This window comes from Prionailurus viverrinus, chromosome A1 (assembly GCF_022837055.1).
Source record: "Prionailurus viverrinus isolate Anna chromosome A1, UM_Priviv_1.0, whole genome shotgun sequence".
NCBI classification, from domain to species: Eukaryota; Metazoa; Chordata; class Mammalia; order Carnivora; family Felidae; genus Prionailurus; species Prionailurus viverrinus.
The window spans coordinates 198503512-198633250 of NC_062561.1; the positions used below are offsets into that span (position 1 = coordinate 198503512).

General features: G+C 49.3%; 1 protein-coding gene across 5 annotated transcripts; it reads right to left on the reverse strand.

The window, feature by feature from the left end:
• Positions 1 to 8011: 8011 nt before the first annotated feature.
• Positions 8012 to 118679, reverse strand: ABLIM3 (actin binding LIM protein family member 3). Of its 5 annotated transcripts, XM_047858206.1 has the most exons (24): positions 118539 to 118679; positions 118083 to 118182; positions 79945 to 80082; positions 69468 to 69651; positions 67271 to 67383; positions 59407 to 59533; positions 55528 to 55621; positions 47515 to 47602; positions 35181 to 35239; positions 32629 to 32700; positions 28388 to 28543; positions 26807 to 26836; positions 26202 to 26331; positions 25409 to 25507; positions 24030 to 24077; positions 21889 to 22023; positions 20319 to 20383; positions 19044 to 19191; positions 17744 to 17773; positions 17117 to 17175; positions 16443 to 16503; positions 15710 to 15717; positions 15087 to 15167; positions 8012 to 10696 (listed from the first exon to the last, which is right to left on the reverse strand). In XM_047858206.1, the coding sequence occupies exons 2-24, from the start codon at positions 118093 to 118095 to the stop codon at positions 10583 to 10585; spliced, it is 2052 nt and encodes a 683-aa protein (XP_047714162.1). In that variant the 5' UTR covers positions 118096 to 118182; positions 118539 to 118679; the 3' UTR covers positions 8012 to 10582. The 5 variants fall into 5 exon arrangements, with proteins under 5 accessions (XP_047714162.1, XP_047714126.1, XP_047714136.1 ...); XM_047858170.1 differs by lacking the exons at positions 25409 to 25507; positions 26807 to 26836; positions 28388 to 28543 and adding an exon at positions 34967 to 35062 and having other exon boundaries at positions 8014 to 10696; XM_047858180.1 differs by lacking the exons at positions 24030 to 24077; positions 25409 to 25507; positions 26807 to 26836; positions 28388 to 28543 and adding an exon at positions 34967 to 35062 and having other exon boundaries at positions 8014 to 10696.
• Between the last annotated feature and the right edge of the window lie 11060 nt (positions 118680 to 129739).

Below are 129739 nucleotides of genomic sequence, written 5' to 3' on the forward strand. Positions count from 1 at the left end.
TGTGCTGTCTCGAGCGTTATGTGTGGCGAGCTCTGGCTCTGTAAAAAGATACCAAATTTGATCCCTGTGAACAATACCAGGAAGAAAGCTTTCAACTCCCTCGTGCTCTCCCGGTCTTGTGAAAACAAATGATACTCCCCAGTCTCATTCTGAGCTTATCAGGTGGAGCTGGGAAGCCCTGGGAAAGAAAAATTTGTAGGCTGAAGATTCTTTGTCCCAGTGGAAGAAACCTACTGTAGCCTTCTCCCCTGTCACCTTGCTTCTAGGCCTGCTTGCACCATGGCCACCAGAGTAAACATTCCTTGATCGCCCTCCTATCCCCCTTAAAAATATGCGATGGCTCCCCTCTGCCCTCAAGTGCAGAGTCCGAGTTCCTTGTGATGGTATTTGGGGTGCCTTCTGCACTGAGCCCCTTTGCTCAGCACAGATAAGCAGCTCAGGAGATCCCGGCAAGAGCAAGAAAATCCACACATCGGGCGCTCAGACCTGAGATCTTGAACGGACTCTGTGGCCGCGGGAATCTCAGTTCTTCGGTTGGTTCATCAATGCATAGTCTCCTAGTTACTTCTCTCCTGGCCTCTTCCCGCAACCCCCCCCCCCCCCAAGATTGCAAGCACTGTGAGGGTGGGTGCTGTGTCTTACTGCTGGATCCCTACTGCCTAGTGCGGTGCCCCACGTCCGGTAAGTGGTGGTGAGTACTGTGGAGTGAGTCAGTGAAGAATTGCTCGAGGGTGCACGAGACTTCTTTCAGTGCATGTGTCCTGGGGAGGGGAGGGGGTCCCATTTATCCTCTGGGACTGCTTGTTCGCTCCTGTGTTTGCAGAGGGAAATGAGACTGCAGTGGGGTATTCTGCAAGCCGTCCGTCTCTGCTTCCCAGCCTCACTGCGTGCGGCCGTGGGCGTGCGGCCCAGTCTACTGAGCTTCTCCTGGGCTCAGGGCCCCTCTCCCGAGCCTCTTTGTGCAGAGTGAGCCCCAGAGCCCCTTGCTCGAGTGTCTGCCCAGGGCTGGTGGCTGGATGAAAACTTCTCTTGTTCTACTCAGCACAATGTCGCCATTATGGCCCCTACCCAGGGAAATGACACATGTCTGCTGGTCCACCCTGGGCCCCGGAAAGCAGATGGAGAGCCGGGTGGCAGCTGCTGGGAGAAAGAGAAAGAGTTTCACGGATGACACGGTCAGGTTTCTGTTCCAGGGCCCGGGGCTCCTACCTGTGGCCAGGCCACAGGGCTCAGCTTCAGGGCTCAACAGAGCCCAGTTCCCCGGTTGTGTCTGGGGGAAAAGGAGCTTTTGTTTTCGTGCCCAGATGCCGCATGAAGCCTGTCCCCTCTCTGTGGGTCCTTTCTCAAGAAGAGAGCACTCTTGGCTCCTTAAATGAGGCTCACAGACTGAAGCTCCTGAAGGGCCAGGCAGGGGAGCGGTGTGTGTGAGCGGCCCCGGGAGTGCTGGGGTCCGTGGCAAAGGAGAGCACTGTTGTCCCGTCAGAAAGGCCAGTAGCCAGCAACCTGGGCCAGCGTGGCCAGCGGAAACATGGGCCTGGATTGGCCACCGCTCCAGACTTTTCAGGAAAACCCAGAAATCCAGATTTTAGTATAGAGCCTTTTGATTTGGGGCGCCTGGGCGACTCGGTCGGTTGAGCGTCAGACTTCGGCTCGGGTCCCGATCTCACGGTTCGTGGGTTGGAGCCCTGCGTCGGGCTCTGTGCGGGCAGCTTGGAGCCTGCAGACTGTTTCAGATTCTGCGTCTCCTTCTCTCTCTGCCCCTCCCCCCCTCGAACCCCGTCTCTCTCCTCTCCCAAAAATAAATGAATCTTAAAAAATATGAAAGTCTCTTGGTTTAAAAATGTTGGTGATGAATTCCAGGTGTTTTTAAACACTGCAAGATGGTCTTAATTTGGCCGACAGATACCTTTGTGGAACCTTCAGGGAAACGATGGCCTCATGAAGCCTTCTGGAGAGTCTGTCCTTCTGGGTGCCTCCACGCTGAGGGTCCGAGGCGATGCCCAGCCCCTAACACTGCCCCATAGGCTGACTCTCCTCTGAAAGGCTGCCTGTGCCCTGTCTTCACCTCTAGGCTGCAGGCTGACCCCAGGCTGTTCCAGTCCGAAGGGAATTTCTGAAGCCTGGATCCAGAAAAACTTTAGAGCAGAGAGGAACCTGAGAGATTGGCCAGTATGGTCTCTTTCGTAGCCAAAAGAGGGGAAATGACCTTATTTGAAATCACACAAGACCTAAGAGGCAGGGCCAGGAGTGGAGTCCACGACTCCAGACTTGGCATCACCGGATCCACACTCCTGCCCGCATAACTGTCATTCTCTTGCACCTGTGGCACACGCTGGGGAAGAGCGAGATCAAAGGCATGATCTTCAGCCTCTCTGAACCCCCATGGCTCATCTAAAAATCCAACGACAGCTCCCTCACGCGGGGCTTGTGAGGCTTACATGGGACCGTGTATGGAGAGTGCTTGGTGCCTTGCCTGGCACAGGGGAAGGTTCCCCCGATTCCGCCAGCACGCTGTTTAGCGAGGTATTTGTGGCACAGCGGTCAAATTCATGGCCAAATTCGTGGGCTTCAGGGTGACACATCCCTGAGTTTAGGTTCAGGCTCTGCTACGTACAGCTGCGAAATCGTCAATGGATGACTTATCGAGGGCTCAATTTCCTCATCTGTCAAATGAGGTGCTTAACTCAGTGCCTGACCCGTTGTCAGGAGTGCGAGTTATTATTGTAATCAATACGGGTTTCCTCCCAAGAGGCTGTCGGATGCTTGTGGAAGTATTAAGGGACACCGAAATTGCAGCCACACAGCCGGGCTGCCCCCTGCAGGAAGTTTTTTCTAAATCAAACCACTGCAAATGTGGATCAGTCCTGGCAGGTTCTTCGCTGCAAGAACGCCTCATACTCTTAACGTAGGAGCCTTCCAGAACTTCAGCTCCTGTTACCCAAGGGTCTGCTAAGGAGTGGCGTTTTGTATGTGCGGTTAAAAAAATTAAATAGCGCTGCTATTTTGTCAGAAGGGCAAATCGCTGAGGACAATTTCTCCTGATCCAGGTGGGCAAGACCCTGTGAGATAGGCGATCCCACTTCTTCTGTATGACAATAAATTCTTTATGCACAAGAAGGTGTTGGAGACTTGGCTTGAGATGCTGCCGTTAATATTCATTTTCTCGAGGAGCCGGTGTATTGGTCACGTCTGCTTTGGTGGCCAAGTGACAGAATCGCAACTCAAACCAGCCTAACCCAGAAAAGGAATTTATCCACTCAGAGCGGGGCTAGGGGACTGAAGGGGTGAGGCTGGCTTTTAGGCCAGCTCAGATCCAGGAACGCAAACAGCGCATTCACCACTTTGTCTTCATCTCCACACTTGGCCTTCCTCTGCTTAACCTTCATCTATAGGTGGTCTCTCCCAGTCTGTGGCAGAGAAGGTCATGGCGCTGCAGGCCTTTATAGATGGAGATTCCGGCTGAGAACGTCAGGGCCCTTTGCCTGCATTTCCAGCACTGGACCAGAGGGGGCACTGGTAGTCTGGGTGAACCACCTGATCTAGGAATGCGGGAGATGCCCAGCGGTCAAATGCACACCTCCCCTGCAGCCAGCTACTGTACCTGAAGTACGGCATTCTGACCTTACCACCCTGTGAAATAAATGTCATCATTCCTATTTTACAAGCCAGTTCCACATGGTATATTAGTGTGCTAAAGCTGTCTTCACAAAATACCACAGACTGGGGGACTCAAACGATGGAAATTTACTTTCTCACGATTCTGGACACTGAAGTCCAAGCTCAAGGTGCCATCAGAGTTGGTTTCCTCAGAGGCCACCCTCCTGTTGCCTCTTCACATGGCCTTTCCTCTGGCCCCTGCATCCCTGGGGTCTCTGTGTGTGTCTCAATCTCCTCTTCATATAAGGACACCAGTCTACTTGGAGTAGGACCCACCTTAATGGCCTCATTTAAAGGCCCTCCTTTCCAAAACAGACACATTCTGAGCTACTGGGGATAAGGGCTTCAACATCTGAATTTGGGGGGACACGATTCGGCCCAGAACCCATGCTTGGTAAATGGCGAGGCTGAGATTTGCACTGAGGGAGGCTGAGTCTAGTCCTCATGCTGTAATGTCCCTGCTGCAGCTCATGACGGCACCTGTGAGCCCAAAGGCTACACAACCTGGGACCGCAGCGGGAGGGACCGTATCCAACGAAAACCGTCCAAGGTCTGGGAACGTCCCATTGGCACACACCTGGGAACCAGCCAGCAGTACACGAGGGTCTTGGCTCTCTGAGGTGGGCAGGGGCTGGTCAGGCCCTGCTCGATTGTCAAAGAAGCCTGTGTTTGCTTCTCTCTGCAGAGTCTTCTGGTTGCTTTCCCCTTGGTTCCTCAGAGACCACTCATCACGAAGAAACTGAGGGAACACACGTCTCCTTCTCCCCTCCCTCTTCTGTCAAACAGAGCAGTGCTTCCTAAAGTGTGGAATGCAGACTCCTGGTGGCAAGGTGGGACGGATTTATTTATTTATTTATAATTATTTAAAATTTTTTTTAATTAAAAAAATTGAATATAATTTATTGTCAAGTTGGCTAATACAGTGTGCTCTTCGCTTTGGGATAGGGTCCCATGGTTCATCACTTACATACAACACCCAGTGTTCATCTCGACAAGAACCCTCTTCAATGCCCATCACCCATTTTCCCTCCTCGCCCCCCTCATCAGACCTCAGTTTGTTCTCTGTATTTAAGAGTCTTTTATGTTTTGGGGCACCTGGGTGGCTTAGTCAGTTGAGCATCCGACTTCGGCTCAGGTCATGATCTCACGGTTCGTGAGTTCGAGCCCCGCATGGGGCTGTGTGTTGACAGCTCAGGGCCCGGAGCCTGCTTCGGATTCTGTGTCTCCCTCTCTCTGCTCCTCTCCTGCTCACACTCTGTCTTTCTCTCAAAAATAAATAAAGATTTTTACAAAATTTAAAAAAAGACTCTTTTATATTTTGCCTCCCTTTCTATTTTTTCCCCGTCCCTTCCCCCATGGTCTTCTGTTAAGTTTCTCAAATTCCACATATGGGTGAAAATATACATCTTTCTCTGGCTGACTCCTATCACTTAGGATCACACCCTCCAGTTCCATCCACGTTACTGCAAATGGCAGGATTTCATTCATTCTCATTGCCAAGGAGTATTCCATTGTATACATAAGCCACATCTTCTTTATCCATTCATCAGTTGATGGACATTTAGGCTCTTTCCATAATTTGGCTATTGTTGAAAGCGCTGCTGTAAACATTGGGGTGCAGGTGCCCCTATGCATCAGCACTCCTGTATCCCTTGGGTGAATTCCCAGCAGTGCTATTGCTGGGTCATAGGGCAGATCTATTTTTAATTTTTTGAGGAACCTCCACACTGTTTTCCAGAGCGGCCGCACCAGTTTACATTCCCACCAGCAGTGCAAGAGGGTAATGTGGCCCGGGTTTAGATATTACACACACCAACATATTTGAAGAGTTATGAAAGTATTTGAATCTGTATGAAAAGCCAATAACTGGTCCTTAGGCAACCATACTTTCACCGAGAGTGCTTAAAATAGAAATGTCAGGGATGAGTCCTTCAAAGAAACATATCATGTAAATAGCAGTAAGTAAATGAAGAACCTGATGGAACTCAAGAAGGTTGTGTTTGAGTGACTGAAATTTGGGAAACACTTTTGGTCATGGGCATGGATGTCACCTTACTTTGTGACCTGATTCATCTGCACACATGGCCCTAATTTGCCCTGAGGACTAACTCTGAGTGTGTGTGTGTGCGTGTGTGCATGTGTGTGTGTGTGTGTGTGTGTGTGTGTGTGGCTGCAGGCCTTTGGTTTCTCTTGCCTGTGCTCCTGTGCCAATCACCTTGGACCAGCCCAGGTCAGGAGGCAAGGGGGCTCCTGGGTGGTAATGAGAGGCTGGCCCTCGTCTTCACAGCTTCTGGATTTTATTTATTTAGTCTCACTCCAGGGCTTTCGAGTGGCTTGATAGCAGCTCATGGCTGTGTATATCAGCAGGTGTTTATCATTGTGTGGTCAAGACTTTTAGCAACTTGAAGTCTGATGCAAAATGAAGCATTTAAAACCTCATTCCACACGGGGTATTACCGGAGCGGGCACAGTTACGGGATGTGAATTACTACGAATTTTAGCAGACCTTTTCCCTCCTTGAATTTCAAGCCCTTCTCCTCCACGTTTGGCTCTGTTCAGCGGCCGGCTGCAGCCGTTGACACCTTCCGCAGCCCGGCCCATGTTTCTGTTCCAGGTGCCTGTGAAGGTGAGCTGGCTGCTTGTCCTGATCTGCTTAGATGCTAGGTGGGCCGGTTCCCGTGGCAGCAAAATGCGGCCATTGTATTGACTTTAACTCTCACGTTTTGCGATTTCTGTGCCCCCCCCCTCCCGCCTTCCTTAAGTTCTGCTTTATTAATGTAAGGTTGCCCCCCAGTGTTCAAAAAGGTCATGTGCATGGGGAAAAGGTTTCCTTCTAGAACTTCAGAAAGTCTGGCACAAATGTGTTGCATTTGTCCATAAAACCCTCACCATGTGTGTGAATCACCTGGCAGTCTTATTAAAATACAGATGTGTATTGAGTAGGTCGAGGGTGCAGCCTGCCATTCTGCACTTCTCACATGCTCCCAAGGTGACTCCGGTGCTGGGGTTGGGGACCACACTCCAAGTAACAAGGCTTAGAGTGATTTTCCCTGCATCTCGTCAGTTAATAACCACAGTGCAAGCCACAATCTCCACAAAGCCTGAATGGATGAGAGGCATCCTTTCTGTCTCCCTGTGTGTTCTCGCCCCTGCCTGCCTTCCCACCTCTTCTAAATTCATTCTCCCCTTCATTCATACCTCTCTGTCTTCACTGGAACATTTACTTCCTCAAATACACCAAACTCTCACCGACCACAGTGCCTTTGCTCATGCTATCCTCGGTGCTTGGGAACACTCCCACCTCTCTTTTTCCCTTGGCTCCTTCGTTTTCATCCTTCAGCGAGTCCGTGAAGTGAGTTCCTCTCTGCCTCTCTCTCCAGTATTCTACTTGTTGTGCAGTAGCTATCTCTGTGTGCCGTCTGTCTCTGTTACTTATGTACAGTCTGTCCCCTCCTCTAGACCAGAGCTATATGACACTCCACACTGCCTTACGCACTGGTGAGTCTTAAGTGCTCTTGCCTCCCAGCAGACGCTCAGTAAGCATTTGCTGGGCGTGTGTGTAGGCGGGGAGCAAAGGGGCATTCTTCAGCGTCCTTTTGCACATTTGAGCCACCTGTCTGAAGGGGCTGTGGTGGGCACGATACTTAGAAGAATCATAGAATGAGAGGTCAGGAAAGGAGATACTTTGAAGCCACGTCTCATCTTGAGAGATGTCAAACATGAAAGAAGTGTTTCCCTTAGGACAGGAATAGGAAATATAGTGGAAATAGCAGTGAGTCTAACATTTCTTAAACAGAGTTATGTCAAATTAGCTCATGACACGCTGGATTAAACAAAGGTACTGCAGGGCTCTGAGGGACTTTTGGCAATGTGCCTTCTGAGTCCCTAAGGCGAGGGACAGTGGCTGTGGCAGGGACACCGTGATTCACTCGCCTAGAGGCCCTTCCTTGTCTCCCCCATCTCTCTTCTTTCTCGGCACAGCGCCTGCCACCCACTATTGAGTCTCAAAAGGCCCAATACATGACTTCCCAGCCTTCTGTGCAGCAAGGTCATGGACCTGTTCCTTAGTCCTGCCAAAGGGACCTGAGAAGTCTCCTGAGGACTCCTGGGATAGCTTTCTGATCAAAAGAGACACATAAAGAGAAATTTCTTTCCTGTTTTTTGATGTGATCGTATGAAGACACGATGCCTGGAGCCACAGCAGCCTTTTGTAAACATGAGGGGTCACATCTGGGGACAAAAGCCACTGTACCGAGGATGGTGGAAAGGACAGGTGAAAAGAACCTGGGCCCCCGACGGCATCGTCAGACTGCTAAACTGATTTCCTGCCATGCAGGGCAATATGCACTCTCATTAAGTCACTCTTCAGAAGGCGCTCCTTACTTGTGGCAGAAAACATCCTGACTGCTAAGCGCGGCTAAGCTGGTCTAAGCCCCAAAAGGCTGGACTTGGCTCCTGGCTCCATCACGGTAATCATGTGTCCTCTTGAAAGCTGCTTCCTCATCTGTGAGATGGAAATAATTATTATTTCCTCCCTCCTGGGTTGTTACAGAGGCTGACTGACATGACATGAGGCATATACGAGGCATCGAGACTGGCACACTGTTGGTACTTACTAATGAACTATTGTCATTATCGTTATTTTTTGGATCACGGACCTGTAGTTGTTGGAACATCTTGTACCATCTTGCAGGACCCCACGTTCTGCAGGAAACAATCTGGGTGATGCTTACGTTGTCAAATTTTAATGTACAGAAGGAGAAACTGAGGCCAAGGGACAGCTGCTCTCTAGACTCTTTTATTTTGGAACATGTGCACGATCGGTCTCTTCCCATATCACACATTTCCACTCACACTGGAAACAACAGGACACAGGTCTGGGTTGAAATTATGTGCTTTTATGGGAAACAGAAAAACCCAACAACGATAACAAAAGCCCTTCAGTCTCGCCAAGTTCTCAACCAGTGATAATGAGGCAGTTTCAATGATTGTGTCTGGCTGGGGACATTTCTAAAGGGTCGGGACAGTTGAAATACACTGGCCAAAAAGAGAATTGCAGAGAGGGTTGATGTTTTAAGTGAGAGTACGTTAGACCTCTTTTTGGCCCCTCATCCCATCACCCTTTCAAGTCATAGTCTCTTCTCAGTTTACAAAGATCCTTCCTGAACTTTGCTCAAATGCGATCTCTTCCAGAAAGCGTTCCTTGGTCTCCACCAACTGCATCTACCTTTTCAGGAATGCTACAAACATGCTCTCGTGCCATCTCCCATCACTTCCCGCCTTACAACAGTCACGTTTGAGTTCATGCCTGACGACACCCATTGTTAGTAGGCATGCCCCCCACCCCAGCCCAGATCCCGTGTTTCTCATCTTGGTGTTCCCATCTCCTTCCCTTATTCCGTGCTCTGTATACAGCAGGTGCTCAGCATCAGCAGGTGCTCAGTGAGGGTTTGCTGGACTGAAGTCAGTTCTATATTTGCCACGTCACATCACCAGCCTCTTGACAGTGATAATGGTTATTCTCACTTCTTCGTCTTTCCTCCATGACCTCAGAGTGATCTAAATCAAGGCATCTCCAAGAAGGAACAGACCCACCAAACATCACCAACTTGGGGTCAAAGGTTTGGGGAAGGGAGGAGAGGAGAGAAGCTAAAGTTAAGCTTTTACTCTTGTTCAGGAAGGAAAGGGGGCAGGGAAGGCAGCCACTGGGGAAGTCCAGGGTGATCGTGAGCAGTGTTGGCCAATGCTTCATTCTGGAATTCTATAAGCAGCGATTCTTCCAAAGGTTTCCCCAATGAGACATGGCCAACCTTGTAGTGGGAGCCGATGACTGGTGGGGGCTGGTTTGGTTGCCCTTTTAGCCTAGGGACCAGCAGGGGTAGACCAGGAAGCTCTCTCTGGGACATGGCCTGTCCGATGTTTAGAGGGGTATTAGAGGTTGTCTGTCTAGTTGTACTGTTGGAGCTATGATGGGAACATTAGCCCTGTGGTGTGTTGAGTTGTCAGGCACATTGATTGTAGTAAGGCCAAAGAATACAGGCTGCAGTACTGGGCCTCTCTTCCAAAGGGGGGAAGGGTCAGGAGGCGCTGGGAACAGTGGGGGTGAGAGGAGGGTCCCAAGAGGTCCTGCAGCTCCAATTCTAACAGGTGCCCTGCTCTGGCTCCTGCTTCCAGCTCCCGCGTCTTCCCTCGTCTCCGCGTCAGGGCCAGGCAAAGGGGCCGGTTGCAAGTGGCGGAGGGAAGGGAAGTGCCTTTTCTTCCCCTACCGTGAGACTTGGACAAGGGAGAGGTTAGGATCAAGGACAGAAGGAGGAGGACTGAGGAGCTGCAGAGAGGCCAAGGCCCTATCCACTTCTGTGTGCTGCTGTATCGAGTAGATCCGAGGCCCACACTGCTAAGCGCATCACCCCCAGAGAGCACCGAACTCTTAATTGGAGAGGTGGAGAAAATTCTGCACGGGCTCTCAAAGGCGCTCAGGGACTTAGGGAGATCGCTGTGGCTCCTCCCATGGGAGGGCCCCTCTGGGGCCAATAAGGTGTGAAAACTCCATGGTCAGCATCCACCCTGGAGACTGGGGCAAGAGCCGAGAAGCAGAGAGAAGAGAGACTTCTTCAGGCACCTCCTTAGGAAGAGAGTTGGACCTTGGGGGACTCAGGTTAGGGACAGATGTTTCAGTATAAAAAGGATCCCCAGCAAAAGGATGGGAGTCCCCTCAAATCCCTTCCCAAACCCCAGAGCACTTAGAAAAGAGAGAGTAAGGAGCATAAAAATATCTCGATGACGTGGGCTTGCCTGACAGTACAGAAAAGCAAGTCTCATGGCAGGCAGTGTGTCCCATTACACAAGAGAGGATTATACCGAGCTTCAGTATAGAGATTTTACATATATCTTTATATAAATGCATATATATTTATAGAGCCTCTGCCTAGAACAGCCGGGCTTGCTTCTTCAGTTCATTCCTCTTCCAGAGGGCCAGCCGGTCAAACTCAGAGATGGTCATGCCGAAGACCTGGTAGAACTCCTCCTGGGACAGGTGGCGCTGAAATAAGGTGGGAGGGGACAGAGAGGGAACGCTTGAGGATGTGAGGTGGAGGCCGGGGGCAGGTGCAGGCAGAAGCGGACCCTGTGCGTATCCTCTGGGCGTGCTGTGCTTGGCGCAGTGTGTGACCCACAGGGGTGTGGGCTGCGTAGATGTCAAATGGCAGACCGTGTGCATGAATGCTTCCTCAGAGGGGCTTCTGTAGCTGGTCTGGAGAGGCCCCCCCTGCCCAAGACTCAGTGGGGATTCTATACTTCACCTAAGCGCCTCCTCTCCATGCTTCGTGGCTGACCCCACCCGCCCGCATCCTGCTGCCTGCATTCTGTGCCCCAGGGGGTGTATGGATGAACGCTATTCCTCCTTCCTTTGGGAGTAAAAGAGGGGCATATCCAAGACTTTAGGGTGCACTTCCTCTTATTAATATTTTTACAGACGATCCGGAAGGCTGTCCCTCAGGCCGGTCAATGAAAAAAACCTGCTGTTCCCATTTCCCCACCCACCGAATTGTCCTTTCGTATCTGTCTTATATGAAAAGAAATAGGTCACATAATGAAACATGGTTCTGCATTCCTTAGCCGGTTGCCCCCCTCCTTTCTGCCTCCCCGACCTCTTGCCCTTCCAAGCAGCCTGGAAAGCCGATACATTGTCAAAAGCTTTCAGAGTTAGAAATATATGGCACCTGAAATGTGGCAACGTGTTAACAATTCCTGCATTTAGGTGAAAGGTAGAAGGATGTTCATTTTACTCTTCTTGCAACTTTTCTGGAGGCCTGAACTTTTTCAAAATAAAATTTAACATTATGTTTGAAGAGAGAAATATCTGGCACATATCCTGCCTGAAAACTTACTGGAATCACTGAGATGCCCTGTCGGTCGCCATGATGTTAGCTAACTGAAGACTGAAGGAGAGATTCACCGAGAATTCTGCATACAGCCACGCAGTAATTAGCCAATTCCCCGCCTATGTGAACTAATATTTTGGCCACATTTCCAGATCTTGAGGCAAAGGTCATTTTGATATTTTTGATCGATAATATCGGTTGCTGGTGACTCTGAGCTGATGTTTCAATATGTAACAATATTTAACCACCCCAGCAACCCCTTGCATTGCATTTCTGTTATGCTCAATACGCATCACTGTATGATCGCCCCCATTTTTCTCACTGAATCCTTCCAACAACTCTGAAAAACAGAAATTATTTCTATCCAGTTGAAAGATGAGAAAACCAAAAGTCAAACAGTTAAAATGACTAACTCGGCCGAAAGGGAGGGAGGGCAGGTGGGAGGGAGGCCGGGGTAAGCAGCAGAGCGGAGACCGAAGGCTAGGCTTTCCGATTCCAAACACAGTGCACGATGTTGCCGCCTTGGGCAACCCCATCACAAATTCATAAGTAATCCTTTCTATTATGGAAAAATTTCAAAAATACTCAAAAGGGAGGAAATCACAAAATGCGTACATCTATGCCCATCAGCCAGATTCAACAGTTATCAAGGGTTTGTTATGTTTGCTTCATCTTTTTTTTTTTCTGAAGTATTTAAAGCACATCTTAGACACTGTATCAGTTCATTCCTATGTGCTGCAACACGTATCTCCCCTAGAGATCTCAAAACATCTCAAAGCCTACCGGACATCTTCTTTCCTAAAAACAGTTCACAGTACTTCCTCACAATCACCTAATACCTGTCCATAAGAAAATGCCCCTAATGGTCTCAATAATGTCTTCTTGTTGTAGTTTGTCTCTTTGAACAAAGGGGCCAACGGCATCCACAAATCACATGTGGTTCTTAGGTCCCTTCAGTCTCTGTGGGGCCAGACAGTGCTTTCTTTTGTCCATGCTGTTGACTTGTCCATAGTTGTCCCACCCACACTCAAGTCAGTGCTGAGAAATGATGTGGATGTGAGGGATTTCTCTTCTCAGTTCCTTCTACAGTAAACACTTAAGGGAACTGTAATTTGACCTCCATCTGTTTTGTTGTTGTTGTTGTTCTTGTGGAGGGTGATGGCTATGGTTGATTCCCTAGTTCATCTTCTCTGCTGTGCCCCCAAATCTTTTTTATGAGTCTCCATGTAAAGGAATGTCAGACTCAACTTGAGAACATGCTGGGGGAGACTGAGGCTCTCCCGCTCCCCCTCTGTGAAGGACCAGCTGCTGCCCCCTTTCTTTTTTCTCTTCATGTGTCTGTCACATGGTGGGGGGGTCTGGTCCTCATTTCATTTGATTTCATTTCCACCTCATCCTCTTCCCTGTGCTCATGTGACCCAGCCACACTCACCACCTGCTTTCCTCACCTGTGATAGGGCCTTGGCAGTGGCTGTTCCCTCTGCCAAGGATGCTCTTCCTCCTCATATAAGTGTGGCTAACTAAATGGTTCACCTATTTCAGGTCTTTGTTCAGATGTCACATTTGCAGCGAGATCACTCTGACCACCCTATTTAACACTGCAACTTACCTCTCCCTCTAAACCCCAATTCTACGCTGTCCTTTCACCTCTTCCCTCAGCCCGGTTAGTTTCCCATGTTCCAGATCATTTATTTATTATTTGTGTCATTTAGTGTCTGTCTCCTCATGCGAGAACGCCAGCTCCAAGGGGGGAGGGGTCCCTGTTTTGTTCACTGGTATACTGCAAACCCTGAGAACAGGACCTGGCCTATATAATAGACTTTCAGTAAGTATTTTTTGGGGGAATGACAATCTGCACTCTGAGCTCCTCGAGGAGCTCTTCAGTCCGGAGGGGACTCGGGCAGTGTTTGTAGCCCTGTGGTCTCAGCTCGGGCTCCATGTTAGACATCCCTGGAAGCCTCTCTGATGCCTGAGCTCCTTCCCCAGATTGCGATCGAATTGGTCTAGGCTGGGGCGTGGTATAGTTGTTTTTAAGAAGCTCCCTGGATGATTCTTAGGGCAGGGTGAGCTTCCTTGATCAGAGCTTCTGGGTATCCTGGAGGATGTACGAGGGCAATTGGTCCTCTAGGATGAACCAGGTTCCAGAACCTCATTTCTATCCCTGAATGCTGGCTCCACTGAGCTGCTGTGGGAGCTGTCCCCTTCAGCACCAGCAGCCACTCACTGCTACAGTAAAGGAGGCCCTCGTAAAAGTGGGGATAATCACATCGCTAGGCTGCTAGCCCAGCACGCTGGAGTTGGAAGGACTCACAAAACTTCCTGGCCTACTCACATTCCCCTCCCTCTGTCCCAAACCTTTATTCTGGGCGAAACCTCGGCAGTCAGTTGAAGGGCGGTTGATATGCTCATCCCAAGGGCTGTTGAACCTCCTTTCTTAGAAGCATTCAATTCCACAAACATTTTCCAGTACTTCCCCTGGTCCGAGCCCCATGGTAGAGGACTGACTGCCTCTGTCAGGCAGAGGAAACAGATAGTTCGTTGCTCTGATACAAGAGAGGGGAAGAGCTGCTTGATCTGCACTCTGGACACAGGGCTGGGGGGGGGGGGGGCTGGGGGAGGGGTGAGGGACACATCCTGGGAAGGTCTGGGGGGCTCTGGACATGGGCATCATCACTATGGGGGGCCCTGAGGAGTCAGGAGGCTGGCAAGATGGGAAGGGCATTCTAGGAGAGCGAGAGGCAGGGAGACGCACAGTGGAAAAGGGCAGTGTGCTCCTGGATCGGGGCCCAGGGACTGGAACGCCAAGCCAAGTGGAGGAGACTGCTGGAAAGTCCGATGCCACATTCAGGCTGGCCTCTGTGCTTTGTTTATGCTGTTCCTCTGTTCATGATGCTCCCTCCCCCCCTCCACCCATCCAACCTGCGCCTTCAAAGTCCGTCCGCCCAGGTCACTGCCAGACTCTGTGCCAAGGGCTCTGTGTATAGTGTCTCACTTACTTCCGCTGGCACCTTGCGGGGAGCACCATGATTGCCCCACTCCACAGAGGAGGAAACTAAGGTTTGGAGAGGCTGTCACTTGGCCAAGCTGTCTTGCTGAGGGATGATGGCAGGGCAAGGGCTGCACCCGGAGTCTGACGTGAGACCACCTTATGCTTTTGCCTTCTACACAGCGCTGACTCCCCCATGCTCCCCACCCAGAGCACCGGTTTTCTGTACCATCCTGCAGAAAACCAGTGCTGTGTTTCTTCTTAGCAACCAGGCAGCAGGCCCCTGAGAGCAGGGACCAAATCTAGCTCTTGTCTTAAGTCGACAGAAGCATCAGCGGGAGACGTGCTGAAGTTCTGCACCACAGATGCTCATCGGATTGGGAAGGCAGCACAGAGCGTTTCGACCTGGGCTCAAGGAACCAGGCTGGCATCCCTGCGTTTTCAACAAGCTGTGCGACCTTAAAGCTTTTCATTTTCTGCCTGCCCTCTCGAGCTGGGTTAGATCAGGCAACTTCTGGAATCCCTTCAAACCCAAAGGCGCCTGCTCCGTTTTCTATACTTACCTCTAAACGCGTCCGGTCCACATCCTTGGGCAGTCGATTTCTTCCTCTTGTGGTCACCAGCAGAAGTTCATAAGGGTAGATCTAAGGAGAAAAGACAGGGTGGGGGGGGGTGGGTTTCCAGGTCAGGTGAAGGTTTTAGGCTTATCCCTTCAGCCGCATGTTGTGTCTGGGCTCCCTCCTCTCCCCAGAAAGGGCCAGTGGTTAAAGTCTGGAGGAAGGGCTGGGTCTGTTCTTGGAGTTGCCTGACGGCCTCAAGGCACCTTCTCCCCAAAGGCAAAACCTGAATCCCCTAATACTGCTAAGAATAAGCTTGGTGGTGTTTGACATAAATTGGCACAAGGCCTCCTAATTGTAAACGTCTCAGGTCTCGTGATTGGCAAGCCTCCAGAAAGTCTCCGAGGCCCACAAGGAACTGTCTGATTTCAGTGGGCAAAAGACATAGGGTAGGATTCGGGGAAAGCTGGCCAGGGAGGGACCGGATATGCCGGTCTCAAGAGGACCCTTGAGGTTATTTATTCGATGTTCCCTTCCCTGCATAGATAGTGCGGTCATCCTCCTGCTGGCCCCCAATGGAGCGGCTCCCAGGGTCCCAGAGACCCCCAGGGTCAACGCATCTCCTTTACCTTGTACTCTGTAGAGAGAAAAGAGACACACACAAAATGGAAACACATTGGTTTTTGCTTTGCACCACTACACTGGCCTCTGTCTGAGAGACCCTGTCCTTGTTGAATTCAGCCCAAATCAAGGCTGGCATAAACGTAAAGGATTGGCTAGAGATGGGGGTTGGGCTGATCCAGAGATAGGGTTTTCGACGAGAAGTGACTTTTGAGATAATTAGAACAGAAAAAGGAGGAGATTGTGAAACACATGGGCAAGATCACCTATCTTCCAGAGGAATCCTCCCGGGTTTTGGTGCAGCCTCGTCCACCTGCCTGAGCCCGCTTGTAGGAATTGCTGGGGGCTGGCGGGAGAGCATCGCTGGCAGAGAGCATGAGGCTCATGGAATGTTCGCTGGGAACAATGTGCATTTGGCTCCGAGAGTTTCCCTCCCCCCCCCCGGGGCTGGCAGGCAAGTCTAGCCGAGCAGTACTGGGACGACAGCATTCTGCAATGGCTCTGGGAACCCAGATGGGACAGATGGCCTGGAGATCACCCAAGGCCAGGGACTTGAGAGGAGGAGGGAAGAGGAGGGGAAGAGGGAGGGAGTGGGAAGGGAAAGGGAGTGTGGGAACTCGGGGTTTGGACAGAGCCCAGAGTAGGGCCAGAATCTGTAGTGATCCTTTGCAGAAGGTGAAGACACAGTTACGAGCAGTGCGTCCAAAGCTGCTGTGGGTCCCAGGACGGGGTGGCACTCACCTCGCATGCCCCAGTTGACGGCATTCATGCTGTCATAGTGGAAGAGGTCTGCGCTGGGTGTCTGCAGGGGAGATAGAGCGAGGGCTGGCCTGAGCGAGCTCACTGCTGCCTCCCTGGGGCCATTACCCACCTCCAGAAAATGGCCTGGGGCTGATGGGACATGGCCTCAGAGAAGCCCCAGTCTTAAGTCACGGGGACCCACCTCACTGGCACATCCCTGGTGCCTAGGCGCAGCACGTAGTTAGGCACCCTATAAATATTCATTTCTTGGTGAACTACATTCCCTGCCTTCTCTCACTGCTCAAATACCGCTCTTCCTATGAAATCTGTCCTGGCAATTCTATTTAAAATTGCAAATTGCCGCCCTCCCTCCCCAAGCTCCCAATCCCCCTCATCCTGCTCACTGTTTTCCTCCCCACCCTCCCCCGCCATAGCACTCACTACCTTCTACAGCCTATATAGTTTGACTTGCATACTATTTACTACTTGCTTTCTGTTTCTCTCTACAAGAATGTAAGCTCCAACGAGCAGGGGTCACTGATGTATTCCAAGCACCCAGAGGAGTACCCGACGTATGTAAAAAGCTTTCCATAAATATCTGTTCCGTGACCCAATGTCTAGGCTCCGGAATTGTTAACATCTTGGGGGCAATGTCTCAGCACGGCCTCTCTTACCCTGTGTAGCCCATTTCTTCGGTAGGCAGGCAGGGAGGCAGATTTGGAGATGAGGGGGTCTGAAAAGAAACAGCCGAACAATTACCAGGAGTCCCAAGCCAGGGGTCCCTCTCCTTGAGGCTATCTGGCCTCTGCTAATGGCCAATACTGTGGGAAGCGGGAAGGAAAGGGGCCACCGGCTCCTCCCCCTGCTCTGCAGACTGGCAGCTGACTCAGGGATGCCTCCCCCGGCAGAATTCCAGGGTCACCTGAAGCACACGTGCACAGTCTTCTGGCCTCACCCTGCACACACCTCCCACGTGTACGAACCTCCCGTGACGAACCCCTGCGTCCTGGCCACCGGCGGCTCTGGACGCAGGCTCTGGATTTGGAGTTGGGCTCAGAGCCCAGACAGGCAGGCTCTCGTGTGGGTAGAAGAGACGCATGCTCTTCCTTTCTCTCTGGGGGCTACTGGGCACGGCAACTTTGGTTCCAGAACCAAAAACTGAGGCCTACATCTGACAAACACGGTGGGGTGGGCTATTTGAGTTCGGGATCGTGTTGGGACATCACAGCTCCGGGGGACCCGCCTCCAGCTCTGGCTCTCACAAGACACGACAGGCTGAAGGGAGGGCAGGCAGAACATACCGCTGTCAGCCAGGTAGTGTGACCGAGGGGCTGCAAGAAAGAAAAGCCAGAAAGCCGTGTTCGTGGGGGCAGACGGACACGGTGGAAGGTTCATGGGGACAAACAGACATGGCTCCCATTCCTGGGCTACCCTGGCTGGTGGGGAGGAGGGGCCTCCTTCACCACCTCTCTTCCCACTGGTCAGTTTTCAGTCGCTACCCCTGCCCCGCATGCCCCCTCCCCCGCCCAGCACCCGGTGCAAAGCGGGTGCTCTGTGACATTTGCTGCCCAGAGGCCACTGGACGGAACTGCGTTTTGAGCGACTCTGGCGCACTGCACAGAACCCAGAGCCAGAGGCTGAAAACACTGCCCCTTGGTAGTCAAACAGGGAAACAGGCACATCGATTTATCCTGGCTCTGCCACTGGCCGATACCTAACTGCTACAAGTTACTTAATCATGCTTTGGTTTTCTCATCGTAAAACAGGGAGGGGTAGCGTCTCCCGTATGGGGTTACTGTGAACAATAAATGATATACGATGATTCCATAAGGTATTAGCCCGGTGCCTGTCACCATACAAAGCACCAAGTAAAACTGACTTTATCACCTTCACCACCACCGCCATCTCAATCTCGCCTAAAGTCGAGGTGCAGCAGGGAAAAGAGGGAACAGCTTATGGCCTTGGAGTCACTCTGACTTGGGTCCGACCCCACTTGGCTCTGTCACTTACAGGCTTGTGAGTGGCCTTGGGCAAGCAGTAAGCTCAGGTCTCTCATCTATAAAGTGGGTGATAATAATCCCTCGACATTGCCAGTCTTTGTGAGGACCAAGAGTGATAATGTATTTACGAGTGGCGGGCATAGGGGATTATCCATTAAATATTGAGTGGAGATAGGATTTCCCAGCAAGACTGACTCCCACAGGGGTAAGGGAGGGAGGGAAGCATGTGTGTGTCCAGGAACAGGGAGGAATTTACAATGAGAGGATCTCTGGGCAAAGTGCCTGCTCCAAGGTTCTTCTTGTTTTCTTCCTGTGATGGGAGGCTTACTACCTCAAGAGGCAGTCACTTATATCGTTGAGCCATTCGGGCTATTAGGAGACATTTCTCTTTGCGCTGAGTCTGACCGAAAGTCACAGCTTCAGACGCCCCAGAGAAACAAATGCCCGCTCAGGGCAGAGCATGGTCTTACTTAGTGCCCCAGACAGCACCTCACCAAGTGTGCATTCTAGACCCAGGCAAGGTCATAAGGAGTTTAAGATTCATTCAGGGAGTTGGAAGGAAGTGCCCCCACCCCCCACAGACTTCCAGGGCGGTGCTTACAGCCATTGAGGGACATGTCATAGCCAGCTGTGTGCAGGGCCTCCCGGCTGCTGGTGGAGCTCCGGGGTGGGGTCCAGGGATCCGCGTAGGAGCTGGACCGGGCCTTCATCTCCTCCTTCAGAATCAGCCGGCCAATTCCACTCTGGAGCTGGGTGTGGGGGAGGGGCGAGATGGAGTCAGAAGGAGGCAAAGAACACTGAGCCGGAGCAGGCTTGGGGAGAAGGGTGGGTGACTGGATTCTGGTGAACCTCTGTCATTTTTGCCTTCCCCAAACCCCGCACCCCCTCCTCGCAACCCCGCAGGTTCATTTGGGACTTCGTCCCTCTCCCACAAGCAGTGCCGTGGTCTGGGGATGGGGAGGGGTCTCCGGTGGAGGGCACTGGAAGTGGGCCTGGCCAACGGCACGTGGACAGATGGCTCTAGCTGGGCCAGCGAGGGCCTTCCTTGGGACTCTTGTCACTGGCACCCGTGTCTTTTTAAAAAAATTGTTATAGAGGTGACATTCACATAACACACAATTAAACATCTTTATCTAGTTCCGAACATTGTTTATCACCCCCCAAAAAGACCCTGTCCCTGCTTCCCTCTCCTCCTGGGCCCTGGTATTCACGAGTCTGCGTTCTGTCTCTGTGCATCGACCTGTTCTGGACATCTCCTAGAAACGGGATCATCCAACGGGTGGGCTTTTGTGACTGGCTTCTTTCACTAAACATACGGTTTTCGAGGTTCATCCACATGGTGGCCTGTATCATTACGTCATTCCTTGTTGGGTCTGAGTAACATCCCATTGGACGGGTACACCGCGTCTTGCTTATCCATTTGGGCAATGATGGACATGTGGGTGGCGTCCACCTTTTGGCTATCGTGCAAAGTGCGGCTAGGAGGATCCATACACGTGCGCTTGTTCGAGTCCCAGGTTCCCATTCTTCTGAGTAAATTACCCAGGAACGGAATTGCCAGCCTTTCCCTGGTGGCTGCACCCCTTTCCATTCCCACTGGTGGCACGTGAGTATAACCTGCCTGAGCACCGGGGCAGCGCAGACGTGAGCCAGCACAAGAGAAGGGAGAGACAACCTTCCTATGGCAATTAGTTGAGCGGCTGGATCTAGTCATACCGGAAACTCCCCCTACCGTTTGACTTTTTTGGTTATGCAAGGCTGTATGTCTCTTTTCTTTACCATAAGTGGGTTTGAATTCGGTTTCGGTCCCTGTCAAATGAAAAAATCCTCAGTAACATACCGCCTAGGCATCTCACCCAGGGGGTAGCCTGCTCACCTTGTGCATGCTGCGGTCAAAGTCGTCTTCCTCTCCTCCAGATGAGAACCTTCTGGCTCGGGGCACTGACAAAAGACAGCTAGGATCAGCTCCCACGTGTGTTCCCCACTCAGCCTGCCCCCGGCAGAGGGCCCAGAGGGACACAGAGCCTCGACAGGTGAGGGGTTTCCTTTCAGTCCGCCACTTTGCAGCCGAGTGACCCCGATGGAGTGTGGGTCTCCTGTATGGGAAGGCCCAGCAGCCCTTCCCATTCTTGGCCATGAAGGGCAGGTGAAGCCAACTGCCCAAACACAGCCAATGAGCCTCAACATTGGGATTTTTCTTGCTGCTGGCGGGAGAGAGAAGCCCTCTTTCTGCCAAGGATAGGCCTGGGAGAGCCTAGACCTGCTGGAGTTCATCCTGCCATATGATAAGGGCAGACCCGGCCTGAGAACGGAGCCACCCCGGGAATAGGACCAGCCCCGATGACGGCCATTCACCTCTGGATCCAGCTGTGCCTCAAAAACTTTCACTCTCATGACCCAGAAAATCTTTGCTTTGGCTTAAGCCATTTGGAGTTTTTTTTTTTCCCCTCTTTTTGGGTTTATTCTTTTGTGGTTGCAATGGTCTAAGATCCCTCTGCCCGCCCCCCATGCCTGCCCAAAACATGTAGCTCTCGAAGATCGCTGTCTGCTTTAGGATGTAGTTGCTTGTGTCTTATCTCCTTTCCCAAATGGAGAATTTTTTGAGGGCAAGGCAGGGCCCATCTCCGAGCTCCCATGAAGCTTTGCTCAGAATGGACATTCAGTCAGTAAAGGTATGCACTGAATCAAAATGGAGCTTGATGACAATGTGCCCCCATGCTTCATGGGTGGGGACCCATCTCCCCAGCTGGAGATGTCTGACCGGGTGGGATGGCGCCATCAGGACCCCCTGCCAGGGTAAACTCCCTTTTCTATCTTCCGAACCATTTTCCAACCCACAGCCAAAGTGGTCTCTTAAACACACACATCTGATCCTGTCACTCTCAATGGTTTCTTACTGTTTAGGATAAAGACCCACATCCTTACCTCAATGCACAAGGCCCCATGGGATGTGGTCCCTCAGCCCGCACCTGCTTCCCTCCCTCTCTGGCTCCAGGTTAAGCTGACAGCCTTTCCTTTCCTCCAGTGGAACTTGCCCTCCCACCTGGGGTCTTTGCAGATGTCCTTCTATACCCTGCTGGCTTATGTCCTCCCCACTCTTCCTGTGGCAGCTGAGTATCTGCTTTGAGAAGGTTCCATCACGTTCTAGACTGGACTGCACGGCGCCTCCCACTCGCTCCTCTACCTCCGTGTATCACCTCCCGTACATCACTTCCCTCTCCAGCGGGGACCTATGTCTCCTCCATAAAGGCAAGAACCTGGTCTATTTTGCTCCCCGTTGACTCATTAGGGCCCAGGCCTGACCTTCAATACATACATACATTCATACACTTGCCGAATGAATAAATGAACAATTGTGTGAAGGAGTGGGCAACCGTCCTAGCCCCTCTGTGTCCCTGGCACAGGTCACAGGGCTCTGGTCCAGGCTCCTCTGTGGGGCGCGTTACCTTTGGGGGACCCATGGTAGGTCCAGTACTCAGACTCTGCAGCATAGTAGGGGTCTGGTGAGTAGGCTGGACTATACTTGGAGGCCTGGCTGATGTCTTCACTTGTTTTGCTTTTGGTTGCTGTTGACAAATCGCCTGCAAAGGACCCAAGGAGAGAGCTTCAGGGAGGCAGAGTGTCCTGGAACAGTGTACTATATGCTCTTTTCCTGCCTCGGCCAGGCTCCAGCCTGGGGGAGGGAGGTCACTCTGACGCCAGGGTCTAGGACATGGAGCATCAGAGCTGGAAGAGCCCGCAGGCCAAGCCCCCTCATGTTACAGTTGGAAATCTGAACACCAAAGAGGGCAAGGGGCTTACTGAAGACCACACAACAAGTAGACCAGAACGGGACCAGACGCCTGCCCAGGGCTCCTGCTACCACATTTCACAGACTCCCAGGGCTGCTCCCAAGAGAACACTAAGGCTGTGGCTCCTCCAAGTAAGATTAAGCAGGTCCCAGGTGATCCCATGTCCCTACCTTCCTCAGCCTCTAGAAACCTGCCTTGTTTTGTATTTGAGCCATACGTAGGGTGGGAATCACCAACCAGGGCCACGTGCTGCATATCAGATTTCCCCTCCCACTAAAATGCCACATCTTGCTTGGGGAGACTCTATGGCCCAGAGAAAGAGCACTGCACAGGGTTCAACGATGCTGGGTTCTGGCCCCAGCTCTGCCACTTAACTAAGCTGTAACACTGGGCACCTCTTGCCCCTCTCTGCCTCAGTTTCCTCATCTGTAAGTATCAGAATTGGTCTTGCTGGGTCAGGTGCCATCCGGCTTCAAGCTTCCACAACATGGACGATCAAACCTACTGCAGCCACAAAACCATCCAGGGCAGTGATTTTAGCACAGCCCAAAGCCTGGCAAGAGACCGACTAGGGCGGAGAGAGAACTGGAGACACAAGTGAGCCCCCATGATCATCTCAGGAAGAATCGATAGGGACTATCCCACGCCCTGTGCAGTCAGAGCAGCAGAGCGTCCTGGGATCAGCCCCTTGCCAGCTCCAGCCTGCGCACCCTCCCCCAGCAGCACTTGCTTCCAAAGCTTGCAGATTCTCTTGAACTTGGGTCCTGGGCAGTCCCTCCCATCTCAACTGATGTCATTGAGCCTTTTCACGTGCCTTCTTATCCCTACAATCTACCTCCACCCCAAACGCCTCCTGCGTCTGCTCTGGTGCTGAGCCCAGCTGGAACATCTTACAGTCCCGAGGCGTTTGAGACCCCGGGGGCCTGTTCTGGACAAACTGGCTTTGTCAGGGTTGGTACGTTTCTGTGGCCACTCCGGATGCACGGCTTGTCATCCACAGCCACACATAGATATGCATGTGCTCACAGAGTCACCTGGACCCCAGCCCAGCCCCCTCCGAAACTGAGGAAATTGTCAGGTCTCAGCCTAGAGCCATGATTTATATTTGTATCGCCCCTCCACCAGCTCAGTGAGCTCAGATCCCAGTCCTGGGCTACCTCCACCTGTTTCCATCTTCCTCCAATTCTGTACCCCGCCCCCTCTGTTACCCCGGTAGCCTGTGGGCATGTGAGGGTGATACAGGGTACCAGTTGCCCCTGTGCATCCTCAATGCAAAGGGCGTGCTTCATCGGCTGAGGCTCAGTAAACGCGTTTGCAAGAAGGAACAGGTCTCAGCGATGCCTGACTTCTCCTACGGGAGTGCAGGTAGGAATCCTGAATGGAGCTCGTTATGGTGTGGGTTCCTAGGTCACACTCTCGGTATTTCTAATAAGGAAGTCCAGAGCAAAGGAGGGACCAGGGCATCTGCTCGAGTATCCATGCCTTGGAGTGCATGCTCCCAGCGCATTTGAGAAGGGTTGCTCTGGCCATGGAATTTAGGACACCAGACAGCAGGGTGGTGGGGTTGGAAAGTAGGTGGTAAAACATTTAGGGGACACGAGAGCTTCCTTGCTCTTTTGAAATGACACCAAACTCCCCCCCAGTATCACCTCAAGTGATTGGGGGATAGCCAACAAGAAGGACAGAACTGCAGCCCTGCGTGCGTCCCTCCACGTGGCCCCAGCAGACCATCTGCACTGATGGTGAATGGCCCCGCCCCTTGCCTGACCACGCCCTCTCCGTCCGACGGACCGTACCATGCCGTTTGTAGATCGGGGGTTTCCGGTAGATGTTACTTTCTCCAGCTGCCAGGCCGACCCAGAAGGGACCAATGGGGAGAGGAGAGACAGAGAAAGAGAGAAAGACGGAGAGCGGAGGAAAGGAGACAGCAGTTGGTCAGCTGATCTGAGAACGAAAGACAGTCAGCGTCTTTCCCAAGGGTGCACCACCTTTCCCCGGTGGACGTCCTCTTTCAAAACTCAGTTTCCAACCTCAACCCGGGAGGTTCTAAGAAAGGTGAGGGAGGGGAGAGGAATGGATGGATTCTAATGGTGCGGAAGAAGGGACGCGGGCTCGAGTGGTGGGCATGCAGGCAGGAGGCGGCGCGTGCTCAGCAGGACCCCATGCAGGAAGGTGCCCCCTGCCTCCACCCTGCGGCCACGCCTCATTCCACGCACAAGTGCCCAGAATGCTTCAGCACGATCGCCCTCCCACTCGCTCAAAAACAGACAGGATGGGACCTTTCCCGGGCAGTGGAGAAAGGTACAGATGAAACAGCAGGATGAGCTCCTGGGGAAAAGCGAGTGGGGAGTAAACACCTGAGCTCAGAGTTGGGAGACAGGGTTGAGGCCCGGCTCTGCTGAACTCTGGGCAAGACGCTAAGTCAGACCTACAAGGTCACCGAACCCCTGCCTTCCGCTTTATCTCCTATCACTCCCCTCGCCGCTCACCACTTCCAGGCACGCTGGCCTGCTGCCAGTTCAGTGTTTCAGGGCCTTTGCACTTGCCGTGCCCTCTGCGCGGGACTTTTTCCCTGAGATCTTCAATGGCTGGCTCCTTCTCATCTTTCCCCACCCCAGTCACTCTACCGCGGTGCCCTGTTTATTACGTTTACTGCACATATCATCTACCTGAAATTACCCTTTTACTTGTTTACTCTTTTACTAAATTTCTTTCCACATATAAACACCATGAAGGCAGGACCTGGGCTGGTTTGAGCACATTTGCAACCTCAGGGCCCAGAACAGTGCCTGGCTGTATAGAGAGAACAGAGGCTCAGGAAAGCTAAGTAACTGGCCCCAGCTCGCAGGCTTCTAAGTGGTGGAATCAGGATTCAATCCCAAGAGTTTTGATGCCAAAGCCCAGGACTTCCAGCATGGTTACTGCCGGGTCCCGGCACAGCCCTCAGACACTCGAGGCACTTCTCCGGCTGCTTCGTGGTGGTCTTGATCAAGGCTGGCTCTGTCAAGTGGGTGGCCCAAAGCCCATGGGCGAGTCGGGACTGCAGGGTGGGTTAGTGTGGGTAGCTGGTTAGGGAGGGTCCCCAGGAACCGGCTTCTCTTCGCTGCCGGTGCAGGGAGCCCGGCGTCCCCATGGAGCATGCACCCGTGCTGGGAATTCCGGGCTGGCAGCCTACCTGGGATGTGAAAGTGCTTGGGAGCCTGGTAAGAGGTCGGAGTGGAGGACCTCACATCTAACTGGCTATGGTATGGAGAGCTCCGGCCACTCTCGGGCCCTGGAGCACGCAGGCAGTGGTCCCCAGAAAGAACAGAGGCACAGAGAAAACAGGCATTAACGCGGTGGCAGTTAAGGCAGCAGTGACGTGATGACAGCAGGGATGGCAGGGAGGGGCTGTGCTCTCATGCACCGTGTCTGCAGAAACAGGCTGGACCCTGTTTTCTTGCCTCACCCCGAAGTCAGATTTTGTGGTTGTAAGAATCAACTCCACTGAGCATCAGCAAGGTGACTTTGCACCTCTTAGCTCCCCACCACCCCTCTTGATTACTTCTTTCCTTCGTCCAAGCACCTGCTTCACCCCTAACCTCAAGGTGGACGTGGATGGCCTGACCGGAGGGGGTAAGGCTGGGCCTGTTTCTGGTCCTCTGGCTCTACCCTCTGGATGGGGCAGGCCAAGGCCAATGGCAAAGGAGTCTTCTTCCAGCCAAGGCTGCTGGGATGCCTGCCACTTCTCTCCTGGCAGCTTACCACCCGCCTTCCTGTTGCTTCTCAGCCCCTTCTCTCCCCCTGCTAGAGGCATCTCAGTATGGCCCAGCTGGTCACCTGGGTGTGGTCACAGACCCCCAGAGGGCTGTGCTGTGACGGAGATCTGGGGCAGGGGCCCTGTGCCGTCTCTGCAGCTGGCGACAGAGCCGGCCACTGCGTTGTCCCCCGGCTCTTCTTGTCCCTTTGGGGGCTTCCCCCTTCCTTACCAGAGCGGTAGTAGTGGTGAGGCGAGCGGGAAAAGGTGGGAGACATGCCCTGCCGGCTGTAGGTGGGGGAGTCGATGTATCCTGGGCTGGAGGCCCTTCTCTGTCGGAGATCCAGGCTCTCGTAGATGTCCTGGGGGAGGAAGTGGGCCGTGAGCAAGGCCGGCGATGCGGCAGGCCTGTGGCTCAAGGGTCTAGCAGGCAGGTGGGGGAGGGACATGGAATCTAGGATTCTAGGGGATCCAAAATTCATGGTGCTGCCCTTCTGAATACAGAGGCCCCCTCCCTGGGTTACACACATGACCTGAGACAAGTTTTTGGGGCCTTCACCCATCACTCTGTCCCTTGAACAGAACCCGTAGGTCACGTGCCTGGAATCCTGGCCAAGGATCAGAGGAGCATCAGGGAGGCCCTCTCTGGGTAGAAGGGGTGCACCCTCTACTGTTTATGCCGCAGCCACTTCCTCCAGATCGTGCTCCTAAGTCTCCTGTCTGTGCCGTGGTTGGGGAGCCCCCCAGGGGGCTGGGGAGGGGTGAAACCAGTGGTCGGCTTGGTCAGCATAAAGGGACACAATGATATAAAAGGTCTTCCTGAACCAGCTCGGTTACCTGGGAGTAGGGAGATAGTGTTCCCAGCGACTTAGAAGCGAAGAGTTTGAAGGCCATGGTGGAAGGAGCAAAGGAAAAGAGGGGAGGGAGAGAGGAAGAGGGTTAAGTAGCACAGCAGAGGCCGGCCTGCAGCTGCTCCTGGGCCCCCTCCCCAGACAGCAGGTGCACTTAGCATACGGGGATACCAGCAGTGCCCACAGAGAGCAGGAGACCCAGAGACGGTGCGGTCCTTCTACCAACGGGAAACCAAGGCCCAGAGAGGGCATGGGGTGGTTCCGGGCCTCTCGGGTACGACGTGGCAGGGTCTTCGCTTGGACCCAGGCTTCTCCACCACAAGCTCAGAGCCATTTCCTGACCCCTCCTTGTCCTTCTACCAGTTCACGACCCTCTGTGGTTCATGACAACAGGGTGCAGGGCGGGGCACCCAAATGTAAGGCCGACTGAAGGCCAGGCCGCGGCCATCAACGTGGGAGCTGGGTTGGAGGGTGGTGTAGCAGACTGGAGATGAGACATCCCATCCTGCAGAGGGCGCTGGCCGCTCAGCCCGTGGGACACCTGCTCAATGTGAACACAGCTCCTTAAGTTTCCAGGACAAGTCAGAAATGCAGGTTGTTATGTGAAATCTCTCCGTGTGTCAATATTGGCAACTGATTTGCATTTTCAAAAGATACTTTGTGAGTGAAACAAAACAGGTCTGGAGTTGGCTTTGGCTCGTGGGGCCCAGGGAGCCATTTCTGGCTTCAGGAGCATCAGCTTCTACCTGACACTTGGTCCCCGGTTCCCGGTTCGTATTAGAGGCCCAGAGAGTCTCGGCATTGGGCTGTCCAACCAAAGAACCCTAATCCCTTTAGAGAGGAAGGGGTGGGGACAAGAACCTGGGTCCCTGCTCCCCAGGCCAGGCCTTCTTCTGCTTTAAACAATCTCAGTTCAGGGGCCATGGATGGGGCTAGAAGCTGCCTGAGATAGAGATTGCCAGGACCTTCGGGGTAACAGCCACGCAGCCCTCTCCAGAGAACACTTTCTCTTGTCCAGCCACCACTGAATTATTTCGAAAGCCATCTGATGCTGAGTTTTTAAAAAGCGGCTCTTGCTCTGAGCATAGGGACTTAAGACCAGGTGCAAAAACCAGAGAACCAACCTACCAGGGATTATAAACCTAAGGCCACTGAGCCTGTCAGGGGGTGACAGCCATGGGCTGTGTATAAGATTACTCCACTAGAAGAAAAACAATAGCTCAAGTGATACGTGGTCACAGGTTCTCGGCTTCCATGTTGGGGTTCTCAGGGGGTGGCGGAGACTGGGGAGAACTGGGGAGCCCATGTCCTGCCTATAGAAGGCGCTGCTCCCCCCCTCTCCAGATGGTGGAAATCCTGGTGTACTGTCACCTGCTCTGATTTTTCAAGAAAAGCCAGATTTCTGGGTGAAATTTTGATTTTTACATGTTGACTATAAATTCCAGTTTATAACAGTCCAGGGGCCAGCACTGTGGAAGGCGAAGTGTCTGTCTGTGATGGAGTGGCTGGGGACCCTGTGGGCCTCCTCTCCTTCGACAGCCCCCGAGAGAGGGGCGAGACGCCATACCTCTCCATAGCCACATCTCTCCAGCATCTCGTCGGACGTGTATCTGGAATGAGGCTCGTAGGAAATGAGGTCGGGGCGTTGTACCTCGTAGATGGACTTGACCTTGGGGAGAGCTGCCAGGTCTTTGTAATTAAGGATCTCATTATCCACTTTAGCCTGAGGAAGAGGAAAGGTATAGGAAAGAGGCAGAGAGATAAGAGGGAAAAGGGAGAGGACACAAAAACCAGGCACAGGGGCAACAAGCTTCTCCAGGTTCCGCTGGAGACAAGGTCTTAGGAAGATGAGGAGAGTGTTAGAATCAGGCAGGTCATAGAGGCCATCCATTCCAACAGGGCTAACACTGATCGAGCGCATTTTAGGTGGGAGGCCCTGTGCTTTGCAGGAATTGTCTCCTCTAAGTGTCCGGATGCCTCTGTGAAGTCAGTGTCAATGTTACTACTATTTTTCAGAGAAGGAAACTGAGGCTCCAAACGTTCTGCACTTTGCACCGTTTAGCCAGCAGGTTTGAATCCAGTCTGAACCACACAGCCTGGGTGGGGACTGCCTTTTGACCCCCCACCCCCACCCCCCGCCACAGGAAGGATATCCTCATTCACGGCTCCTTGAAGATGATGGAGATGATAAAGACAATTAACCACGGAGAGTGAAACACTAGCTAACACTGGGTGAGCACTCATCACGGGCCAGACTCTGTCGTAAGTCCCCTGTAGGAATGAACTCCCTTAACTCCTACAACTCACAACACTACTAGTAGGCACTCCTATCATCTCGATTTTTTGAATGAGGAAACAGGCACAGAGACATCAATGAACTTGCCCAAGGTCATACAACCAATAAGTAGCAAAATCAGAATTCAAACCCAGCCAGTCTAGCCTGGGAACTGGCCTTCTCCAGTAGCCTCTGCTAGCTTGGCAGGTGGAGAGGTGGAGAACTCTGCCGTTGGCTGAGTTCAGCCTTCTAGAACTGCATTGATCAAGAAGAGACAGCTTCCCCTTGCATGGGGCAGACCACCTCTCGTGGCTTCTGAAGCCATGTCCTCTCCACATCTTCATCCTCCACCTGTTCCCCCTGTGACCCGCTTCTGCTGTGGTCATCAAGGATCTGTCGCCCCATAACTACTGTGGCTTGCAAGGTCCTGACATGAGATAAACTGCGAGGCCACTAGACAGAGACTCCAAAGAAACGTAATTATCCTCATGACATTCTTCTAGTGCCTTGGGGCCAAGGTGAGTCTCAAGCCAAAACTACGGCGGAGAGGGCAACTTTCATAAAGACCTTATGAGCACTGCTGTTTGAAACACTTTCCAGGGTCCTTCCACCATTCTGTCCTGGTCCCAGCCCACCAGTGTTTGAGCACTTTGTGTTCATTCTCTATTGCCTCTAGATATACTGTCCACTCCTCCTTGCCCTGATTTGGGCTCTGAGACCCCATGGGCTACATCAAGACTCCCTGGATTTCAGTTGGGTCACCTGCAGACAAGGGGGTGATGGCAAGAGAGGCTGTGTACCTGTGTACCTGTCCCCTTGGCACCGCCCTTGCCCTGCTGGCTATGGTGGGCATCGATCCTATCCAGGGCTGCCTTTCACGGCGCCAGCTTTCGCCAGGCCATCTCTTCAGGCTTAGGGTAGTGACAGCTCCTGCTGCTGTAGACCCTGCATGCCACACTCTGTCTTGTGGGTCCTCTAACCCTGCCTACACCTCTGTGAATGGTCCCTTCGCAGAACCTTCTCAGCTAAACCCTTAGAGATGCACCATGTCATCTCTGCCACAGCCTGCCCAGCTCAGGCACCATATCTGTACCAATCTGGGGGTGGGTGGGTCAAGGGAACCTTGTGCGAAGGGTCCACCTGCTGAAGTAACTGCCGCCTTTTGTTGTGGGATGTTAGGTCTTGACCTTGAGAGCTCCTGGCATCTTGCAGACTTGTCTCAACCCATCAATATTCTTCTCAGTGCTTTAGTCCAAACCTCAGAAATACTAAATTTATATTTCTTCCTGTAGGCTCCTTGTTTATAGGGTTATAAATGAGCCTTAGGTTTGGAGGCGCAGTGATTGAACAGAGGCATCCCAACATAATTAGCCAGGAAGGAAGGCAGAGAACATGTGGGGCTGGTCGAAGACAAACCTCCTGAAGATGATTCTAGCAGTCAAGTGGGGGATGAGCAAAGCTGGAAAGAGCCTGCCCCCTCCAGGTCCAGTGATAACTCTATTTGAATACCAAACCTCAGTATTTATGAAAATTAAGCCAACACTCTTCTCTTTCTGCCTGTTATCGCATGTTCCCAAAGCGGTGGGATGGTTCCTTCCCTGAATTTGGAAGCCATGTTTGGAATGGTCTGATCGAAAACATGGCCCCCATGACGTGCAGTCATTCCCCAGAACAGCTGAAGGTGAGCATTCTAAAAAGTGAGAAAGGAGAGTACAGAAAGGGAGACACATGTCTACACTGGCACGCGCGGGGAACTGATCTCCACGGGCAAGCTCCCCTCCCCCCCCCCACCCCGGTGGACAGCTCAATGGCAGGTGTCCCCAGCTGCTCTTGTTCACTTGTATGGAGCTGTTTCTCAGAGGGGCGACACGGCGCTCTTTCTCCAGGACTCCAGGGTGCACATCACCAGGCCTAGTTTGTTTCACAAAGGTTAGCCAGGCTCCTCAGAAGCAGGGAAGACCAGCCAGGGATGAAAGGCACTAGAGCACTGCTATATGTATGTATTCCCCAAGTTCGTATATCCTGGCAACGCTCTGCAGGAGACGTGCTCACTTCTGTCAATAGTCTTCTCATGGTGTAGGCCCTGAAACTAAGCTCACGAATTCTGCGTGCGTCTGGCCCGGTTCATAGCACCGGGGGGACGACAGTCTCTCTTGTTCTGGACAGGACTCTTCAGTGAGTACAGCCTGTGATCGAAGCGCTGGTCTGCGGGAGCCGCAAGGCAGTATTGACCATACTGAAGTTGCTGTCCATGGTAACTTTTAGGTCTGATTTTCATTGAACAGAGGAAGAAAGGAAAGGAAACAGTCCCACTAAGGGGAGTTATCCAGGGATCAAGGAGGAAGCTGGATGTGGATCTGAGGTAAAATCGTGATGAAGCAATGGTGGTCAGGGCCCACTCAGGGATGGCTAGTTTGGGGACTGTATCTAGAACTTCTTACCAGGAGCGGTTTTCCTGCTGTAGACCGCTCCCCCACCCCACCTCCTCTTCTGGCCTTTGTGGCCCCTCAGACTTGGGGAAGGCTGGAACAGTCTGCAGTCAGACGGTTCCTCTTCTTTGCTCATCTCTGTCCTCTCTGGCTCTGCCTCCCCCACCTGCTTTAACTCACTTCTGTTTCTCTCTCAGGTCTGAGCTTAAGTGTTTCTTTCTCAGGATTCTTCCTCCAGTTGGTCCTAGACTGTCCGTCCCTCTGTCCATCTGTACCATCATCAGAGCACCCGGAACTTTTTCTTCCTAGTAGCACTTATCAGAACTGTGAGTGATTACGCATGTAGTCAATGTCATGAGGACAGGCATCAAGTCAGGGCACTTCACCACCATTTTCCAGCACAGACCCAGCCCAGAGGAGACACTTAGCACACGTTTGTTGAATGAATGAATGAATGAATAAATTACATATCCAAGGGACTTCTGAGCTCATCTGGCTCAACTCTTGTCCCTTCTGCCATGTCCCTGCAAGTGATGAGTTTCTCTGTTTGAATGCTTCGGGGATGGGAGCTCAGGCACACACCTGCGGTCCTCTCCACCTTTGAACTTCTTAGGTCACCAGTAAGCTTTTCTTTACATTTGCAAATCCACATTCATACGGCTTCTTCTTCCTCTCTGCCTCCTTGTCACCCAACCCTATCTCCACACGGACCTCCCCCGCAGTCCCTACTCTGAATGCCACTCTGATCCCAGATTTTGGTCTCACTATTGTCTCAGTTAAACAATGAGGAAGGACGCACACTGCAGGGGTCTCAGAGCTCATCAAGGGCTCTTCTGTCTTTGCACTTTCTTGGGATCCTGCTGCACTTGATTATCCCCATAACACTGTTTGATGTGGCTGTGTGCTCCGTGAGGGCAGCGTCTATGTCCTCCCTGTGCCCTACTGAGTCCTCAGGACCTGGCACAGAGTCTAGCACATGGCAGGCACGCACAAGACACTGGCTGGATGAAAACCTCACAGCTATCTTTGGGGGTCCTTAGGAACTCTTTAGATCCCAGACCTGGGGCTAAGGAAGGCCTCTGGTGGCTGAAAAGTGATACATACGCAGATGACTCGGTTGGGTGACCCGATGCTGGAGCCAGGGGGTGAGATGGAAGTTTCGGAAGTCCGCCTATGCTGTGGGAGAGAGGAGACAGAAGAGTGAGAAGGTGCACCTTGCTCTGGAGGGGAAGAGGGGCGGGGAGGAAGAAGGTGGCTGTGCAGGGGACAGCGACAACACTGTGAAATGCACTTGCTGGCCTTCTGTACTTTGTCTTTATTTCTGCCTTTTAAATCCATGTCTGAGTGTGAATGGAATTGGAAATGCACACGACTTTGGGCTGTTGGACAGAATTTGGATTTTTGTTCATTTGTTTGTTTTACATATTTGAGGTAAGCATTTATTCATAAAATTTTTCACTGGGGGTTATCCTGCCAATAACGTATTTACTTTAAACAAATAAAATTGGTTAGTACTTATTCCTTAGCAGTTTGTTGATATAAAACATACCAGCAGGTTAAACTTCATGCAATTGCATAACGTATTGATTCTTTACAGGGTATCCATTGCGAATTAACATCAGCCTAAGTGATAAACTTAAAAAATCTTTCTCTGAACGGTGGCAATGATGTGTTAATGGCTCCCTCAGCCGAATGGCACTATGTCAACCTCAGTGCAGCCCTGAGAGTGGCAGCATGTAGTTGAAAAGCAAACAGAACGGGGACCAAGGATCACTGGTGAACTATGTGATTTTAGAGATCCCGGATTCCCCATCTGTAAAATGAAGGGGCTGGTCTTTGGGATTGCTAAATTTCTTGCCAGATTTCTCACGGCACAGCTTAGAATTAAAGCATTCTACTTGGGGCTCTGGAGCAGTGTTGCCCAAACTGTGGGTCATGAACTAGTGATCCAAGTTCATGGGAAGATGAATTTAGGGGGAGCATTTGATGATACCGAGTTGCAGAATGGGCGTGTAAAATGTAAAATTGTATTTCATTCCTCTTGGTTAGATCAAGGAGGAAATCTTAATTTAGTGCTAATATATTTTAGCAACTTTCTTGACAGTTCCTTTTTTTTTTTTTTAAACAATGCCATCTAGCTGGAATTTCTCAGATTTATTTATAAGAAACATTTCATTTGCATTGAATGTATTTTATGGTTGCCTTCTACTGTTAAAGCAAGTAATGCTGGTTTTCTTATTTAAAATAAGTTCTGGGGGCGCCTGGGTGGCGCAGTCGGTTAAGCGTCCGACTTCAGCCAGGTCACGATCTCGCGCTCTGTGAGTTCGAGCCCCGCGTCAGGCTCTGGGCTGATGGCTCAGAGCCTGGAGCCTGTTTCTGATTCTGTGTCTCCCTCTCTCTCTGCCCCTCCCCCGTTCATGCTCTGTCTCACTCTATCCCAAAAATAAATAAACGTTGAAAAAAAAAAAAAATAAGTTCTGTTGGGGCGCCTGGGTGGCGCAGTCGGTTAAGCGTCCGATTTCAGCCAGGTCACGATCTCGCGGTCCGTGAGTTCGAGCCCCGCGTCAGGCTCTGGGCTGATGGCTCAGAGCCTGGAGCTTGTTTCCGATTCTGTGTCTCCCTTTCTCTCTGCCCCTCCCCCGTTCATGCTCTGTCTCTCTCTGTCCCCAAAATAAAAATAAATGTTGAAAAAAAAAAGTTCTGTTAAGTAAAGAACAGTGGGTTGACGTAAAGAAAAAATATTGATACAGGTGATTCACAGCCGTGGCAAAAGCATCAGGGTTGTAAAAGGGTAATTGGATTTGAGAAATGCCACCCAAAAGGTGGAACTTGGGGAAGAAAGGGCAATTAGGTCTTTTTACATCTTAAATGGGAGAGGACCTGGAAGAAACAGGGGGAAAAAGAACCTCATGGCTCAAACAAAATTATATGTCCACAGACCAGTTCTTTCACAAAGAGGCATTTTGGCTATTATCCAGTGCCCGTCCTCAACACACACCCAGGTTTCTCCTCCACGGTATCGAGGACTCAGGAGCTGGGCTCCTCCCTGCAGTCCTTGGAACAGCAACCCAGATTCACAGGACTTCTTGGTACTAGTCAGAGCGGTAATTGAAAGGGACGCAGGACCGCAGCTGGCCTAGCGTGTGCCTGGGGACACGGGCTGTGCTTCTGCTGGCAACATTACTGTGGGCAAATCACCATCCTCTTTCGACTTTGAATTTCTCACCAGCCAAGAGAGGATAAAATTCCCTGTCCCATCTGATCCATGGGGTTAAAGAAATAAAATCAGAGAGTGGCTGATGCTTTGCAAACTGCCAATTCGTGTGTCAATAATCACTAATAAATGACCCCAGGCTCGGGAAAACCCCCCGTGTGTGTGCTTCAGAGAGGCCGCATCTTTCGCTAAGGCGAAAGCCTTGCGCCAGGAATGCTAAAAACTCACATCAATGCAGTGTTTCACGGTTCTCAAAGTGCTCTCGCATGCAATGTCTTTATCCCCGCAAAAGTCCCATGAGGCAGGTGTTACCATTAAGGAAACCTAAGGATACAGGTACACAGTTGGGAGCGTGCGTACTAAGGAACAACTCCCTACTAAAACACAGAGCCCCCACCCGGTGGCAAAAAGTCTGGTCCGGCATCGCTACCGGCTTGCTTACCTTTAACTTCTTCTCTGCCCGGGCTGCCTGTTTGCAGATGGGGTGCCAAACCTCAGAACCTAAGGGCACAGCAAAATAACAAAGGCTCGGACCTTTCATACCCACTAGCTTTCTTGCCATCCTCACCTCAGTGTAGTCCCTCAGCAGCACAAGTGCCCTACACAGTGGCCAGGAGCACCCCAAGATGTCCCAGGCTCTTTGCTGCAACATCAGTTTAACCCCCCCCCCCCTTTCTACCTGTCCACATCCTACCCATTCCTCAAGGTCCAGGTTCCACACGGCATCTTCCTGCAAACTTTCTTACCTGGCAGCTGGGAGAGACTTCTCTCTTCTCTGTGATCCATCTTTCTTTGTATCTTTCTTAACACGACCTCACATCACAGTAGCTTGTGGATTCATTGCCCTAACCAAATTAGAAGCTCCTCCGGGCAGGGGCTGAGCTTTATTCATTGCTGGATCTCCCTCGGCATCCAGAATGAGATTTTGCTCTCAGCAGAGGCCCCGTACGTGTTTTGCAGGGTGAACAGATGAGCGGATGATTGGCAGTGAGTGACAAGTAGCAGGTGGTCAATAAATATTTGTTGAATGAATGAATGACAGTGGAGGTGAAATAAAGTGACAGGCCATGGTGAACGCCAACCTCCTTTCTCTTCAGAGACTTATGACAGTCTACTAGATCTGTCAACCGAAGGGGAGGTGGGGTCATGGTGTATATTCTGCTTGAGCGCACTGTCTTCACCTGCTAATTCCTAAGCGGCTCCAGACTCTTCAAATATAGTATATCGCAAATGCCCGCATTTTATTGTGGGCACCAAAGTCTAGAGGCCATCTTGGGAAGGCATGAACAACAGGTGGCTGGTCACATGTTGGGAAGAAGCCCCAAATATTACACATTCCCCAAAGAAGAGACAGGTGTCCTGGATTAGAAGGAAAAATAGGAACATATTATCCCTCTGGTGCCATTCCTCTTATTACCAGCCCTAAAAGGAAAGGAGCCAGCAAATGGCTGGATTCCTGAGCACCCAGATGGCATTTGTTTGTCTGACTTTGTTTTTAGGATATACTTTCCATTACGGTTTGTTGCCTGGAACCCCCAGGCCTGGGATGCGGACCAAGCGACAGGGGGTGGCGTAAAGTTGAAAAATTAGCCCCAAAAACGTGATACAGAGAGGATAGGCCTGAACGTAAGGAGCCTGGAGTCTGGTTTCTGGAACCTGGATTCTTGCCTCCTCTTGGCCCCAGGCACACCCTCTCCCTGGGTTCCGGTTTCTGCGTCTAAATAACAACGAGGTGGAGTTTGGATGGTCTCCGAGGTTATTTTCATCTCCAAAAGTTTAATTCTAGGCCCGGTTTGTCATTTATGAGATAGGGACCTTTCAGTTTTGTTTGCTGAGTTTCTTGTGAGTTCCTAATAATTCAACACGAGTTTAATTCCTGCTCACGTAAAGTGCAATGGCTCTCGGAGCCCAGTAGAGGGACTCTGGGTCTGCGGGCTGGAGCCTGCCAGTCGCAGGGTGTGTCTGCGACCAAGTGATGGGTGGGGATCCTTGCTTTGGGGAGTTAGTGGAGAGAGCATTTCCGGGTCTGAGAAGCTGCTGAATCCACCAGGAGTTGTTTACCCCCGTGGCTCTGGCAGGAAGCACATGTTACAGGTCACGGTAGGAAATGGATGAGGGGGATACAGATGTCTAAGAAGGTCGTGAGATGAAGCGAAAGAGGCATCTGAGGGGAAAGAGGCAGGCAGAAGTTCTCATGGGGGGAAATGATGTGTAAAGAGTGGAGGTCAGACTAGATGGCCAGGTCCCGCCACGGACACAGTCTGTTCTGAAATAAAGCTGGGCTGCCAATGGCTTCAGCCCTCCGCAGGTTTATAAGAAAGCAGGTTTATAGAAGTGGCGGGGGTGGGGGGCTGGAGGGGGGGAGAATCAAAGGCGAGAAAGAAAATATAATTAGAAAGGAAAAGAAATCAGAAGTTTGGGAGCTGGCAGGATAGCCTCTAAATTAAACAGGGAAGGAACTTGCTGGCTGTGAGTGATAGACGGAGGTGAGTTAAAGTAAGAACAGGTGATCTGTTCACGAAGACCCTTACGAGATGACGGCCGGCTGAGCTTCTGCCACCGGCCACGAGCTCAACCGTGACACTGACAGAAAGACAGCATCCGGAAGGCCATTATTCTCTTCTACGGGCTTCTCCTCAGAGTTTAAAACAGTTTCTGGCTCATGTGTGTTTAATAAAGACATAAATGAATGGCTGGTTGGATTCCCACCTCTGTATTTTTATTTATTTATTTTTTATAATTAATTATTTTAAAAATGTTTATTCATTTTTTTTAAATTTTTTTTTCAACGTTTATTTATTTTTGGGACAGAGAGAGACAGAGCATGAATGGGGGAGGGGCAGAGAGAGAGGGAGACACAGAATCAGAAACAGGCTCCAGGCTCTGAGCCATCAGCCCAGAGCCCGACGTGGGGCTCGAACTCACGGACCGCGAGATCGTGACCTGGCTGAAGTCGGACGCTTAACCGACTACACCACCCAGGCGCCCCTGGCTCATGTGTGTTTAATAAAGACATAAATGAATGGCTGGTTGGATTCCCACCTCTGTATTTTTATTTATTTTTTTTTTATAATTAATTATTTTAAAAATGTTTATTCATTTTAAAAAAAATTTTTTTTCAACGTTTATTTATTTTTGGGACAGAGAGAGGCAGAGCATGAACAGGGGAGGGGCAGAGAGAGAGGGAGACACAGAATCGGAAACAGGCTCCAGGCTCTGAGCCATCAGCCCAGAGCCCGACGCGGGGCTTGAACTCACGGACCGCGAGATCGTGACCTGACTGAAGTCGGACGCTTAACCGACTGCGCCACCCAGGCGCCCCAAGTTTATTCATTTTTTGAGAGAGAGAGAAAGAGAGACAGAGAGAACGAGCACGAGTGGGGGAGGGGCACAGAGAGAGGGAGACACAGACTCTGAAGCCGCTCCAGGCTCCGAGGTGTCAGCACAGAGCCCGATGAGGGGCTCAAACTCATGAACCGTGAGATCATGACCTGAGCTGAAGTTGGAAGCTTAACCAACTGAGGCACCTAGGCACCCCCCCCCCACCTCTGTATTTTAAAATGAGACACAGGATGAAAGGTACCCAGAGGATGATGGTAACCAGGGCGGAGAGGGGACCCAAAATTAAGCCATAAAGTAGGGTTTTCACTGTGGAGAAGAGAATACTTAGCAGAATGGTGAAAAAGGGTTTTGATATCTTAATGACTCTCTGTGGGAAGAGCAATGAACTTGTTCTGCGTGTCTTGTAATAAGGACCGGGGCAGAAGTTTCAGGGAATGAAAATTCAATGTCTGAGGACTGAACGGGCCCCTTTGCGAGTGAGCTCCCTGTCCCTGGAAGCATGTAAGTACACACTGGGTAGAAACATGCTCAGCAGGGATATTGTAGAGGAGACATACAATGAAGTAGTTACACTGATGCACGTAACTCCCTACCCTTGGAGATTCTGTGCTTTATCTTCACAGATTTCTCTGTATAGAAAGAATGAATTATTTGCCCCTATCCAATGATCCCGCTCCTTCTGTAAGTTTTATAAGGAGCGGGACTCATATCTGTCTTATCTGCAGATACAGCTGCAGGGACTGTAGATTCTCAATAAATACTCATTGAGTGAATGAATAAAACAAAAGACACATGATATTGTGTTGTAGGCCAGTTGAATCCCTTAAGCTGGGCTCAGAGATTTGGACAAGTGGCACAATCTAGACTCTGATTCAACAGCTACAATTCCAGAGTGAGTGTCTATCAGAGAGTCACTAGACTGGGGTTTGTTTAAGTGGGGTTTGGGGACCAGCTGTCCAGAATCCCGGCAAGATGCCCCCCCCAAAGTCCCTGAAGTCAACTCCTGGAGGCGGGGCCTGAGAATGTGTGATGTTAACAAGTTCCCCGGATAACTTATGACTCCAAATTGAAAAACCACAGGGCTGGATACCAGTTAATACTCCAAATTTGTTCCTTTGGAATGTGATGGGATAAAGAAAACCAATTTTATAAGACGTAAGAACGCTTTAACTTCTTGAAAGAAGTCAACACTTTTTGCTTGTTAGACTCCTGGTTTCATGAGTCATACCCTTGTCCTCTGAGACCATCACTGACAGTTCCAGGTCCTGCAGTTAAAACCTCCTGTGAACGTTATGGAAGTGAAGGGTTAGCTATTCTGTGTAAGCTGATTCAGAGGCTGAGATCTGAATCTCCAAAGCTGTCCCTCAGCTGGGTGGTAAGCCTCATCTTCTTTTTTTTGTTTTTTTGGATCATTGGAAATTTTAATGCCAGATCAGTCCTGGTGCCACAGTCTTGCAGACCGCCCGGCCAGCGTTACAAACACAGCAGTGACCGAAACCGGCCCACCCAAAGGTTCTATCTGGCCAGCATGGTGTTTTTACATGAATGCTTTTAGACCCTGCAGGTGGCCAGTGACCCCTCCCTGCTGTCTGCCTCTCAGCCCTTCTTGTTCATTTAAGTAGGCATTTAGGTTTTTAAACCCGGCTCCCGGCCAGGGTGTTCTCTTACAGCAGGCTTCTTCTCCGGATTTCTCTCGACCACAGCAGGGTGAGGCTTCTCTGCTTTGTGGCAGCACTAGCCTTGGTGACCTAGGCTTGCTAGGATTTTGGATTGGCCCTTTGGCTCCTTGAAAATCCCTGCCTGGGCAAACAAATGTGCTGTGTCCACACACTGGAATATCATTCAGCCATAAAAAGGAATGGAGCACTGATACATGTTATAACATGGATGAATCTAGAGAACATTATGCTAATGCTAAGTGAAAGAAACCAGACACAAAAGCCCACATTTTGCAGGATTCCGTCTCTATGAAATTTCCCCAATAGGTAAATCTATACAGGCAAATGGCAGATTAGTAGTTGCTAGGGTCTAGGGGAAGGCAGTGGGAAGTGTCTAATGGGACACTCCAGCATATTCATGGAAGCAAACATCGTCTTCAGACAATCCTGCGCACTGGTAAATTTTCGCCGCATATCAGGCAATCCATGCATTACTGAGTATACTATTCCTAAGGGGTCTGAATGCCACTTACACCTCGCTTCCTAGCTGCATCGTCCAGAGCAAGTCAGTTAGCTCTCTGTGCCTCAGTCTCCCCACTGATAAAATGGGGGATGGGAACAGTACCTGCCTCGGAACTTGTGAGTGAGCATCAGTGAGTTACCATTCACAGAGCCCGCAGAACAAGGTCCGCGTAGAGTGGGTACCGTGACAGTGTTAGTGGTTGGGATTATTATTATCTTCCCTGCCCTACCTAAACAAAAATCTGTTTGCCAGGACGGCGGCGGAGCCCAGGTGCGCGGGAGTTCACAGGCAATAGTAACGGCTGATAGCAACAGCCAGGACGGTAATTAAAATGCGTGAGTGCTTTCTGTGTATCGTGCATTCTTGTTATTCTTATTGTCATCATTATAACTAATATTTAGAGAATGCCTAAGCCAGGCCTTATGCCATATACTTTATAATTGTAGTACTTAGGTAGAAACTAACCGTGATGACTAGCATTTATTGCCCACGTAGGCTAAGCCCTATGCTAAGCGCTATTAATAGCAATGGTAACATTGACAACAGCCAGCATTTTTTAGTGCATGGCATCATGGGGAATGGCCACTCCACCTTCCTGGATGTTTATATCAGCTCAGACTGGCGGAGCCGGGGGTCCCAGGCTCGGTGTTACAAGCCTTCATCATGCATTCGCTCATTTAACACAATAGCCTGGCGAAGTGGGCCTAAGGCTACCCCCTGTTTTCAGATGGGGAAATTGAGGTTTAGGGAGCTTAGATGTCTTGCCCGCCTGTCCAACACTGTCTCCTCGCCCTGGCCTGGGTGTGCGTATATGACCAAGTTGGGGTCCTCCGAGTCTCTCTGGGCTTTCTGTGCTTAAACTGGCGGGGAACGCTGCCTCTCTGTGCCCTCGGAGCCCTCCTTCCCCAACACAGAGGCAGCCAGGGCAGGGCGGGAGAGCGGGAGGCCACACAGAGAAAGAAGCATAGAGCATAACCACCTGCTGAGCCCTGTGCGCCCTTCAACCCAGCCCTGCTGTTTCTAGGTGCTTCTCAGTTCTGTGAGATGATCAATGCCCTTTTACCTAAAGTTGTTTCTGCCGCCTAAAAAGTCCAGACTAATAAAACATCTCATTGAGCTAAAACCCGAGTATCTGACAAGTTCTTGACTTGCCTAGCAGGCAATTTTGTTTCCCAGAAAATAGAGGAAGCAGCCAGGGAAATTGCTACTCTGGACCTAATTCTGACCAACGTGGACAAATTGGCTGGTGAAGTAGATGTGACATGTAACTGGTGAGAAAATGGTCGCATCGTCTTGAGTTTGAGGTGACCCGAGAGAAGAAGCAAGTTGGAAACAGACTTTAAATCACCAACTTTAAACTACTATGCTATAATATTTTCTATAGGATTCAAGATGTTTGGTAACCCTAAAAGTCTAAAAAAAATATTGCAGTTCATCCAAAATGAAAATGTATTCTATTTAAAGTGAAATATGCTTAGTAGTTTCAGACTTTAGGAGATATCAATTTAGTACAGTAACGGGATATGTTTGAAGAGTCTAAAATTATGTAGCAGGATTGGGGAAACATGAGATTTAAAGTTTTTAAGCATTACTCCTACAAACTAAGCTGTCAGTGGAGAGATCCAATTTAAAATAACAATGCTAAACTACCAGATTATAGCAACCAATAATAGGACGTTAGTGCCTTTTAAAGTGTGGTTTGATGAGACGCGTCGATTATGACTGAGGGCTGGTGTTCTGCAATCCGAAGGGCAGAAGGCACCTGTCTTGAACATCTGCTTCCTCCATGCACCTCTTTTCAGGTGCTTGTCAGAGGAAAGAGAAACCTCCGCTATATATCAATGGCATCCCCGGCCGTGCCAGAAATACATACCTCCTGGTGCCAGGACCTTATATCGCCCGAACTAAAAAAAACAAAAACAAAACCCAAAAAGCAAAACAAAACAAAAACAACGTGATCTGAAATAGAAAAGAAGGTTTTGGTGTAATTATCAAAGCAAGCTTTCAGGGCTCCGGTCTGGATTTGCATTAACACAGAACCAAGGCTCCTTACTTGATTTTGGGCCGTGGACACCTCTGAAAATTTGATAAAAGCTACAGACCCTCTCCTTAGAGAAACATACCTACGTGTGAACTTTGGTAAGCAACTTCGGGGCATTCATTGGATTCAGAAGGCCAACTACAAACCGCAGGTTAAGAATTCTGAAACTAAATGGAAGAAACTGCCCTAAACAAAGCCTAGGAAGATAGGCCAGCCTAACCTTGGCCCAGGGACATAAACTTTCTAAACTTTGTTGTTCTCTAAAACGGGGAGGTTAATGGCGCTTTTAGCTCATAGGGCTGTTGTGGGGGAAAAAATGGGATTCTGCATTTAAAGCTCTCAGAACCGTGCCTGGCGCATAGTAAGTGCTTCATGAATTATCAGCTGATGGAGTAGGACCTACAATTTGTTACGATACTTTCCTTAGCAGAGTAAGGTTTGTCAGGCTTTCATAACAGATTTCCTGCCTGTTGGTTTTAGTTAAATACATGAATGATGACAGAGACCTGCTTAGAACTGTGCAGCTGAGCTCCTGGGCTCCCGGTGATCCTCCCCCGCCAGGTCCTTGGAATCGGGGTGTATTTCGTGTAAGAAAGAAGGACAGGAGCAAAGTCTGTCTTTCCTTTTTCCTGGGCACAGGCATTTTTAGAATAAGACCAAAATCTATCTCATGAATCACATTTGGGGCTTAGAAAACTCCCACCGATCCAGCAGCTGTAACCTTGTGATTTCAGTATGTTTTGCCCGAACCTGCGGCATTTTGGCGCTTATTTTGCTGCACAGATTCAATGACCTAATTTCCTGGTGAAGCTCAAATGACGGGTTTGGACAACAAACAGATTAGAAATCTGGCATCTTTACAGAAACAGTTAAAAGGCTGAATGAACAACAGAACTTAAAACAAACAAAAGAAAACTTGCTTGTCTCCCGGGGTCCAGGAAGTTCTCATCCAGACAGACGTCAGCCTTCTCCCAATTAGAGCTCATCAGAAAGCCATCACGCAGTGATTAAAACACAAACAAACTGACCAAAAGAAGCTCCCGAGGCTGGCTGCCAGTGCCTTGCCGTGTCCCGCTACAGAACTGACCAGACTGGGATTTTAGGGGGCGCCTGGGTGGCTCGGTCGGTTAAGCGACTGACTCTTGATTTCGGCTCAGGTCATGATCTCACGGTCCATGAGTTCAAGCCCCGCATCGGACTCTGTGCTGACAGTGTGGAGCTTACTTGGGATTCTCTGTCTCCTCTCTCTGCCCCTCCTGTGCTCATGCTCTCTCTCTCTCTTTCTCTCTCTCTCTCTCAAAATAAATAAATAAACATTAAAAAAGAAAAAGCCGGGTTTTTAAACTTTGCAGCCTTCCTAATGCTCTCTCTCATGTATGTTGCTTCATGGGGCACCTAGCACCTTCACATTCATTCTCTCCCATATTCATGAGGACCTTGTGGAGCACACCTGCTCTCTGTGGGTGAGGTGTGTGGGCCTGCCTCAGTTTCTCCACCGTGTAATGCTTCCGCCCACCGCAGGCCTTTGCACCTGCTGTTCCCAATGCCTCCACCATCTTTCCTCCCCTCTTCACCCTCCCACCTCCTACTCATTTCCAAACTCTTGGCTTGAAATCTCCCTTCTTCAGCAGAGCCTCCCCTGACCTCCCAGACAAGATCAGGAGGCCAAAACATTCCCAAACCTTCCCTTCTCTGCACTTAATCACAGCTTGTCATTGTGTTTACACTTCTATTTAAGTCGGTCTCCCGTCCTGACAGTACACTTCACCCACGAAGCAAGCTCTCGTGCCTCATTCACGTCCAAGCACCCAGCACGTCACAGAGAGCCTGGCACATAGAAGGGCCCCAGTTTGAATGCATGAATGAGAGACAGAGTAATTTTCCCCGTCTTATAGGTGAAGGAAGAGACCCAGAGAAGGAAGGTACTTCTCAAGGTCACAGCCCATCAGCAGAAGTACTGGTGCCTGAACCCAGGAGTCCAGGCTCTCAGCGGGCTCTCCCTACTTCTGTGCTGCCGACGTGGAGAGTTTTCTACCCCCACCCAGGGAGGGTGTCCAAGGCAATCTCAGTGGGAGCAGAACCCCCTGGTGGCTGCCTCCCCCACGACACCCACAGCCGGAGTCAGCATGACTCCAGCACGGGATGGCCTGGTCCCCCTCATTGTAGAATCACTCAGCATCCCTTGAGGCAGGTCCTTGAGCGCCCTGCAATTACTCCCACTCTCCCAGGAGCCAGGAGGGTAGGAATGGAGATAATTAAGGAGGAGGGTGACAGGCCCTTCCTTCATCACCAAAAATATCTCCCACCTCCCGCAGGCATCTCTGTCGTAGGTTTGATTGTGCATCCTCTCGAATGATTACAAAGCTGTTCACCTCATCACTTAACTCTTTCAGCATTCTGTGAAGTTCTGGCCAGAAGCAGGGCTTAGAAGATTCTGGTACATAAGGATGTGAGCTCTGTGAGGGCAGTCAACTTGTTGGACCTCGCTGCTATATCTCCAGTAGTTAAGGCAGCACTGGGCACACAGGTGAAGGCTCAATAGGTATTTGTTGGATGAATGAATGAACTAAAAGCTTTCCATGTGTCAGGAATTTGCTATGCCGTGTGGGGACCGTTACTAGCCTATTTTACAGGCTAGGTGACTGAGGTTCAGGGTTAAGAGGCTGGCCCAGGGTCAAGAACTCAGGAAGCAGTGGAGCCAGGGTTCAAGGCACCCAATAGGGCAAGGTTAGGATTGAGAATTCAGGCAGGGAGATAAAGATGTTGATTGTTCTAGTGATGTGAACGAGAGAACGGTTTCAACACTAGGATATGTGTTCGCCAGGAAAGGGGGAGAGGAATACCAGGCAAAAAATTTCCAGACTAAGTGCAAAGTCCGGATTGCCATGGACGCAGGGCTCATGAAGACATCATGCAGTTTGCTGAGACTCAGGGGGAATGTCCTAGCACAGAACCCAGGGTCCTGCTGCAGCACGCACTCGGGGACCCAGGCACCTACGGATCAGCACTGATGGAAGGAGGAGGTCCAGTCCTCGCAGGGACCTAAGTAACAGGCAGAGCCTGGGTCCCGGGAGGTGAGGTTGAAAGAGCCCTGGGGTGAGAGTCATAAGACCAGTCTGGCCCTACGTTCTCTACCTGTCTCTGGGCCTCACATTTCCCATCTATACCGTGAGGTTGTTACGTTACAGTCTAGGGTGGCCTGTGGGATCCTTCCATCTCCAGTACTTGTATGACTGTACATGCAAGCAAGTATTCGTAAATTCACAGCATCTTAGGAATGGTCACCTAGTTCAATCCAACATAGGAATTCCTGCTCCGGCAGTCCCAGTAGATGGTACGAGATCCTGTGGACTCTCTCTAGGCCAGTGGTTCTCAACGGAGAACTATTCTGCCCCCCAGGGAACATCTGGCAATGTCTGGCATCTTTTTGGTTGTCCCAATGGGAAGGAGTACGTTACTGGCACCTAGTGGATAGAGGCCAGGGATGCTACTAAACACCGTGCGATGCATAGGACAGTCCCCACCCCAAAGACTTCTCTGGCCCCAAATGTCAGTAGTGCTAAGGTTGCGAAGTCCTACTCTGGGCAAAGGCACTCACTGCAAGTGGAGGGAACTTGTGGCCGTGGGCATTCGTGGTAGAACAAGCCTGATAGGAAGACACGCTCTCTGTAACTGTGTCCCCGGCCTTAGTTCTGCCTTGTGGGGAAATCTGGAGGAAGAGCCCTCCTGGGGCTATTCAAACATCTGGGGATGACTAATCGGCCAGCTATCCAACTAATCAGCCAACAGTGACCACCTGTACAGTGAGTACTTGTGGGATCAATGTCAGGATCAAAAGGTCTCAGGGAGAAGGCCAAGGACTCTGCTGCAAGCTGGAGAAGCCTGGGAAGAAGCCGGTGGGCGGGGTGGGGGCACCTGAGGGGGTTACAGAGTCGGCAGTGACTAACCCGGGCCAGGAATGGCAGGATTTCCAAATGGGGGCATGGAAGACTAGAATGTTCCAGGAGGCAGGCAGCAGGGCATGTGTTCACTGTCCACCCCTGCCCACCTCCCAGCCTCGTTTCTCCCCTCCGTCTCCTCCTGGTCTCCCACGCCTGTCATTTCTTTACCCGCCTCTATCCCCTCAGGGGGCATATCCCAGCCCTCCCCTGTTTGTCCAGTTAACGCCCACCCATCCTTTGGATCCCCGCTCCTGGCCCTTCCTCAGGGGGCCTTCCCTGACGTGCACCCCACCCATTGAGTGCTTTCAGCGTCCCAAGCCTCCCCCCTTCATAAAGCTTATCACTATTGACAGTTATTTGTGGGATTACTGACTGCACCCCCCCACCCCCCCCGTCGGGCCGTAGGGCAGTGGGGCTCGGGCTGGAGCTGGAGCTCACTGACGACCCCAGGGCAGAGCTCACCCATGGTAGGGTCTCAAAAAATAGTTGTGGAATGGACGGAGAAGCAACTGGAAACTGGCTTTGGCAGCTGAGATGTGGGGCTTGTCCAGGGCCAGAGAGAGAAAGGCAGCTTGAGACCTCAGTGAGAGGGTCCTAACGCAAGGCTGAAGTGTCGGTACCTGAGATGGTGGGCGGGGAGGGGCCCTGAAGACCTCTGGACAGGGCTCAGGGCTCTGCCAAGGACACGACGATGCCCCGGGAGGCTGGACTGGGCAGACGATGGGGGACAGAGCAGAGCCTGAGGACTAATAAGAAGGCTTGCAAGGATCCTGGGGCCTGACGGCTGGGCCCTCTGAAGTGGCGGAGGGAAACCAGTCCCTCTTTGCTTCCATTCCTTTCGGTGGATCCTGAGCGTCCCTGGGAGGACCCAGCCTGCCGTGGCGCTCGGAGATGTGGGGGGAGGGGGGGAGGCGGGGGCAGAGGCTGTGGTGCTGCCTGCCACACAGGACCTCTCTGAGGTCCTCTGTCCCCTTGGCCTGCTTCAGCTCAACCTCCCACCCTCAGGCAGAGCCAGGAGAGTCTGCTCAGAGCGCTGCCAGGGAAGCAGGCCAGCTAAGCAGCGGGCGGAGGCGCACAGGGACGGAAGGCAGATTACATGTCACTTCATATTAGCCACACCGGCAACTTTGCCAAACCACCCGGAGAGGGGCGAGTTAATTGCAATTTTGAGAAGAAGCCAAAGCAAAGATAACACTGAAATGAAGGAGACCGTGTCTCCTTTATAGACATGGGTGGACCGGACTGCCTTCCACGAGGCCGCATCTGCCTACCTGTGAGGTACATCTCCTCTCCTTCGGTGAACATCTGGTGGCAACGTACGCATCTGGCACAGGTTGGGTGGTAGTGCTTCCCTCCCGCCTGTGGAAGGAAAAGAAGAAATAAAGAGGTCAGAGCTGGGGCTGCCGTCCAGGGGGCAGGTTGGGTCTGAACATCTCCTGGGCGCATCAAGGGTGTTGGTACTTTCGTGAACCACTGAAAAGCCCACCCAGGAAGCTTGGTGATTCCACACCACGGGTCCCTGAAGGCAGGTCAGGGGGCTTCTCTGGATACCTGCACTTCTATTCTGGCAGTGGAAGGGCCCCTTAACAGCCTTGACAGCCACTGGTCCATCATTTCCAGATGAGGAAATAATCTTGCTTTGAAGATATCCCAACAGTTCCCCAGGAATGGGGCCCTTGTCACTAGTGGCACCCAAGTGACTTTGAATGTACCTGGACCTGCGATTTAATAACGTTGGATGGGGGGGGGGGGGGAAGGCCTCCTTTCCAATCCTCTGTCAATTTTTCTTTTTCTTTTTTAAGTTTTATTCATTCAGTTAATCTCTACACTCAATGTGGATCTCGAACTCACAGCCCTGAGATCAAGAATTGTACACCGCTCTAACTAAGCCAGCTGGGCACCCCGAATTCTTCCGGTTTCTTCAAGGACAGAGACCAGTTTGGTGCTACTGTGTCTTTAACATCTATCCAAAACTTACTAACCTTTTTTTTTTTTTTTTTTTTTGAGACAGGGAGAGACAGAGCATGAACGGGGGAGGTTCAGAGAGAGAGGGAGACACAGAATCTGAAACAGGCTCCAGGCTCTGAGCTGTCAGCACACAGCCCGACGCGGGGCTCGAACCCATGGACCGTGAGCTCATGACCTGAGCCGAAGTCGGACACTTAACCGACTGAGCCCCCTGGGTGCCCCACTAACCTACCTTTTTAAGAACGAGAACAGATTTGAGGCTTGGAGCCTCCAACAAACAGTAGAATTTAGCAAGAGCTGTGGGTTATGTTGTTGTTGTATGTGTGTGTGTGTGTGTGTGTGGTTTTTTTTTTTTTTTTTGGTTACTGGCAGTATAGCAAGTGATCCTGGTTTTTCCTGTTACATGTTTTTTGTCTTTTTTTTTTAAAATTATTTGTAAGTGAGCCAGCTTTTGGTGGATCCCCAGTGCCCCTGGGAGGACCCAGCCTGCTGTGGCACTCGGAGTTGGGGGGGGGGCGGGGAGGTGGGGTAGAGGCTGTGATGCTGTCTGCCACACAGGCATATACAAGGTCCATAGACGTGGCAAAACTTGGCTTTTGGGGCTCCATGGACAAACAATGGGCCCCACAAAGGCAGGACCTGTTGGGGACCTTCCGACCCCGATGCTCCGGGCCTGTGATTGCTGCACCTGAGTGCCTCCGTCCCAACCCCAGCCCAGCCCAGTCTGGTTTCGGTAAGCCGCCTTGACGATTCCCACTTTCCTTCCTTACAACTATTTCAAGTAAAAATGTAAATGATTTGCAACTGCAAATTCTTCTGTGGGGCAAGACACAGCCTCAGAGAAGGCGACACCTCTAGGTTTCGCCAGAAGCAGTAGAAGCTGGAATCGTGAGGGCTTGTCACCCGTGCGGCACTCACTCCCGCGCTGACGGCTGTGACTCTACAATCCCAGCCAAGAGGGTGTGATACATAAGGGTCCTTCAGGGGCATCTCCAGACTCTCTATATGGAGGAGGTTGGCTCAGCACTGGGGTTGGAAGCGGGGGGGGGCTTGTTTTGAAGGTACACTTGACCTTGAACAACACTGCTTTGAACTGTGGTTTGAACTCACCACGTACAGGTGGGTCGTTTTTCTGACAAATGCGATACGGCACCATAAATGTATTTTCTTTTCCTTATGATTTTCTTAATAACATTTTCTTCTCCTTAGCTTATTTGATTGTAAGAATACTGTATATAGATAGGGCGCCTGGGTGGCTCAGTCGGTTAAGTGTCCGACTTCGGCTCAGGTCATGATCTCACGGTCCGTGGGTTCGAGCCACGCATCAGGCTCTGTGCTGCCAGCACAGAGCCCGCTACAGATCCTCTGGCCCTCTCTCTCTTTGCCTCTCCCCCATTCATGTTTCTCTCTCTCTCTCAAACATAAATAAATAAACTTAAAAAAAAGAATACCATATATAATACACATATCTCACAAAATACGCGTTAATCTATGTTTATGTTATTGGTAAGGCTTCCAGTCAACAGTAGGCTGTTAGTAGGTAAGTTCTAGGGGAGCCAAAACGATACACGGATTTTCAACACTGTGGGGGTCGGTGCCCCTAACCCTCGTGTTGTTCAAGAGTTAAGAGTCAACTGCAAAATACGCATGCGAGGGCAGGATTAGTTTGGGGGGATAAGCCTGAGTGAAATTGATGGGTACTGGGGGATTATTAAAGGCCCCCCCCAAGCCATCATTTGGGTGGATGGTAATGGGTTCCTTACAATTCAAAAATTATAATTGAATAATTCTAAAAAATATATAATTGAGTAATTCTCAAGGCTTATGTCTGAATCTTTTTGGGGGGTGGTGGGGTGGGGCATGGGCTTGCCTATTCTGGAGATACTTGATTTATTCTAAAAACTTAGCAAGAATGAAGAATGGGGCAGATTTTTCAAAATGAAGACTTTCAAAAAAAAGTCTCCAATGTTCCTGTTTCAGTCTCGTTTGTGGGGCTTCCCACCGGTGATAAAACACCCTTCTCATCATCGAAGCAAACTGTGTTCAGACTTTGGAAGGAGCCTGCTATTTTCCCAAGCTGAGATGTGGGACTGATTTTCTCCTACCATGACAAGGATAATCTGTTTAATTAGTAGCTTCTTCCTACTTTGTGTCTCTTTATCATTTCAATTATAGACCTGTTTTCCAGGGAGGCAACAGCGCCTTGGTGCAACTGAAGCCTGGCGTCTTCCTAAATGTCACGCCCCGTCACCCTGCCCCGGCTGGGAGAGGGTGCACAACATCTCAGCAACAGCTTGGAAGCGAGTTGGGGAGGGAGGCTGCCAGAGCAGCCAGCACCAGCATAAGGGAAACCAAGTCAGCGAGGGAATACGGGACATTCTGTCTGTTAACACACCGGAATCGAGAAAATAGTGGACAAAAATGGGGCAAATTGGACAGGACCGAGAACCACAAGGTTAGGAAAGGCAGTACCAGGATACTACGTTTGTCGTTCTCCTTGGAGAGGACAGAGACTAGGAAGGAAAGGGGCTGCGGAGTGGCCTAGGGAGGGCATGGGAAAGGGGGGGATGGGATTTAATTCAGTGCCTATCGTGTACCAGCAAATGCACTGGGCCCTGTGGTGGGCAACTGTTATTTTTGCCTGGCCATTGTCCTTCCCCCTTCTTCCAGAAACAGCTTGGGGGTCATGCGAATAGGCCTTTCCCGAGTGGGACTTCTCATTCCCCACATCAGTCCATGTGGTTAAGTAGGGCAGACCCCACCAACAAGTGTATTCCAACTCTGTGGTCCTAGTGATTGGTTTGGAGATGGGCCTGAGATTGTCCAGTGAGAGCCGGTCCCGGGCTGAGCTATGAAAAAGAGAATCTCTCCTCCCCCTGGGCATGCTGTCTGATAGGATATAAGCCTGGGGCCAATGGTGTCCAACTTCCCCATCACGAAGGAGAGCCTTCCTGAGAATAAGGCCCACACAGGGTACCGTGGAGCCAAGATGGTAGGATACTCCAAATGCATTTGTTTGAGCCCTGGATCCAGCTGTGCCTGAAGCAAGACCTACTCCTGGGCTTTTTATTATGGGAACTGATAAATTTCCTTTTTGGTCTGAGCTATTTGACTATGGTTTCTGCGCTTGCAACCAAAAAAGTCCTCACTAACTGTAAAGACACTTCTGTACGTGTCCTTTACTCTCACACGACTACCACACTCGTAAGACTTCTGACATTAGATGTGTGTGTGTGTGGTGGGGGCGGGGGGGGGGGTTTCATTGCAAGCAATTCTCTGAGACGCCAGCTGGATGTCCTATAGCTTAACCGGTTCTGACACTATTTACCTAGAAAGAGTATCAGACCCCACAGGTTAAGCGCTCAGTCCTACATGGCTGCCCCTCCCCCACTTCAGATGCCAATCTCAAGTCCCAGGTTGTCACTTGTGCTTCTGACCGACTGGCTATAAATTGGGGTTCCCATGACCCCCCAACTTGGGCCCAATAATTCACTAGCATAGCTTACAGAACTCAGGGGAACACTTATGTTTACTGGTTTATTATACAAGGGGATGACAAAGGGTAGAGATGAACATCCAGGTGGAAGGGGTTCGTAGGACAAGGGGTGCGGGAGGAGGCGTGGAGCTTCCATGGCCCCTCCCAGTGCACCAGTCTCCCAGAACCTCCACGTGTTCAGCAACCCGGAGGCTCTCCAAACCCCACCCTTTGGGGGTTTTTATGGAGGCTCCATCACAGAGGCACGATCCATCATCATCTCAGTTTCCAGACCCTTTCTCTCCCCCTTCTGGGGGATGCGAGGTGGCCCTGAAAGTTCCAAGCTTCTATTCATGGCTAGATCTTTCTGGTGTCCAGCCCCCACCCTGAAGCTCTCCAGGAGTCCACCGGCAGTCACCTCATTAGAACAAAAGCCACTCCTATCACCCAGATTTAGGAAGAGATTTAGGAACTCTGCGTCAGGAACCAGGGTCAAGGGCAAATACTAATATTTATACTATTAATTTATATAAAATCAATACAAAAGATGCTCCTGGTGTTCTTAACACTTACGGAGGTTGCAAGTTTTAGGAGCCCTGTGCTGGGAACCAGGGACAGAGAGAAGTTCATATATTTTCTATTATTTCACGCTAACATATCCATCAAGAGTTAAATAACAGTAGTATTCGCCGTGATAGATAAAGACTCTAAGTCTCAGAGAAAGTGACTCGGTGTCAGGTTTCGTGGCCGGAAGCGGTAACATTGGAATCCAAGTCTGTTTCACTCCAACCATGTATCTCATGACATCACATGACCTCAAAGACCACTGAGTGGCAGAGAGCTGTGGCCACGTGTGTGGGATATAGGAGTCTGGAGTCCTAGATTTTAGCTCTGGCTCTACCAGAAACACTGCGTATGACCTTGGGATTGCACCACGCGTCTTGGGGCTCCCTTTTCTCATCTGTAAAATGAGGAGGGCTAACTAGTTGATACCTAAAAGTCTCTTCCAGCTTTAAGAAAAAAAATCAATACGTCCACGATGCTAATGGAGCCTCATACAAATGGAATCAATCGAAACCCGGTTACACCAGCAGCCTAAGAGGAGGCTCCCGGGATGCTCAACTGCTCAACGCAGCAGCACAAGGGAGAAGACAGCCGCCGCAGACAGTGTCAGAGTGGCTTGGAAATGCTGGGATGAGTTCCCGTCTGCAGCCCTGTGTGTGATCCAAGTGTCTTCCTTCTCGAATGAAAAAGTCTGCTTTTATGACCGCCCATCCCACTGACCCTTTAACCCCACTACAATGCAGACGCTTCTCTCCTATAATCCAGCTGACCTCAGACTGTTCTGAAGGTCACCTTTCCCCACACTCCACAGCTTCTTCTCAGCGCGCATAGTCCTCAACTGCTCCGCAGAATCTGACCAACACTGGCCGACCTCGCCATCCTTTCTGAAGCTCCGTATTCTTGTGGCCCAGGTCCCTTTCTCCCCCCACGTCCCTGACTGCTCTTCCTCTTTCTCTGACACCTCACTCCCCTTGTGCACCTGTAAGCGGCCACTCCCCCAGGCTGCCTTCAGCCCCTTCCTCCTTCTCCCTCCTTTCTTCCCTCCCTCCCTCTCTCCCCCTCCCTCTCTTCCTCTCTCTTGCTCTCCCTCCCTCCTTCTCTCCATCCCAATGACTCCCCTGGCGCTGACTATTATTCAAGTCCTAGCCTTTTTGAGATTATTCCCTCCACCCTGCGAAGCCTGATGGAGCTTTGTTCCTGAGTTCTGCTCCACATTTCTGACCGCTTTCTTGAAACCTTCTCGGAATTTCAATCACAACCTGTCCCAAATGGAACTCGCTGTGTTTCTGCCTTGACCAGCTGCTTTCCCTGCCACCCCCCATTCCTCAGATGACGACAGCAGCAGACGTCCTCTCATCCAGGCTTGACACTTTGGTACAACTTTTGGCCTCTTTTCCCTCAACCCTCCTGTCTACAAGTTGCCCTGCAGCAAAGAGATGGGAATTTCACTTCCATCATGCTGGAGGTAGGTGGTGCTCCTTCTGTTTGCCGCTGTAGGTCTTGAATCCTTCCCATGACGTCATGGCCTCCCCGCTGGTCTCCCACTTCTATTTCTTTCCTCCCAATGGAGCCCGTGTCCGTTATGCCCTCTCTAAGGAGCAGCTCTAAGTGGGTCACTCATGCTCAGTCTTTGCATAAGCCCTATTGCCCAGTGAATCCCACACAAACGCCTCACCCTGGTATTGGGCCCTCAGAAATCCAGGCCAACACCCCAGCTGTGCTCCTGTGTCTTGCTTTGTCTTCCACATCGCACTCCTACTGCTCCCTGGAAAGGTTTAATAGTTGGTCAGCTCTGTGCCTTTAGCTTATTCTGACTCCCTACAATCTTTTAGAAATATAATCTTATCATGTTGCTTCTTGGTTTAAAACCTGGGGCGCCTGGGTGGCTAAGACACATAAACGTCCGACTTCAGCTCAGGTCATGATCTCGCAGTTTGTGAGTTCGAGCCCCATGTCGGGCTGTGTGCTGACAGCTCAGAGCCTGGAGCCTGCTTCGGATTCTGGGTCTCCCTCTCTCTTTGCTTCTCCCCTGTCACTCTGGAGCTCAGGGCTCAGAGTCACAGGGCTCCCCTTCACACTCTGTCTCTCTCTCTCTCTCTCTCTCTTAAAAATAAATAAAAACATTAAAAAAAATGAAAAACTCTCCACTACCTTGCCATTGCACTTACTCTAAAATCCAAACTCCTAAATGGCTACAAAGCCCTATATGATATGTCCTGTGTGATAGACTCCATCCTCCCCAGCCCCAATTTATATAATTCAGCCGCACTGGCCTTTTCCTCTGTTCTTTGAATGGGGCAAGCTCTATTCTCCCCTAGCTGGTCACAAGACAGCCTCCTTCTTATCCTTGGGGCTCAGCTTCAATGCATCTCTGTGGATCCTGCTTTCCTGGTTGCTACACTCTTTCCTGCACAGACTGGACGCGGCTGCAGAATCCTTCTCAACACAAGCGCTGACTTCAGGTAACACTGACCAAGTGACCGGCGTTCTCAGAATTCGCGATTCTGCCTGGAAGAGCAGTCTGCCATCCCCCAGCCACTGTCAGAAGGGAAAACTGAGGCCTAGAGAGGCAAAGAGACTCACCCCAAATCTGAGCATGAGGGAGCAGTTGAGTCAATATCAGAACCCACTTGTTTCTAGTCTTACGCCATTGTTTTTCCTTCGCACCAAACTCTTTCCTGTTTTGAATTCCTCGAGGTGGGTGGTCCCAAACCATAGGAAGACAGTTTTCTGGGCTCACAGGGTGTGGGAAGGAAGGCCAGGAAGGCCAGCAGATAGGAGCTCGGGCAGGGGCGCAGGTTGCCTGTTACTGGCAGAGCTGAGGCTGTGCATCAGAGGCAGGGGAGAGCTGTTGCCATGGTGATGGACCAGCCAAAGCAGGGCTTAGGGAGCAAGCCAGTAGACAAGCTGGTTCTTAAATCGGCACATTACCAAATGCTTAAAAAATTAAAACTGGCTTCCATCCTTTAGCAGGTTGGGAAGAAACCCGTAATTGTCTCTCCCCAGTAATCTATCTGGGTCTGAGTCCAGAGAAGCCACTGATATTCCCAGCACGGCGTTTTTTGAACCAGGAATAATTTTGTCTGGCTTCTCACTTTGGGAGGGCCCAGAGAGGCAAAGTTATTTGCTCAAGTCATGCAGCAAGCTCAGCCGGGGTAGAGGCAGTGGGGGGCGGGGGGGGGGGGAGGCTAGGGAAGAAGGGAGCCTCAGTGATGACTTTTTGGAGTCACGGGCCATCCTACACAAACACCTTCACAGTTCCTTGAACCCCACTCACCTCCAAGACCCTGCCGCTGATGTATCGGTCACAGGTCTCACATTTAATGCCAAACTGGGAGTGGTAGTCAGATTCGCAGTACGGAACACCATCCCTGCAAGAGGAAATCCACACAGGGAGAGGAAGTTGGGGGTGTGGGGATCCGAGGGGGAGCCACATGGAGGTTCCAGGACCTGCAGCCAATGGTGACTGGGCCAAGATTAGAAACACTTGGGGAGCTTGTCAAAAATGCAGACTCCCCAGCCACCCCCCCCAGATCTCTGGAATCAGAGAACCCCTGGAAGGGGGCCTGGGAATCTGCATCTCGGCAGACTTCCCGAGCGCACCTGGGAACCACTGGTCTGGGCTGCTGGCCATGGATGCCCCTCTTCTGTCCTCCTTCCGCCCCTCCTCCCCGCAAGCTCTACAGACCCACTTTCTTCCCTTTATCCCTAAGGGCTGTGAGAAAAAAGTATTGTCAAAATGCATTAAGTTTTATTGTACTTAGAATAGGTGATAGTTGCACTTGGCACATTATAAAGGCATAAAGGGGAATGCCTTCACCCTCCTCCCAGCCCTTTCCAGGAGGGAATCGATGTGGTCAATTTTTGTGGATAGCCTTAAGGGCTCCTCTTCTAATAAGAAATTTTACCTGCAGTGAAAGAGTCATCTGACTGTCCTCCCGGGTCAGTAGATAACAGGAAACTACCTTAAGCACTTCCTATGTGTTTCGTTTTCACCCGGTGCTTAAAACTTATCAGGCAGTAATAGGATTTTTGTTAATGATTCTTATACTACCTCCTACTACTAATAGCCACTGACATTTATTTCGTGGGGTGTGCCGGGCCCTCCAAAGGTGTTTCACATAGATTATTTCGTTTAATCCTTCCGGCCGCCCTATGAAGTCAGAACTATCAGTCTCCCTATTGTGTTGATGAGGCAACTCAGTAACTCAACGCAGATGCTCTAAAGCTTGATCCAAAGCTGGGCGGTCTGGTTTCTCGCCCAGGTCGTCATGAGGACTGAAAGACGGCTCCAGCGTGTAGGGCTCAGCTGTGCCGGCCTGTAGGGAGGACTTCGTGTGTGGAGAGGGGACTTCAACAGGACACTGCATCTAAGGACCAGATCTGATGACACAGCTGTGTAGTGCTAATGAATCCAGGACCAGAGAGGGCCATTTCCCCCACCTCTGGGCATAAGAGAACCGGCTCACACAGAGAGGCCTGAAGGACAGGCATGTCACTGTTTTGTCTCCAAGTTGTTGCCATGCTGGGACAGCTGTGACCCCACCCTGGGCGGCAGGGAGGCTGTGTTCCCCTGAAGGAGAGGTAGCAATGAGGACTCAGGCCCAGAAAAGCCCAGAGGTCAGACTGCTGTTCGTGGGCCCAGGAGACAAGCCTCCTCCCACCCCTGCCAACCTTTCCGCACGCCGTGGGTGTGGGAGGTGACCCTGCAGGGGGGATAAAGTCATGTGTCAGCAAGAGGGGTAAAATGAGCCAGCAAACTTTGGGTATAAATGCCAACCCTGCCTCATTTGGACCCACGGGTTGGGAGGCCTTAGGGAATTTGAAATATGCATGATTCTAAAGAGAGGCAGAGGGTAAAATTAATATTTACTAGACACTTATTACGTACGAAGCACTGATACCTGAGCCTTTGCGTGACCCAGTGAGGTAGGTCTTCTTATCTGTTTTGATAAGTGAGGAAACTGGGACTTGGAGAAGTGAAGTCTCTTGCCAAGGTCATGCAGGCTGGGCTTCTAACCAGGGCATCGATGCCACAGCCAGTGCCTCTAAGCACCTGCCACTCTGCCAGCAGACAAATGAAGAGCCGAGGGCAGGCTTCAGAGGCCCAAGGTGCAACGGGCAATCAGGGCTGGGCCTCCTTGAGAGGAGCTCTGGGCAAACCCTGCGCCTCTAAAGAATTCTCACTCGGGCGCACAGACCCAAGGCCTCCTGGCTGGTGACTCACTTAAGGGCACTTCTTACTTGGCAAGCACAGAGCGAGATGCCAAACTCCTACTAACATGGCATTCAAAGCTCTGGGTGACGTGACCTCAGCTCACCTCTGCAGCCTCGGACCTTGCTTCACATGTGCACTCGTCTGAGCTCCGGCCAACAAGATGGACGTGTCAGGCACCACCCTGCCCTTGCCCAGGCCGGGCATTCTGCCTCCCAGCTTTCCTTCTTTGCATTTTCCATTCTTACCCCTGTTTCCAAGGTCTGGCTCAAATAGCACTATCCTCCATGAAGCTCTCATGGACTCCAGATTTCACTCCCTGCTACTTTGAAGTGATCCCTTCTTTCTCTGAATATTCACAGCCCTGTTCTTGGGCCTCCGGCAGACAGGGCTCTCTGGTAGCATCTGTGCCCCCTTTTGCCCAGAACCTCGCCTGGGGTTTCCTTTGGGTGCCACCCCTTGCCCCTCACAGTCACTGTGGGTCACGGAGGGCGGGTCTCTGGCTCTAGGGTTCACATCCTCCTGGCCAGCGATTGCTCAGGAATGGGTATGTGACCTAAGGGTGGCCCAAATCAGGGGCAACCATGGGACTTTCGCTGGAATCTTTGGGAAGGAGGCCTCTTTCTCTCTGCCGGCCTGGCTAAGCTGGGAGAATGAAAGCCTGGAGTGGCTGGTGATTACCTTTGCTACCCTTTGGGGAGCGCCTGTTTGAGAATAAATCCAACACGGAAGAAGCTGGAGCTGGGAGAGGGGTGGGGGAGAGAGACGTGGGGGAGAGGGGCACTTCTAAAGAGCCAATGACATCTTTAAGTCCCTGGATTCAGCCACGCCGAAGTCAGTATGCCTCTGGCTTTCCCATTTCTGGGAAAATAAACTCTCATTTTTGCTTTAAATGAGTTCGAATTGGGTTTTCTGTCACTTATGATCTGAAGGGTCTTCAACAACAAAACTCTTGAGCTCCCTATCACATAACTGCTGATGTCATAATTCTTTATGTATGTAGTTTGTCTCCCTTATTGGATTATCACTCTCTTGACAGCAAAAACTACAACTTTACGTGCTACAACTTTACGTGCTCACTATGTCCTAGCAGTGGGTCACAATGGCACCTCAGAAGGGTCTGGGTCACAGAGCATCAAAGCTGTCAGGGCCTGCGGCCACGATTTCTTGTAGGTACTTGAGTATGTAAACGCTGTCGCTAGGGTCTAGTGGCCAGGGGACTGGTGCTACACCACGCAGGCACTGGGGGTCGGGCCCTCTTTCCTGATAGCTTCGTGTGTCCGTTGTATCTCATCTCATGGATTAAATTCATTCAACAACTGTATCATTGGCTGGGGGTCGGGCACTGTGCTCAAAAGGCAGCCGTGGCTGAAACAAAGTCCCTGCCTTGGTGAGGACAGACATTCAATTTAATCATGGAGCAAGTTACTTACTTCCCCAAGCCTCAGTTTTCACAGCTTTGAAAATGGGGCTGGAACGCCTCATGGGGGTAGTTGTGGGATTTAATGTGATAACCTGTACACAGCCATTAGTGTATTCTTGGGACACGATAAAAGCTCCATACGTGGTAGCTGATATTAGTATCATTATTAAAGAGTTGACATGGATAAATGGATAACTGCAGACCGTGTTAGCCTGTGTGAAGGACACAAACAGGGCACGGAGGGCATGAGACCACCTCTGAAGAGACAGCGTGGGACACAAGACCAGCGGGAGGGGAGGCGCAAGCATGTCAGGAAGGGAGGAGAGCATCGCGGGTGGAGGAAACACCACGGAAGGGCCCAAGGGTCGGGGAGATGCTGTTTGTGGCTGTGGCCGTGTGGTGGCTGGATGCAAGCAGAGGGAGGCACTACTGGAGACCCGGGCAAAGGCCGCAGGGGGCAGGCTGGAAGGATGGGGGGGGGGCGCGGAAGCTGGGGCGGGGAGGGGGGAGACACCCACTTGCTGATGTACTCCCCTGTGAGGATGACGCTGCAGGTCTGGCATTTGAAGCAGCTGACGTGCCACTGCTTGTCCAGCGCCAGGAGCGACTGGCCGTGCTTGATCTCCTCCTTGCACCCGGCACAGTCTGCAAAGACAAGAGGACGCCACTGAGCAAAACATCCCGGCCCTCCTCTCCAGCCAGGTGAAGGAGAACCCCCCCCCCCCGCAAAGCCGGTTTTCTCTCCGAAGTGGACACCCTGGTCCTGGCACCTGTCCAGGGGTCTCCCAGGTAAAAGCAAAGGCCGCCGGGGCCCTGGCCTCTAGACAAGAGGTCTCGGCGCGAGGGAGAAAGACATCCTAGGATTCCTTCCGAAAGTTCTCTGTCATCCTGCCCACTGTGCATCCAAAACCAGACGGAGCCTGCCCTGCTTCCCGCCTGCCCTCAAGCAGGTAACTACGCAGGCTGCTCTCCGTGACCTGGGGGACCTGCGACATCAGCATCACCTGGGAGCTTACAGGTGTGCACCGTCTCAGACCCACCCAGACCTACTGAATTTGACCTAGATCTCCAAGCACAGTAACGTCTGAGACGCAGCGCTCCAGGGATAAGCTTAGTGGCTAATTTTCTCCACCCTGAGGCTGTGTGCTCAAGGGCAAGGACCCCATCTCTGTTTTGTGGTTAAATCTATTCTCTTGCCTAGTGCTGTGCTGGGCACATAGTAGGCACTCAAATCATATTTGCTGAACACGCACGAAGGAGTGGACCTCACACGGTACCCAAGAAAAGGACAGAATTTACCATGACTGGCCCCGCTCCAACATACTTATATGCCAAACATTTTCCACTCCAAGGATTAAAGACTGTGATAGGACTGTCCCAAACCGGAGCGGTGCCCTCACTCTCTATCCTGATTCCCCTGGAATGGGCATCAGGACCACAGAATGTGGGGGCCAGGCATCTGCCTGTTGCTCCATCGGTGTCTGGGGAGGGGCAGGAAATGGAGCCAGCGTCCAAGGTACTTGGGAGATGCTGGGAAATCAGCCTACCCAACCGGATGTCCCATTCTGGAGGAGGAAAGGGTCATGGGACAAAGTTTACCAGAGGACAAGCCTCCCTACTGGCGCCACAAGACAGATGCATACTTTGGAGCCGTGGGGAGGAGAGAAGCTGCACATCAAGTTGGGAGAGGCTGGCTGGAAACCCTCAAGTCCAGCTGGGAGCGGGTCCTGGGAGAGAAGATGATGTGTCTGCCTGTCTAGGAAGGGGGTGCGCCCGGCTAACTGTGGGGAGGGACTGGGCCCTGATGACATGCCTGTAGGAGGCAGCCCCCACAGTTCTGAGCTCTTGGCTACCTAGAGCCTTTCCGACATCCTTAGCACGGACTAGGGGCAGGAGGGTTTCTGATTGCAAACTGCTTCTGGGGACTGGGAGAATGGTTTTGAGATCTCTTTTCCTGCCTTTACGCCTGGAATAAGTCTACCCACTTGTATCCCAATAATTATAGATGTTGGAATGTAATCATCTAGAGATGACTTCATAGAAGTGACTTGCCCGTGCTCAGCACAGAAGAACCTGGGGGCTCAGGGGTCAAATACCGAACTCGCGTCTCTGTGGGCCTCCGTGATAGGGTTACATAATTCCACAGGGGCTCAGAATTCACAGAGCAGTTGGTCACAGTCCCACCTAACGCAGGAATCTACAGCATTCTTGACAGGTGGGTACCGTCCTCTGCTTAGTTGCTTCCGGCGGTGGGAAGCTCACCCCCTCTGCGGAAGCCCACTTTGCCTTTGGACAGGCAAAACTGTCAGGCCTGCTTTCTTTATTTTTCCGATTTTGATTTTTAAAAATACGTATCACATAAAGGTTTATTCGTGTTTTCTTTTGTTACTTCCCTTTTTATTTCGTATCTGATTATTTTTTTTATTGACGTATCATTGGCACACGATGTTACATTAGCCTCAGGTATACAACACAGCGATTCACCAACTCCCTACCTGGTGCTATGAGACCACAAGTGTAGCCGCTATCCGTCACCGTACAATGCTGTTACAACGCCATTCACTACATTCCCTATGCCGTGCCTTTTATCCCCAGGACTCACTCATTCCATAAGTGGAAGCCAGTAACCCCTACTCCCGGTCACCCATGTTTGCCCATCCCCCCTTCCCCGCCCCTCCGTCAACCATCAGCTTGTTCTCTGTATTTATGGGTCTGTTTCTGCTCTTTTGCTTGTTTATTCATTTGTTTTGGTTTTTAGACCCAGTATTTGTCTTCATCCAGTATTTGTCTTTCTCTGACTTATTTCACGTAGCATAATGCCCTCTAGGTCCATCCATGTTGTTGCAAACGGCCAACATTCCATTCCTTTTTTTGTGGCTAATACTCCATGGTATATATATATGCCACATCTTCTTTATCCATTCATCGGTCGATGGGCACTTGGGTTGCTTCCATATCTTGGCCATAGTAAATAATGCTGCAATACACATCGGGGTGCGTGTATCTTTTTAAATTAGTAATTTTGTTTCCTTTGGGAAAATACCTAGCAGGGGAATTACTGGATCCTAGGGAAGTTCCATATTTAATTAAAAAAAATTTTTTTTTAAGTTTATTTATTTTGAGAGAGAGAGAGAGAGAGAGAGAGCAAGCAGGGGAGGGACAGAGGGAGGGAGTCAGCAAATCCCAAGCAGACTCCACACTGTCAGCGCAGAGGTCAATGTGGTGCTCGAACTCACGAACCGTGAGATCCTGACCTGAGCTGAGACTAAGAGTCAGACACTTAACCAACTGAGCCACCCAGGTGCTCCAATTTTTAATTTTTTGAGGAACCTCTGTTCTGTTTTCCACAGGGATTGCATCAGTCCACATTCTCACCTACAGTGCACAGGGGTCCCTTTTTCTCCACACTCTCGTCGACACTTGTCATTTCTTGTCACGACTGCCTTCTTTTTATGGAGACTGAGAATGGACTCCTTGTGAAGCCCCTTATTTTATGCAGTAAGAATAACCTACCTCTTTTGACACCTGACATTTCCTTTAAATAAATATATATATATATACATTTATTTATATATATATATAAATATATGTACATTTATTTATATATATACATTTATTTATATATATATTTATTTTTTATGTAACATATAAATAAATAAATATTTATTTATTTATTTAAATATATTTATTTAAAGTTTATTTATTTTGAGAGAGAGAGGGAAGGAGAGCAAGCAGGGAAGGGGCAGAGAGAGGAGAAGAGAGAAAATCCCTAGCAGGCTCCACACGGTCATTGCAGAGCCCGATGCCGGGTTCAAACTCATGAACTGTGAGATCATGACCTGAGCCAAAACCAAGAGCTAGACGCTTAACCAACTGAGCCACCCAGGCGCCCCACCTTTAAATATTTCAAGACAATTACAGTTTCCCTCCTCTCCTTCACTCCTCTCGCTTCACTTTTCCTTGCTGGATGTGGTCATCCACTGATCAGATTCCCCTGTGGACTCCATGGAGCGAGGTCTATTGTGGCCAATCACACAATTCCCGACCTCTCTGATACATCTTGTCTGAATAGCTGCATCCTCTCGGGGCCACATTCTGGCAATGAGTCCTATCTCCTTAAGTTGCAATGGCACACCTGGGATAGAATTAGCACCCTGAGTTCAAATTCAGGACTCGGTACGGTGCAGTGGTTAGAGGCTGGGCCGGGAGGACAGAGTGAATGGTGAGACGCTGGCCGAGGGCAGGATCCCAGCTCCCTCACTTACCAGTTGTGCGACCGCTAAGCCCCTGCTTCTTTACCTGAATCTCTTCCTTACAACACTAGTGTGGGGATGCACCATAATCAGGCCTGGGAGGACGCAACACGTGTGCTCAATAAATGGTCACTGGCATTCTTGTTTCACGTTCTCGTGTTTCTAGCCCACGTTCCGGGCACTATCCAGTCTCTGATCTGAGGCCAGAAGAACATTCCTCTTGCAGGGAAGGCCTGTTGACTCCGCCTGGGGATTCTGAGATGCCTTCTCCATGTGGATTTTCTTTCCGTGTGATCCTGCTGGTCCTTTATTGTACTGGCCTCAGGTTGATCGGGAGCTTTTTCTCTCTCTTCTTCCTCCTTTCACCCTTGACCGCTGGTGGAGCCTCAGGCATCCACCCAGGAGCCCATGAGTCTCGTATAACAAGCAGGGTCAGGAAAACTACACCCTGCCCTGAGTTGGTTGCTGCACAGCCAGCTGTCCACTCCTCATCTGTTCCCCTCTTTTCCAAAATTACAGCCTTCAGCTGGCAGAAAGGATGATGCCACCACCTGTTCCCCCAAATCCTTTAGTTTGTGGAGGTGTCTAAAGACTCCAGACAGCCATTTTTAGTTTTTCTTGACTGTGTCATACATTCCATTTAGATCAGCAAAAATGAGTGGGTTTTGTGAGTCCCTTCCTTGTCATAGACAACTAATCCAGGAAGACGGGACCCTTCCCAACTAGCAAGTCATGTCTTTGGTATAGGGTGTGAAGGGAATAGGCCCCAGGGCCAGACCGCCTGGGCACATTCCAGTTTCATTAGTTACTATTTGTGTGACTTTGGGCAAGTCATTTATGCTCTTTACGTTCTGTGGGTCTCAGTGTTCTCATCTGTAAAAAATTATTCTTCTCTCCTTGGAGAGCTAAAATGATTAAATGAGATATTATGTATAGAAAACTTAGTGCATTGCCTGACAATAATAACAGCCAATCAATGTTATCCGTGGTTTAGCAGTGGTGACAGTGGTGGTGGTGGTATTGGTAGTGATAGTGGTGGTGGTGATGGCGGCAGTGGTGATAGCGGTGGTGGTATTGGTGGTATTGGTGTTGGTGGTGATGGTGTTGGTGGTGGTGTTGGTGGTGATGGTGGTATTGGTGGTGGTGGTGGCAATGGTGTTGGTGTTGGTGTTGGTGGTGGTGGTGGTGGTGGTGATGGTGGTATTGGTGATGGTGGTGTTGGTGTTGGTGGTGGTGGTGATGGTGTTGGTGGTGGTGATGGTGGTATTGGTGATGGTGATGGTGGTATTGGTGATGGTGGTGTTGGTGTTGGTGGTGGTGGTGATGGTGTTGGTGGTGGTGGTGGTGGTGGTGGTGGTGATGGTGGTGTTGGTGTTGGTGTTGGTGGCAATGGTGTTGTTGTTGGTGGTGATGGTGGTGGTGGCGATGGTGGTGATCTGGTGGTGGTGGTGGTGGTGGTGGTGCTGGTGTTGTTGTTGTTGTTGGTGGTGGTGGTGGTGTTGGTAGTGATGATGGTGATGGCAGTGGTGGTGATGGTGGTGTTGGTGGTGAAGGTGGTGGTGGTGGTGGTGGTGGTGGTGGTGGTGATGGTGTTGTTGGTGGTGATGGTGGTGGTGGCGATGGTGGTGATCTGGTGGTGGTGGTGGTGGTGGTGGTGCTGGTGTTGTTGTTGTTGTTGGTGGTGGTGGTGGTATTTGTGGTGTTGGTAGTGATGATGGTGATGGCAGTGGTGGTGATGGTGGTGTTGGTGGTGAAGGTGGTGGTGGTGGTGGTGGTGGTGGTGGTGATGGTGTTGACAGCGATGGTGGTGACAGCTGTGATGGTGATAGTGAAGTTGCAATGACTGCCAATTCCTCTCAGTGAAGATGACGAGGAAAAATTTCCTCTTGTAAAAAGTAATATACTTCTTTTATCTTGATAGTTCCTGACTATTCTTGATCTCTTTTGAGTAGACATTACTCTTGCTTTTGCAGAATGTCTTTATTCACCTTCCAGGGATAAATGTCACACTCCTGCAGATCGAAAATACACCATGTATTTCCTCATTCTTTTTCCTTTTCTATGATAGGCTCTTCATCTTAGCCCTCTCTTGAATCTGGTTTTGGTTTCCTCTATCCTTCGGGAACTCAGCAGATCTTCCAACATCCCCTCTGGTTATGTGCGGCATGGAGAGTGACCACCTTTGGGGAGAAAACACTTCTGTGGAACATATGCCCTGTAGATCCACACACGGATGTCTTTACTTCGTGAGCAACCAGACCAGCCGGGATCCTGCGTGCTCCCCCTGGAGATGCTCGTGTGCTCACCTGCTTCCCATTATTCACTCTTCTTTGCCCCCCTCTGCCTTTGGACTTGGAGAATTATGGTGGAGACATTTAGCAGCCTCTCCTCAAGGACACGCTCACATACAGGATTCCCACACGCAGCCAAGGAAGTCTCCCACCTCTTCGAGGTCCCTGATGCACGCAGAAATGCATAATGCAGCACAAGCCACGAGAAACAACACACCCAGGGATCATATTCTCTCTTCGGCGTGCTTTCCAGATTAAATCTCCAAGTCGGCAGCATCCCTCACTTTATATTTAGAGAGCATTTTACACACTATGATGTATGTTAGTCTGCCTCCTGGATACTAATATATCTGCTTTCCATAAAGCTGGGGAAACAGAGCCCCAGCAAGGCTGTGTATCTGTTGTGCTTCACACAGAGGGTTGGCAGGCTGCTGGCTCCAGCCTGCCTCTCTCTACAGCCTGACACGTGGTCTGCTGGTCTCTGGGCGCCTCTGCAGCATCCGTCACAGGGCCGTGGTCCTGCACCCCAGCACTCCCAGCCTTGCTGTCATTCTTCACGATGCTTTCAAGGAATTATAAAAGACAGCAGCATGTGTGCTCAGCCACCTTGAGACGGAAACCTGCTCAGACCAGCGAACTGTTCATGAACGTCACCGGGGACGCTGAAGGAAGTGCTCTCTGCATAGTCTGTGAGCAGATCCGATTAGGTCTAGGGGAAGGAAGGGCGAGGGAGGGAGCCTTCCCATCGTCTTTCTCCCCAGCACACGGCACCGGGCAATCTCTCATGGAACCCCTAGGGGCTGAGGCCTGCCGACTCGGTGGTTTCGTGCTCACCCCCACGGGGGGACGCAGCCCCGCCATGCTGACTCTGTCGTTGCCCGCACCCACACGGTGATGCCGCACAGGAGGCTAATGGGTTTTCATTGATTCTGCTGGGGAGGCCAGGGGGAGCGTCATGTAACGTAAGAACACCAGAGCCTAGCGTGGCTTACCGTAGACCCTGGGGCCAGGCCCGTGTGTGTGTGGGCACCTGCCATCAGCAGCCTGACAAGGGCGTGTGGGAACCGTGATTCAGACATCTTACCTCTAGACATACTTGGGTGGGATGGATGCTCCACACATTTGAATGAGTGTTCCAAGGTACACTCTTGAACCTCAGTTTCCCCCCAGATCTATGGTTTGGCGATGAGACACAACATTTGCTCTGGTGTGGCCGATGCTCCTCATCTCGAACGGTGGTTCTCAGTCTTAGGAGCAGCAAGCACCTCGCCCAGGAAGCTTATTAAAGCTGCAGATTTCTGGGTTCCCTTCTTAGAAGCCCGAAGCGGGCCTAAAAATCTGCATGTTTACTAGTCACGCAGTGAAGCTGACGCAGTGGTCCCCTGGACACTCCCTAAGAGACACTAGTACAGCCCTGGTGGTTGGCTCCCGTATTTCTCCCCTTAAAGACGTGTCTGTGTATACTTTTTACTAGAGTTTGTGAAAATTGAGAACCACTGGTAGCTTCATCAGCCCTGTTAAGGTACCCCCGGGGAATGTGGGTCCAGAGGAGGGATGAGATCAGGAGCCCAGCTCATCCCAGAAGAGCCCCACCCAAGTGGCCAAACATGATACAGGCTGTCATGGTTTAGCATCAGCAGCCTGCCTTCCCTGCATTTCTGCTTAAGGAAGCCTGTGAGTCTGGGCAGGGTGCCAACTGGGTCATGCTTCAGGAGTCCTCCAGGGTGGAAACCTCCCCCACTTCCCTCCGGGACCGCAGGAGCCGGTGACAGAGCCGGGACAGGGAGCCCTAGGATTCACGGCCGGCGGACAGGGAGGTGCCCCGGGGGAGGACTCACGGCTCGGTCCGCGGATCTTGATGGGCCTACTGCTGGTCATGGACTGGGAGCATGTCTGACACACGCATTCCTTCCCGCTGAAGGTCACCTTGTCTCCAATGGGGAAAGGCTTCCTGCAAGGGACATGAAAGAGAAATTCAACACCTCTCCTCTGGAGGGATTCCACGTCTATTGGTGAGCTGACAGCGCATGGGCTCACAGCTCGGTACCGCACACAGCCCGCCTTACGTTATACCAGGTAAATTCAAGGGCTGTTCGCAGCACCAGGCTGACTGAACCGCTCAGTTGGGGCCAGGACCGGAACTGGAGGCCCACTGGGGCCATTTACATGACTTTAACACTGGGCAAATCATGACACTTAGTTGAGCTTACACTTCTCATCTGTAAACGAACTGGCTAACAATTCCTTCTCGAGTTGTCCCTTCGTCCTGGAAGGACTTTTTCCACCCCAACCTCACCTATCCCCCTACGTCAAGAAGAAGCCATCCAACTCCTCGATTCACCCAGATCTCTTCCTTTCACTACCCGGGAGGTTGAGAAGCGCCCGGATGCCCTCTTCCTCTCCTCCGCGTTTGTGCCGTTTGGGTTCCAGGGTTCAAAGGTCTCCAACTTGTACACGTCCTGCCTCCCTAACCAAATATAAACTGCACAGAGTCCCTGGCAGCATTAACCCCGTTGTTCAGCTGCGCTTGAGCACAGAGTCTGGGACACAGGCTCTGGGCACAGCCCCGGACACAGGCTTCCAGTGGCTCCACCGCCCTTGCGTGAGCAACGTGGGACAAGGGAAGGAGCGCTGGGGTGACGTGGGGGAGCTGTGTTCTCATCTTGGCCCAGGCACTGACTTGTGGCAAAGGACGAGGCACTATATCCATATGGGGCCCGACAGAAACTTCACTTTATACCGTATGGACCCTACTGTGCTAACCTCCAATGGGGCTGGGAGTCTGGGCCCCAGAGCCCAGGTTTTAAGACACGGACGACTGAATGAATGAATTCCGCTGGGTGATTTTATTTGCTTATACGCTGTGTCATTAGTCTCAGCTGGGAACTCTAGCTGGTAACCAACAGGTAGTTATTTCATGGGGAGAATAATTAATCTATAAATTCCCTTCCTGATTAAAAAATGCATATATTTCTTCCAAACCCTGTTTCTACTTATGACTTAATCAGAGCAGTCCATTAAATTTTAATGTATTTGTGGGCAAGGCTGAGGTTTCCTTTAGGTTTCTCATCTCTTTAATGTGGTGCTTGGCATACAATGGACCCTTAATGTACATCTGCTAAGTTAACAAGTGACTGGGGATTCAGGGCATGGGGCGGGGGTGGGGGGGAGTGGGGGGTGGGGGGGGTGGAGGGGAGGTTTCCATCATCTACCAGGTAGCCTGAGAGGCTAGGTGCTTATTATACGATGATGACAAGGATAGCAAAAGGAGACCCAATTATGTCCTGAGCTGTGGTCTCTGCAAGCACCAACTCATTTATATCTTCAGGAAACCCCACTGAGGTTGGGGTGGTTTTGAGGCCCATTTTACTGATGAAGAAGCTGAGGCTCACAGAGGTCGGATCACTTTCCAGGGTCACAGAGGAAGGCTACAAACGGGTATCTCTGAACCACATGTGGCTGAAGGTGTGGGAGCTGGCCCAGGTGCCTGGTTCCCAAAATGGGTTGTGAGGGGCCAGGGTAGTCAGCGGCTCCTTTGAGGACTTCTGATGGGAAGTGGGAGGCTGAGTGTGGAGGCCTGGATCCTTACTCTTGTCTTGACCGCCGGACAAACTAGTGTTTTGTATTAGATCATATTTGACAGATTGGATTCAGCTGCTAAAAGGTTTGCAAACTAGGGGCACCTGGGTGGCTCAGTCGGTTGAGCGTCTGACCTCGGCTCAGGTCATAATCTCACAGTCCGTGAGTTCGAGCCCCGTGTCGGGCTCTGTGCTGACAGCTCGGAGCCTGGAGCCTGCTTTGGATTCTGTGTCTCCCTCTCTCTCTGCCCCTCCCCTGCTCATGCTCTGTCTCTCTCTGTCTCAAAAATAAGTAAGCATTAAAAAAAAAAAAAAGGGTTTGCAAACCACTGGCCTGTCAGATCGTTCCACCCGTGAGATCTTAGAAATCCGAGTGTTCGCCATACAGCCCTGGGAGCCCCAGAACTGCCAGGGCGCTCGGGCAGAGGGTCCCGCCCTCTGCCGGCCACCTGCTCACCTGCACAAGCTGCACACGAAGCACTTGGGGTGGTAGGTGCGGCCCAGGGCAGAGATGACCTCCCCGGTGATGAAGTCCCGGCAGCTGTCGCAGCGGGTGCCGTAGAGTTGCTGGTAGTCCTGAGTGCAGATGTACTCTTGGTTCTTGAAGAAGAAGCCCGACTGGGCCAGGCCGCAGCCACACACTGGGGGCAACAAACAGAGAGACAAGGGCAGGCTGAGTCCAGGAAGGTCTGCAAGCGTGAGGTTCTCACTGGGGACAAGGCTGGTGTCTGACGTGGTCATGTGGCCAGAAAATGGTGGCAGATTGGACCTCACAGGGCTAGTGTTTCTGAAAGTATATCCCGGAGACCACTTGCGTCAGAATCGGGACCCCGGCCGGCTCCTTTAGGTGCAGACGCCTGGGCCTGAATCGGGCTTGCTGGGGCTAAGGTCCAGGAGTTTGAGTGTTAGCATACTCCCCGGCTGCTTCTGATGCGCCCTGACTGAGACCACTGATGGACAGCCCTCTCAATACATGGATGAAAGTTTAGGGCTGCCGTGGCTCACGCAATGCCATACTGGTGGTATTATGAATTTGAGAAGAATCATTCAGTTAAAGTTCCTCTGGGCGCTTTCTACGGGCTGGAGTCTGTGCTAGGTGAAGACAACTTAGAATGGCAATGGGACGGATGATTTGAAGTTTATAACCTGCTCTCACCACACACATAACGAGTTGATCTGTTCCCCGGGCAGGAATGATAAAACACGATCCCCGAACTGTACTAATGAGCTACTAATGTATGCCAAAAGACGACCTTATGGAACACACGTCACGGGCGATAGGCCATGGGCTGGTGCAGGCAGCAAGTGCTGTTAGTGGGGAGGAAAAGGGAGCAATGTCATTGGGGAGGGATCATGGTAGGCTTCTTGGAGGAGGCGGCAGCTGGGCTGAACTCTGAAGGCAGGATGGGCCACAGCACACGAGTAGAAGTTGCAAGTGATATTCGTGTGGTGGTGGGGTGGGGGTTGGGGTAGTGTTTTTAGGGAACAGAGAATAGTAATAAAGGAAAATATTGACGGTTAGAGGAGGGCCTGAGTCTAGCTTAAGAAGTTTAGCCTTTGTGAGATATTGAGAAGCCACGGATAGTTTTTTAAAAACATTAAAAAAATTATTTTGAAACTCTCCACCATATACAAAAGACGAGAGAAGGTTATAATGATGTCCCATCACCTATTTGCAAAAGTGACCAATTGCACTGATAGCTTTTGAATAGACAGGCAATATGATTTCATAAGGTCTTGTGGGATTTCCTCTCGGACAATATGAAGATGTGTAGGACCGATAATAGATAGAGCAGGTGGATTTAATTATAGGTGCTCGAACGACTCAACCCATGTGGGACTCCCTTCCCTCGAGGGACTTAGAAACGTGGGAAATGAGATTTGCCTCTGAGGGTTGAGTTATGAAATCAACATCTAATGAGAAGAGCAGAAAGAGGCAAAGCCTCTTCCAGGAGATCGAATGGCTCTCAGGGCCACCAGAACTGCTGAGTGTATTGATCCAGCTATAAAGCAAGGGTGGCCAGCCAGGAAGGGGCTGGCCAGCAATCAAAGGAAGGCCATTAGGGAGTCCATTTGCACCCTACGACCACCCCCCTTGCTCTGAGTGTTCAGAGTGATCGTCTGAGAGTTTGGCTTTCTATGCAGTTGGCCTTTGGGAGAGACGCAGCTGGTCAGGGGAATGAGAACTAGTACAACGGAGAATCGCAGCTCTTGTTTCTATTAATAAACAGGCACTCTGATTTTATACGTAGGTTTCCTGTGGACTTGGTTACCACGAATGAGCTTTCTCAAGCACGGTCAGCGGTGTGGAAACCAAGGAGACGGAATTCTGAGCCTGTAATCGTGAGGACCTGGCCTGGTCTGGGTGATACTACCCCAGCAAACACGACCTCCTCGTTAACAGGGGAAGTTGCATTGCAAGAGAAGCCAAGTTAAAGATAGGAGGGACTTCCGGGCGCGTGGCAGAACTATTTCGCAAGTGTTCGTTCACCTTGCAGGCTTCCAGGACCAGGATGAGTGAGGAGGAGGACAGCCCCAGATGTCCCAGCATTAGGGCGACAGTGCAGCACAGTGGGAGATGTAGTTGGTCTGGGAGCTGAACCATCTGGGCTCTGGTTTTGTCACCGCCACTAACTCTGTGGGTGACCATGAACTTGGTCTCTGTTCACATGGATGCAAAATGAAGAAGCCGGATTAAAAAGGGACCCGAGCTTTTCTTCTGACACTGACTGACAGGCTGTGAGTCTAGAAGGAGAACTTCCTCAAGGGCTTACCAGGTGCCAAAACATTTTAAACTCAGTGCGAGGTAGAGCCTCTGGAGACCACGCCTGCAGAGAGGCTGGAGGGAGTGGTGGGGGTTGGTGGGGGGAGGGTTCACCTGCCACCGGCGCTTGGTGAAAATTCATCACATCAAACAATGCCTTGAGAGCAGGCAAGGCCAGAGTACAGGCCGTTCTGGGGTGTGCAGGTGGCGGATCAATTGACTTCATGGCTGTGTAATTAGTTAGTTCATGGCCTAGGACCTCATGGGAATCAGTTCCTGTTTTTTCCTTCTTTTCTCTCCTTTGTTTCCCCAGCCAGCTCCACCCTCACAGCCACCACTCCCAGTGGACAAAACCAGGAGGCCATCAGAAAACTTGGAACAATCAGTTCCTCTATTTCCCCCAAGGAGCTGAAGGAGGAAGTTTTTGGTAGAAAGGACGTAAAGGTTGATAAGGATCTCAGGGGGGTTCCTGGAAATCCAGTGGGGTACGCGGGGACGGAAGACAAGTTGGACAGCACCAACAGATGCATCTGAGGTTGAACAGAGCCCAACATTCAAATAACAGGAAAGGCCTTGGAGAGGGTCTGCAGTATGGAACTGATGTGGAATGAACACACCTGGGGCAGTCGTTATTCTGTGAATCAAAAAAATAAAAAAGTCTACTATTTAAAAAAAAAAAAGGAGATCATTTGGTTTGACAGTGGGACAGGATATGAAAACTTGGCACTGCTTTGAGAAAATCCGGAACGAACGTCCACTATAAATATAATGCCTAGAAAGAGGCCTGGCATACAGTCACAGCACGTTTGTACTGCTCTGTGGGTCACTGGACCTTCGTCCGTATTTCTGTTCTACCGCTCAGGGGCTGTGTGGCTTTGAAAAAGTTACCCCACCTCTCTGGGCTCCGTTGCTTCATTTGTGAAATGAAGGGGCCATGCGGTAACTGAGAACACACCCCAGATCCGAGAGCCCAGGATTCTGTCATATGATTCCACTGATTTCAACTTTTCAAATGAGACTGAGTTTTATGGAATTTCAAAACCAAAGTGTTATTAGCAGGGCCACCGAGGGCGATCTATTTAACATTTAAATATTTAAATTGTGAAATATATTATATATACAGAAGACAGTCAATATCCACGTACAGTTTATTTTTTTAATTATTATTATTTTGCTAGTGTTTATTTATTTTTGACAGAGAGACAGAGCATGAGAAGGGGAGGGGCAGAGAGAGAGGGAGACACAGAATGCGAAGCAGGCTCCAGGCTCGGAGCTGTCAGCACAGAGCCCGACGCGGGACTCCAACTCACGGACCGCGAGATCATGACCTGAGCCCAAGTCGGACGCTCAACCGACTGAGCCGCCCAGGTGCCCCAACGTATGGTGTAATGAAGAAGAATAAAATACACTCCCAGGTAGCCGCTACCACGTTATGAAATAGAACACTACCAGTGCGTTGGAAGACCGTTTGCACCTCCTAGAAGCATCCCCTTCCCATGTGGTCCCTAATTTGTGCGTTTGTCCTCCCCTTGCTTTTCTTTCCACTTTTACCACCTCTGATGTATCCACAAATAACGCATTATTTAGTTCTGCCTTTTTGGAACTTTATATTGATGGAACCATACGGCATTTATTCTTCTGTGCTTGCGTCATACTTGGAGGATTATGTTTTTGAGATTCATCCACATCCATGCACGTAACTGCAGTTTTCATTCTCACGGCTGTGCTGTATCCCATTGTCCACATCATAATTGATCTACTTTACTGTTGAAGGACATTTGAGCTCCTTGCAGTTTTGTTTTGTTTTGAAATGTTGCTTTGAAAATTCCTGTATTTGCAAGGTGATGCCTTACTGTTTTCCAAAGAGTTTATCCCATTTACATTCCCACCAGCAGTTTCCACTGATGGATATCGTCACTGAAAGCTGATAATGGGCAGTCAACATGGTAGCTACAAAATGACATCTTATTGTGATTTTAAATTTCCTCTCCCTGATTATTAACCAGACTGGGAATCTTATGCTTTTTTTAAAAAAATTTTATGTATTTATTTTGAGAGAGAGAGAATGAGTGACAGGGGGAGGGGCAGAGAGGGAGGGGAGAGAGAAAATCCGGAGCAGGCTCCTCCCTGTCAGCGCAGAGTCTGATGTAGGGCTTGAACTCACAAACCGTGAGGTTATGACCTGAGCTGAAATCAAGAGTCAGACGCTTGACTGACTGAGTCACCCAGGTGCCCCAAGAATCTTATTACATGTTTCTGGGCCATCTGTGTTTTCAAGGTTCATCCACGTAGGAGTATGTATCAGTATTTCATTCCTTCGTATTGCTGAATGATATTGCACTACATTTTATTTACCCATTCATTGGTTGCTGGATATTTGAATTGTTTCCAATTTTTGACTTTGTGAATAATACTGCTATGAACTTTCATGCACAAGTCTTTGTGTGGGCATATATTTCTCTTTAGCATATATCTTCTGAATTTGACCTTGTTAAGTCATATGGTAACTCTACATTAAACCCCTAGAGAAACCGCAAGACTTTTCCACAGCAGCTATACATTTTGCAGTCCCGCCAGCAATGGATGAGGGTTCTGATTTCTCCGCATTCTTGCCAACGCTTGTATTATCTGTCTTTTTGAATATGGCCATCCTAGTGGGTGTGATGTGTGTCTCCTTGTGCTTTGATGTGCATTTCTCAGATGACTAATGACATTGAGCATTTTCCCATGAGTTTATTGGACGTTTATAGAATTTCTTTGGAGAAACCTGTATTCAGATCCTTCGCCCATCTTGAACTTAGATTATTTGTCTTTTTCTTAGTAAGTTGTAAGAATCCCTTATATAGTTTAGATACAAGTCCTTTACCAGATGTAAGGTTCACAAATTTCCTCTCCCATTTAGCGGGCTGACTTTTTACATGGTTGATGGTATATTTTGAAGCACAAAAGTGTTTAATTTTGATGACCTCTAACTCATCCGTTTTGATGACATCGAACTCATCATCACGATGAGTGACATCGAACTCATCATTAGGCCAAGAAGTCTTTGCCTAACTCAGGTTGCAAAGACTTACTCTTATATTTTCTCCTAAGGGTTTTATAGTCTTAGCTCTTACCTATAGCTTTTTGACTTATTTTGGGCTAATTTTTGTGTATGGTGTGAGGAGGGGGGGGGGTCTATCTTCATTTTTTTTTTTTTTTTTGCCTATGTGTATCTAGTTTTCCTACCATCATTTGTTGCAGACTGTTCTTTCCCTATAGAATTGTCCTGATAGCCTTGTTGAAAATCAGGTGACCTTAAATCTAATGGCTTATTTCTGCTCTCTCAGTTCTATTGATCTATATGTCTATCCATGTGCTAATACCACATTGTCTTGTTTTTTGTTGCTTTGTAGTAAGTTTTACAAGTGGGAAGTTTGAGTCGTCCAGCTTTGTTCTTTTTTAGGCTTGCTTTGGCTATTCTACATCCCCCACGGTTCCATATTAATTTTACAATCAGCTTGTCAATTTCTTTAAAGAAGCCAGCCGGGATTTCTATGGGGACTGCATTTGTTATGAATTGAATAGTGTCCTCCCCCAAATTTATCTTTTGAAGCCCTAACTCCCAGTGGGTAGGGGGTATTGAGGAGATAATTAGGTTTAGGTGAGATCATGAGGGTGGGACCCTCATTATGAGATTAGTGTTGTTATTAGAAGAGACACCAGCAAGCTTTCCTTCTCTTTTTCCGACATGTGAGGACACAGTAAGAAGATGGCTGTCTGCAGTCCAAGAAGGGAGCTCTGACCACAACCCAACATGTTGGCACCTTGATATTGGACTTCCAGCCTCTGGAACAGTGAGACAACAAACTTGTGTTGGTTAAGCCACTCAATCTATGGTATTTTGTTGGGGATAAATACTAAGTAAGCTAAGATAGCATCAAATCTATAGATCAATCTGAAGAACACTGCCATCTTAACAATATTAAGACCTCAGACCCATGAACACGAGATTTCATTTATTTAGATCTTTTAAAATATTTTGTAACTGTCAGAGTATAAATTTTGTACTTTTGTTAAATCTATTCCTACATATTTTATTTTTGATACGATGGTCACTGGCATTGCTTTCTCAATTTCATTTTCAGACTGTCCATTGCAAGTGTGTAGACAAAGAATTGATTTTGGTATACTGATCTTTCACCCTGCAACCTTGCTGAACTTATTTATTTCCAATAGTTTTTTAGTGCATATATTAAGATCATGCCACGTGCATAGAGAAGTAATCTTACCTTTTCTTTTTCAATCTGGATGTCTTTCATTTCACTTTCTTGTATAACTGACCCAATATGAACCTACAGTACAATGCTGAATGGGAGTAGTGAGAGCAAACATCCTGTTCCTACTTTTGATTTTACAGGCAGGCAAGCAGTCTTTCACCATTAAGTATGACGTTGGTTATGGGTTTGCCTTTGTTCTTGAAAGATACTTTGGCTGAATACCTACTTCTACACTTATAGTTATTTCTTTCAGTACAGACAGGTATTATTTCACTGTTCTCTGGTTTCCTTGTTGCTAACACGCCAGCTGTCAGTCTGCTTACCATTCATGTGCAGATGATCTATTTCTTCTCTTGGATGTTTTTAAGATCGTCTTCTGCCTTTGGTAATCTGTAGCTCATTCTGATGATGTAAGTATTTTCTATTTTTCTAGCGGGATTTCTTCAGTTTCTGGATCCAAGGATTTGTATCTTTGAACAGTTCTGGAAACTTCAGAGCTGTCATGTCTCCAAATACTGTCTTCCCACTCATGTGTTCTGTTACATACCTCTAAAGCTCTGATTGGATGTATGTCAAACCTCTTCACTATTTTCTCCGTGTATGAACTTCTCTTTTATTTTTACTACCTTCTTATATTTCTGGGCTATATGGATATACCTTTTTCTTGGCTAAATCTTACAGCTTATTAAATTCTCTCCAGCAACACCTAATCTGCTATATAATCCATACATTGACTTTCTAATTTCAAATATTACATATTTTTATTTTGAAGTTTTGTGTCTTTTTTAAAATCTGTTGTGCTATTGGTTACAATGTGTTGTTTCTTGCTCATTTTTTATGGCCCTTCTCCCCTACTTAAATGTATTTGAATCTAGTCAATATAATGTCAGAAAATACCAATTTATGAAGTCTGTAAGGTCCTGATTCTTCTTTACATTGCTTTTGCTGGTAGTTATGCCATTATGATTGGAATGAGTTACTTATTTTGCTAATAATGTTATCTGAGGGAGTTTTTTGAGGTCTGGAGTAAAGCTGAGTTCCTCCAAAGAGGACTATCATTTGCTTCTGCCATTTACCAAATGTAGGATCACTTTCTTTTAAATTCTGGGAGTGCCTGGGTGGCCCAGTCGGTTCAGCCTTTGACTTCAGCTCAGGTCATGATCTTGCTGTTCCCGAGTTCAAGCCCCGCATCAGGCTCTGTGCTGACAGCTCGGAGCCTGGAGCCAGTTTCAGATTCTGTGTCTTCCTCTCTCTCTCTCTCTCTCTCAAAAACAAACATTAAAAAAATTAAAAAAGAATTTAACTGACGTTACACTTTTTAAAAATTTATGCCAAGTATATAGCATGAATATAGAACATGAATTCATGTTAAAGGTGGATTATGGACAGACATTTTGATAAAAGCTTTATTCTCTACCCAGTGCCAAAGTTGGTACAGACAAGTTTTGTTGCTGTCTCCTTCCCCACTTTATTTCTCATCCATCCATACAATGAGAGTAAGATTTTCATAGGGGAAAATCTCAGCTTTACTCAGAGGTCTCCTGTTAGATTTCTACTCAGACCAGGCTCTAACCTCTACCTGTCCATGATCCGTATAGCCATCAAGGCAAGAGCTCAAGGTCTCCGAGGTTTAGGGGATTAAATATGGCTTTGGAAGTCACACCAGGACTTCTGCTTTTATTTTTGTTTTTCACCTCTGCAGGTTCTTTCCTTTCATGTCAGCACAGTAGGGCACGGTAAAAGAGTTGTAAGAAAAATTCATAGAGATTTTAACTTTTTCAAATGAGGCTATTTAGGGTAACTAGTCTCTACAACTGGTTACTGCTGGAAACAAAAATCCTCTCATTTGTTTCACTTCTAAGCAAGCTGACATTGAAAACAGTCAGAAAAGTAAATCTATTTTTTTCTTTAAAATCTCCATGAAAGGAGATTCCATCACCGCCCTGTGGTGGATTGTCAAAATGGCCAAATTCTTCCTTTCTCTGCCTTCATGCTCTTGACATCTGCAAATCCTCCCACAAAAGGCAAAGCTTATCTCCCTACAATCTTGAATCTGGGTTGGCCATTTGACTCGTTTGGGCCAATGGGACATTAGCAAGCAGGACGCGTGCCGAGAGGCTCAAACGGGTCTCGCTTATTGAAGCTTGCTCTCCTGTCCTTGGAGCTCTGAGACCACCATGCAGAGCAGTCCAGGCCAGGCTGCTGGAGGACGAGAAGCCATCTGCAGGCACCCAGCTCAACAGCCTGGCAACCACTGCCAGCTGACCCGCCGATATCATGAGGCGAGCGGAGATACGGAGGGCCAGCGCAGACTGGAAGAACGGCCCCGCCAACCCAGCGAATCACGAGCTAAATAAAAAATTATTTTACACTGGTAAATTTTGGGGTAAGCAAAAGGTAACTAATATACTTGCTTAAGAATACAATTGCACCGTGCTAGCTCAAACCTCCCGAGAACAATTTTATTGTCTGCACCCTCTGTCCTGCCTCGGTTTCTAGGGGATGTAACAACGGTCACTCACCAAGACACTTTGGCAGGTCAGCTTGCACTAAAGGGACTTGCCAATTCACACTATAGAATTTAAACCATGTCAATTAAAATATACTCCATGTATGCTTCCGTACAAAAAATTAGGGCATGTGAGTATGTTTATTCGCTGAGTTTATTTGCTCAGTGTGGCGTGTAGTTAGATCCTGAGGAAGAGATCCAGAGTTTTTCTCGACGGCAGGGGAAGTCAATCTCAGACACATGAGACTGAGGTTGGAAACAGTTACTAAAACGAAAAGATCCGAGGTTTCGTTTGGCCTCAAATTCAGTCTATGTCAATGGTGTGAAGTGGGTCCTCAGGAGGTCAATTCGACATCAGTCATATTCACAGAAATGTTGCCCTTGCCGTAGCTGGCGGACCTTGAGAGCCGTGGTCCGTCCTGGGCGCTATGTTTTCAGAATGATACTGACAAACCGGAATGGACCAAGGAGGAAGACTCCACGATGATGATACAAGTTGGAATTTAAGGGTCCATAGGATCAATTTAAGGATCTATAATCAGGCACAGGGAGCCCTAGCTGCTACAAGCATGTGAATAGCAGTCACGGTTGTAAGGCAAACACGAAGCGCTCATCGGACTTCATAAGGGCAGATCTAGAACCAACAGGTGCCACGTTAACTCTTTGGGGCCGAACATTTTATAACCCACAGGGCCGTCCAACCTCAGATTGGCTGCACTGTGGAACAGGAAGCCTGGATGAGGGGTTCAAGAAGTGGAGGCTGGGGAGGCATCTGTCAGGGACGATGGGGAAGGGAGTGTTGCCCTGCTTGGGCCAGATGCGTCTCTGGGCTCTGTCAGCAGAGTTTCTCTTCCTTCCTCCTGCTGGTTATCCTGCTTCTTTAGGAACTGATGGCTCCTAAGGGTTCAGAGGTAACCCAACATCCATCTGCCCCCAAACTACAGACCTTAGTGAAGTCATAATGGACCTTCTCCTCTGTTAAACTTAACCTTTGAGGATTGCCACATTGTTACAGAACAGGTGCTCGACTCAGCGCCATGCTGACTTTCAGCCAGGACTGCTTACTCTTTCATTCACTCTCAGATTGATTTATAGACACAAGACAGGATTCTTTCCAGATCTGTAAGTTAAGCTTGCGGGATTGCCTTTTTCCTTCCGGGTCAGCGCTACCACTCTGAGGTCACCAGCTTCCCTCTCTCCCCAACGTCCCGACTCTTCTGTCTCCTCTTCACTCCATGCTGCCTATGGGAGAGTTCTCATAACAGGCGCAAGGAAAGTTTCTTTGGGCCCGTATAGGTATCTCAGCAGCCTGTGTTCGCTCTGCCCGCCCCTGTGGCATGTCCTGGGGGGTGACCCCAGGGCCTGCAATCTGACAAGGGGGTTGGGAGTCTGGGTCTCCTACCTTGACAGGTGAAGCATCTGATGTGGAAGTGGTTATTGTGGACACGAACCACTTCCCCTTTGCAGGTGTCTCCACATCGGTAGCACTGGATGACATTGGAGCTGCCTCGGGGATTGTAAGGATTCTGCTGATAAGGAACTGTAGAAAGAAACAAAGAGATCACCATCCAGAAGGCCCTTGCTCTTTAAAAACTCTGCTAGAAGACACTGTCCTAATCCTAACTGGGAGAAAAAGCAGAAAGGGAAGTAATTAGCTGAGTACCTTCAATACATCATCAGGGCTGCACCTGCCAAGCTCGGGCATCATGAGAAGGTGAGTGGCATTGAGACGTGAGTCCACAAATCTCCTGAAGCAGGCAGAGACTTAAGAGTGAGCATAACCTTGCCTCGCAATAATAGTGGCCAAATTCGCGGGAAAAAAAAAAAGTAAAAAAGGAAGTAGAGGACTTCAAGAAATACCATTTCCTTGGTGATTTCTGGATCAAAACCAGGCCCCGAACTTCTCAAAGAGAATTTGGGTCCTGCAATTGACACGGGTCTCAAAGAAATGGGTGACTGACCCTGCCTCCAATCGGCCTTTGAGTTAAGCAAGTGACACCCTCTCACTGTGCCTCTTGTTTTGACATCTATAAAATGAGGGTAGTCAGTGGTAGCACAGACTTTGTGTAACAAAGAGGCATAAAGGGGAGGCACTGTAGTTTGGAAGGAGGTTGATGAGGGGACGCCTCTTAAGGCTGCCTTTGAGTGGCAGTTTCCATAACATTGAGAAAACATCAGAAGTATCTAATGAAGAAAAAGGATCTGGCAGAGAGGACGAAGGGGCTGAAGTCCCTGGAGGCTGGGCATTTAACAATACTGCAGAGCTCTGCTAACCTCTGGGTCTATTGTTCTCTTGCTCAGACGTTCTCATGGCCACTTTCCTAGATCTCCCGTCCCTGAGATATACTTTGCTTAACCATTCTAAAATCTGGTCATCTGATTAGAATAATTGTGTTTGTTTGTTTATTCTAAGCACCTGCTTCATTCAGGCTTGGAAGGGATATTGACAGCTCTCTGGTCCACTCATTACCATTACATATACGCTGTTGACATAGCTTTGCCAATGAGGAGTCAAATCTCTCTTGTAGAAAGCCCCTAGGGGGACTGGGAGAGAATTCCTCAATTCTCAAACTTGAAGCAACACTCTAAAATCTTTTGCTCATATCCTATTAGGAGGAGGCTCACTCTTGTCCTGGCTATGAAGATGACCACCTGATTGGAGGGGAATTGATGTCTATCATTGAGACATTTATTTATTGCCTACAATTTGAACAAGCGTATTATAAGTCACGCAAACCTTGCACTGAAAAGGGACTTAGAGATCACTTGATTCAGGGATTCCTGACCTAGGGCCGTAGTTGTTAATGGCTGTTGGCTGAAATTTGAATCTTTTATTCTAGGCACATGAAGGGTGGCCCGTGCTCTCTTGCTTGCCAATGAAATGTGAATGGGAAGTGTGTGTGTCACTTTCAATTGGAAGCCCTATGAGCCAGTTGGTGCCTTTTCCATAGCCCAGCAACCAGTGAAACCCCAGATGGTGTGCAGGATGCATCAGCTTGGGTTCCTGACCGGGGAGTCATGGAGCAGAGCTCCAAGGCTAACCCAGGATGAACATCTATTGTGAGCAAGGAGGAATTTTGTTGTCATTGCCTTGTTACTGCAGCATATCCTGACGGAGGCACCTGGGGTCTAGTATTTCTAATTAAATATAAAATTTGGTGTTAGGTACATTATCCCACAGCTTTCTCCAGATTCTCAAAGATGATCTTTGCAACTGATCTCATCTGCTTCCTCCTTTTGAAGATAAGAAACAGGAAAGTGGGACTTTCAATTATCGTTCACTTACAGGTACCCTGAACTCCCGGTGCACCTTAGGGCAAAAAGCTGGTTGCTGAGCCCTGAAAGTGTTGCCTCGGACAGGTTTGCCATCTAAGGCAGGAGAATATCCTTTTCCCAATCTTTTTCTCGAGTTCATGCTCCTTATCCAACTTGTTTCCCGTCTTAAACTTAAGACAAAAGTTAAGTGAGTTAATTAGTTAACTAAATCATTAATTAACTCATTAAACCGGTCAATACATGTAAAGCATTTCAAAAAGCACATGAAGTGCTCCACAAATGTTCACCGGTGCCATGATCATCACATCCTCCCCACAGCTCAGAGCAATCCTTTCCCACCCCCAGAATGTCCATATGCATTCATCCTATTTCCTTTTCTTCTTTCTCTGATTCTTGTTCACCATCCCTGGAAAATATCCCACTCTCCCTTCTCCCACCAATCTGTGGGGGAAAAAAGCCACGTAGATTCTATTTACTTGAGCACTGAAGTGATCCACCATTGTCGAGGGAAACAAATCTATGAGTCTGAAAATCAAGTAAGTACCAACAGGATAATCATCACCAATAGGGATGAGAGGTCTCAAAAGTATCCCAAAGTCCCTCCAGATGCTCTGTACTGATTTTCATCTACCTCTTCTAATTAAAAAAAAAAAAAATTTAACGTTTATTTATTTTTGAGACAGAGAGAGACAGAGCATGAATGGGGGAGGGTCAGAGAGAGGGAGACACAGAATCCGAAACAGGCTCCAGGCTCTGAGCTGCCAGCACAGAGCCCGAGGCGGGGCTGAAACTCACGGACAGGGAGATCATGACCTGAGCCGACCGCTTAACCGACTGACCCACCCAGGCGCCCTACCTCTTCTAATTTAACCTGCCTTCCTGCTCAAGAACCAACTTCCAAGATCAATTAGATTTTCCCCGATTTGATTTTCTAGGGAAATTTATTTGTGATCATGGTCCTCAGTCAAAACTCAGTCTTTGAACCACTCAGATAAAAAGGCGTAAAATCAGAGTGATGGGACGGATTGAGAAAATGGGTTTTCTGGGGGGGGGGGGGGGGTCAGAGTTACTGATGGGCTCCCCCCGCCCTAACCCTGCTGCTTCCCTCAGGATGAGGGTGCCGCTTTGGTGAGGCTGACAGGCTGGAAACCTACAAATGTCTGATGTTTGTAAATAATCCCATAAATAGAAATGCAGGCATCGTGGGTGTGAGTTCTTCCAGATTGCTGATGTAAATAAACTGTGATTATAAAAGGGCAGCGGTGTAGCAAGATTTGATCTTCGAGATGTGTGAAGATCTTTCTTTATCTAGATAGTGCCAACAGAACTCTAGGGGTCAAGGAGGCTATGCTGACATATGCCATATCTGCTCCTGCCCGGAAAGCATCCTCGGGTGATTACATCCACAACGTAATCTAACCTGATTCTGTGCACGTAGGTGTGTATGGAGGGGTCATTTCTTCCCACCAATCTACACCCCTCCAAAAAAAAAAACACATTAAAATTTTATTGTTGATTTTCTGCTGGGTATCATTTCCACTAATTTTCATCTCAGAAAGTACTACAAAATCAGTCATGTGACTTATAACATTTGTCTTATGGGTAAATGTCCCTTGAATTCCAAATTGACTTTTACCTGAATTTTTGAACTGCCTATCCCTGGGAGCAACATTTTACAGCAACCATGAGCCTCAAAGGACATTAACTCTGCTCGCTGGTGGAATAATCCACGAAGTTACCGGTTTAGACATATGGATCATGTGATTTGTTTCTCAAATGCGCGCAGGGAATCTCTGGCTTCTGTTTAATGTTATTTGGCCAATAAAGGGCACCTAGGAGAGGCATTCTCCCTTCCTAGTCTGTAAGCAGTGTTGTCCAGTAGATTTCTGAGTATGGAACTGTTCTGCATTTACATCGTCCAATGTAATAACTACTAGCCATATGTGGCTGTTGGGCACTTGAAATGTGGCTACCATGACGGAGGCATTGAATTTTTAATTTTATTTCTTTTTAATTAATACAAATTTACATTTAAATAGCCACATGTGGCTAGCGGCACCATTATTGGACATTACAGCTTTATAGATCCACAAACGGACACCAGGCAATGAGGATGGGGGTGGGGGAGGGGGGTCGGGAAGAAATTAAATCTAGTTGAATCTTATTTATATAAAAATAACACGTACCAATTAGTTCAGGAATACCGCCTCAGACTTAAATTATTCCTTTTCACCCTTGAAGAGTTTTAAAGTTGTACCTAAAAGCAGTTTGCAACAGGACCCAATGACACACACACATTCACCCATCCTGAATTTGATCTGGAAACAAAATCTTCTGAGCAATGAAATAAATACTATTTTTTTTTTAAGTCACAATGTTTTAGGCACTGCGAGACTGAACAATCTTAATTTTTCCAAGAACAAGGGCAAAAAAAGTCAACTGGCAAAAGGCCGTCAGAGTGATTTTTTAAGACAGAAAATCAGCTGGTCAATGCCTTCGAGATGAAAATTGAAGGTTCTGAAAAATGAAGTCGTCTTTCACACGCATAGCAAATCTTTAAGCGCGATGGGAAAATACAACTTAATTCCGCGATGAAGTTTGCACGTGAAGCTCTCCCCAAATGTGACAAAGGTAATTTAAAAGTGTTGGGGCACAACAGCACCTCGGGAGGGGAGGGGTGGCCGGCCTCCTGGCAAGTGTAAAGGAGACAGTGAGTTGAACTGAGCAGGAAACAAGCTGAGCATCCAATTAGTTCATCAGGCTTTCCCTCCCTCCCTCTGGCCATCCTTTTTTTTTTTTTTTTAAATCTTAGGTGCTTCTCTCTCATAGATAGGGTGTGGGTGGCCTGGGTTCCAATTCCCTCCCTGTTCTTACCTGGTTCTACCATCTTGGACAAATCCTCCCTCTGCAATCAATGAGGGGCTTGGACAAAATGATCTGCAAGATTCCCTCCAATTAAAAGCTGGGTCTGGCTCTGTGTGTCCTTTTCTGTGCTTCCTTCTCCCTCCCCCCGCTCCACCCCCCTTCTCTCCCTGAACTGGTCTCCACTTTTAAACTAGACCGCGTTGTCCGTCATTAGATGAGTCTCTTTCAAAAGCAGATGATGGCGTGACTGCCCTCTCCCAAACACCAAGACCGAAGTTATGTTCTCCTTACTGATGCGGTACCTGCACAATTTGCCTTCCTCCCCTGAGGGTTGACTGACCTTGTAGACAACAACGTTCCTACATTCTAATTGAGTCGTCTTTAAAATAGTCTTTAAAAGGCAGGAGCACCTATGCTATCCTGGGGCATAATGAAAAGAGCGACGAAACTGACTTGGAGACAGTACAACTGTGAATCACTGGCTGGAAGTGTAATAAAAACAGTGGAGCTTCTGGGTGAATGGTGTAACATGGAGCAGGGAATCAACCGGTTCAGAAATGAGCTTGCAACTGCCCCGGGCCCAGGAAAATAACCGATGGCAGGAGCTGTCACACGTCTGCTCCCCACGGCCTCATTAGGGCCCAGAGTACCCGGGGTGTGTTCACAGGTATTTCCTAAATACCGAGGAGGAGCTCCGACTGTGGATCCAGGCATTTCACGGGTAGAAAGCAGTTGCCTGAAAGCTTAGGGTGGGGTCTGTATAGAAGAGTATCTGGCACTTTACAACAGGATCCTTGAATTTGATTTTTGGGGTTGAATCAGGGCCTGCAGCCCTGATCCCGTTTCATGGGGTAAGGCCACAGAGACGTAGGATCCTTGCATTGAGGCACAGAGGTTAAGGGTGTGGACGCTGGAGTCAGGAAGGCTGAGTTTCTATTCTAGCCCTGCTGCCTGCCGGCTGTGTGACCTTGAACAAGTTAAGGGCGTGACACCTGTCTCAGTTTGCTCATCTCTAGAGTGGGAATAATTCAGGTCATCGGTGAGTATTATATCACTTAAATTATATAGAAGTGCTTAGTACACAGCTTGCATGTAACTCGGGCGTGGTAAATACAAGCAATGATTAATATTAAAAGATCTCTGGGGGGCACCTGGGTGGCTCAGTGGTTTGAGCGTCTGACTTCGGCCCAGGTGATGATCTCAGGGTTCGCGAGTTCAAGCCCCGGGTCAGGCTCTGTGCTGACAGCTCGGAGTCTGGAGCCTGCTTCGGATTCTGTGTCTCCTTCTCTCTCTGCCCCTTCCCAGCTTATGCTCTCTTTCTCTCTCTGTCAAAAATAAATAAACTTAAAAAAATTTAAAAGACCTCTGAAGCCACGCGCTCCCATCTCCAACTCAGTATAGGAACTTTTTCTGAATGGCTCCTGTCACTTGCTACCGAGTTGGGTTCAGACACTGTCAAATCCATTTTTGGACCAGTCCAACTTGGGCAAAGGTCTTCTGGATTTTTCCCTCCCTCCTGTCAGGAAGAGTGGCGCCCTGGCTGCCGCCTGTTCCCCACCTTAGAGGCTCCTCCTCTTTCTCACCCCATCTCCGAGCTGTCTGTGTACGGGTTTCCGTGGGCTGTAGAGGTGGGTGGTTGACACGCTTTTGATGTACCCTGAAGAGGAATGTGTGACTTGGGTGTTTCCTGTGGTGGGAACAGAGGCTATGATCTGCGCTTTCCTGGGGCGGTGTATTTTGGGCACATCTGCTGTTCCCTGGGGGACGCGTTGGCACGTCGGTTGTGTGTGCATACTGAGAATCGGTGAGTGATTTGTTTTCTGGAAACTGTAGGGAGACCGCGAGGGCTGCTTTCCCGTAGCACAAAAGGGCCACGCGTGTGCCCCCTCATGGCGTCATTACACCTGTGTTCATCGTGTGACTCCCTGGGGCCGGTCAGAGCGGAAGAGGACTGGGAGGTGACCTCATACACTAGACTGTGAGCTGCATGAGGGCAGGGACCACGGGTGTCTTGTTGGCCACTGTACTATCGTGTGCCACGTACGTGAGTGCTCAAAAGTATTTGGTGGATAAATTAAAGAGCGAATAAAATGAGTCCCTTGGTTTCATTTAACAAATGAGAAGGCTGAGGCCCGGAGGGAGGGGAGAGAACTTAGGCTTGCTTGCGTCAGTGTCTGAGGGTGTGTGTTCTAGAATAACAGGATAAGAGAGGCAACCCGGAGAGTGGCCCCAGGGTCACCGAAAGGTGGGGGAGGGAGTTCACAGACACAGAAGAATACATTTCCATAAATCTGGAGTCGTGCTGAGGCTTAGCATTAGCCCAGGTGGGCCGATGGGGGTTGGGGGTGGGGTGGGGTCAGTGGTCTAAGATGCAGAAGCATAAGGGGACAGCTCGGAAAGAAGCTGAACAAAACAGCATGGCTGAATGCCCAAGGAAAGGCCTGGAAGGATAAGGGATAGCAGTGAGAGAGCGGTTACTCTGTCAGAAACTGTGCTCAGCCATTTGCATATGCCATCTCTCTGAGTTTTCGAGTTCAGGAGGGGGACCTTATTAATATCCCTCTTTTACAGATGCGGAAACTGAGGCCCAAAGAACTGAGGTCACTCGCCCAAGGCCACACCGTTAGTATGGCAGCAGGACCTGAACCTAGGCAGCTCTCACCACGATGCTTTACTGCCTGCCATGCACCAGTGCCAACACGGCTCCCTCTGGGGAGGGAGTGGGCTTGGGGGAGGCTACAAAGGGCATCTAATTACTCCCCAGACAGTAATCATCCATCCCTTGTCTAGCCGATTTCCAATGTGCACATACATTTCACACAGATTTAAGAATAACGTTTGGAGGGTACAGCCCAGGAAACTGGGCACAGTCATGCAGCATCTATGGCCAAGGATGAAGACGCCATGATGGTTGCCCCCTCCCCCCTCCTCCCCCCTCCTCCCCCCCCCCCCCAACGAGCGGATGGCAGCCTTGAGCCACTTCCCCGGCAGGAGAGGGGCAGCCCGACAGGTGTGGGTGTTGGGTCCCTCAGAGAGGCAGGCTCTGCAGGTGCTGGCAGCTGTCACAGAGCAGAGGCAGGGGTGCTCTGGGAAACCCCCAGTCCCTGCACAGATGGCCCGGCCTGGCCCCACTTTCCCGTGTCAGCAGGTCGGTAACACGGTCTGTCACCCCAAGACGACATTGTAAAAGCCTTGCTGCAACAGAAACTCTTCCTCAGCCTCTCTCTGCCAGGCTCGTCAGTGTGTTCTGTGGTCATGGCGGGGAGCTGGCAATATGGCTGCGCCACCTTCTTCAGAAGTATGTTGTCAGGACATGTGTCAGAACGGCACGCTCTTGGCCAGACAGGCTGCTCTTGCCTGACAGCCAGCTGCCACGCTCCAGCTCCAGCAGCAAGAGTCTGTCTAGACTCAAATGGCTCTTTACCTCAGCGAGGTCCCAGGCGAGGACCCTGGACCTCAAGTCCGCGACTGGAGTGATGTATCATTCACTTGTTGGTCAAGTCACTTGATAAAATGAGAATTGTGGATTTTTATTGAGTTGCTAAATTCGGAAAGCTGGTCCCGAAACAATATCATAGAATTAACTTTCTACTCATTTCTATGTTAATCTTATGATAAGAAAGAAGGAAAGAAAGAAAGAAAGAAAGAAAGAAAGAAAGAAAGAAAGAAAAAAGAAAGGAGGGAGGGAGGAAAGAAAGAAAGAAAGGAGGGAAGAAAGAAAGAAAGAAAGAAAGAAGGAAAGAAAGAAGGGAGGAAAGAAAGAAAGAAAGGAGGGAGGAAAGAAAGAAAGAAAGGAGGGAAGAAAGAAAGAAAGAAAGAAAGAAAGAAAGAAAGAAGGAAAGAAAGAAGGGAGGAAAGAAAGAAAGAAAGGAGGGAGGAAAGAAAGAAAGAAAGAAAGAAAGAAAGAAAGAAAGAAGAAAGGAGGAAAGAAAGAAAGAAAGAAAGAAAGAAAGAAAAGAAAGGAGGGAGGAAAGAAAGAAAGGAGGAAAGAAAGAAAGGAAGAAAGAAAGAAAGAAAGAAAAGAAAGGAGGGAGGAAAGAAAGAAAGGAGGAAAGAAACAAAGAAAGAAAGAAAACCCATATACTTCTGACTGAATTCAATAAAACACTTCAAGATTAAAAAACAACAACAATAAAAGCCCTCAATTCTTTCTTTTAAGTCAGCTTGGTTCCTATTTCAGCATAAGCAGAAACTCAACATAAGCAGATGGCCAGCATGTACCCCCATCCTGCTCTTCACTGGGGTTGCGTTGGGGGGCTCAGCCCAGAGGGGTCAGCACGGGGCCTCTTTCTAAGGACTCAAATAGATCTGTGTTCTCATTTCTTTCCCGCAGATTCTCCTCCCCACCTCTGGGCCAGGGAATCATTTTGTTAGCTGGGGGTAAAGGAGTCCTTTTTGCTCTCTCTAATTTACACTTTCTCTAGAATGTTTAGCTTTGTAGTGGATCCTTCCTGTTCTAAGGGCACAAACTTTTGAAATTCAAAAGCCAGGAAGTGACCTCTTTTGTCTCTGCCTCCTGCTGCCCATCCTGGCCCTGAGGCCTCCTTCACTGAATAGAGGGAAGGAGCAGGAGGGCTGGGTGAAGGAAGTACCAGTTTATATTTCAAGACTATCATCTTGCTGCACTTGGGCACGGGGTTCTAAAAATACGATCTATAGAGCTGGGTATGAATGGCTGAGAAATAGTTGAGGCTGCAGGAGGGGGAAATCCCTAGGGTGTTTGGCATTTTTCCCCCGCTTGGAGGTGGCTCCTGTCAATCAACACCACGTCTCTTGTCATTGCTGACTCTGTCCCTCATATCTTTACCAAGCCCCCAATCAGGGACACTGAAGGGCTGTGAAAAGAGCTAAACGCTAACATGAACTGGGCAATTACTAGGTGCCAGGCCCTGTGCTAAGTTCTTCAGACCCACCATCTCACTGAATTCTCAAGCCCCACAAGACAGATACCCTAGGATCCCTCTTCTATCCAAGGGCAATCTGAGGCACAGAGAGGTTAATTAATTGGCCTGAATTCACACCACATGCAGACATTGGAGCTAGGATTCAAGCAGGCATTGGAGGTCTAGAAGAGGCTTGATTTTGCCTCCTAGTGTATCCTGAGGGAAGGAAGGGGACCTGGCCAGCCAGGCAATCCCAACAAGCATAATGGCTGTCTTGCCCTGGGGCCTCGAGGCACCCTTTCCAGCATCTCTACAGCTTATCTGAGAACACTATTTGGGTTGCTTCCGAGGCCCTGGAAACCATGTCGGAAATAGAGGGACTCCAGGAAGCTACCAATTGTCTTTGTGCTATGAGTGACTCAGTCCCTTGGCCTCTGAGCCAGAGGTTTTAATACTTATACAATGTTTGCTTCCTGAGACTGGCAGGCCATCAGGCTCTGACAGACTGTTGGGAAATGCAAGGAACATCAGCTGTCACCCGGGCTCCCCTTGACTTATGGGTTTTCAGCATCAGAAGGGAAGGCATATAGAAAATATCTCATCTAGAGCTTTCTTTTTTTTTTTTTTTTTAAAGCTTCAAACCCTTCCTTGAAATGATGAAATGGCCTCTAGGTTGTCCGGATTCATTGCAAACCATGCCTGGAATGCAAACACACGGTGACCTGGGAGTTATTCAGGGAAATCCCCTAGACCAGGGGATGCTTGCGTTGGATGGGGCTCCCAGACACGCTTTATTAGCGCGGCGCGGTGTTTGTTTTTAAATCCTTCCACATCACCACGGTTCCCACCTCTTCCTTTTGCCTCACCCCTAGCCAGCTTCTCTCCCACACTGCCAGGCACTTGAAGGCACTGGCGTTGTGATCACCGCCCAGGGCCCACACAGCTGCTGTGACTGAAGTGATGTAGGGTCTGACGCGCCACCTACTTGTGACCCCCTCTCTCTCCAAGCTAGCCCTCAGGACGGACACCTTCCTTAGGCTCCTTCTCCACATTTTACAGATGCAGCATGCAGCCCTGAGGCTCCGTGAGGGGAGGACCTCGCTCAGGGTCTCTGCCACCCTGGCCACATCAGATGTTCTCCAGCAGGGAGATGTTCTTCCTTCTGATCAGGGACCATTTGCCCAAGAACAGGCCAAAGTCAGGTACAAGTGACACCAAAGCCATCCCAAGCAGCTTCGGTGCTCAGGGGGCAGAGGTCCCCCAAAGCCCCCTCTTTGGTGTCCAGACTGCTTGCCTCACTGCTCCAAGTTTGACAGGGCTCTCCTGGATGACCTTGGCCATCATCCATTCACCTGCAGGTGCGCTTACTACACAATAGCACCCCCCATCCCCCCAATCTGGGCTGTCAGGCCTTCCTTTCCCCAGGCTGGGAGGATGGCTCACCATGGTTCTACTGTGTCTCATCTGCTCCCTCCGTCCCTCTTTCTTTCTTTACCTCTCAGTCCCTCTCTCCTTCTGCCTTTCTTCCCCCTCCCCACCTTCCCCCTGTCTTCCTTCCTCCTCTGTCTTACCAAGATTTCTGTTAATAGCTGGTTCTTCCCTGGGAGACGGAACCAGTTATTTTTTGTGAGGCCTCAGGCAGGACACGCCCCATTCCTGGGTTACTGTTTTCCCATCTATAAAGGAAAAGGTTTGCATTCTTGGATCTCTCAGTTTCCTTTCGGAGCCAATATGCTATGCATATTAAACACAAGTGCAACACAAAATGCCTTCAGGGGCCAGGCAGGTAATGTCAGTGCAAAATCAATCCAAGGGGATCAAACTGACAAGATTCGCTCACCTAATGGAGAAGAAGCTGCTAGGCCCCAGGGGATTATTGTCCTGCAAAAACATGTTAAGGTCCCAAAAAGGTGTATCTGTGGCGGGATATATTCTGCCTGTGGGCCACCAGTTTGGGATCCCTGCATCCAGGCAGATAGATGACCACAAAGTCACTTCCAATTACCATCTGAGAAGTCACATGCTCACCATATGCCTGTAGGATCTGGAAGAGTAGAATATTCCTAAAATGAGGTCTTGCAGAGCCCCAGGCTGGATGAGGGAGCACCATATAAGCATGTCAATCTCAAGGTCCTGGCTACATTACTTCCTCAGGGACGGGCATGGGTTTTCAATTTTTCTGACCATGAACCACTAGAAGAAATTACTTTTGCAAAATGACCCAATACACAAATACGTGAAACCAAATTTTCGCAAACGAGACTTATTTTTAGTACACGTGATACGTACTGATCTTTTCTTTTTCTATTCCATTCCATTTGAATACTTCATGCTATTTCATTAAAAAAATGTTGCTTGCCACCCAGTAATATGTATAAGTTCAGAGATGAAAAGAATGATGAAGATCATTCTAGGTTTGCACTGTCCCACAGGCTAATCATTCTTCAAATGTGGCCAAATTAACATCAGTTAAGTAAAATTAAAAATCCGGTTTCCCAGTCACACTAGCCGTATTTTAAGTACTCATGTGGCCACATATGGCAAGTGGCAATTGTATTGGACAGCAGAAATAGAACATCGTCATTAGTGCAGAAAGTTCTATTAGGTGTCTTTACAACAAGCCTCATGGTTTTGCCAAGAAAAGAGACCAAGGCCCATGGCCCTTCAGAGAGAGAGATTTGAAATTGTGGACGTATGGGTTGGGGACAAATGGAGGTAGCCTCAAAGATGTCTGCCAGGGTCACACGAGGAATCAGGGTGAAGAGTGGGCCCTTGCAGGTTTATCTTCACTATGGGACCCGCAACTCAAAGGCCACATCTGCAGTCCACAGGTGAGGTGGTTGGATTAGACTCTTAACCTTCACAGAAAAACAGAAGCAAATTTTCATGGCTCTAGGTGGTATTTATGGGGTAGTTTCTGTGAGCTGGAGCAAAAACGGGCTATGGGACCTGTCAGATCTGGGTTCAAATCCAGCCTTTTCCTCTCGCAAGCTGTATGAGATCGAGCAAAGTGCTATGCCACTGAGCCTCAGTTTCCTGATCTGTAAACTGGGAATGGTATATTTGCCTTTTAGAATTTTTGAATGGAGCAGAGGTGGCGTAAATGGCTCCTTTCTTCCTGGAAGTGCTTTGTGCCATATCATCTGGTATATTGCAAGTGCTAAGCCAAAGCTTGCTGTAATGGTAATGATAGCAGCAATTATAATAGCAAAGCTAAATATTGTGGAGATGTAAAGATAAAGTAAATACATCTCCTACTCTATAGGAAATTCCACGATGGAGTAGGGAAGTTTTTTTTTATTGCATCTTTTTAAAGATATGTTTTTAACGTTTTATTTATTTTTGATAGAGAGAGAGAGAGCACAAGCAGGAGCAGGCGAGGCTCAGAGAGAGAGAGAGGGGAACAGAAGATCCGAAGCAGACTCTGTGCTGACAGCAGCAAACCCGGTATGGGGCTGGAACTCATAAACTGCGAGATCATGACCTGAGCTGAAGTCTGAGGCTCAACCATCTGAGCCACCCAGATGCCCCTAAATTTATTAAAATTAAGTTTATTTATTTTGAGAGAATGAGTAGGGGAGGGGCAGAGAGAGAGAGAGAGAGAGAGAGAGAGAGCGAATCCTAAGCAGACTCTGAGTGGCAGCATGGAGCCTGACGCCAGGCTCGAACTCATGAGATCATGACCCAGCTGAAACCAAGAGTGGGTGGCTTAACTGACTGAGCCACCCAGGCACCCCTTTTATTACTGCGTCTTTAATGCCAAACCCAGTCCCTGGGGACTAGTAGGCACTCAATTCATACTTGCCAAATAACAAATAATGAAAATATGTCCCTAAATGCTACAGCCTAGAATTTCTTAAAAGAATCAGAGAGGTCTAAAAATGGGGTGCTGACAATCTTACCAATTATTTCTGATTGAAAAGGGGAGGGGAAAGAAAGACAACAACTGAGGACGGGGCATTTTGTACTTTAAAGTAGGTTGTTGACACATGGTCATCTGGGATGAAGAAGCCAAGACACGGGAAGTAACCAAGAAAGAGAATAAAACGACTAAAAGAGACTTAGGGGGAAAGATGAATACATTTCCTTCGGAGAGAAAAGGTTTTATAAAAACAAAGATCCTCTCCCTGCCCCCCCTTCCCCAAATCAATGGGCAAAAGTTGCTTTTTTTACCTTCAGGAAACAAAGCATTGTTCAGAGTTTAAAGTTGAATCTGTTTATCCAGGGGGATGCGGGGGCAATGTTTACTTTCTGTGCATATCAGCAAGTAGTTCTCAATTACGGTTTGGCCCGTGCAGAGTGCCCTGCAAACAGCTTTTCCCGGCCGCAAATGTAGCGGACATCTGTTGTTTTGCTTGCTCAGCATCTGCTCGGTTTCTTCTGGCAACACAACCTCGTTTTCCCGTGGGGAACCCGCTCCGTGGGGTTTGGGTGGGCTGACCCTCTTCCGACGCAGGGTCGGGAAGGAGCCCGGGCCGGCCAGTCCAGAGAACCCCAATTCTCTCCCACGTGACTGGCAGGCACGTGACCACGTCATCTCCGGGGATTTCTACAGGAGCTCTCCCAGAAGCCATCTGGGTTGCTCAGCTAGGGGAAGGCGGTCCGGGGCTCCCGATGCCATCTCGCCCCCCACGTTGGGACAGCCTAGTAGATAGGGATGGAAGGAGAGGATGAACAGATCCCTGAATCGATCACCTGAGTCTGTGGATCCAGATGGGCCCGAAGCCAGCGGCACATCTGAGCTTCCCAATTATACGCACCAATATAGCACAGTCTTTTTGTAAAACAATTATGAGTGAGCTTGAGTTGTGGTTTCGTCACATGCAGCCGACTACTTTATGTCTTAATTAATCACAGTTTTCCCTCTAAATCATAATCTGCCATCGATTTAAGTTAAACACATTCCAGGACCATTTCATGCCAGACCTCATGTATGTGACGTGATCCCGGCATCTCGCTGAGGGCACAAGGACGGATGAGGTGGACACGGTCCCCTGTCCTCGTGTGACTCACACTCCAGCAGGGAAAATAGTGGGCAAAGTGCTCCAAGAGAGGAAGAGGAGTCCGTAGCAGGCACCACTGTTGTGGTCTCAACAGCCATTCGTCTCTTCATCTGCTAACAGAACAGAACCTCCCTCTCCTGCAAGAAACCCGTTTTTGTTTATCCTTCCCTGAGCAGCCACGTCTTTCTGTCTTTCCTAGACCTGGGGAGGGAGTCCTTATTGGTGAAACTGGCTCTCATAACCTCATTCCTTTGCCAGCTGATTGACCCAGGCAGAGGCATGTGATGGACTCCTGGCCGAAGAGACAGGAGGGGAGGTCAGGTGGAAGCCCAAGGTTTTCCTTGCCCTTCTCAGCCTCTGGACGTTTTTGTCCGCCTTGGACGCTGGAACTGCAGCCCTGCCTCCTGCAACGGATCCTGAGGGGAGCCACCTACACTGTAAAGAATCTGGGTGCTTGAGGAGGCTGCTGAGCCTTTAAATCGACCTGCGTGGATCTGCGATCACCCCTCCCCTCCTCTGGCCTTTCTCTTCTATGAAACAGACATGGCTAGATTCTTGAAGCTACTTTTAGTTGGGGGCTGTCCCGTATGGCTGCAGGCACTCTACGGAACCAAGGGTGCTATGCTAAAGAGCCTCTGAGCAGTCGAGGAAGGTTTCTGGAGCCACTCTGGGGATGAAAAAGTTAGTCAAGCAGAGGAGAGGTGAGACAAGGTGGGTGTGGAAGTCAGTGGTGGAAGTGAAACTGGAACGGATGTCTTCATGGCGGTGCTTTTTGCTGGATGTTTCTCAAAGTGATCAGCCAACCGCCTGCTTCAGAATCACCTGGGGAGGGGGTATGGATTATCAAAATACAGATTCCTGGGCTTTACCCCATACCTACTGAATCAGACTTTAAGTTTTAAACAAGCTCCTCTGGAGAGTCTTTTCTTAAAAGACCGAGAGCCCTTGGGTTAGTAACTAGAAGACTCACCCACTCTTTGGCACCGTGATGAGAATGTTAGAAATCTTGATATCTGATACTAGTGCACATCAAAAGTGTTGTCACAGACAGATTTATGCCAATATCCTTCTGAGTATTACAAAGCGTATTTTCTCTGATGTGTTTGCCAATCTTCACAGATGTTTAAAAGTCAGCTGGCAATGAAATGATGTCCTAATACAAATAGATTAGCCTTCTCTTAATTCATTAAACCCTTTTCTTTTCTAAAGTTGTCATTTCTCTTAGGAAGAGCTGTTTCTGGTCTGTTATTAGAACTATCACCCCCCCCGCCCCCCCCCCCCATCAGGCAGAGATGAACAGTGGTGGCTGTGTGGGCAGAGAGATGAGCAAAGGTGTTTCCTCTCTCTCTAGTGTATTCTGAGGAATGCGCTTTGAGGTCTCAGAACCAGCTTGTCACGTGGTCACTTGTCCAAACCAGAGTCAGTTCTTGGACACGATGAACCCTGAAACTCGTGGGTTCGTGGAAACTCTCATAGTCTACCCATTACCAAGACATATAGATGGATCCTTTACCGAGCTTCCCAGTTCAGCCTTTTCCCTCCATCTCTACCAGTCCTGTCCCAGCCACAAGCATCTCTCCCCTGGCTTCCATCGCTTTCCTACCACACATCTTTCCTAGATCAGTGGCTCTCAACGAGGGGCAACTCCCTGATCCCCCTGACCCTACACACTGGCGGGGGGGGGGGGCGGGGTCATTTCAGTGTCTTGACTGAATTTTAGCTCGTGTTTTTGGATTCAACAGCAGAGTCAGGACTAGAATCCAGGACTTCTGATGCCAAGTCTAGTGTTCATGCCATGGCCGCAGGATCCACGGTACCAGAAAAAAGACGTGAACTTAGGAGAGTGGATGGGATGGGATGAAATGGAAATGGGCAGTGCAGGCAGAAGAGTCAAGCAGACGGCACGAGCAGGGAGGGGGCTTGGTAGCTGGAGGTACAATACACTTGGCTAGAACGGCATACACAGAGAGCACAGTGCGTTTAGATCTCAAGAGCAGCTGCTCAAAAGTCCAGGAGCCCACAGAATCCGGTTTAACGTGAGTTAATTTGAACCAAGAGCTCCTGCAAATACAATCTTAAGGAGGGGGTTAAAATTCTGCACCATTGTAGCTCAAAAGCAGCCATAGACAACAGGAAAATGAATGAGCATGGCTGCGTTCCAATAAAACTTTTATTTACAAAGATAGGCAGTGGGCTGGAATTAACCTTTGAGCCACAGCTTGCCCACCCCTGCTACAGATTCATTCAGTGGGCTAGCAGAAGTGTGTGTGTCTATGCTCAGCGTCCTGATGCCACCCATGTTTCAAAGCCAGCTCAGAGGTTGTCTGGCTGGGTATTAGACTAGATGATTTTAACGCTCCCTAGCCGCTATGAGATTCAAGGATGCTTTGGCCTGATTTTACCTCAAGGATAGAGAGGTAGAATCTCCACCTCCAATTCAAGCTATGTTTGGAATGGAAACTATCCGCCAACAAAATGCCTCCAATTGTAATTGCCAGTTCTATAACTGAGCATATGTTGGTGGAAGCTTCAATTCATAGTGAGCCAGTTAAAATGCAAGGAAGGGACAGCTAGCAGATCTTTCGAGTTAAGAGTCCAGGCTGTTAATTACTTCTGTAAAAGAAATACATAAACATGCAGATGGCAACTGTAGTAAATATGATCATCTACATATAAATATCAAAATCCAACCCACTCCTCAAGTCCTATCTCGTATGCAACATACTTCTAGAAATTCTTCCAGATTCTCCCCTCACTTTCCTCTAAATATGAGCTCTCTTCTTTAAAAACTCATGGCATATACTCCTTATGACTAAGCAGTGGTTCTCAAACTTGAGCAGGCATCACAATCCCTAAATGTCTTGTCAAAAGACAGATTGCTGGGCCCCAATGCCCCGGTTTTCCATTGAATAGGTCTGGCGTGAGGCTGAGAATTTGCATTTCTAATGAGTTCCCTGGTGATGCTCCTGCTGCTGGTCAGGGGACCACCACTGACCTAGAACATTTTCAACCTATAATGGCATTACTTGTGCTTGCTTTATTTCCCTTAGCAGATTTTAAATTGCTTGAGGAGAAATGCTACAGCCTAGAGGATTCTTGCGGGTCCTCGCCAAACATTTAGACACGCCCGTGGGATGAGGTGAGGAGTTAAGTTTCTGGTCAGGATGAACTTGACAGCTGTTTCCTACAACAGGTATTTCTTGAGCCCACAAAGAAGGCAAATGCAACAGACATGTTCCCAAGAAGTAACTAGGAGCCAGTACAGGAAATTTCTGTGGCTAAACCACGCTGTAATAGAAATCACAACATGGTCAAGTTCAACATTCTGGTGGAAGACCAAAACCCAAATGAAATCCATCAAATGGTTATGTAACTTTTCCTATACACAATGTGGTTACTGGGTAGGGGTGGGTGTGTGTGTGTGGGGGGGGGACGCACAATGACAAATACCAGAAACACTAAAGCTCAGCTCAATACCCTTTGTAAGGAATCAAAAAATAAAAGCACGTTGGGGATCAAAATGTGGCTTTATTTGGAGTCAGGGTCTTTAAGGAGGTGATTAGGTTAAAATGAAGCCATTAGGGTAGGCTCTAACCTAATAGACTGATGTCCTTATAAGAAGAGGAGATCAGGGCAGGAGCATGCACGCGGCGATGTGAAGGCACAGGAAGAAGACAGCCGTCCACAAGCCAAGGAGAGAGGCCTCCGGAGAAACCAACCCTGATGACCCCTCGATCTCAGACTTCGAGCCTCCAGAGCTATCGTCAGATAGATTTCTGTTGTTTAAGCCACCCACGTGGGGTATTTTGTTAGGGTAGCCCAAGCAAACTTATATAGGCTCCACAGCAGTATTTTAAATAATATAAAGGGTATAAAAGCTGCCAGGGAATCAAGATTATGCAATGTCCCTAGAGTACAATATGCCCTGCACCACCTCAGCCCTAACATCTCTTGCCTGGAGGATCCCAGCAGGTCCACACTGGACCTTCTCCTCACCCACTCTCCACACAGTAGCCACAGAGATGCTTTCAAAATGCAAATCTGATGACGCTTCACCTTGACTCCCACCACCGCCAATGGCATTTAACACCATTCAGTGGCTTCACTTGACCTTTGGGATACAGCCAGACTGCCTGCCATGGTCTGCAAGGCCCTGCGTGGCCCGGTCCCTGCCAGCTTCCCCCATCTCTTCCCAGACCCTTTTCCCCTCTGGCAGTGCATGATAGCCACACTGGCTTTCTTCCTTTTTCCTCAAATGCATCCTGATCTTTCTCAACACCAGAGACTCCCAGTCTGAAACAGACACGCCAGAGGGGCTTCTGCATTCGGACGGGTGACGTTTCCTGGAAAACGCATCCCGAGGCAGATGGCTTCCAGCAGGAAGAAGTCCTGACTGCTCTTGCCCCACTGCCTTTGTCAGGCTAGTCACCAGCAGAAATCATCCAAAGAGCAGCTGACAAGTGTCAGAGCTTTGAGGAAGGGGCACAGTAAAAGGTGAGGCCTACCGAGATGGACGCAGGATGTCCTTCCCGAGCTGGACACAGGTGTCACCAGGTACCACTCACCTGGGAATTGTGAAAGGTGAAATTCTGGGCCTGTTGGCCCAAACAAATCACCTGCTCCGACGAGAGTGATGAAAGGGTTCTTTCTTTATGGTCTGGCTTGTCCACTGCCCTTCCAGACCCAAAGAGAAGCGCAAAGCCTCTATCCTGCGCTCGCTGTCCTATGTCTCTTTTTATTATCACTTAATTGTAGAGACCACGCTTTCTGAATGAGAGACCGAAATGCATGGTTGGACGCATGGCCTAACAATGGGATGAAATATTTAAAATGAGGACAACTGAACATAAGGACACTAAACCCGCAATGAACTGACTCTTTTTACCTTGCCCTATTTACCTATCACCCAAATAAAGCTGGATTTGCCTTTGCTCAACTGCTGTGCAGAATTGTATTAAATTTGAATGATTAAAAGACACATAGCCAGCAACCAAAAGTAATAAAAAAAAAAAAGCCAAATATATGCTGGCTTCTCTTTCAAAGAATAGCCAAGGGAAAAAGGCATCTACTTAATAACTAGCAAAACAGAGGCTACCCCAAAGGCTTTCTCATTCACTGCCTCATTTGACTTTCACCAGACATGGGAGTCAGGAGAGGTGATGGTCATGTTGCCCGTTTTATGGATGAAAAAACTGAGGCTCAGGGAGCTGGAGAGATGTGGCCAGACTCCTACATATGCCTTCTGACCCTAGTTCAGTGAACTTTCTTTTCTACACTTTTGTGCACACACACACACACACACACACTCACTCACACACTCACAGAGACCACTAGGCTCCCTTTCCACTATTCTGCATCCTAAAATATTGTTTTTTGTTTTTTATTTCCTGGCACTGATGTCAGAAAAAATGATTATTGCCAATATAGGTTCAAGAAATCCCAAGAGATTCATTAACATTTGATTCCCAAACCCCAGTTAAACGTGTTGCTCAGAAAAGAAGGAGCAAATGTCAATGAAACACACAAGCATTTTTGCTCTCTCAGCCTCTCTAAGCTAGATTAATGCTTCAAGAAAAAAAAATCCTACCAGAATACCTCTTTTCTAGCCAAAAAGGCATTCTGTCCCCAGTCGACTCCAGAACCCCGGTACAATAATTAACATGTGGGCCACAGGCCCAAATGCATTGGCATAGGACAGATTCTCAGATGAGAAACAGAGAAGCCCCAAATCCCACTCACATAAAGGGCTTATTGACATTATCTATTGAAAAGAATACAGATTTCAAGGGATACAGGCAGAGAGAAACAGAATTTTGGCTACAGAGGAAGTAGGTGGGGGGCAGGGGGAAACTTCTCCCCTAGTTCAAAGCCCCTACATTTTCACCAGAGCATTCTCTAAGTTCATACAGTCAAATGGACTTTGCCACTGGCTAAGGAGCATTTCCCCATAGCACTGATGTCACAGAAGCCAAAATAGTCCAGGCCAGCAAACACATTCCAGTTATAAAACAGAAGGTTTCAGAGAGCTCCCACAGGCAGATTAGCTATGTGTGACGCTCAGGTGTCCTGGACGTGGGGGCAGCCACTCAACCTGGGGCTAATACCAAAAAGAGAAATGACCTCAGTAAGGACAATGGCATTCAGATCCAGAAAACCCAAGAGAAGACAGTGGTTCGATTATTAGAGGGAGGGGGACAGAGGAGATTAGGGCTAAAAGGCTCCCTGAGAAGCCAGAAGTCTGAAAAGTGCCAAGCAAGAGGACGGACACAGGCATTCATACCATTTGCTTCCGGTCTCTGTGCCGGGTACGGGACGCAGAGGGCTCTGGAGCTGGAGGACAATTCTTGCCTGTTAGATAGTTAGCCTATTTGTGCTTCAGATTCTTCTCAACCCGGAGGTACAGTCAGAACGCCAGGTGGTGAGCCAACAGAGGGACCATAAAGAATAGCTATGAATACAGAGTGTCTCAGACTTCCTAAGGACAAGGTGTCCTAAGGTTTTCTTGAGTCCTTTGACCCCCAAAGCTTTTCCCAAGTGAGCACGCTACAATGACACTAGCATTACCCTGGTGTCCCTTTTCTGGTACCCACCAAGTCCAGGGAAGACCAGTCAGCACAAGCAGATTTTAAAGACCATGCCCTGAAGCTCATGCGTGTTGGTGTAGTCATTTATTTGGCAATAAACTTGGGTAATTTCTTGCAGACTGGGTAATTGCTATGTGTTAAGGACTAGGGATGCACTGGTGAATAAAAACAGCATGCTTCCTATTCTTTGGGCATTCACAATTCCATGGGGGAAGATACACAGTAAGTCAATAAACAAATAAATAACTACAAAGTAGGACTAGTCGAAAGAAGGAAATGAGTAAGGGGTGGGGACAGGTAATCTGAAGATAAAGCATGTCGGCTGACACTGCAAGAATTTGAAGCCAGCCATGGCAGACCAGGGAGAAGAAGAATGTGGGTGGAGGAACAGCATGAGCAAGGGCCCTGAGGCTGGGAAGCACATGGCGAGTTCAAGGGGGCCAGTATAGCTAGAACATCTGGGTCAGGGAGAGAGCTACACAAAGTAACTTGCAGAGGAGACTCTTAAAATATACAGTTGAAAGTTTCCCAAGCACTTTCCCAGGTGTTATTACAGTTGAAACAGCTCTTTGAGGTAAGCGAGGCTGAGAGATCTATTAGGTTGATGAGGATCCTAGCAGATATCACAGAGTTCATAGGAGAGTTGAGATTTGGAGTCAGTTCTTCTGTTTCTAAGCTTAGGAATGTTTTAAAAGGTCTCTCTCTGTCTCTCTCTCTCTTTATATATATATATTTATACATATAATGTATATGTATATAATTGTTATATATTTATATATGATGTATATTTATGTACCTATATATTTATATATCTATACCTAGTATATATTTACATACCTATATATTATTTATATGTAAAATTTAGAGTATAAAAGTTTATACATAACTATATATACGTATATATTTATATATACACATATGTATATGTATATATACATATATATACACATATATATGTAAATGTGTGTACGTATGTTTATATACATATTATATATATACATAATACTTATATATATATAATACTTATAATATATATACACACACACACACACACACACACACACACACATAAGTTGGGTATAAATTATAAATGAAATATGTAGGGGCACCTGGGTGGCCCAGTTGGTTCAGCATCTGACTTTGGCTCAGGTCATGATCTCACAGTTCGTGATTTTGAGCCCCGTGTTGGGCTCCCTGCTGACAGCTTGGAGCCTGGAGCCTGCTTCAGATGCTGTGTCTCCCTCTCTCTCTGCCCCTCCCCTGCTTGCGCTCTCTCTCTTTCTCAAAAATAAACAAGCACTGAAAAGGTTTTAAAAAATCATGAAATACGTAGACCTTAAAAACAATGCTTTGACAAATGCATAAACCCATGTAAACAACATCTACAGTCAAGATTGGGCAGTTTGCACCACTCCAGATAATTTGCTGCAAGCTGTTGCAATCAATCACTCCTTCCCCAACCGGAGGCAAACTATTATAATTTCCACCCCCATAGATTAGTTTTGCCTGTTCTCGAACTTCGTATAATGGAATCATACAGTATGTGATCTTTTACATCTGGGTCCCTTTACTTGGCATGCTTGTGAGATTTCATTTATGCTATGGCTTGTATCAATAGTTGGCTATTTATTTATTTATTCATTCTGGTGAGTAGCAATCCACTGTGTAAAATGTAACACAATTTGTTTATTTTTTTGTCTGTAGATGAACATTTGGGTTGTTTTCAGCTTTGGGATGTTATGAGTCAAGCTGCCAGGAACATTCCTGCACAAATCTTTTTTTGCAGATACATGTTTTCATCTCTCATGGGTAAATACCTAGGGGTGGGGGTGCTGGATCATAGGTAGGCGTGCGTTCAGTTTTTAGGAAACTCACGGGCTCCCAAAGTTGTACCATTTTACATTCCCACCCACAATGTGTGAGGAATTTTAGCCATTTTGGTGGGTTTAAATTGGTCGTTTTAAGTTGCATCTCCCTGATGAGTAATGATGTTGTACATGTTTTGTGTACTGATTGACCATTCGTATATGTTATTTTGTGAAGTGTCTGTTAGAATTTCTTGCCTTTTTTTTTTTTTTTTTTTTTTGCTGCTTTTAGGGTTCTAAGGAGTCATTGCCTACCTCAGGGGCATAAGCTATTCTTTTATATTTTCTTCTAGGACCTGTATAGTTTTAGCTTTCAGTTTATTTAGGTCTCTGATGCATTTCAAATTAATTTTTTGTGTATTGACTAGTGATGGACAGATTTGTCAACTATGAGGACTCCTGTATTTTTATTTCAGTTTTGACTTTGAATGGCGGCATAACTTGCCTAAAGTGCACACATCTAAATGTAAAACTCAAAAGGTTTCCACATACGTGTACATCCATGTAATAACACTCAGATCACTTGAGGACTTGTTTTGAATGCCCCAAGTATTTGCTAGCCTCTCTATATTAGTATTACGTTTAAGTAATAGTTATGGTAGCTTTTGGCCATACTGAATTTTCTCCAGCACATGGATTTGACAGAATATTATGCATTAGAGGCTTAGCGCATGCATGGATTTATAAGCTCCAGCAGTAACTCTCCGGCTCCCTCCTGGTCTGTAGCATGAAGTTGGGGAGGAAATCTACCCTATGGACATCTGACTTATGGCTCCTCTCGTCAAGGAGCTTATACGCTAAGAAGAGTGCTAGGAAATGAGCATGAAGAAACCACGTTGATCTCCAGCAAATGACCTGTGACCATAAGAATGTTTTAAATCAAGGGCCAGGGACTTGAGAAGAAGGAATGAAATCACTTCAGGGGTGGATGAGAGGAGGCTGGACTGGAAGAGTCTTTTAGCTTACAGATGACTAGGATTTTGATAAATGGGAATAATTATAGGAGATAGTTGCCAAAGGGAAGAATGGTTAAAAAAGAAGTGCCCTAGTTAGGATCCTTTCTGTTGTAATTTACAGAAACCCCGCTGAAGTGTAGTTTAAGCAAAAAGTGAATTTGTTGGTCCTTCCAACTGGGAGGTCTGGGGGCTGGGGAGTGGTAGGTAGTAGCCTCTGACTTCAGGTCTGGCTAGATTTGGGGGCCTTACTGTATGGTCAGAGCTCTGACTTTCTTTATTTTTCAGACAGCTTCTTCCTCCCACATACTGGATAAGAATGGCCACTGGAATCCCTGGGCCCTCCCAGAATCTCCTCAGCTCAGCAACCTCAACGAAATGAATATTTCTCCTTCCCAATGGCTCCCTGCTCAACTTCCAGGAATACTCTGGTTGGCTTTTCTTGGGTCTAATGTCCACTGATGAGCAATGTTTGCGGCCAAGGTAGATGGGAAACTCTGATTGGCCAGTCTAGGTCACATGTCGTCACCTGGGGGAGCCGCAGAACACTACAGCTGACAGCCATTACATGCCCCAGCATGGAATTGGTGGGAAAGAATCAGAGGGAGGGATGGTAACTGAACAGACACCTGGCTACGGTATTTCCTTACAAGGGAATGGGGGCTTTGAGTAGGAAGTGTGAACGGGGAGCAAAGCAGGAGGAGACTCCGTTCTGGACAGGAAGCAGGGGTGTGGAGTACCACCCTGTGTGTCTTTTCCCAGTATCGTTCTCTATAGCCCAAGAGCCGGCTACTGAACAGATCCCAGGGCACCCTGGGCAGCCTGGCATTAAGTGGCCCCTTGGGGACAGTGTGAATTATGGGGTGTGCTGAAGATGATGATGGCACAAAGACTGGAGACAACTTTGTATAGGCCTTTCTGTGTCAATCTTTCCAGTGCGTCTTGTGTATCATATTCGAAGTAAATTCCCCTTGTAGTTACAATGACGAGCTAAGGACTAGGCATTTCGGTGTCACTGTTGCAGTGTAATGTCAACGCTGGAAGAGATGGTGGAGATTATGTAGCATCGGGGTCAGCCAACTCTGGCTCGGGGGTTAAGTCGCTCTCCACTTTCATTCTGGTAAATACTTAAAAAAATTTTTTTAATGTTTATTTATTTTTGAGAGAGAGAGACGCAGAGTGCGAGCAGGGGAGGGGCAGAGAGAGAGGGAGACACAGAATCCGGAGGAGGCTCCGGGCTCTGAGCTGTCAGCACAGAGCGCGACGCGGGGCTCGAACTCACGAACTGTGAGATCATGACCTGAGCCGAAGTCGGCTGCTTAACCGACTGAGCCACCCCGGGCGCCTCTAGTTTTGTAAATAAATTCTGATTGGACAGAAGCCTCACCCATTTGATTACGCATTGTCTGGGGGCTGCTTTCATGCCACAGAGACTGTATGGCCTACAGAATCCAAAATATTTACTACCCAGCCCATTACAGAAAAAGGCGTCAACCCCTGGTCTAGTACGACATGCTCCCTACTCAATTAGTATTATCCTCTACAGCACTAATTTTATTTCTGACTCAAGCCTAGGATCAAAAGAGACCATTTGAGGAAAGTTTAGAATGTAGTCGGACGTATAATAAAGCATTCCTTAAATGTCAGCCAAACAGAGCCCTGGGTTATCAATCCATACCTTTGCTCCCCTTTCGCGATGGGATGACGAAGAGGCGAACTGCATCGTAACGACACTATGTGTCGATTAATTTGTGTGTTTATTGATTTGTTTGTTTATTTATGAGAGAGGATGAGTGGGAGGGGCAGAAGGGGGGGGCAGAGGACCTGAACAAGGCTCTATGCTGACAGCAGAGAGCCCGATGGGGGTCTCGAACCCATGAACCATGAGATCATGACCTGAGCCAAAGTCAGACGCTTGGCCAACTGAGCCACCCAGGCGCCCCAATTACTTTGTGTATTTAAAAGAGGTTTCCCCCACACATTCAAATGGATTTCATCCCTTTACCACTATTAATCATTACCGGGCGTTTTCGTGTGGCGGGCACTGTGTTAAGCATCATACCTCCATTCCCTCGCTAAGCATTACCCCAATATTCCCATCTTGAGACAAAACTGCAACTTTGGGGACAAAGCAAGGCACCGAAGCCTGCATGGCTAGCGAGTGGCTGAGCTGGAATGTGAACCCAGGTAGTCTGACTCCGCAGCTCAGGTGTTTATCAAATACACTATCTAGGCGGCTGGATTTGGTTAGTAACCTAGTTTTCAAAGTATCAGTTCCCAGTCCCAGAAATCAGAATCAGATAACAGGTCTACCTGTGGGCGTCAGAGCAGTAATGCACAGCGGGCTCTCTGTACCTCGCACCTCCCCTGCCATCCACTCACCCGGCACCACTGAGCTTAGCCTGCCTCTCACTGCCCGTGGGCTCTCCCGTCCATCAGGTATGTGTTGCCGAGGGGATAGTTCTAAATAATGCACAGCTCTGGTCAGGTCACTGCTTGGCTCAGAACCTCCCACAGCTCCTCATTGGCCATAGACTGTAACAAACACCCTCTAGACTGGCATTTAAAACTCGCAAAAATCTGATCCTCACCAACTGCCCAGGCTTATTTCCTCTCTGGCCACCTAGTCATACTCTACAGAGTACAGACCAACTGGACTTTCCTGACATTTCCTGGAACACTCTGCATCTATTTATTTCGTCCCCACCCCAGCCAAGGGCCCAGGACACAGACATTGTGCAACACGGACTGTGGAATTCATGCTGGAGAAGGATTGCGGAAGCCCATCTGGAATGCCCCAACTTTCCCTTATACTCTACCCAACAAAAGTGTATTCACTTCCCAAGGTCTTCTCGACAAAGGATGTCCCAAGTCTTCCAAAGGAATCTGGCCTGTCTTCTCCTTCACTCTTTCCTTCTCCCTCAACACCCATGATGGCTTCTCTAGTATTTCAGTCACATACTTGTGTCCACCCTTCGGTGACTGTGAAAGGACACGATCCAAGGTCATGCTCTCTGTCCTGTGCATCTCCCACACCACAAGGCCTGGCATGCTGCTCTACCCAGAGCAGGGATTTGTGTCATTGCCCCAGTGAATGGGACAGCAGGGCTGGGCATCTAACAGGAGACTGACTGGAGGATCAGCGACCCCAACCCACACCTTCCCCCTGTGATGCTCGTTAGTGTAAAATGGGGAAAGATGGTGAAAAGGAGGAAGCAGGAAGGAGGGAAAGGAGATCAGGGTCAGATGGACATGGTTCTAGACGCCTGCCCTATAGCTCCCAGCTCACGTGAGGGTGGCCAGGTGTCTTCACGTTGAACCTCATTTCCCTTTCATGAAAAAGGGGAGAATTGAATATTCCTTGTTCAATTCATCCATGTGCATCTTCGCTCAAGGTTTCACTACTTATGATTATTTTCTTTTTTTAAAAAAAAAATTTTTTTAACGTTTTATTTATTTTTGAGACAGAGAGAGACAGAGCATGAACGGGGGAGGGGCAGAGAGAGAGGGAGACACAGAATCGGAAACAGGCTCCAGGCTCCGAGCCGTCAGCCCAGAGCCCGACGCGGGGCTCGAACTCCCGGACCGTGAGATCGTGACCTGGCTGAAGTCGGACGCTCAACCAACTGTGCCACCCAGGCGCCCCATGATTATTTTCTTATTAGAGTCGACACACAATGTCATATTGGTTTCAGGTGTACAACATAGGGATTCAACTTCTCTATAGATTATGCTATGCTCACCCCAAGTGTAGCTAATGCTATCACAATATCACTGACTATATTCCCCCTGCTGTGCCTTTCATTCCTGTGACTTACTCATTCCATAACTGGAAGCCTGTGTCTCCCACTCCCCTTCACTCATTTTGCCCCTACCCGCTTCCCGTTCCCTCTGTCAACCACCTGTATATTCTTTGTATTTATGGGACTGTTTCTGCTTTTTTAATGCTTGTTTCTGTTTTTTTTTAGCTTCCACCTATGAGTGAAATCACATAGTATTTGTCTTTCTCTGTCTTACTTATTTCACTTAGCATGATACCTTCTAGGTCCGTCTATGCTGTTGCAAATGACAAGATCACATTCTTTTTTGAGGTTGAGTAATATTCCATTGTGGATATATATATCTCACACCTTTTTTACCCACTCATCTAACAGTGGACACTTGGGCTGCTTCCATATCTTGGCCATTGTAAATAACGCTGCCATAAACACAGGGGTGCATGCATCTTTTCAAATTAGTGTTTTCATTTTCGTTGGGTAAATACCCAGAAGTGGAATTGCTGGATCAAATGGTAGTTCTATTTTTAATTTCTGAGAAACCTCCACCCTGTTTTACATAGTGGCTGCACCAATCCACTTTCCCACCACTGGTGCACAAGGGTTCTTGTTCCTCCACATTCTCACCAACACTTGTTATTCCTTGTCTTTTTGATACAAGCCATTCTGACAGGTGTGAGGTGTTCTCTCATTGTGTGTTTTTAAAACATTTTTTAAATGTTTATTTTTGAGAGAGAGAGCGTGCGTGCGCATTGGGGAGGGGCAGAGAGAGAGGGAGACACAGAACCCGAAGTAGGCTCCAGGCTCTGAGCTGTCAGCACAGAACCTGATGCGGGGCTCGAACCCACAGACCCTGAGATCATGAACTGAGCCGAAGTCGGATGCCTAACCGACTGAGCCACCCAGGCGTCCTCTCATTGTGGTTTTGGTTTGCATTTCCCTAATGATTAGTGATGTTGAGCATTTTTTCATCATTGCTTATTAAATGTGAGATTTGGGGCCAATGACTCGGTCCTTGGGCTCTAATTCCCTCCTCTGGAAAATGAGGGCACTATTACTACCTATTTCCTACAACTTTCAATCAAAGTTGTAAAGTGAGTTTCTGTCTGTGAAGAGTTTAGTTAGCACAGTGCCTGGTCCACAGTAAATGCTCACGTTAGCTATCGTCACTCTGGGTCAAGCACTATGATGAGTCTGGAGCACCCGGCAAGTGAACAAAACAGACAGGCCTGTCATCATGTGGTTTACTGTCCAAAGACAGTAAGAGACAGAAACAAAGTACACATGCGAATGGATGAAACTGTTACCGACTGCGGTGAGTTCTGTGAAGGATGGTGAGAGCCAACATAACACAGGGAGTGTCTTAGGTTTACGATACAGAGAAGACCCACGTAGGATTGTTGCAAGGATTAAATAACTCGTATACGTAAAACATTTGCACTCAGCCTCTAGTTGGAAAAGAATGTCTCTTGATTAGGAGGAGGAGAAAAACGTGGTGGGGGCCTAAGAGATCTCTGATGGGGGTTGGGCTTCTCTTTGTTCCTGAAATGCTGCCTCCCAGGTCTCTCCTCTCTACATGCGAAGGGCACAGGCTCTGTGTCTGTCCCTCGAAAGATGGATTTTTGTTCACTTGAGGTTCCTGCCCCATATAATCCTAGCATCACAGGCATTTCTGCTTCCAGAATAACTCATGCTGACCGTAAAAATATCTAATTTTACGGTTGCCTTAGATCGTCTTTGGACGGGCAGGGTCCGGATCCCTGGGCTGTTTCCCCAGATCTCAAAAAGCAGGAACAGACCTCAGGCTGCCTCTGCTCCAGCATGCTGAGAGCAGCTTGCTGAGGGAAGATTGGCAGCAGTGGGGTGTGCTTCAGGTGCTTAAAATAGATCAACTGTGTCATTAGACAGACTATTGCAAAGCAGTCGCTCCATTGCCCCTGCTGGTGCTGGTGAGGGCAAGAGATAACAGCTCATGGAGAAAGACCTGCGCTCTGCACAAAATTAAGCAGATGCGAGGAAGAAGGTTTGGAAAGGATATAGGCAGCACAGAGTGGAATTCTGCCAAGAGAGGGTGTGGGGGCTGTTGCAGGAGAACACGGCCGTAACCACGGCACTGGGAGCAATGGGACAGCAAAGCATAGCCTGTCTGGACCCCTCGTCTGGCTGGTGATAAACTTAGTAAAGAGGCTAGGGACTTCTGGGTTGCAGGGCACATCCCCGTAGCACTGTGCGAAATCATCAAGGGGTCATTCATCCTCTCCGAGGGACACAAAGCAGATGCGTGGGGCTGACTCTGACACCTCCCCACTGCCCCTTCAATGCTCTCTCTCTACCCTTCTGGCCACCCTTTCCTGGGCACACTCTGGTTGATCACTGTCTGCCTGAATGCCGTGCTTCAGACACAGCCTCATCGGGGTTCTGCAGAGCGATGCTACGATCTCCTCCTGTCCATGCAGCCTGGAATCGTGTCATCCGGCAAGCCCACATTGCCCCACTGCCTCCTACTGAACTTGAGATCCCCTCCTCCCCTCCTCCAACCTTTTACTCCAGTGGCTGCCATACTTCGTGTCGTAAACAGAGGGAAGCGATAGTAGCTGAGGAATGGAAGAGGTCCAGCCAGGCTTGGGAGGTAGGAGTGACCAGACGTGGACACAGACTGAACACGGGAGCGTGAGGAGAGGGAAATGCAGAACCCGAGGGAGGCTCCGGGCTGTCAGAGCAGAGACAGATGCAGAGCTTGAACTCGTGTGCTGTGGGATCATCATTTGAGCCAAAGTAGGACATTCAACCCACTGAGTCACCCAGGTGCCCCAACGAGGACTACTTTTTAATGACTCACTTAGGTGACTCTTCTAGCGATCAACTATTTTCTAGAGTTGAAGTAGTTTTTCTCTACTTTTTCTTTTAAAGAGAATAAATTTATTAAATTTTAGGCTGAGTTTGAAGTGCCTGGGAACGTCCAAGTGGGCAACTTAGCAGACGGTCCAAAAGATGAACCCAGAACTTAGTAGAGAGCTCTTTATCATCAAGAAAAAAGAGCAGGCTTTTCATTAATAAATGAATTCATCAAATATCTTTGGAGCACCTACGATGTGTTAGACATTGTGCTTTGCTTTCTATGAATTATTTGCTACCTTATTCCTTCTAGAAGAATGAAGAAAAATCTGCTCTCCACTGAAGAAATTGTTGGCATTATCCACTTACTCACCTTTGTTTCTCAAGCAGGAGAACCTTGTAATGACAGAGGAGAAGTCTTGAGTAGCCATATGGGATGAATGCTACATGAGGTCAAGTTCAGCGATCACCTTCTGGCAATCACTCCTTAGCTGGGTGGGTACATAAACTGACCTTACTGACACAGAACTCATGCTGTTGACCAGATCTCCTCAAAAGGACCAGGCTGGCCCCATATGTCAGAACAATCTCTGGAATAGTTCAGCCTTTCACGGTACCTTCCTTTGGTTTGGAAAAAGGACCCAGAGCTGGGATGGGTTATCCAGAATTGCCTTCCTTCGGTCTGTGCCCTACCCCCTACTATTAGGTTCCCCTGGAAACAAAAGTGACCTCTAGGAGATGGGGGCAGGACATGTTTGCCCAACTGTATCGGACAGGATATGATATCACCCTTCTGGGAATGGGTCAGCTGAGGAAATCCTTATTTGTGCGACAGGAGTTTGCTCATTCCAAGGGGACTTTAACAGCATGGCGGTGTTAATCAGTTGCTAACTCTAGATCAAGCTTTCTCTGGGAAAAATTAGTGGATATGTTGCCGTCTTGGCATCTCTGTGTGAAGAGACACTTCTCTGTGTTTAATGTTATATTGATCATCTACTAGACTGGGGTTTAAAAATTAAAACGTGCACAGGGGCGAGGGAGCATAGAAGTACAAGGCTGTCCTTGTGCAGTTTGAGACGAAGCAGTGGCAACTGGGCTCTGCCCTAGAGACCCGTACCTGCCCCACTAAAAGCAGGCGATCCTACTGACTAGTGTCATGTAGGAAAATAGGGGCAGGGATGGAGACATTCCCCTCTCTGGCTTTTTCAAGAGGAGCTAGGAATCCCAGATTTGACATCTCGATTTCCCAGTTTCCCAACGTTGGCAAAGAATTCAAGTTCATTGAAAACCTGAGGAAGGGCAAATAAAACATGTCCCATCACGCTGGCCACCAGATGGCCCGTTTTTCAGATGGCCTGCATGACCCACGAAGGCAGGAGCCATGGCTGTTATATTTACTACTGTGTCCCCCCGCATCATGCCTGGTGCAGGGTTGGTGGTCAGTAAATATCTGTTGAGTGAACAAACGAGCAATCCAATTCTTATTCCCCATGTTGGACATTCCCAGGAACGAGGCAGATTGAAAACCAATATCGTGACTATAAATTCTGTTACACCACTGAGATGCTACACTTTTGCATAATGACCCAGAGAGAGGATGGAGTGGGGAGTATATTTTCTTCAGACAGACTGAGTGTGGGATACTAGGCCTCCACAGTCCTCCCTTCTGGGGACCTCCTACCCTTCAAGTGCTCAGGGAGAGGCTCTATCCCTGCTGGTCAGAGGTCAGCATCTTCCACTAGCGCGGGGGTGGGGTGGGGTGGGGTAGGGGGTAGCTGATATTCAGGGGAAACCAACCCACAGAAAAGCCTTCTCCTGGAGGGGGTCATTTTTGTAACAAATACTGTGTTACCGATTGAATTCCTGTGTTGTAGAGTCCTAACCCTCTCTTCCCAGAATGTGACCTTATCTAGAGATATGATCTTTACAAAGGGACCCAAGTTAAAATGAGGTCATTAGAATGGGCCCCCATCCAATATGACTTGTGTCCTTATCAAAAGGGGAAATTTGGAGACACACAGAGGAAAGATGATGTGAAGGGACACAGGTAGAAGACGGCCATTCACCCCCAAGGACAGAGGCTGGAACAGATTGTTTCCACGGCCCTCAGAGGGACTCAATCTTGCCGACGCCCTGATTTTGGATTTCTAGGCTCTAGAACTGTCAGACAATAAACTCCTGTTGTTTAAGCCACCCGGTCTGTGGTACTTTGTTGTGGCAAGTCTAGCAAACGAATATCCACTGGTTTTATTCATTTTATAAACACTTGCAGTGTTTCAAGCAATTCACAACGATTAACTTACATGTTCTTTACAATAACGCTATGAGAGAGGCACTATTTTTAGGTCTCGTGTGGTCAGATGAGGAAGTGAGTGAGGTACAGAGCAGGTAAGCGACTTGCTCAAGAACACACAGCAAGTAGGGGGCAATTTCCAGTCTGTGCCCTTAAGGACTAAAGGAGAACAACTTAACTGGTGAAATATTCAAAAAGTCAGAGGTGCTTCCACACTTCTGGTTGTTTTCTGTTCTCTTACAATGGAATCTGGCTACCGTTGGAGCTCAGCCAGCTGTGGACCGTTCACCACAGCAGATGATATCTCAGCAAGTTAAAGCCTTTGCCAGATAGGAAAACTGGAGCTCAGAACTGATATCACTTCCTTTAGGCAACACACATACTCTTGAAATCACATTGCAATTTACAGAGGTGTGTTATACTCATTTCGGATGGTTTTTAAACGGTTCCTTACGTTATTCCCCCAACACCCCCGCCCAGCCTCAAGTAATCATTTGTTGACAACTGCTTCATTCACTTGGGAAGCATGGTTTAAAGAAAAAAAAAAAAAAATCTCCATCTTTATAAAGTATAGAGCCATTTCTACTTTATCTAAATTTGGCGAATTTAAGATCTCTGCATGCTTCTCACACACTTGCAAAGGCTCCATCTATTTCGCTCCCTTCAACCTGCTTATCTGTTCCCTGGCAGGACCCTAACTGATAGTTTCCTCCCCTTCGTTTTTACCCTATAATCCAACAGGTGCTAGGCCATGTAGATTTTATCTTCTAAAAGACCTTTTCCCTTGCAACCCCCAAACTCCTGGCCCTCAGACCTTTTCTGAACCAGGGTAGTTGTCTCTCAGCTAGGATCCCAACTTCCTGTCTTGAATTTTCAACCCATGCCATATACAACACTGGGTTAATAATCTTTCCGAAGCCTTCCTTCAGGAAGCTATGGCTTTCCTATGAACAGAACCTAATGCTAGCTACAACAGCGGCACAGCATGCTCATTTCCAACCAGAGGGTTGGGTTCTTATGATACTGTCATTCTAGAACCTGGCTCCGCTCAATGGCCAATTCAACTTCAGATTCAACTCCATCCCCTGGGACCCGATGCCAGTGAGTTTCTCACGTGATTTCACTTAATCCTCACCACAACCCTGCACTTTGGCGTGATCGCTCACGTTCCATACGTGATAAAATTTAGGCTCAGAGACGTGAGCTCTCCAGTTCAAGATCACAGACACAGTGCACCACAGATCTTGCACCTGAACTCAGGGACCCATACCCCAAAGCTCAGGTTCTTACAGCCCCAGGATGGTGTCTGCTTACCTCCTGGTACATTTGTGGGGGTGATATAACCCCTCAATGGTCTCTTTAGCAAAACAGTCTACTCCAAAACAGCGACTCCAATCCATGATGGAGACCAAGGCAAGGGTCAGAGGACAGGAAAAGCCGATGAGGCGAAGGAGGGTGGTTCTCAGCCCGACCGTACATGGTGTGCATGACGCTCCTCAACCTGGAGGATGGGCCGGTGCTGAGTTTTATGCCGACGACAAGCTCTGGGGGTTCTGACCCATGTGAGGAGAACGGCATTTTGTGGCACCCAGAATCGACTCTGGAGCTCAGGGCCTCTGGCAGCTGCGGTAAACTCAGTTTCCCCTGGCTTTGGACCAAGGGGCTTGGGAGCTCCTAGGGCCGACATGGGAATGGGCAACACTGACAGGGAATAACCAAAGATTTCCTGTTGCCTAACTACATGCAGATTAGATGGGAGTGCCTCCATGGCTCCGTATGAAAGTGATGGGGCTGGGGTCAGCGCCTTCCTTGCTCTGTGGGTTCAGAAAAGTGGCCACTGGTCATGTGGACGAGTGTGGGATGACGGACAAGGCTCTGACGGAACAGAGCGAAGGCGCACGGACAGCATGCATCAGCGGGACGTTCCGTTGGCATTCCGCCCACGTCTGTACCACCACCTCACTCCATCACCTCCAAAATTACCCCTTTGTCTCAAATTCCTGCTCTGTGGGGTACTAACGCTCAGCTAGCTTTTGGAGGAAAGCGTTGTGATGAGACTAGAAGCGCCCTGAGAAGTCGCTGATGGAGCGCTCCCCTGGTGTTGCCATCTGAGCCACGGGTGTCTCACGAATACAAACAATTTCACGTGTGTTTACAAAGCGTTGTCTCGTGATCGCGCTCAATCCGCAAAACCACACTTCTGGTATCCTCGATTTATGACAACGGTGTGACATCTGAGAGGCTGAGTGACCCGCCTGCTAATGACACAGAGCCCACAGTGACAACGGCCACAATGACCACCGTGGTGACAAGGACAGCGCCGTCACTGACATGAGGCCAGCTACGGCCCCGGCACCACCCTCTGCATTTTACACGCCGTGTTAATATTCATCTCCATTCCACGCAAGGTGGGTCCCATCATCCCCAGTTTGCGGCGACAACCATGCTGAAGACCGCGCGGCTGAGAAGTGGAAGAGGAGGACCAGAACCCCGGGACCAGCGGATCCCAGAGCCCGAGCTCTGTCAGCTCTCACATGCTCTCCCAAGACCTCCGCCCCACACTCCTCCTGCTCAGATAACAACTTCATAATAATCTCATGCTTTGCCCCACTTCAACCGTGACATCTGAACCACTGAGCAGGCATGATGCACCCTGTCAAAACGCAATGCGTCCAAATACCTTTCATAAGCCAACAACTAACTGCACAGCTTGAAGAGTTAGTGAACATCAGCTACGAGGCGTCACCGGTAAAACCGGAGTAAACACACCCATCTCACGGGCTGGGGGTGAGAGCTTCAGAGACCATGCAGGTGAGAGGCTTAGCACACCGACTGGTGGAGAGTGAGGACCCAGTACGTGGAAGTGAAAGAAAAACTGAGTAAGACTTTCTCTTAGGTTCAATTTCAGGCACGAGGATTACGTAAGAATTTCACATCCCAAAGGGGAGAGCAGTTGTGCTTAGATCGGGCCACCTCAACGACCGTCCGCCAACGCCCCGTCCCTATAACCTGGTGACCCTGTCACTCCTTCACTTCCGTGAGGTCTGACGTCTGTTCTCTCCATTTGTGGCCTCTCAGCCTTGCGAGGAGCCTCGGTGGTGATGGACCCCGGCCCCCGAGCCCTGAGATGAGTGGCCACAGTGTTCCCCCAGGTAGCCCTTAGAGAAACACTTCTTCTTATGGGGAGGGACCTTGGGGATCCCCACGGCTCCCCACGTCACTGTACTCTGTTTATTTTCCACTACGCCTGGAAGATGAACGCACTCTCCCTACTTAGAGAGGCTGGAATAGCATTTTTGTGAGTTTTCGTCTTCTGCAGTATTCAACTCTATTGGTTGTTATTTCGTTTTTTTTTTTTTAATTTTTTTTTTTCAACGTTTATTTATTTTTGGGACAGAGAGAGACAGAGCATGAACGGGGGAGGGGCAGAGAGAGAGGGAGACACAGAATCAGAAACAGGCTCCAGGCTCTGAGCCATCAGCCCAGAGCCCGACGCGGGGCTCAAACTCACGGACCGCGAGATCGTGACCTGAGCTGAAGTCGGACGCTTAACCGACTGCGCCACCCAGGCGCCCCCGTTTTTTTTTTTTTTTTTTTTTTAAAGTAAAACCTGTTTCCTTCTTTTAGGAACATTCGGTGTTGCTACTGGGACAAGAGACAAGGGCAGGGCCAGCTGCTTGTGAACTTATTTCTCAGTTTCTTGGAAAATAGATGAGCCATCTTTCTCTTCCATCATTTAGTGAGAAAGGACTCCCATAAATCCGTTTCCCCCCCTAGAGACAGTGACAAGTGACAGGCCGTTCACATCTTGGCTGAAAGGACGCAGATGCAAACGTGTGGCCCACTCAGGTGAGCAGGTCTACAGAATTTTGCTCTTTTCCTGAGCCCGGGGTAAAGCCAAAAAGCACCAGTCCAGACTGTGAAAATCAAGAGGCAAAATTCTTTGGCTGGAAGAGGCAGAGGGAGTTCAGCCACACTCGCTTGCTTAGCAGAGCTATGTAATACACAAAGAAAGACAGCAGAGAGATGAGTCATACAAATAGATAGTAAATAAATATATTTCATTTCCATCTCACTGGCTGTTGCTTTGTTTTCCTCCCCTCCACGCCACCAGCCCTGAAATGGAGGGAGGGTGGGGAAATCGTGCGTTTGGTCTGGACACAGCCTCCGAAGGTACTGATTTTTCTAGCCTTGCTGTTCAGCTCTAGCGTCTTCAGAGGAAACTTACAGATTTGGATTCAACCCTTCTCGTTTTACTGAGCAATCTGGGATCCAGAGAGGAGACAGCCGGGAAAGTCAGAGACCAGGGAACTGAATGCTGCTAGGGGTCTTCTGATTCAACAATCCCACCTACCACTGGAAGGACAAGCTAAGCTGATGAGGAGGCAGGAGGGAGAGGATTTGAACCCCGACCTCCTCTCCAGGGTGGTGGTCATCTGGGTGCCCACGGTCAAAGGGACTATACTCAGAGAAACCGACTGGGCCTCCTTGCATTTCTGCCTGCGTGTCTCAGCAGCCGAGGCCCAGCCCAGCAGCAAAATGTCTGGTCCTGTCTCTGCAAAGCAGTCCTTGCCTCTCTAGCATGTTAGAGACCTCGGCTGAAGGGCTCGTCCCTTTCCTCTCTTCTCAGGATGGCCACACAGCTTGTAGGTGTGTGGAGCCATCAGCCCCCGGCCCGTGGGGCTGCAGGCTCAGAAGCAGGATATTTCACAATCTCTAGACCCAGAGGTGGCTTCCTGATGATTTGTTTATCAAACTGCTCGCTCCCAGCCCACTGCCTGCCCACATCCACCCAGCACCAGCCCCAGCGCCAGCCTCCCTGCTCCTCCCAGCTTCAGGACAAGCCAGGTCCTCCGTGGCTTTCCAGCTGTGTGCAGGGAGGTCTCCTCAGAAGCCCCACAGTCAGACAATGGCCACGTTCGTTAGTGCTTCCTAGGCCTTCCCAGGCATTGCTAGAAGGAGAGAGGCAGCCTTCCCCGCAGAGGCAAGTGTTGCTGCCAGTAAAACATTAGCAAAATGACCATGAAAAGCCAGATCCAGATCCCTCTTCCCGGGGGGAGCACAGGAAGGACCACGAAGGAGTCTGGGGGCCATGTGTCCACCACGATGGCAGGCTTCCTTCCTCCTTCCAGGCAGCCCCAGCGCAGGCTCCTGCACCTCCCGCCCCCACCCTGTTCCCATGGCAAAGGAGAGGAGGACCCACTTACTGCTCGTGTTCATGGTGATGCCTTTGCACTGGGTCTTTCATTCAATACGGAGGACCCGGTTGCTTTTTAAATCTTGCGATCTTCCGACCTCACTCATCACCTGGGGGGTGAAAAGGCAGTCCAGTGCCCGCTCTGTATCCTCAGGTGCTCTCTCTCCCTCTGCGGTCCGACCCTCGCGGACTGGGCTGCAGCCACTGGCCTTGAAGGCTAGTGGGCTAACGGGCGCAGGTGAGAGCAGGGAGGAGGAGGCGGCGGGAGGGCACGCGCGCCGCGTCCTGCGGCCCCTCGGACCCCAGTGCCGGGCTGAGCGGGGCTGCCAGCGCCGGCCCGCGCGCACCCCCGACTACTCCGTCCCCGCGGCTCCGGAGCCCAAAGGGGGTGTGGACCACGGGGAGGCAGGGCGGGGGCAGCGCGTCCCCGCCCGGCCTCGGGAGCAGCCACCGCCCCGGGACCCACCTCTCGGCCAGCGTCGGGAGCCAGAGGCCCCTGCCTGGGCCCCTGCGACCGGCTCATGAATCCTGGTCCTCGTCTGGAGTCTCGAATTCCAAGGCGAGCAAAGCGAAATAGGAGAGCTCGACATCCATGATGCGGGCTCGCGGGGTGGCAGCGCGGGGGGCGCGGCCGCTCGCTGCCGCCACCTGCTGGACGCGCCGGCGCGTGGCCAGGCCCCGCCCCGCCGGGCTTCTCGCTGGGTCTTGGGGTGTGATGGGGGGGGGGGGGGGGATGCAGGAGACCCTTGTACCCTGGGGCCAGCCGAGGGGTGCTTGAGCGCTTCTTTCCCCTCCCTCAGTGCCGGGGTCTATGCGGAGACAGTGTTAGGGAAATAAAGCAGTCACTGGGAGGGGCTGTGAAGAAAGGATGGGTTTCGCAGGAAGACAGTTTTCACTTCCAACTCTGCTTCTTAAATTTTTTAAAAATGTTTATTCAGTTTTAAGAGACAGAGAGCGATCAGGGGAGGGGCAGAGAGAGAGGGAGACATAGAATCCGAAGCAGGCTCCAGCCTCTGAGCTGGTCAGCACAGAGCCAGCCGTGGGGCTCGAACCCACGAACGGTGAGCTCATCATGACCTGAGCTGAAGTGGGTCGCTTAACCGACTGAACCACCCAGGCGTCTCCTAACTCCACTCCTAACCTGCTCCGTGGACTCTGGTCTTGAGCAGGTCACTGCTGTTTCTGCCTCATTTTCCTCACGTGTGTAAGGTGGCGGTTGGACCGGGTGGGTGGACATGACGGGTTCCACCAGCCTCCTCACATGTGTCCCTCCCTCCCCCTTTATGAGATTCATTTGGGACAATTGTTTATCATCTCCCTTCCCCACTAGAATCTTAACTCGTTGAGAGTATGGCTCTCGTCAGGTGGGTTCACCACAGGGCCCCCCATCCCCAGAACGTTGCCTGGCACATAGGAGGTCTCAGTAAACATTTGTTGACAGAATGCCCCAGGTCTTTTCTGGATCTACTATTGTACAGCCCTCAGAGCAGAAGGTCTGGGAATCGCCACCCTGAGGTCGTTCCCCATCTGTGGCAAAGGCAGGTATGTGGCCTCCCGGCTCAACCTCACTGGTTCCCCCAGTTTTTGTATGGCCAACTGACTCTTGCCCAAAGTATTATTATTATTATCTTTGTAATTAGTTCTTGCGGGTGTGGATTACAGAAACCTATATTCTGATTTTTTGGTCGTGAGCAATGCCGTGGGGTGGGGTTCCTCACAGTCCCCTGACTACTTCTGTCACCTTCTGAACTTAATTCATGGTCACAGAAGCATGACTTTTGAGTACAGAAAAACAAGATTGGGAGACTCCCTGATCCCTTTCTATAGAAGGACTCTGGTTTGAGCATGTGTAGAATCAAAACGTGGGGAACACTCACACCCCAGGCTTATGGACGTGCAAACAGTCGGTCACCGAGGCTGAGCCACCTGCCCTCGGACACGCAGCATCTCACGGCGGAATTGGACCAGTTCCCCTCGCTCCTGGCTTGGTTCCGTGTGAGAGTGAATCAGTACACAGGAGTCCGGGATGTCAGGGCAACGGTAGGTGACCACCCGCTCAAAACTAGGGAAAGAGTATCTTGCAGATAAATACAACATTTCCTGCCTTATACAGGACTAAAAAAATTGATATGGCTCACGATCCCAAGACACCACAGTCCTTAAGGAATCATCAGATAAATCAAAGGGTCAGCAGTTTTTGAAACACATTTTGGTAGCTTGTTAGGGTTTTTTTCCAACGGGCAGAGAATAACCTTAACTTCCTCACAGCAGGCGTCAAAGTTCTGTTTACGTCAGACCAACTGAGATGGTCGCAAAATGCAGATTCCCAGTTTCCTGGTTTTCTTGCTCTGCATTTGAAATGAGTATCCCAGGTGGTTCATAAACCACCTTTGCTACTGAAAAAGCCAGGGGCCTGGAACAGCTTTGAACACATAGAAAGTGATCACTAAATACACGATTCCAAAAGATCTCTTTAAATTTGCATGTACTTTCTCTTTAAATTTTCAGATTAGAATTCCTTATTCAATTCCTAAGTTTCATGTAACTTGCTAGGTTCTAATGCTTGGAAAAGTTTTGTCCCTCCACCCCCCCCCCCCCACCCCCGCCCCGGGAACAGGGTCAGGTAAGTTAAATAGGTAAAATTAAAATTTTTCTTTTTTTAACATTTATTTATCTTTTTGAGACAGAGAGACACAGAGCATGAACAGGGGAGGAGCAGAGAGAGAGGGAGACACAGAATGTGAAACAGGCTCCGGGCTCTGAGCTGTCAGCACAGAGCCCGACACGGGACTCGAACTCACGGACCGTGAGATCATGACCTGAGCCGAAGTCGGACGCTTAACCGACCAAGCCACCCAGGCGCCCCTAAATAGGTAAAATTAATAGGACTGTTCAATAAACATATTTAGTTATCACCCAAAGCCTCAATGTTCAGAAATTGTCAGATAACAGGATATCGTCAAATAAAACCATAGCATTCATTCATTAATTCATTCACTCAGTACACATCTATTGAGTGTCTACTTTGTGCTAGGCCCCGTGCTGGCTGCTGGGGATACAATAGGACAGACAAGGACCTGCTCTCCTGGAGCATAACGCCTACTTGGAAGAGGGGTGGTAGAGAATAATTAAGTTAGCAACGTATGAATTAGGCAAATCCAATGGTGGCTCGGTTAAGAGTCTGGGAGCCATTTCCAGACTGGCTGATTTTCAGTCCTACCTCCGTCATTTAGTATCTGTGTGACTTTGGGTGAGATACTCTATGAGCCTCAAATTCTTCATCTGTAGAATGGACATTAATATGGTTTCCACCTCATGGATTATTATGTGTATTAAAATACTCAGTGTAATGCTTAGCAAATGAACACGACGTGTGCTGAGTTTTAGTATATCCCTCACTTATACCTGCCCTCAGAGACATTCTTGTCATTTTCTACTTATGCAAACCTGTTGGGCTTTTCCATAGAGTGATGGCCATGAAAACATGTCTCAGAATTTTCCAACTACAGGGAGCTTGACTGATTGGTTCTTCTTGTCTAGGGTTCTTTTTCATAATATATGCTGATGAATCCAGCTCTTTGGAGAGAACTTTGGTCCACTCTACCAGCCCCAAATTGCTGTTGGGAAAACAATCTTATTTTTCCTGCATCATTATAAAGATAGGAAGAAAAGAGTTAAAAGAAGCTAAAAACAAAACAAACAAACAAAAAAAACTATACCCGTGAGGATGTCCACAACAATCGGAGGCAGCCAGGAAAGACGCAGAAGGAAGCTGGGGGTGGGATTCCCGGTGGAATTGGCTGTGAAAGTCATCAGGAAAGCAGAATCTTGGCTCTGTCCTTGCAAGAGAATGAAGCCGAAAACTGCAGAGCGGAGGGTCCCTTTGTTTGGAAGTTTGTTTTGAACTTTGAGACTCCAGAATGGAGATAAACACGTCTCACTTGGAAACAGGCAAATGCTCCTGGGTGTTGGAAAGCCAGGTGGGAAAACCGCTGGGAGACAGATTGTCCACCTTCTTCGTGGGATGGAAGAACTTCCCCCATTATGCTTCTCTTCTGCTCCAAGAGCCCCTCTGTCTTTCGACTTCCGGTCCCCGACTGGGGTGGTTTCTAGCTTTCTTCCCCATATTCTGACCCTCTCGAGGCTCTCCCTGACGAACCCAGCCCTAGGCTCCCCAACTTTTCTTCCTAGTTGCCCTTCTTTTGCTCTCATCCAGCTGCACCCCACATCTGTCTCCTGCACGGGAGCCTGTGCCTCTCACCGCACTGCTGTGTGCTCCTGTCCATTCACGAATACCCCCTCACTCAGCCTTCTCTGGACACCACATCCTTCTGGCCTGGGAGATGTGGCAATGGTGGGAAGAGGTGCTTATGATCCAGTGATTTCTACTTGCCATTCTTAGATTATTTGAGTATCCCACCAAGAGTGAGTACTTTAATTTTTATTTTTCGAAAATAATACGTAGTTGTTCGCGAGAAGAGGTAGATTATATGTGGTAGTGAGGGAGAACGTTCAGGGTAGGTGGTTAGATAAGCAAATTGCAGAAAAATATACTCTGTACTTTTTTTTTAGGGTGATGTATATTGGTGGACCTATGTGTTATGTAATCTATAGAACATGTAGAATATATATATCATATAACATAGTTAAATCATTTTTCCATAAATGGGATCCCATATAGGTACCACATATACCTATCTCTATATGACGTAGAAAAAGACATGGGAATACACACATAATTATCAGGCTCTTGGGTCAAAGTAACTTTTTGGATTATGTAGTCTTTTTTATATTAATTTTTTTTTTAACGCTTTTATTTATTTTTGAGACAGAGAGGAACAGAGCATGAACGGGGGAGGGGCAGAGAGCAAGGGAGACACAGAATCGGAAGCAGGCTCCAGGCTCTGAGCCATCAGCCCAGAGCCCGACGCGGGGCTCGAACTCACGGACCGTGAGATCGTGACCTGAGCTGAAGTTGGACGCTTAACCGACTGAGCCACCCAGGCGCCCCCTGGATTATGTAGTCTTAACAAAATCACTTGGACAAGGGTAAGCTTCTGTGCAGGCACTTATTCGAAGAAGAACTAAGGTATTCTTTCGTTTTCTGGTTCATTCATTCGGTTGTTCCTTCACTTTACAACTTCTAATTGTCTATCCGCGCCAGGAATTGTGCCTGCCAGAAACATAGCGGAGGAGACAATACACACACAAACACGCAGACTTATAATTGCAGTCTGTAAAGTACGTGAAGAGGGGCTGGGAGTAGACATTAAAGACGGGTGTCTCTCTCAACAGGTGACATTTGAGCTGAGCTGAAGAAGCAGGAAGAGCCATCCTGGTTTGGCGGAGGGTTGTGGGGAAGGAGCGGGTGCAGCACTAGAAAAAGAACGTCACAGGTCCAGGCGGAGGCAGGACCGGATGCAGGTGGGGAGTCTAGAGGCTTCTTTGTGGAAGAGCTGAGCCCAATGCACATGGTCAAGACCACGTTCGGCATTAGTGAACCTGGGTTGGAAATGCTCTACGAGGCTGGGAGGTCAGAGATCCTGCTTACAGTCCTGATGCAGCGGGCTGTGAGGAGGCCTGGGGCCGTGGGGTAAAGTGGTCTGGACTGGAGTCCTGACTACTCTTCCTTGCTGTGTGGCCTTGGGCAAGTGACTTAACCTCTTTAGGCTAGGTAGGTTCTTTGTGGGTGAAGCAGGGGTCATAACACTATCTACTTCACTGTTAGCCTCTGCAGCGGTGACAGGCATCACGACTTAGCACTGTGTCAGGCATCATTAGATGCTCATACACTTTGCTGTTGTTTACCTCGGAAGAACCTGGCTGATTTGGAGGTGGCTCTCTGGGCCTGAGTTTTATAAGTGGAGGATTGGACCAGATGAGTCCTGAGGTACCTTTTACTCTAGTGTTCTTGGCTCTAAGTATCCGAGTGACCTATGGTTGGAGTTTGGCAGAAGATCTGACCATGTTCCAGGCTGGTGCAGAGACCTTTGATCCCCCAGGGGCACCACTAATTTGTGCTGAGCCTTAGGCCCTGAGCAAACAGTAGACTTCCCACCAGGAAATGGTGCTTTGTGTGGTGCTCCCGGACCTGACTCCCTGTGCGCGCCCCTTTGCTCCCTGGGGGGAGCTCCCAAACTGCAATGGAATTGGCAGGACACGGGCCTATTTTTCTGGCCCAAACAGTTTGGTGATGGAGCCATGCTTTTCCCCTGGTTCCTTACATTGTTTTGTGCAAAAATGTTTAAAAAATATCAAAGGTGTCCCCCAGGTCTTTGGGAAGCTTCTGGGGGGCGGGGCGGGAACAAAGGAATTGGCTTTGAGTTCAGAGTATTGGGGGCTTGCAGTGCTGGCTGCGGGGGAGCTCTGGCCAGACGGTTCCACCGCAGGGTTCTGCTGAGGCCTTCTACTCACATCCGACCACAGCCCGGGCCTCCTTCCTGACAGTGGCCTTGCCAGCAGAAGAGGCTGGGGTGGAGCCAGCTCCGGATGGGAGGGTGGGAATTTGGTGGATCTGGGAGCTGGACTGAGCCCTGCCATTCCCTTGGCCAGGCTTCACTGGGCTCAGTTTCCTTATTGGCGTCCCAATGGGATGTCAGTGAGCCTTCTAACCCCTCCGTCCATTTGACAGTTAAGAGACAGTCTTACCCATTATTCACTGACCATTTCTCCTCTGCCTACAGTTCTGCTTGTAGTGCCCTCTCCTGCTGTGTCTCCCTTGAATGACGCCAGTCATTTCCTCAAGATGCCCTCAAGTCCTGTCTTCTCCTGGAAGCCATCCTTTGGGCTCCTCTAGCACTGACTGCCCAGGCCAGTCATCAAGGGACCCCCTTCACCTCCTGCCCCCACTCCCTTTGGCTCCGCTCAGAGGGGGTCCCCAGCCTTGCTGTGAGGTTGTCCATCTGGGAACTTTGCACACGCTGTTCCCTACACCTGCTTTGCTCTTCCCTGCTTCTTTGCAAAGCTGGAAGCTCCTCTTCCTCTAGGTCTTTGCTTAATTGCTACCTCCCTAGAGAGGCCCTGCATGACCAGCTAGCCAAAGTATCCCAGAGAGTATCTTTAATTAATGGGTGGAGTAAAATTCTCTCAGAAACACAGACTTACTCATCTCAGAGTCCAGTTGAATTAACTGCCCTGCCCTCCTACCCCGAACTTGGCTTGCTTCCCTCTTGATTCACTTGGCCCCTTAAGACCTAAGTCTATCTCTGAATATGGTCTTCCACTATATCCTGCAGAGTCTGCCAAGGGGGCACCTGTCCCTTAGGCATTCAGAATTATAAGCGGGTCTTCAGGGCGGCACAGCTGGGAAGTACAGAGAAATGGACTAGCAGTCAGAAGACCCGAGTTTTGGGTTTGCCCTCGCTTCCTCGCTATGTGACCTTGGGCAACCAATTCATTCTTGTTGTCTGAATCTGCTCAGCTGTAATGAATAACAGTTGCCATGAAACATTATCATAATACGTACTGTAATTATCCCTTCCCCGTGTATATCTCAGGGTAGTTCCAGAGATGAAATGAGAAACTATGTGCTTTGTGAACTCCGGTCTATGCAAAGTAGGTGGTGATTATTTTCCCCTCATCTCATTACAAATTAGCCACTCCGGCTCAGTTATTTACACAGAATTTGTGGGAAGTAACATCATATCCCCTGATATCCAGGAAGGCCCTGGTAAAGGGCAAACAGAAGTCCGCGGTATGTGTGCACTAGTCACTTCCCCAGGAACACCATTAAAGCACAGTGCACTGTTGGGAGTGGCGTTGAAATCTACAGGCCTCCTGCCAGTGCCTCATAACCTCTGAAAGGGCAGCACACCTCTACTTGTGAGAAAGTCCCACTGTTCACTCCCTGGCATTGGGGGAGTTTTAGGTTGCCCCCGCTGGGAGAGTTTTTAGAGCCCATCGAAACTAAGTCCCTCCTTCTACAGAGTCCCAGTGGCGTCCAGGGAATAGGGCAGTGACGGTAAGGCAAGGTCTGTGGGGTCTAGATGCTCCCTAGGGGCTTAGACATTCCCAGAGCTGATTCTGCTTCCGTTCGGGGATTGCCTCTAAGAGTAGAGTTCTCCCCCCATCACAGAAGAATCCCCACATGGTGGACAGAGAGGAAATTTCACTGCAGCGTGATTGTCTTTGTGATACAAAGGGAAGTGGAAACAGTTTAAATGCCAGTTCAGAGGGAGGCGAGCAGCGACGTATCATACTAAGGAATATGACACGGCAAATGAGCAAAGCGAGGTGAGTGCTGACGTCAGAACCTGGAGAGCTGCTCAAGACCTACTGTCTGGTGGGGACAAGGACAGGCTGCAGACCAGTATATACAGTGTGCCACCAGTTATTCGAATGAACACATAGAAACCACACTATCTTTCCTAGGAGTGCATTTTAGGGCGTTTGAGATGGGCTGGAATAATAATTGTATTTAGGTCCAGGTGAGAGAGAGCTGGGGAACCGAGCCGATGGCCAGGATTGGCAGAGAGGAGTCTTTCTTTTTTAATTTTTCAAAAAAATTTTTTTGAGAGAGGGTGCAAGTGAGCGAGGGGCAGAGAGAGAGGGAGAGAGAGAATCCCATGAGGGCAGAGAGGGAGAGAGAGGGAGAGGAGCAGGGTTCGCCCAAAGTGGGGCTCGAGCTCACGAACCATGAGATCATGACCTGAGCCGAAGTCTGTTGCCTAACTGACTGAACCACCTGGGTGCCCCTGGAGGAGAGGAGTCTTAAGGGGACACTAGCCTTAGGGACCATGTTTCGTTTCATTTCATTTTTTTAAATAAGGAAAATGTATTCATGAGTTCTTGTGGGATCAAAAATTAATAATAGTGGTTTTTAAAATTAGCCTTAGACTCTATTGAGCCCTTCCTCTGGGCTGGCAGGACTGATTCATGACTGACTAACTTTGTATGAGTCATGGTGCCTACTAGGGAGGGATGGGTCCACTTCCCATCTCCATGCTGTCTGGTCCGTCTGGTCTTGGGGGCTCCCTCGGCCTTTGGAGGCTTGCCCCATGCCATATCCTGAGTGTGAGCTCGGCATGGCCGGGGTCCTCCCAGTGTGGCAGGGTCCTCTTGTAGCTGACCTGGTGGGTGACTCAACATGAGAGAAGGGTCTGCGTAGCATAGTTGATGCAGAACTATAACAACTGTGAGCCTGGACACTCCAGTCCGAATCTCAGTCTTGCTTCCACCTCCTGGGGTCCTGGGGCAAGTGCTCCCAGCCCAGCTCCACTCCTACCACCTTCTCCTTGTTCATTCTATTCTGGCCCCACCGGCTTCCTTTCTGGTCACTCTGCCTCCCTTGCTTGCCTCGGGTGTTTGGGGTTGCTGTTCCTTTTAACTAGAACGCTGTTCCCTCTGACTTCCACATGACTGGCTACTTCTCAGGGGTCAGATCTCATCTCTAGCGAACGCCAGTCCCTCTCCCTTAACACAAGCTATGTTACTTCCCCCGGGAGCATGGAACATCACCAGAATTCTGTTGTAGAGCTGGGTCGTGCCCTTTTGCAGACCGGGTAGCCCCCTGGAAGGCAGGTGCATTAGGGACAAGCACCTGTCCGGTCCTTCTCTGTAGTTCGAGTACCAAGAATGGTGTCTGGCATATCGTAAGTGCTCAGTAAAGAGTACGTGAATGAATGCATGAGCTTCGCAAGCCCAGTGAGAATGGTGCCCTGGGAGAAGAAGGATGCCAAGCTTCCTTCCAGTCCCTTCCAGGCAAGAGTCAAATCCTAGAGTGAGGCAGGAGTGGATGGAGGAACAAGCCCCATGGCTCCCCTGCCTAAGTCGGTTGCTATGAGGCTGAAAGTGTGGGGCCCTTATTTAATGCCCAGAGGCTTCGGTTTGCTCATCTAGAAGACAAAGAGGTTGGACTAGATGCTCCTTTTCTGCTCCAAGCTTTTACTATGCTATAAAATATAAATGGTTTGGGTCCACATGCTCAAATCAAGATATATGCTTGAATACCCTTTCTTTAATATGCCCTTAATATCGGTTTGTGTGTCCCCTCCATCCCCCAACCACCCCCCCCCCCCCACCGCCGCCATGTTCCGCTTTCTCATAAAAAATGGAATGCAGAACGTGCGGCAGCGTGGTCTCTGGTGAACTGTGATCCGGAGCCCTTGATGCAAAATTCATTATTGAATCAAAGACTACATTTTTCTCTCCTCATTTGTTTCTTTGCTCTCCAAACAATTTTGAGCTTTGATGTCTTTATTGGTGTCCTTTGGCCTTTGAGCAGAATGAAAATGCGGTGTATCTAGTCATCGGGCTGTCTTCTGAATAGGACTAAGCCGGCACGCAGAAGAGTAGGGAATATTGGTTTCAGAACCCCTCTCTTCAGGCACATGGAGCGGGGAGTGGGGAGGGTCAGCTCCCGACTTTCCACACAGCAGAAAGGAGCTGGGTCAGCCTGGTCTCTGGGGCCAGGTTCTGATTTTGGTACTCAGGCTCTACTGCTGTTTGGACAGGGAACTGAGCGGGTGCCCTTGATTTGGAGGCTGGAGACCAAAAGCATGACAAAGCCCCCTTTTCCTGACAGCTTGCTGTGGGCCAGATGCTGCGCTAAGGGCTTGGCATGTTACCATCTCACTTAACTTTGATTCTTCCCAGTGCCCCATGAGATAGGAAGTGTTATTCCCTTTATTATTTCAAATGGAGAAACTGAGGCTTAGGGAGAGTAAATCAAATGTCCAAGCTCGTGTAGGGGAGCTAAGATTTGCCCCCAGGCTGTCTGACGCTAGCCTTTCCTACTTCCAAGACAGTACACGCATAGTGAAGGATGCTGTGCAAATCCTGGAGTGCAAGTCTGGCTTTGCCAGGACAAGGTGCAGCTAGTGATAGGAATCCCTAACATTCAAGTTTCTCATCCAGATTGAAAAAGTAGGAGTGACCATCAGAGTGCTAAAGGAAGATTGTTATAAGCATGTCAGGTATCATTCATTCCTTCAGTAAACCCACAAGCACTCCTCTGTGCAAGGAGGGTGTATATACTTTGCTGTCCCAAAGAGAGACCCCCTATAGAGACATCCCTGTCCTCTTACAGGGGCTAACAGTCGCTTGACATCTGAGGGGGTGAAAGCTGAGAGATTTTGTGTAACCGGTCCATTCCATCCAGCTTGTCCACGACTTGTCCATTCTGTCCAGTTTGTCCAGCTTGTCCAGAGTTGGAAGGCAGGCCCACCACCGGATGCCTCAGGCACCAAGACAGCAAGACCTCTAAGGTCCAGTATGAAAGGCTGTCCGCCATCTTTTTCTTTCCCCTGATCTGTGGCAATATTCAAATAATCATTCAATAGATTGCCAAAGATATGGATCAGGGTGAGTGGATTGAATAGGGCCGGGTTTCTTGACCCTGGTGCCACTGACATTTTGGGCGGGATCATTCTTGGTTGCGGGGCCTGTCCTGTGCACTGTAGGATGTCTAGCGGCATCTCTGACCTTGGCCCACCAGAATGCAGTAGCCAGCTGTGACAACCAGAAAGGTCCCTGGTTATCGTCAAATGTTCCCAGGAGGCAAAATTGCCCCTGGTTGAGAACCACTGGAACTGAGTGACAACAAAACAAAATAAAACACTCACAAAAATTCTTTCTCTGCTGTAAGTCAATGGTGGTGTTGCATATGTGGGACTCACACATATCAGAGGATCAGACCCCCAAATCTCGTAATAGTGAAAATAGTCCTTG

What these genes read in the sequence shown, in the direction of transcription:
- ABLIM3 (XM_047858206.1), bottom strand. An exon ending in TCACCACTACTACCGCTCTG is followed by an intron (nt 25,508 to 26,201) that starts GTAAGGAAGGGG and finishes TGCGTGCTCCAG; the next exon opens with GGCCCGAGAGTGGCCGGAGC. An exon ending in CAAGCACTTTCACATCCCAG is followed by an intron (nt 24,078 to 25,408) that starts GTAGGCTGCCAG and finishes TCGGCCTGGCAG; the next exon opens with CTGGAGAAAGTAACATCTAC.